The sequence below is a fragment of the Solea solea genome, chromosome 3 (assembly GCF_958295425.1).
Source record: "Solea solea chromosome 3, fSolSol10.1, whole genome shotgun sequence".
Taxonomy (NCBI): domain Eukaryota; kingdom Metazoa; phylum Chordata; class Actinopteri; order Pleuronectiformes; family Soleidae; genus Solea; species Solea solea.
In genome coordinates, this window is record NC_081136.1 from 18,262,945 (window position 1) to 18,372,138 (window position 109,194).

Below are 109,194 nucleotides of genomic sequence, written 5' to 3' on the forward strand. Positions count from 1 at the left end.
CACCATGTGGTAATAGATGCACCATAAATGAGCTCATCATTGGAGTCATTATCCTTTTTTGGATGCAATCAATGACAAAACTGTTGTTTTGTATCTTAATATATGACATATAGTGACAGTAACTGATAGATCTTTTATGATCAAGCAAATAATCAATAATAATACTCATACTCTTCCTACCCCCAACGTATTTCTATGGCAGTGCTAAAACTCAACAGCGATCATGACCATATGTGGTGCTGTTCTAATACTACTAATACTAGCAATACCAGTTGATAACAACACTCTATTTGGTATTTTGCGCAAACAAACATCTTAGCAACATGTCTACAGTTAAAAATTAAACAGTAATATGTGTGCCACTGATTTACTGTGAAACAAATACAAGAGGGGTGTTATTAAACACATGAACCTCAAAGAACCTCGAGTTCCGACTACAAATGGAGCGCACTGCCAGTGACCCAGGTTAGAGTAAATCACCACAGACAACAGAGCGACTGTGGCAGACACTTCCTACTTCATGTTGACAGACTGAAGGATACAGTACATTTGTGACAGACGTTACGATTCTTCTGCCTAGAAACGAGAACCTTCCATGTTAGCAGCAAAGTCCTCATAAAAGTCAAACTCTACAAAACGTTCACTTTCATCGTGTGTTTAAAACACACAAACATGCACATACTGTACATACACAAAATCAGACGTCTGTGTGATGTCCTGAGTTTGACTGTGCACACTGCACTGTAGACACCTGCTCTATGAAAGCAATAAAAGGACTGCAGCACGTGCTTTTTGAACAGAATGGTTGTCATGTAATTTCTACAGGAGCCAATAAAAGGGAGGGTAATTATCGACCAACGGTTAAAATAAATATACGCAGTAGAAAGAAAAAAAAAAGTAATGACTTGCAATACATTTTATAACCATTTCTATTTTTAATATTATTTATAATAATCTATGTATTATTTCTTTACTGAATGAAAATTAAATGTATTACAATCCACATAAAATCCAGGGTGAAACTCAGTTGTCTACAGCAAATAGCTTTTAGCTTTCCGCATGATTCATGTCAGTTACATCAACAGGTTCAATGTTGATGACTCAACAGTCAATTTTCTACACAAAGTGCAAACCTGGAGTTTCATACTTGTGGTAAACATGTCGACCTAATTATGTGATCCAACCAAACGTGGAGAATGGGAAAGTAAACTCACTTGATTTTCTGATGACAAGTGGGAAAAGAACCGACACCTGCTTCCCCCCCCCCCCGCGCACTGTTCCTAAAACATTTGCTCATAAAAACAAAACAAAAAAAACACCCTAGCATGGTTAGGATCCAATTTAGCTTCTCCATCCAGGGTCTGTGTTTAGTGGAGACTCAAAGTTCAGGTTATTTGAGGTGTGGTTATATGAGAACATGGCTGTCAATTGGGAAACACTGATAACAGAGTTTAGCTACTTAACAACACACCCACTTAGTGAAATCAAGAGCTGGTCAACAAAACCTTAAAAATACATTTGCAACTTTATCTTGCCATAAAATAGCCTTTTCTAGGTGGGAACACACGTTTGTATGGCGCTCACTCTCCCACACCAAAGTCCATAGAGAAAAATAGCTTTTTTTCAGAGACACAGGAGCTGCTGGTCTACGGCTGCCATGTTTGGTACGTATGTGTCACTGAGGTAAATCACAAGGATGGATTTCAAATGCAGAAATCAAAAAACAACAAACTGAATGAGGACTGATCACCCTATGTCAGCTGGGATTGGCACCAGCGCCCCCGGCGACCCTCATGTGGAGGATAGAGCAGTCGATGTTGGATGGATGGAAACTGAATCATGGAGGCAGACGTGGATCAACAACTCCTGTGCGTTGTGATGTAAAAACGCTGATTTTCTCTATGGACTTTGGTGTGGAGTGGTGTGAGTGGTTGTCAAAGTCAAACAAATGTGTGATAAAAATATTCTTAAGATATCATAGCCTTACAATGGTGTAGATTTCTTTTCATACCACTGCACTTCAAAAAAAAATCTAAACTATCCCTTTACATGTACATAAATAAATGCAGGATCAGAGGTCAACGCCACTTCATTTCCCTAATCTATCTTGAGAACCAGAACACATTTCTAACCTTTTCAAAAGACACAATCATAAAAGTAAACCATTGATTAATTCTAACTATTCTGACAAAGCTAGAATGGTATTTGCTCTCAGTCTTATAGCTTAAGAAGTTGTGGAAAACAGTGCTACGCTCATAGCAGAGTCCAAATCTGAAAAACATGATTTACAGACAGAGCTGGAGTCATGAGGTGACATCCAGCCTCACGCAGACAGGAAGAAGTGCGAAAAGTGAGAGTTGTACAAAATCACTATTAGCATTATATTGTGTTTACACGGGACACCAGTGGCTGTGTAGGTGGACAAAGGCGAGACATACAGAAGGTGGCCTGCTGGATAAGGGATCTTCTTTTGGGGTGACTTTTTTTTTTTTTTTCATTAAACAGAGCTGGTTCAGCACCTTCCTCTGCTAAAAGTCCTTGTGTAAGGCGAGCACAAGTTAAATTGCAACCCCAAAACTGTTATGTAATGGAGAGTATGTTTTACAAAACAGCCTTAAAGCTGGGGAGGCAATACATTTTTTGGCATTATGAGACAATAATTTTGTCATAGACTTTCAAAATAATGTAAATTAAGTGATGAGAGAGAGAACTAGGCTGTGTTTGCAGCCTTGTGGTAAACTTGACCTGTGATTACAGAGCAACTGAGTTAGAGCAGGCACTCCTATTAGCTGTTTAACCAAGATAATGTAGGCTGTGAAATGAAAGCTCTATTAACACTTTCAGTTTCATTAGAGAAATCCCTGTTCTGACATTATACCACTGTGGATTCTTGTTATTAGTCATTTCTGAAAGAGAGTATGCTTCCTGTTAACACTGGAATGCGCACACCCAGAGTTGTTTTCATAATGTGTTAGAATTAGGTCTGCAAAGATCATTTACTGAATGAACTGTCAACTATTTAGATATTCAAATTAAATAAGTCAAAGTTTGCAGATTTTTCAGCTTCTCAAATGTGACTTTTTCCTGCTTTCTTTGTTCCATTTATCAAAGAAATCATTAAAACTGAATGAAAGATTTGAGAATTTGACAAAACATTTTGGGGGAAACACTAATCAACATTTTCTGCCATTTTGTAGAACAAATTACTGCTAACACAGACCTTTAACACTGAAAAATGCATTTTTCAAAAGAAAAATGTAGTATAAATGCAGCCTGAGAGTGGTGTTTACCACCTGGAGGGGAGAGGAGGAATTTGGGGTTGATCTTGCCTAACCCAGCTTTACTTGACTACTTTTATTTAGAGCTAGTGGCAAGTAGTTGAGACTATTTGAATGTAATCTATGTTCCTCTAACATCAGTGCTGTCCACACACAGTGCGTCACAACAGTACAGGTGTGTTGTTTCGCATCAGTGTGTGGAGGGAAAAATGCGCCAATCTTGCCGTGCCGTGCTGCCTGTGTCTACACTGATACATAACCACCAACCACCGTGTGTCCTGTGTGTTCAAGCCCTTTTCACTAAAAAACCCCCAAAAAATACTGAATTATCTTTAAGGCTTCACTGTGTGATGAAGGTGTGTGTGTATAGAAGAGTGTTGTGACAAGGCTGTACTGTGAGGTTTTGCATAAATCACCATTATCACTACAATGGTGTTAAGAGTTAATCATCAAATCAAAATCGTATTAGCATCATGTGTTATAGCCACAGTTTGACTGCACAAGACTAATTTATTCCCTGCGTGTGTGTAAGACTGACAGAAATCTGAGTGAGAGAGACGTAAGTGCAAGTCAACAAGTATCAGAGAGAGACAGAGTGTGTGTGATTGTGTGTGAGAGCAGCCCTCAGAAGGGAGTTTGTAGGTGTGTGTATTGCTGTGATGGTGTGGACGAGGTGGAGGAGGATGTGTTGGGAGTGGAGCTGTTCCCCAAACGAGAGGAAGGGGAGGAGTCGGACAGCTGCAGCTCTTCCAGCTTCTTCAAGTACTCGTCTCTGAGGGCCAACAGCTCCTTGTAGCGCTGCTCCACTGGACTCTGCTGCTAAGACACACAACACACACACACCCTTTACACGTCAGCTAGCTGAACTCGCTAAATGCTCCTGGGCATTTATGTTGCTGGGCGGTATGACCAAAAATTTATATCACGGTATTATTCAAAATTTCTAGGGTATTTTTTTTTTCTTTATGAATGAGCATGAATGAGTGCTGCAGCGAGATAGACCCCAGTATTCCACTGCATGCGCCTCTGCAAAGCATCCTAAGTGATACACATCCACTTGAATCAATGTTTGCATTGCATACCGGCTCCATCAGTGTTCCTGCAGAAAATAAGCAAGTGTTCTATTTTTACAACACTTCAATTCAGCAGAATTCTACGGAGCCCTGGAGGTGACATAGATGGAATTAGTAAAGATAGTAAAGATAGTAGAGATAGTTAAGCGCGCGCTGTCCCACTGCTGCCTGACGGCTCAGTTGTGCCCGGTTTTTGCCCACAGAAAGTGCCTGTTTATTCTTTGGACAATACAATTGTTAAGGTCCTTAGGGTAACAGCTGTTGATGGTTAGTGTTGATTTTATTTATTGATATTGACAAATTTTAACAAATTAATTCACCACTTTTATTACTTACTATCATTACCTGCTGTCGTATACGTGGGTTCCAGCGGATGTAGTATGTAACCCACAGCTCTAGGTGGCGCATGCTGGCGACAGGGTAGAGCACCCGGCCTGACTCAGGTGTGTAGAAGGGATTTAAATAAATGTCCATCTTACTATTGACCAGAGACCAGAGGGACACTGTTTTTGACCTCAGCTCCTACACCACACAAATAGTGAGAGAGTCAGTGGTTTGCAGATGAAAAGTCAAAGTGTACTTGCATGTACTGTAATAATATCATATGGTGGCGTTTCATGTCAACGTGGTCTTACATGCTGGTCTCGTGCACTCTCACAGTTAAAGAGGAAAGTCCCGAACCGACAGCTGTAGAGATGATCCAGAATTGTCAGCAGGAGGCGCTCATTAAACTCAAAGGCTGTAGGAAACTGAGGGGAGAGTCAACCAGTAAAATATCAAAATCAGCTCAGATTAGAAAACACTCACCAATTATTAATCGTTTACTAAATTAACTATTTTTTTATAAACGATTAATTAGTTTGAGTTTTTGTTAATAATTAAAATAAGTTTCAGCTTCTTAAATGTGAATATTATATGGTTTCTTTGCTCCATTTAACAAAAGAAATCATTACAACTGAACCAGTTAGGTTTGTGGACAACATTTTCCTGACATTTTATGGACCAAACAACTAATCAATCCATTAATCTGTTCAATATTATCAATGATAAACAGCTAAATGGACTATGGAAATAATCATTAGTTTCAGCCCTACTACATTGGTCTTTATAATACACTCCCTGTTATAGTGCCAAATGAAGACCAATTTGTCAACATGAGTCTGCGTTCACAGTGAATGCAATACGAAAAAATGAAAACCATTATGCCATTACCAGAGACAGAGATATACTTGTATGCAATATCCCAACTCTTACATACCTGTTTAGTCATCTGCCATACACAGTCAATGAACTGAACAAAGATGGGTGATCTGTCCTGATCTGCATGGTTCTTGTCTCCGTGACCTATCCTCTACACACACACACACACACACACACACAAATAAAGCAACACAAGGGTAAACTATATTCTATTTCTTTTAAACTGGAAGGCTTTAAAATACAGAATAACAGTTATAATGGATTAAACTGATATGCACAAAGATGGACAAGATATAAAAGACAGCAGTGGTGAAAATGTGACTTACTGAGGCAAATTTGTGCCCAAAGCTGATCCATTCCTTTTCAATTAGCACCTAAAAAACAACAAAATCCTTTATTGTATCAGAAAAACTTTGTCATCTTTTCATTTCAAATAAAATGATTTTCATAACAATAAAACAACTTCATATGTGCATTGATGATTTGTTCATGGTTTGTTTGACTTATTATATCTACTGTATATCGTGACATGAGTCAAAATGTGGTATTAGATTTTGGATATCGTTATATAAAGATTCTCTGTTGTAATTTCCACATACAGCGTACATATTTATTACAATTAATAAAATTGTGAAATACACTTAATACTAAATATATATTGATTAAAAAAACATGGAATCCACAAAATTATATTCAGAAAAGTCACTTAATAGCACTTCTTTAATTTCAAGCTTAATTATTGTTTTCATTGCATTGTCCCTCTTTATTGAGAAGCACAGACATCTTAAAAGAATTATTATTCATGAGTCCAGGTGCAGCTTTATATCCCCATATATCAAGTATATATCAGGATTTATCCTAAAAATATCCAGAAATTATTTACAAGCCATAAAGCTCAATAATTGTGTGTGTGTGTGTGTTGGGCCACTGACCTGGAATCCTCTGAGTGTGCGGTAGTGACTGTCCAGCATCAGCATGGCCAGAGAGGTGAGCTGGGCAGTTCTGTCCCAGCCGTCGCTGCAGTGAACCACCACTGAGTTTCCACTGGAAACCTTGTCTGCTACTTGGATGGCTCCTGACAACACCAGCTACACAGGCGCACACACACAGAGGACTAAGTATGTGACGTCTATGAAAGGCAGCACAGTTTTCAAATGTGTTTACAAACTCTTTTTCTGACCTTAACATGTTCTAGCCAGTGTGTGGACTCCAAACTGGACAGCCAATGGGATTCCTCCACGTTTGGGTAGACAATGTCTTTGAGTTTCTTCAGGGATTCCCTCATCACGTGGATGTTCTGGATGTCCAAGAAGATGAGTTCCGCATTCTGGTACTCATCACCTTCGTAACCTCCTCCAGTGGCCTGGGAATGACAAAGATGTTAAAATACAAATGAATAAGGCAGTAAAATAACATTTCCTTCATGCTACATGTATTACAGGCCTTTTTAAATGTCATGATATCTGTGGGAAATAGCTGAGATGAAATGAAACTGTAATGCTGTGGTCACACTGGTTGTGCCGCAGGTTTTTTCTTTTCTAGTTTTGATGACTACTCAAAGCTGTTTACACTAGTTTTGCCATTGCGCTCGTTTTAGTATATAAATTATATTAAAACACATTTTCTTTTAGTCATCTCAATAATATTAAACCTGAGCCATCCCTCAAATATGTTAATTTCTAATCCTATCCATCCTGGTTACTCCCAACCAAACTCTCAGCATCTAATTTAATGGATGTTCATATTTATTATGTTTCTATTACTATAGTCTGACTCACTGGGTTTACACTTTAATATAGACCTGCCATTTTGGGATTTTATTTCAGGCCGCAGCTTCCTCCTCCTCCTCCTCCACATCTTCTGCAGCATGTTACTGTTTTCAAAATCTAGAGTTGAAACAATCCTAGAGATGATATAATCTATTGATGTAAAAGTCTGTGTCAATTCTTTAAAGGAATTAACAATTCTTTCAACAATTTACTTAAAACAAATTGTTATAGGGGATCAAATATTCATAAGTTCATGCTTTTGATAACATGCTTTTATGTAAAAAAAAACAACTAAAAAAAAAATACATACATACATACACACACACATATATATATATATATATATATATATATATATATATATATATATATATATATATATATATATATATATATATATATATATAGCCTAACTCTGATTAAATGAACATTTCCTCAACAACCTGACATCACAGTCTCCAATGACTGCTGACACCATGTGGTGGTTTCTATTTTCTTCCGTCATTAGGGACTATTTTAGACTGACTGTTGCTAACAAGTGCTGCATATGAGATGTGCCCTCTGGCCCTCTGACATCCCATCCTCTCCTTCCACACCTTGTTGGCCACTGCGTTGACACTGGGCCTGGCATCATATATGGTAAGCTTGGTGGTGTCGTTCGCCTCCCTGATCAGGTCCAAGTAGCGCTCATCATCCTTGTTCCTTTTACCAGACATGCCAACCAGAGGCTGACTGCAGCGGGTGATCACTGCCTGGTTTTCCCTGTGGATCCACGACAGAACCTGAAGCAAAAAAAGACACATCTGCTCAGTTCTGTGTGAAATGGGCTCAATGCCATTTCATCACTTGCCCCTAAATCACCCCTGTTTTGCGTGTTCACCTGTAGGCATAGAATGTCCTAGTTTTCCTACAGGTAAAAGTGTGGGATGAAGTGGAAAGGCTAAAGCGGTGCTTCTAGGGCTGTAACGTCCCAGTCGACTGGTCGATTAATCAGTCGACAGGTTCTGGTTTGACTCAAATTTTGATAAGTCGACTTTTTGCCGTGTTTATTTCATTCGGCCTGTGGTTAATTTGATTTCCTCTGGAGGAACGTACCAGGTGCTAATGGGGGTGTTTTCAGAGCACCCCTGTTCCTCAGATCACAGCGTCTCTGCAGAGAACACCTCCCTTGTTTTCAGTATTTTGGATTAGCCCAACCCACAGGAGACAGAAAGACTACAGAAAGTCCGGTGATTTTATTTACTGTTTAGCTACAGTCAGTCCTCCTCTAACATCCATGTCAGAGACATCGGCAGTGTGGCAGCATTTTACAAAAGTAGGTGGCGATAAAAATGTCAAATGCAAAGTTTGCATATCACAGCTCGACTACAAACATATCATATAAAAACGGTAAGATAACTTGTCCTCGTTATGTTGCTCGGTCCGTTTTGAGTAAATGAACATATCAGAATTGGCATATTTCATTGTTTTAGTCCATTAATCATTGATTAGTTTTATAACTGCAGGCGCACTCGGCGCACTGCCCCCCCCCCCCCCCACCCCCCACACACACCTCGACTATATATATACATATATATATATATATATATATATACATATATATATATATATATATACACATGTGTGTATATATATATGTGTGTGTATATATATATATATATATATAGATCTAGCAATGCACCAACACACACATGCACAACACACTTTTCCCACTCTTCCTCATTTACCGTGTCCATACAACAAGGCTAACACCCACCTGCGACAGTCAGATTATGCTTCAATGCATGAATGTGGGTTTTCCCTTCCACTTCGCCATCCACAAGGCTACCGTCTTTTAATGTTTCAACCATCATAAAACTAACATTGCTTAACATGTTGTGTAGTTACACTAACCACAACAAAACCTGTTTTTTCGCCTCTTTTACAAACCATAAACTGGTCCGCCAGTATTCCCAGGTGATGGACATGTTTTCTGACATGTCTCCACATGCCCCACACAAACATTCAATAACACCTACTGTTCACAAGAGATATATTTTTTCCACAGCATGAGTCTGTGGAAAAACATGTCCTGTCTGCATACGTGATGATGTGTCACTTTCTTAAAGGGGCGTTCCATTTTATAGGACTAGATTTGAACCATTTACCCATGTAACTCAGCCAAGGATTAGGGGAGGTAAAAAAAAAAAGACAAATAATAATAATAATAATAATAATAATTGACATCAAAAACCTCCCAACACTTTGAGTCAGTTCCTCCAACAACCACATTTCAAATACCTGAACTATCACTTTTAAACTCTCAAAATCTTCACTCATGTGCCATATGCTTCAGATAGCTATAGATTGGTGTCACTGGTGTCTCACCGGTATTCGTCCTCTTGACCTGAAGGCAGCGACTCTTCTGAGGTCCTCCTCTTTACTTTTAAAGGGGACGGCCAATACAGTGGGGTAGGTGTCGCACAGCTCATAGTTTCTATTGATGAATGTAATACGCCACTTGTTATTAGGTAATCCCTGTAAAAGACAATAATCATCATTAGAAACTGACTGAGACACTGTAATGCTCTTTTTTGGAAAGATTATTCAAATTTCAAATTGTGCTTTGAATTCAGCTTTACCCTTTAACTTGTTCACAAAACACTCCTGCATTACAGCAAGCGCTGGCGTCAATAAGCAACCACAGTAGTACAACTAGTTAAGTTCTAAGTTATTCTCAACTCTGTACTCGTCCTCCTTACCTGGCGTCTGAACTCCTCCATAGGTTTGTAGACATTCCAGCCATTTTCCTCATATTTCTCCTGAGTCACATATGCAAACAAAGCCTGGATACAGAGGAGATAAGATCACATTTAATTTACACACTATAGTCATGTTACTGCAGCAGCACAGTGACACACACACACACACCAGCAGAGAGTTATTCACACCCCTACTGCACATGTTTTATTTTATACAATGACAAACTAAACCCAGCCAAAATAAGTGGGATTCAATATTATTGAGATGACTGAAAGAAAATGTTTTAATATATTTTAGATACTAAAACAAGCGCAGCCCTGCACCTACAGTGGTCAGAAACATCACAGATAAAATACATATTTTTTTATTTAATAAAAATATGTCACTAGTTTCTTTATTTCCCCACAGTAAAAAAAAAATGTACCTGCACATTATCTCTTGGGTGAGTACTGACTTCAAGATCCAGAAATTGAACAACCACTGCGCTTATTTCTGTACCATCGTTACCCATACAGTTTTTTTCAAAATCAGATTTTGTGCCAGCGTCCATGTCTGAGTGCAGGTGGTAAACATAGCACAGACACCTATATGTCAGTATCTCATGCAAACATAGTACAAAAAACATGAATCTAAGGCTAGGAATGTAATGTCTTTTAATAATTATACAATGGATTTCATTTAAAAATTGCATTTTTGATAACAATATCTGACCAGCCAAGCATTTAAGCCTTTTACTAATTTACTAATTGCTACTTTACTAATAGGTCTTATATTACATGACCATTCAGGTACACAGGGCATGCATGTGCTGGTGTAACCAGGAACATGAACTCTACTCTGTAGCTGTTTGCTTGGTTTCAAAAAGTGTCACTAATAGTGAAAGGTAAGAACTGTTTTGAGACTGACATCATGGTGAAACTGACACCGACAGGAAGTGTAAACTGAGCTGAGGAATGACTGCCTCATAGTTTCCAAACAGTATAGAGTTTTGCCTAGTTCGGACTAAAAAGCAGCCGGTAAGTTTTCAAACAAAATGAGAGTCAGCTGTGTTATTACACGGCTCTAAAACACCAGAGCTGTGTGGATGGCAGGTGAATATAGAGCAGAATTAACAGTTTTTAAACAAAAAATTAGTAGCCTGAATTAGGCTACATAAGGGCTGGGTATAACTGCTGATTTTAGTGTCATGATTTCTTTGTTATATGGAACAAAGAAACCAGAAAATATTCACATTTAGGCATCTGAAACCTCGGATTAATTATTTAAAACTCAACCCGATGAATCAATTATCTAAATAGTTGATGATCCATTGAGTAATTGATTCATCAAATAATTGTTGCAGCCCTAATGTTTATGTTTTACATAAAAATGTACCCTAAACTATTTACATTCATACATGTTTATTTAAAATGACCACACAGTACAACTTCACATTACAGTCGTAGGTGATAATTCAAACTTTAACATAAAAAACATGATGAAGTTCTAAATATTAAAGTCCACAAACAGTGTTTGTCTAGCAGAGGGTGCTGGCCTGCATTCATGCCGTTTTTGCTCATCAGAAGACAGAGATGTTTTGTTGTTTTAAGGTGACCATCCACAAAATTAGGACAACAACACATCTGAAAAGTGGCGTGTAGAAGTTTTTCTGGTTCTACACCGTTGATGGCAAAGCAATGGACACATTTGCAGAATCATTTAGCTACACAGGAGTCAACAGCTTGCAGTGATGGGAGACTATCACAGTCAAGTCTTGTGTGATTAGTGCAGAGGATACAGGAATTGGCATTTAATGAATTGATATGAATCTGATTTTTTTTTTATTCATAATTGAAAAAAAACAACTAGATGTTTTCAATACACTATTGTTCATCTTTTTTTTTTTTTTACTAAAAACTCAAACAGGAATGTTTCATTTCCATCCTGTCCCTGTTCACTAAAGCGGAACTTTAACTCTATGGAGCTCCCCCCTGAAGTTTAGAGTAAATATTTTACGGTTTTCTCTACTTCTTTTTTGCCGGCTCTGCCATTATGAACGTCTAACATAACGCTATCACTGCCTTGATCTTATAGCAGTACCTGGCTAGAGGGTGTGTGTGTAGTGCTGTGAAGCAACTCATATTTCTTACGAGACCCGAGACTTCGCGACATCACTAACAGTAGGGGGAGTGGAGACAGCTCACCATCTCTCAGCAACAAGAAATTTAACCATCACAATGCAAAATCCTGCATAGTTCCACTTTAAAAAAAGGAAAATAGGACTTCAACAACAGTGGATGCCTGAAATAACTGCTTCTTGATAAACTCACACTGAGCATTAAACATAATTAAAAGAGTCTCTTTTGGCCTTAACCAGAGACATACATGCAGGTTGCTCTGACAATCTGAATTTCAGCATGTACAAATATGGTGGAGGCAGATGTGGCTGTGGTGTGGGCAGGTAGCTGCCTGTCGTGTCATACGAGTGGGGTAGAATCTCTGCATTTCAGCATTTATGAGAAAACTGGTCTTTGAAACAAGTGTGTTTGGATTCAATCAATGTGGATATAATGAGGATTATTATCCGACTTACCAGACTATGTGAGAGGGGGAAAGCATGTCTGAAGAGGAGCTCAAAGATATCTCGTCTGCTGTGGCCCTCCTGCTTCAACGCAAACCTCAGGTTCCTCATGTCCTGTGGACGGATAAGATCCACATTTATGTAAAAAAGACATAATTCAGACACAATCACAGAAATGTTCCACAATAAAAACACATTTCTTGAAGAAAACACATAAGTGTGGAGTACAAAGCATTTGTACAGCATATATAATGTCAGATACAATGTAAATACACTGAAACTGATCACACCTGCATAGACTTACATAAATTATTAGGGGTGTCATGATTCTCCAAATCCTTCATTCGATTTGATTTTCCATTTCAAGGTCGCAATTCGATTCTCAATATTTTTTTCTCTCTTTTAGTGCAGATGGGTCTGCCATTGTTAGACTTGTCTAGATTAGTCCAGGATCATTGGTTTTATGTCATTGATGACTCATTTATTTTTTGAAATTCCCATTTCGATTGTCTACACATGGTGTCATGAGTGACATAATGTCTGTTTGTTTGCAATGTACCACACTAAGGCCTTATTATCAAATTTAAATAATTGATTAACAATATGAATGTTACAATGACCAGTAAATGCTTGAATCCAGGGTTTTCCACCACTCAATAAAGTTGGTGGAGTTGTTTTCATAGTTATGTCTGTGTCCTTATGATGCATGCGGAGATGTCCTGTGCTATGGGCATACATGGGCATAACATGCTGTAGCTCACACACCGTAGTTGTCTTGTCAGCAACGCAAACGTATTTCTACACTGGTGATTTTAGAGAAGTGGGAGGGGATTGGGTTTGGTCAAAGTGTCGCCCAAATCAGCAGTTGCCCTGGTTACTATTACTTGGAAGCAGGTTTGGGTTAGAGGAAGGAGGTAATGTGCAGTCTTGCCACAATGGATACAGACCCTCTGATCTGCAGGATGTCACACTGGGGGCGGAGTTAAATGATTGCACCTTTGCTCACGAAGGTCGAGATTGTGACATTCTTTCCGTCAATATTTGACTTGCAAATATTGTACCACCTCTAAACATATACTTAAAGGGAGGACCAGTGCGCGCAGCCGAGGTGGGATCCCGGACCCCTTCTCACTGTATATGTCCATCATATATTCATAAAATATATATATTCATAAAATATAAAAGTTTTAGCATTAAAGCTGGAGAAGTCATTAGGAGGTAAATGATTACACATACCCCATTTTTAATAATCAGCATTGGTTGACACCAAAGTCTAGCACAACCAAAAAATGCCGAAATTCTGTCATAGTCTAATTTTATCCCTCATTTTATTTTTATGATTAGGACACGTAATGGAGTTTAAATTATTTGTGGCCACAAGATAATGTGAGGCTATAATAATCAAAACATTGCTGTGTTTAATAAAGGCAGTAATAATTGGGTGTGAAGGGAGTATTTTTGTGAAATAAACCTTTAAAACTTTAAGCACTTAAGACACAGTAATATTTGGGTGGAATGAAACTTTCAAACTTCCTTTTTCGACAAATTCATAGCGAACCAATGTTGTTGGTGCTGTTGATGACATACAGTCCAAAAATTTAACTCGGCAGCAGATTGTAAAACGATTATAAGACGTGTGGAGGGTAGGTTGCAATAGAGCTCCAGTGGGATGGTGTGTGTAAATCAAACGAATTATGTGAAGTTACGGTATCTCGCCCTCAGTTATCAATTTTTCAAAAATGACTGACAACCTTCAGATTGTTCCGTCATGGTACAAAAACATCTGTCAATGACGGAAAACTCTCAGTTAACGCAACTCCAGGATTGGAGAGACAGTCACTTTTGTTCAATACTTGATGACTAAAAGTTGAGTAATAGTTTTGTATTATTTGTGATCAGCTGCCCTCATTTTTAAAAATCATCATTAGCATATAGAAAAACCCATATCGGTTAACTTCATTGTATTTTTAAAAAATTCTTCTCTCCATGTAGAATTTGAAATCAAGCTCAAAGACTCAATCTTACAGAGAAAAGACTAACAAGCATGCGCACACGTACAAAAAAAAACACATACACTCACCTTGCAGGTGATATCCAGGCCATAAGAATTTTCACCTCGGCTTGATGCCCCACCCATTTTCTCCACACGGCCGATTGCACCCAAAGGAACGTCCAGCGTCACCACCACATCCTACAACATACAATCAGCTCATTATGCTCAAATAAAAAATACGAAAAATGCGAAAAAAAACATTTGCTCCAGTCAACCAATCAAAGCACAGAATACAGAAGCAGTGTCTTTCTCACATTTAATTTATTCACTACTTTGCTGGTTCTGTTTGTCGTTTAATCAATGAATGTGTACATAACTATGAAACATAAGGCCTCTATTAGATTTCTTGTAGGACTGCAACAACTAATGGATGTATCAATTATTAATCGATAACTTAATTAATCACCAACTATTTTGATAATGGGTTAGGGTTTTGTGTGTTTTTTTTAAATAACAAATATGAATCTTTCTGATTTCTCAGATTCTGAAATATTTTCATTCTGAGCTTTCTGATCAACATATTTCAATATTTTACTGACCAAAAAAGTAATCGATTACTCCAGCAGCCCTAATTTTTTGTTTTATAAATGCTATAATGACCATACCTATATTGGGCATGTAATAGAATTGTATTATTGCAAGAACAAAAGTGTTTGTACGAGTAATACGAGAGGTTTCTTGTTTTTTTGTCACCCCAGAAAGACTTGAGAGGATCTGAGGATAAACATCCAGCCAGGCCACGAGACACTAAAAGCAGTGTTTCCCAAACTTTCTATATGGGGCCCCACTTTTTTAAAGATGGCAAATCATTGTGACCCAAATCAAAATATCAATGGTAAGAGAGCAAATTTGCAAAAGTGCATAATGTATAATTTACAGCCAGGTGTTTGGTAAATTAATATACCTTAATTTTATGCATATTATTTAATATATACACATAAATCTTAACTAACAGTTTCTCAGACATACACACACAAAGGGACTTACTCCATCAGAGCTCTTGAAGTAGAGTCTGTAGTTGGTGATTAACACTTTGCCTTTCACTGCTCCACTGAATGGACAGATGTAGATGATGTCTTTATCTGAAAACAGTTTTTAAGAAAAAACGTTAAACTTCTTATCCACTTCACATTTGATCTGACTCAAGCAGTATTGACAGATTTCTCTTTTTTCCCCACAGTGGTGCTCTGCTTTAGGCATCAATGTTAATGTTGATATGCCAATGTGGTTTTTTTACCCGTATTTTTCTAGTGGGTAAATAAAGAGTCAGACTACTTAAACAGCTTTAAAATTCAACCATCCTGGTTTTGTTAATCTGTCTAGTCTTTTGGTTATTGTAAAAATATTGCGCAATTTATATTCTCACAATATTTCATATCCTTATATACAGGATCATGTGACTAAGAACGAGACTCACACGGCCCGTGACCTTTCACCACTAGAGACTCTGCTCTTGAATGGCCAAAAAATGCATTGTAAAGCTGCTTTGAATGGTCCTCAAGACTAGAAAATCAATATATAAATACAGACCATTTACATTACTGTAATGCAAAAATCTATAGAGAAAATGAAGCAGAAAAAGAAAATATATAGACATTTAAGGTGGGCTACCATCTACTTTGAATGTCAAACACTAATAAATAAACTATATAAAGACAGAAAATCTAAGTGTTAATAATAAATCAATAATTAATCCTCTTTGTTATTTCCAAGTACTTAGTTCATAGACTTACCAGTTGTCTTTTATTCTGCTTAAATCAATCATCTAACTATTCATTATTGTTATGACCACTACAGTACTTTTTTTATTTTAATGAGGATATACACATACAATATGTCCCTCTAATAGTGCATGACAGCATTAACAGATATTGATGAGTAGAGTAATCATGTGTAAAACTAACTGTTGACAAAGGAAAAGCCACAGATGTTTACATTGTTCAATGGACACTTGCTCATAGTATCAACACTCACCTATAATTCTGTCCTCTCCTGGCAGAAGACACACGTCTGCTAACAACTCCATTTTTAGAGACTCTCTGGAGGTCTACAAACACACACAAAAACAAACAAAGTGGTATTACTAAAAAATAAAAATGCAAACTGTAAAATGAAATGAAGGTGCAAAAGTTAAGATGGTAAAATGTGATTTTAATCAGATTATATTGAGACCCACCATTTAAATATCAAACATCTCGAAACAAATTAAACATTTAATTTTGCACGGATCTAAAACAAGAATAAACATAAGAAATATAGATATAATGGAAAATGTATTTGGCAAACTTGCATCCATTTGTATGTTATGTAAATGTTTGTATTTATATAGCTTTACTAGTCTTGATGACCACACAAAGCTGCTTTACACTACACTTTTGCCATTCACACCCCTTCACTCATACTTTCATACAGCACATATATGTGTTGTATTTTCTATCACTCATCTTTCATACCCATTCATGCCAGCACAGCTGTCAGGAGTGCCTTGCCCAAGGACACAACGGCATGTAGACTAGCGGAGCTGGGAATTGAACCCACAACCTTCGAATTGAAAGACAACTCGCTCTACCACTGATCTACCATCGCCATGTACTTTCTATGTATGTTTTCTACTGGTACTCCACTTTCCTCCCACAGTCCAAAACCATGCAGAGGCTAAGTGGACACACTAAATTGACCGTAGGTGTGAAAGTGAGAGTGAACGGTTGTTCATCTCTGTGTTTTTGCCATGTAACGGTTTTGTTCTGTGATGAACTGGCTTCCAGTCCAGGATGTGACTGCCCTATGTCAGCTCGATTTGGCTCCAGCTACCCTCACAAACAAATGTAGAGGATAAAGCGGTAGATAGACAGAGGGAAACCCCTGCATGTCCACTTACACTGGAGATGTGCGTGTCCAAGGCGTTGGAGTTGTAGACAGAGACCGGTGAGGCCATTGCTCAGGGAGGGGGCTTCCACAGGCTGAAAAAGACACATACACACTGTTAGCTGTAAAATCCAAACCCATCGAACAGGACAGTCTGATTCTAATGCTGGAAAAAAGCACAAATTAAAGCTTCTAATTGTCTTTTCAAGACAGCATCTTAAATTATTATTTTCTGGTTTCTCTGTTCTATAACAAAGAAAACATTAAAACTTAATCATTTTGGTTTATGGACAAAACAAGACATTTTCTGTCAATATCACTTTTGTGATCTACCAATACTGATATCAGTCCTAATTTTACACCATTTAAACTATGATGCTGTCAACAACACATTGTGCTGGTACATTTGCCACCTCCAGCCATTTCAAAGACATAATTCTCCAATTGTGAAACAAATATTTATTTACATTTTTATTTACATTTTTACAGTCTGTTAATAGTGAAGCATGCAATGAATAGGATGCTTAGATTGTTAGATTCCAGCATCATTATTTGGGAGCTTAAAACCTCAGCAATATATACAATAATTAGTTTTGCAACACTGTCATCATACATATTATATATTATAAATACTACGTTATTATACTAGTATACATATTTGGTCTGGTCTTGTCCCATCTTCCCTCGAAACTGTTGCAATAAAAGTATTGCAGAAACCTGGTTCAGACCCCACCAACCTGAACAACTTCTGCCCCACCTCCAACCTACCCCATCTCTAAAATCCTAGAAAAAACCTGTTACAGGCCAGGTCCATCTCCATCGCACAACAATAATCTCTACGAACAGTTCTAATCTGTTTTCAGACCCTGCCACAGCACAGAAACAGCCCTCGTCAAAATCACCAACAAGCTCCTGCTGGCAGCTGACTCTGGACTACTCACCATCCTCATCCTCCTAGATCTCACCATCTCCGACCCCATTCTCCTGGACAGACTCACCTTACTCAGTTTCTCTGGTACCTGTCTCACCTGGTTCAATTCCTATCTTTCCAACCGCTTCCACTTTGTTCATATCAAGTACTACAGATCCCAATCCTCCCCGGTCACACGTGGTGTTTCACAGGGCTCTGTCCTGGGGCCTCTCCTATTCATAACCTATCTTCTTCCCCTCTGCCATATTTTCAGAAATTTAACATCTCCTTCCACTGAGTGTCATCCTCGATGGTACACTTTCCTTCACTGCCCACATCAATAACATCAGTCTGCATACTACCACCTCCATAACATCAATCGCCTTCGTCCCTCGCACCGCCATCCACACTCAGTTCCCTCAGATCATCAGCTGCCCTCCAACTCACTACACCCTCAGCCCGTCTCGTTACCATGGGGTCCAGGGCTTTCAGCCTATTCAGAATTGCCTTCTCCCTCTGACCCAGTTTACTCTAGGATCATTGGTCTTATATCATAACTCATTTAATTTTTTAATTCCGATTTCGATTGTCTACATGGTGTCATGAGCGATTTGTGCGCAATGTATCACCTATGTCACGTGTCACCTGTGTTAACCGAGTTGTTTTCGTAGTTACGTCTACGTCCTCAGCTATGCTACAAGCAATAAACATAGCTTACACACTGTGGTTTTCTTGTCGACAATGCAACTGATGTTGACAAAACTCAAAAGGAATGCAAAGTATTTCCACACTAGTGATTTCAGAGAAGCTGGAGGGAGTTTGGTCAATGTGTCTCCCAAATCAGAAGTTGGCATGGTTACTATTAGTTGGCAGCAGGTTCGGCTTAATGGGAGGAGGTACAGGTTGTGTATAGTTAAGCACGCAATATATCAGATTGTACCAAATTTTGCATTTTTGTCTTTCCTATTGGGATTTTGACCAGTATGGAACCGATACATGATACATATCATACTGGCTCATGCCTAGAAATAACAATGTTATAAATGTAGACCAATTAATTTCACAATTTTTAAGATAGTCATCAATCTAAATAGAAAATCTACAAGCATTAATTATTCATAACACATGAAAACTTAATGCAATGTGATCCACAATAGATTTTTGTTGGTACTGAAGACAAGACTGTTGGGTTTACAGTGGAGATTCCTCCCTCACAAACTGCCTTTGACAAGTACTGACAACAGCCTGGCATGCAGTCAACAGCAAGTGTAATTGAGGCCTGTGGCCATCATAACCATCATTACTATGACGTACCAATGCTTGTTATTTTAACCACTGAGAGTGACAAATAGAAGCATGGGCTTCTATTTGTCACTCCCCTTTAAACATGGCATTACAATGGATATGATCGGATAGCAATCGGATAGCGCTTCACCACATGTATTTACACCTGGTATAACACACGTCTCTGGTGTCCACATCTGGATCCGACTGCTTTCTGATCACAGTCATCTCACCCATACGTCAACTCACACTCTTCTTCTGCAAAGATTTCCAGCAGCAGATAACAGCATTACATCCTGTGTGTCACCATATCATCAACAACATCAACCCAATTAAAGTCGCACTATTGTATGGACTCCTCTTGGCTTTTCAAAACATGGGAAGAAGTAGCCTTCAACAAGCGGAAAATCAAAGTACTTTGGCAGATTGGTTCTCAATGCATCTTAGTTGTATTTCCACCTGTAAATCGGCACCGTCTGATTGTAATCCGATCACAGAAAACACATTTTAATGCCAGATTTAAAGGGGGCCAGTGTGGAGAATAAGCATGTCATGTTGTTAACTACATGTAACTCTGTTGTGACTCGTGACGAAGGGGTTAAAAATGCCACAGAGGTCGAAAGTGTAGCTCTATTTCAACAAAATTAATACTAATATAGTGCACAATGCAATATTTATAAAAAAAAGATATCGCCACAAAGCCCGGGAACACGACAAATTTAATGACGCACCTGAACGTGCAGGGCATCAACCTCAGAGCAGAAAGTTGCTCAGTATTAGAATGTAAGAAGCGCAGAGAGCAGCCATCCACCTCCTCTCAACATCACAGCCCTACAGTAGATGTTATAGAGCCAGAGCAGCCTGACCATCACCATCACCAGACTCCACTTCATCCATGAAGAGTACAAAGAGTACTGCGGCGTAATATGTGCTTAAATTGGGATCCCTGTAACGCTGACTTTTACATGTCATTTAGCAGACTCTTTTATCTAAAGCGACTAACAATGGAATTGAGTACAATCAGCCAGGGGTGGAGTTGAACTTGCGACCATGATGTCTTGCACACACAGGGTACCAGTCTTAACCACTGAGTCACTCCACCCCCTGACTTCAGATGTATTAGTGCGTATCTTTATTTTATGGCTATATAGCTAACTAATTCAAAAGCTAACTAAAGATAGGCAGTAACTAATAAAGCTTAGCTTGTTAAACTCTATTGCATCGGCTGGTTAAACAGCTCACTGTTATGTTTAGCTTGTCCTCACAGGAGCTTTTGACCCTGATGTGAGAAGGAGGACTAGGCCAGTCAGGGTTAAATTCGTTCACACTGGCAGAAAAAGAAAAACAAGACGAGTGCCACAGTCACAATTTTATTGTTAAAGGTTTGCTAATTATTGCTTACTGGTGCGGAGCTTTTGAAAATTTAAGGGGAAAATTGGGCATTTTGAGGCTTCTTGAAGGACCATTATGGTGACCCATGTTGTTCCAACCGGGGCTCAAACCCGGGTCTTCTCGCTGCAAGGCGAGAGTGCTAACCACTACACACCCGTGTGGCCTTGCAATTATAGTATATTATATTATATTATATTATAGAGTGTGCCCCTCATCTGGAAGAGACTTTCCAGCAATAGGTGCTGTTCCGGCTGCAGAATTTTCCGTGCATCACTAAATATAACATCTTTATTGGCAAGAACATTATAACCAAGATAATGATGTATTAAATAGTGTGACTTGGGGTTCAATCAGCACGTGATGGGGGGCACTCGCTGCACCTAGCTGCAGACCTGAACTGAACAAATCTGATGAATTCACATTTATGTCTTGCATTGGAATAGACTGTCCTCTCAAATGACAAGCATATACAGTATGCATCATCAAAAACAGAAAATGTCATATCTTGGAGACCACCCCGTATTAAAGTCTGCAAGAAAAGATGAGATGCACCTTTACTGGCCCTGTGTATGGGGAATTCAAAAACAGCTGTCGCAATAACCGCAAAAAATTCATTTCCACGATATGAACGTCTCAACATGTCACGACAATGTGTTGCATCACTTCATCTTAGATTGGTGTTGCACTGTCTACCACTGCTCTCTACCCCGTCTCGACTGACTTTTCTGTGACTAGGTGCAACATTTCTTAAAGCCAAAGTGTGTTAAAAAAAAAAAAAAACAGCCCTATACACATCATATTCTACAGACTGAAGGAAGCAGCTTTGTTTCTCATAGATTTGCACAAATATCACACAATTATCATTTTAAATGTGTAATTTAAATGAAAATTTTAATAATTATGTAAAAAATAGCATTAGCTCTCATGTGGCAAATCATATCACAATCGCAATTTCAGTCAAAATAATCCCAATTAGATATTTATCCAAAATCGTTCAGCCTATCAATCCACTGGATATACACTTTTGTTTAATTCTCACCGTCTTTTAGTGACACACCCTAACTCACTGTGTTACATGTATATATAGTGGTTAGCTACTTGCTCTACCTTGCTTGGGGTGCTTGCGATAATATTGGGGCGACTGCAGCTCATCTTTCAAATTGAAGGTTGTGAGTTCAATTCCCAGCTCCGCTAGTCTAAATACTGGTGTGTCCTTGGTCCTTGGGCAAGACATTTTACCCTATGTTGCTCCTTAAATATCCAATTGTGTCTGATTTGATTTGGGATATGACTTTTTAAGTCAAGTTTTAGTGAATAGTTGTTCTAGATTTATAACAAGAAGCACTGCTGCATGAAATACCATCAAAAATATAGACAGATATAGAAGGATGAGAACTCTTCTTAACAATCATGACATGTACTGCAATTTTAACTGACATTGAACAGAACAAACGAAAGAAGAAAAATGTTAGCAGCTTTTGTGACTTTTTAAATTTATATTTGAAAATAATTAATTCTCCCTACTTGGCTCTTATACATAACTTGGCTTTAAGTTGAGAAAATGTGAGGGGTTGGATATACTGTCACCCTGAACCACTGATCAAAAATCATCGCACCACCACCAAGTTTACCACCAAAATGTTTACCACTACGTCATAAAGGAAGCTCCTGCTAGCTTGTGATGCTGCAGCAAAACCTGCAGGTATCCTAAGTTAGAGGAAGTGAATGAGCTACAGTGATCATGAAAGCTCAAAAACATATGCTCCAATAACCGAATTAAAGATGTGAAACTACCAACCGAGCAGGCTTCCTCATTCTGCAAAAGACAAGTGAAGATCTCAAAACCTGTGTCAACTATATCTAGTCTTGCTTTCACAGGGGGAAAATACTCACTAAATTACATATATTACTTTTTTGTTTGTTTATATATTTTTGTTTAGTTTCCTGTATACATCGTATACTTCATATATACAAGTGTCAACATCAATATTATTGGTTGTGTAACCAGACATATACTTGTAATGTGCGATATTTAAAAATGATAATAAAATGTTAATCATAAAACATTTGCACTGGAGACAGGCAAACTAAAATGACAACTAGATCTACTAGATTAGTTACCTTGCAAAAAAACAAATTTATGATATTTCAAGGTAACAGGGTCGATCGTGCGCCCTCTTACCAAAAATGTAGCACTGGATGCTTGTTTGCCAAGTTGTAATAACTTTAAGCCTTAGATGGATAAAAAACTTGAACAATCATTTTCTCTGCCGTTTTGAAAAAGGGAACAGGAAATGTGTGCACAAACACCCCCACCCCTGTTGAGCATAGGCCATGTGCGCTGTGCATAAACGTTTGTGGTTTTTTATACATAAAGCTATATATTAAATCAGTATACATTACAATGTATACAATGACAGAAACAGAGGCAGATATATATTATCATCATGCAAAATAACATACAATAACTCCAAACACAAGCAGAAGAAGATGCCAACGACAAAGACAAGCTCAAGCAAGGATTATGACATCATCATTTTCCAAGGTAGTATATTGGTCCAAAGGTAGAGTTTTGAGATTTCCCCACGCTGGGAACTGTTTTCAAAAAACAGCATTTCAATGCCCCCAAAATGCTGTTTCCATGTGGATAAAATGGCAGTACAATAAAAAAAACCTGAGCAGATTGCCTCCTTTTTACCTCAAATTTTCCAAGCACTGTGAAACCACTGCCTCAGCATTAGTGTTGCCCCTCATACCCTAATTAACCTCAAAAGAAAAACCTGCTATGAACTACACATATTAAAGGTGTATATATAACCTCAGACAAAAATAAGCAAAAAGGTTTATAGTCAAAACTCAACTTAATGTATCCAACTGTTAGAATATCAATGTTAATAATACTAATAATAATAATACTAATAATACTACTACTACTACTACTACTACTAATAATAATAATAATAATAATGATAATAATAATGTTAGAATATCAATGTTAATAATACTAATAACAATAATAATAAAAGTTTAAAGGCATATAAAATTATATTTGGTTTATTCAGATAGCTACAGCGGACTTAACATGTATTAAAATCAGTTGCTCTTTACTGCTATTTCTATTCCAGACAGCATGATCAGACATGGAGCATATATAGATGTAACAGAGTACATCAGTCAATAAAACAGTGTGGTTATGCTGGTGTATTGATCTAGCTCCAGTAAACGGATGGTTGTCACAGCAGCCAAACCGGTTGCAGAGTTTGCACAGAGTCACAGTGTGATGTGTTAATTTCTGTGTGTGTACAGTCATTTTCAAGTGTCCAGTTTCTAAGGATAATCGTGATCTGCAGTGACTGAGTGAGTATCTTATATATTTTTGTCTACAAGCATTATTCTGTCAGGGTTACTTCTTTCATATTTCAATCCATGGGCATATTTATATCTATAGCCATATTTCAATCCAAAGCATATTTCTAGATTATTAAGAGATATTACTATTTGGTAACATACATCTATCTTCAGGCATATTTCCATCTACAGGTATATTTAAATATTAGGGGTCAACCAATATTGGTTTTTCAGTGCCAAAGTCAACACTGATTATTAAGAGTTAATGAGGCCAGTAACTGATATTTGGAACTGGCATGAATTTATTTATTTCTGAAATTAAGTTTTTAATTTTAATGAATTATTTTAAATGTAAAAGAATAGATAGAATGAGTTCCCTAAGATGAAAGTAATAACAAATAACTAAAACTGGGGGAACTTCCACCTATACTAAAAGCTGAATGGCAGAATGCCTAATGCGGCGGTCACGCTGGGCCCTGTGTGAATATTTTGAGCGGAAAGTTTACATACAAAGTCAATGCACAGAAGTGAGTAGACACATATTTTGCATTGCTAGCTCCGTGCGATGGCGTGCATTTCTCTTTTAGCCATTTCTGATGTCAGTCTGATTGACATCAATCAGTCTGATCAGAGTGATGTCATGTGACATGCCAGCCAGATTCAGTTCGTTCACAATGGAGGAAAAACCCAGAGCTCTACCACACTAAAAGTTTTATCTACAGACTGTTTAAAAAAAGAAAAGCCTTGGAATAAAGTCAGCGAGGAAGACACTCTACTTGGTAGATGCGAGTACACATATGAATAACACAAAAATGATGTTTTTATGTTAATATTATTGCTGAGTTGTTGAGATGATTAGAAACAGCTGTAAAACAGCAGTAATATAAAATACTCATTCATGTCATCTGTGTTTCTGTCACAATGGTGTTTTAGATGATGAAGCTCTGTTACTTAGACAGGTTTTCTGATGGGACACAGTGTTTCAGGACAAGCACCTGCAAGAGATGTACTGATTAATTATCTAGTAATAGTATCCAAAATTCAGCATCACACAGCAGAGAGCAATGAACTCACCACAGATGATCAGGCAGGCACTACTTTTTTTACTATTATTATTGTTATATTATAAGTAGCATTTTTTATATTCAAATTACCACGTGAATAATATAAATAAAGGCACGATTTAACAAACCGTATGTGATAAAGTCAAGGGCTCATGAATTTGCGATATCTCTGGATAACAAAGCAGGGCACAGAAACGCAGGTAAAGTCTCTTTAATATCTATATGCAGAACCCCCCCCCCCCCCAGAGCCCCTTCTACTGGCCATAAACTGCTATAGCACACAAATCTCACTCTATAGCAAGAGGTAACTTTTTAAATTGCAAATGTGATGATTTCAGTAGAGCAGCAAAGTTTTAATTTAGGATACCTCTGCTTTTTTACATGAAATTCTGATGAAGTCAATGAACCCAACCTCAGTTTACAGCAGAGAACAGTACAGAACTGTATAAAAACAATTATTTTGCTCAAATAAGCTCTGTAAATATTGGGGCTATTTATGCATTCAGTCGTTCGCACTTCGGCAAGACTGATCTTATTCAAAGCGACTTTTTAATTAAGTGTTTCACCTCTTCATAAGTTTCCATCAGTCCTGTTTTTTGCTTGGTGACACACCGAGAGACATGAATGCACACATACCAGGATAAGTTAAACCAGGCTTGACCAAGCCATGCCTTCTCATTCTGGTTTAAATGGGCAACCAACTAAGCCAGGATGAACTTAGTAGCATAAGTTACAGCCCGCTTTCTCAGATATCCTGGTTATCTTAATTGTACTTTTGTGCAATAGGCCCCTCGTGTAACAGACCTTATTCAAAGCAGATATTTGTCAACATGTAACTGTAGGACAAACCAGTAACAGGTTTTTAAGGTAATTAAGGTTCAACTTGAAGTTTAAGAGAGTCAGGGTTGTGCTATTGTTCAAGTAAAAGGGAAGGTCACACTAAATACTTTAGACTTAAACCTGTAGAAACTGTTAGGTTTTTGGATATTTTCTGTAAACATACAGGTTTACTGAATGTTCTTGATGTGTTAAAAAAAATGTGAGAAATAATGATACTGTATGGTCGTTGCTGTTTGTGCAAGACTTTTGCACAGTACTGTATGTATAAAGACAGGCATCTATCACTGCACATGTTTCAATCAACAGGCACATTTCTATTGGAATTTGTCCAATATATATATATATATATATATATATATATATATATATACACAGTATATATATATATATATATACTGTATATATATAAATATACCAGTAAATGAAAACATGCCTGTAGATAGTATCCAGACATCCAGTTCATATCGACAGGTGTATTTCTATCTACAGGTGTATTTCTATCTGGTACTGTATATTTCTATTTACAGATACATATGTCTTTGAACAGTATATTTCATTTGTATATTTCTTCCTACAAATATCTATCAGCAAGTACTGTATATTTATAGCTTCAGGTGTATTTTATGTAAAGGTAAATTGTTATCTGCAGGAACTGTGTTTCTATTTAGAGATATATTTCAATGGTATATTTCTATCAGCAAGAACTGTACATTTCTATATTTAGGTATATTGTTTATCTACAGCTATATTAACATTTGCATGTATAGTGCAATGGTATACTTCGATCTTGTGACGGCCCCTGCCTAGCCAAGCCTCAAGTGTTTTATTGCTGGTATGAGTCGTGTGTATTTTCCCCGCAGATCTATGGGTACCTGGGAGAGTGTGGGTGTGGCAGCCAGCCGAATTTGGAGCACCTGTGCCTTGCTGCCACAGAGGATAAAAGGCCCTCCCCTCAGTGCCGTTCAGGCTCTCTGGTTTTGACGCTTCCACCAGCCAGCAGCTGCAGGCCTTTTTGTTTGTTTGATTCTGGTTCTGTTTTCACTCCGCAACACCCTACACTTCTTTATTCACACACCCACACTTAAATGGCTGATATCACTGATTGACACACTCCATATTTGCAAATTATTGTTTAGTTGTCTCTTTTGTTTTAAGAAATATTTTTACTTTCCTGCCATCCATTGCGTCCCTTCCCATATATGCCATGGCCTAGGAGCCGGGTTATGACAATGTACATATCTATTTATATCTACAGATACTGTATACTTCTAACTACAGGTGTATTTCTCTGTGCCAGGTTTATTTCTAATGGTTTTACTTCAACAAGAGCACAGAGCACTATAGACACCTCAGTAGTTTGTCCACCTTCAGCAGTGGAGCTGCCCCTGACCACCTCACCTGTATCAATACCAGTGTATAGCTGAGACACAGACAATAAACCTATTTAATCAATAAACATGATTCTACCTGAGCACAAAACAAAGTGACATTAAAACATGAGGTGGTGAAATCTAAATCTAACCTACTTGTCGTGAGCAGAGAAAGCAGAAAGAGGGGCGATCCAGTGAAATCCAGACTGGTGCGAGCCTTTTCCAAAGAGAAAAACAAACCCTGCACCTAGAGAGGACTTTTCCCTGTGAACATATCTTATTATGAGTATCCAGTCAAACTGTAGCTTTGAGTTTCCTTCTCGACTTCACTGTCAACACAGCTGTGGTCAGAAGCGGCTACAGAACACTTACAAGCAGGCAGAGAATAGCAGTGGTTCCACAAAAAACCCGTCCACTGAACTTTTCCAACTTGCTCATTCCAATAGGTACAGCTGTGGAGTTGCACCAGGAAATAGCGGAGGCCTAGACGGTACGGCAGCTAGTTCCACCCGAAATTCCGGCAATTTCTTAGCCACAGTACACAGAAACCTCCGGTGACTACCACCGAAGGACACTTCATAAAGCCTTAAATGGCCTCGTTGTGGCAAAGTGCCTTTACTTACCCGCAAAGTGCGATTCTCCCGTGGCTAGATGTCGATCTGTTTCCCTCAAGCCACAGCAGGAACTTACTCTACGTCACGTGTCGAGCTGTCATGGCGCGGATTGGCTGATTGTCAAACTAGAGCTTAATGGGAGATGTAGTTCTTTATCAGGCTGCCATGTTCCACATTAGACACAAGAAGCAGCTTTTGTTTACGGAAGCATGTAGCTGCCACGCCAGAACAAAATAAATGGTTTGCGTTGACATGACAATCTTGTTAAGTTTGAACATTAGCTTTATAATTATTACTATTGTTATTATAAAATTATTATCATTATTATTATTAGTATTATTATTATTTGAAAGTCTTTTAAATGTCTATTTGATAGCTTAACTATAGTAATTAAACAGGACAATATTTGAATGTCTTGCTTGGGTGCAAAGATGGAGGAAATTTCCCACCACAGTTGCCATAGGAACAGCAGCATATGTCTCCATTATTAGTGAATGGGGTAAAATTTGAAGAAAACATTTAAAAAAAATGTGAGGAATTTAAAAAAGCTGTTTACATGCATATGTCACTAAAAAGCCCGATATTTTGATACCTGAATGAGCGAAATCAGTCGCTAACGGTGGAAGTAGTTAGCAGGGCCAGCATTCACTGGAGCCTTCACACCAACTAGCATTCACACTAACTATAAATTGAAAAATAAATAAATAAATAAACAAGGAGTGCTGTTTTGGGTCACAAAGGTGGAAAATAATAAGCTATGAATTAAAGGTAAGAACAAAAGTGAAAATACAAAAAAAGCAGCATTGTATGGGCCCTTGCAGCCGTCACTCTACCAGCAGGTAATGCTTTGCCCTTGACTCAGTTTTCATGTGCTGATGTTTTCTGGCTGGGTCCCTCATCTCACATGATAAGTTTTATGCAGATCTGTGAAAGTCACAGGCCACTTCCTGTTTAGTGGCAAAACGGCGGCTAAATTCAAAATGTCCTTTTTTATTTATTTCCTGACTGTGTAATGTGGGGTAACCAGACTAGACGGCAGATGGGGATAGAAGATAGAGCAAGGGGAGACAGACCAATGGAGTGAGGGCAGATTAAATGGGAGAATAAAAGAATAATAATAATTAAAGGGCGAGTATCACAGATTCTTTCTGTGCACAGCAAATCTGTTCGACACCACAAGGCACGCAGTCAACTACACTGCATAGTTACTGGACAGGTTTATAAAAAAGTTATTGCTAGTGTTCAGGGTCGGTCTCTTGTGTCACGTATGAAGTTTCAAGGTGTGACATGTTTGTTTATGTTGGTACGATTAACGTGCTCAGACAAGTTTGTTCATTTACAAAACATGCAAAGATGGGAGCGCCAAATTCAAAATGTTGGCTTCCTGTTTTGTTGAGGCCATGGTCCCAGTAGAATTTCTGATAGTCTTGAGCTGTGACATGTTTCCACCAATTTTTGTGGAATTTGGTGCAACATGGTTTTGGCTTTGTCCCAATGGGTTTCACCTTTGGGGGCGCTACTGAGTCATCTTTGCACCACTTTTACGTCCTCTGTGTGAGTGCTCGGCCCGAACAATACAAAATAAAATAATTACTGTCCTGTTGAAAAGTTGATTTTTGATAAGATAAGAATAGAATATACAGCATAAACATTAACTAACCAAAATATTCACTATTATTTGGTTGTATGTTCAACCATGTGACCTCATCATTTAATGTCATTTGTTTGTTACCTGCCATTTCTTCAATCATAATTATGTGCACCGATAAATACTGCAGTGGATTTGAACAATTAAGAAGTCAATTAATTAATAGTTTTTAAATTTAATTTTTTTGATTGATTTTGAAGAAAATAAAATATATAATGAGTTGCATGACATTTAGGATAGCTACTCACAGTCTGTTGCTGAAGATACATTATTCATGGACATATAAGCTTACAGTACAGCAGCAGAAATGTGACACCTTCACCCTCACAGCTGCACTTCTCATCTGTAACAGTAGATGGCAATAAAGCTCAGCGGCTCGAGTGCCAAGTAGGTCTTCACATCCACTGACTTTGCTTTGGTGGAAGTGTTTTCAGGGAGATCAATAAAAATCAACCATCCTCCATCTATCCATTATCTCCCACTTTATCATCCACACGAGGGTCGCGGGGGGAGCTGTGCCAATCTCAGCCGACATTGGGCGATAGGCGGGGTCACCCTGGACATGAAAATCAAAGCAGTATAAATGCTTTAATTATGATTTGAGATCACAACTTCTGGTCTGATCAGGTGAAGGATATTCAGCTGTGACATGAACTTCGCCAATCAATGTAACTCAATTTTACACATTAAAGCAATTTACTGTGTAAAATTGATCAAACAGAGACAACAATTTAAATATGTGAAATATATACATATGAACATTTGTGCATTTGTGTGTGAGCAGTTGGAGATGATGATGTGTAGATGTGCAAAGGGGTTCGCAAAGGTAAAATTCAGATGTTAGAGGGATAGTTTTGTTGTTGTGTGTGGTTGTGCGCTGTGCATACCCAAAACCAACATTAGGCTGGCAGACATGCTCTCAATGAAAACTCTTCACAAAAATACTTTGCTATTGTTATTATTATTGTTATTATTATTATTATGATTATTATTATTATTATTATTATGAATAACAAGAAAAAAACTAAATGATTGAAAATCTCTTTTGAAGCATAGGACCGTTTTTGTTTTTTTATCCATATACACCATGAGAATAGGAACAAAACAACAAAACCCTACAACTGCTGTTTATATAAATGTTTGTAACCATTTACTATATTTTGCCTAAATGCACTTTATTGTTTTTACAAAAGGATGTTTGCTTTGATGGATGTTTTTCACTAATAATAATCAAAGGGATAAAGCACAGATCAGCCTGCTTGTGAGTTGGCACAGATAAATGGCAGTGCAGTCAGTGAGGGTATATCAGTAGACATTTCACATGATAAAATGAGTTCATTTTGACTCTCAGCGCCGATTAAAAAGAAAAGTATGGCCTTGGGTCACATACTTTACTTATCTAGAGGGCAAGATTATATTCAGTTTTAAATATAATCATTCACATTTAAAACAGGTTGAACTCGTTGATTTGGCCCCATTCTCTCATGCATTATCATTTAAGAATGCAAACACTTCAACAAAACAAAAACATTTCAATTTATTTCATTTAATTAAAGGCCTCTTAAAAATTGAATATTTTTATTGTAAATGTTTAGCAAGATCCACTGTTTTGCCTTCTCATAGTTTTCTTTTTTGGATATATTAAGTGGTGCTTTGTGGGCTAACATACATTCTAAAGCTTTTTTAAATAGTATGAGGGAGTAAAAAAGTAAGCTTTAGAGAACTAAGTTGTAATGTTATTTTCGAGCAAAAAATTATCAGCTCGATTAATAATAGTATGACTTTTTCTTGTAATATTACAACTTTGTTCTAGAGAAAAATATTTAAGTCATAATAGCACAAGAAGAAAATTGTAATATTATTATTTTCAAGCAAAATCTCAGATGATCAGCTGGTATAATTTAATTACAAGAAAAAACTCTCTTAATATTACAAATATTATGACTTAAACGTGAAAAATATAGTCACAATATTATGAGAAGAAAGCCCTAATATTAAGTCATATAATTACAAGAAAAAAAGTTTTTATACTTTTCTCATAATTATATGGCTCTATTCCTGTAAATACAACTTCTTTCGTAATTATACGACTTTATTCTCACAGTGTTATGACTCTTTTCACATAATATGACACTTTTAATATTTTTATGGCTCTAATACTAAAATAGTGTTTTCAAAAAAATAATAATTCTTGCGTTGTAATAATCTTACGTTTTAATAATGTTTTTTAAAAACATGTTCACACATGTTGGAAAGGAAATGTTCTGCTGGTAAAACACAAAGAAAATGTAACTGTTTATACTTTTAATTAAGTATGAAAATTATAAATAATGTACAGAAATGCACACAAGAAAGGATCAGCCTAAAACACGTGATATCAATAAAGTGGGTACAGTCTGATCCATATTACCAGGAGGCACAGTCTGGGAATTGAGAGCACACCAATGACTTTTTTAATCAATTGTTCCCAATCAGTGTGAACATGTACATGAACACTGATGAGGACTGACAGTATGTTTGTAAAAACATTATCATCATGTTTTCCTTTTATGGTCCGCATCATGTCTTTATCATGTTTTTTTTATAATATAAATCTACTCACCTTATCAAAATCAATGAGGACTTGTGTGAATTCCAAACAAATATGATATTTGATTATATTCTACTGCATGAAAAGAAGTGCACGGCCAACAAGCCTGCAGGCAACAACCATGTTAAACAAGGGATGAATGAATTAATACACAGGTGGCAGTCTAAAAAAAGAAAAAAACTATTTACTTTAAGTACTGATAATCTTGTACACACGTGGCCTTCATCATCTTATTCCCACCCATTACTGTCATTATGAGATGGTCTTTAGTTTTAAATAATGCAGGGGTCTACAAAATTTATATGGATGAATGGATTGATGACAGGGTGTCAAACGTACGGCCCGCGGGCCAGATTCGGCCTATCCCAGAAGGTCCAGTCCGGCCTGCAAGATGAATTTGCGTAATATAAGTTACTATGAAGGGGCGTAAATATGTGTTAAGTTTCAAACGCTCAGACTCTTCCAGATCACCTGAGTGTCCGCCTGTTCATCTCCTATCTGTAGAAGTAAGGTATAGTCACCTGTGAAGTGTGTGAGTGTGACAGGCAGCAAGGACTCAAATGTGCAAATGCAGTGTTTCCCCATTAAAACAGCAAGTGTTTCTGAGAGACCAGGCTGCAGTAGTTCATCGCTCTCTCTTGCCCTTTCCCTAAAACTTGAAATGACAAATGGTCAACTGTCGTGTCCTGCTGTAGCAGTGTCAGGTGGCTTTGAGGATTCACAGGGGTCAGTGGCTACGCAGCAGCTGGGCAGTTTTAAATTTCACTCCATTATAAATAGATTGAGATGGACCAAATGATGTCTGTATTATTATTGGCATACTATTAAAATGTTGTCATTTGAAAACTTCATTTAAACTACGACTTTTGACATGGATGCTATAGAAATCCCACTATTTCTGGTAGGACATACAGGCGACTCAAAAATATAGCATAATAGTGGGATGATAATGGTCTAATGGTCCATTATGTCCTAGATTTACAGCATAATAACACCTGTGTGCTTGAAGAATCACTGTTGGATATGTTAAGAATAATCTAAGTTGGCAAAAGTGAAACACAAGTCCTGTTTTTAGTTATTTTAATATGGACTAAAAAAATAAATATCACTATATCACATATGGATGAGGAGTGTACTGGCACTTTACTCACTGGCTATTTCTGTTTATTTTTTATATTATAGATTCATTTTGCATCATTTTTTTTTATTGTGAACTCTATATCATTCCATATCAAAACAAACATTTTTTGTTGGAATTCTGAGAAATATCATCACAATTGTCATTATTTTATTGTAAGCTCAAAGTGCACACCCCACTCCTCCTGACCAGACTGGACACTCACTGGCCCCCAGGTCATTTGAGCTTAACCCTTATGTAATGTTCACATTTTTATTACTCAGCCAGTGTATTTTTGGGTTTTTAATTCAACACGATCAAACAATTTTGTTAAAATGTTAAAAATACCAAACAGAGGTTTAATTCATCCCAAATACAAGCAAAATAAACAGAATACATGCTTAATATTGGCCCTTTACCTTTGTTAGATCACATTTATGATTTCTTTTTTTAGTAAAATGTAATAAAAATCAAGAAAATCAATTATAATCAAGATATGAGTGGGGGGATCAACACATTTACAAGTTAATCAAGGTTTTTCCACAACTATTGATTTTTAATTTGTACTAATGTATACATGCCCATTCAGATCAGTTTACACAGCATAAGCTGACACAGTGAGACCAGGACACAGAGTTGCAGTCTTTCATGCTTCTCTGTGCTTCTTTACGAGCAGTCACCAATTAAAAACCCTATAGAGACTGTGTCTGCCCCTCGACCTACTAAAGTAAAAACTAAAGTAAATAAAGTAAATAAATCAATAACAAACAGAAGAGGAGTTAGACATTCTAACTTAATAAAGATTAATACTAACAATAAAATAGAGTCAAATAATACCACTTTTAAATGTGGACTATTAAATATTAGGTCTCTCTCCTCAAAATCTGTTTTAATAAATGATCTCATTTCTGACAATTGTATTGATTTATTCTGTGTAACTGAAACTTGGTTACATGAAGAAGATTACGTTAGTCTAAATGAGTCAACTCCACCCACTCATGCTAATACCCATATTCCTAGAAGCTCAGGCCGAGGAGGAGGTGTAGCAGCCATTTTTAATACTAGATTATTAATCAATCCCAAACCCAAACTAGGATATTCATCGTTTGAAAGCCTTATTCTTAACCTAGCTCATCCTAGTTGGAAATCACAGAAACCAGTTATGATAGTCACAGTTTATCGTCCACCTGCACCTTATTCAGAGTTCCTATCAGAGTTCTCTGAGTTCTTATCTGAGTTGGTGCTTAAGACAGATACAATCATAATTGTAGGGGATTTCAACATCCATGTAGATGTTGACCGTGATAGTCTTAGCTGCGCATTTAACTCGCTGTTGGAATCAATAGGTTTTATTCAACACGTTAATAAACCAACTCATTGCCTTAATCACACCCTCGACCTTGTTTTAACTTATGGTATTGATATTGATAACTTAAACATAGTTCCTCAAAACCCTCTCCTTACTGATCATTATTTACTCACATTTAATTGTACAATAATGAACTACAATAACATAAATAAGAAATACAGCTACAGCCGGTGCCTGTCTGATAATAATATTAATACATTCAAAGAGACAGTGCAACCTTTATTTAACTCGGTGCCATATGTCAGTACATCTGAAGGTACCTTTTGTGATTTTACCCCCGCCCTCATAGATAACCTTGTTGATAGTACAGCGGCCTCACTGTGTACTACATTAGATTGTGTTGCCCCTCTGAAAAAGAAGGTGGTGAATCAGATGAGACGAGCACCATGGTTTAACTCCAATACTCGTGCTCTTAAACAGGCGTTATGTAGATTAGAAAGAAAATGGCGTTCCAATAACCTAGAGGAATTTTATATAGCCTGGAAAGATGGTTTTGTAGCTTACAAAAAAGCCCTACACAAAGCTAGAGCTGCCTATTATTCTTCTCTAATTGAAGAAAATAAGAATAATCATAGATATCTTTTCAGCACTGTAGCCAGGCTGACACAGAGCCACAGCTCCACTGAACCATCTATTCCTTTAACACTGAGCAGTGATGACTTTATGAACTTTTTTGTGAATAAAATAACATCAATTAGAATCAATATTGATCATCTCCTCCCTCATATTGGGACTGACTCATCTTTTAGCACAAGAGCTGTAGAAGCACCAGGTGCACAGTTAGACAGTTTCTCCCCTATAGATCTCCCTGAATTAACATCATTAGTTTCATCATCTAAGCCATCAACCTGTCAGTTAGATCCTATCCCCACCAAACTGTTTAAAGATGTCTTTCCTTTAATTAACAGCTCTATATTAACTCAAATTAATCTATCCTTATTAACTGGATATGTGCCCCAAACGTTTAAAATAGCAGTTATTAAACCCCTTCTCAAAAAAGCGACCCTTGACCCAGACATTTTAGCTAACTACCGACCTATATCTAATCTTCCCTTTGTTTCTAAAATCTTAGAAAAAGTAGTTGCTAATCAACTATGTGAATATTTGCGCATTAATGGCCTGTTTGAAGATTTTCAGTCAGGTTTTAGATTAAACCATAGCACAGAAACAGCACTAGTTAAAGTTAGTAATGATCTTCTCTTGGCTTCAGATAATGGTCTAGTCTCTTTACTTGTCCTGTTGGATCTTAGTGCTGCATTTGACACCATAGATCATAATATTCTACTGCAGAGATTGGAGCAGACTCTTATGATCACAGGTGCTGCCCTCTGCTGGTTTAAATCATACTTATCTGATAGATTCCAGTTTGTTCATGTTAATGATAAAGCCTCACTACAAACTAAAGTTAATTGTGGAGTTCCACAAGGCTCAGTGCTTGGGCCTATACTTTTTACCTTATATATGCTTCCTCTAGGGAACATTATTATTGTTATATTACATTGTTATGCAGATGACACACAGCTTTATTTATCAATGAGGCCGGATGAAATAAATCAGGTTGTTCAACTCCAGGAATGTCTCAGAGACATTAAGTCCTGGATGACCTGTAACTTTCTACTTTTAAACTCAGAAAAAACTGAGGTCATTAAACTCGGCCCTAAACACCTCAGAGAAAAACTTTCCGATCACATTGTCACTTTAGATGACATCACCCTGGCTTCCAGTTCCACTGTGAGGAACCTTGGAGTTACTTTTGACCAGGAAATGTCATTTGACTCACACATTAAACTAATTTCCAGAACATCCTTCTTCCACCTGCGGAACATTAAGAAAATTAGAAACATTCTGTCTTTACGGGATGCTGAAAAACTAGTTCATGCTTTTGTTACATCTAGATTAGATTACTGTAACTCCTTATTATCAGGATGTTCCAACAAGTCTGTTAGAACCCTTCAGTTAATTCAAAATGCTGCAGCACGAGTTCTGACAGGAACTAGAAAGAGAGACCATATAACTCCAGTGTTAGCTTCTCTACACTGGCTCCCTGTACAGTTTAGAATTAAATTTAAAATCCTCCTCCTCACGTACAAAGCACTTAATGGTCAGGCCCCTTCATACCTGAAAAACTTAGTCTTACCTTATCGCCCTAATAGACCACTTAGGTCACAAAATACAGGCTTACTTGTGGTTCCTAGAGTCTGCAAGAGCAGAATGGGAGGCAGAGCCTTTAGTTACCAGGCTCCTCTCCTGTGGAACCAGCTCCCAATGATAGTTCGGGAGGCGGACACTCTCTCTGTATTTAAAGTTAAACTTAAAACTTTCCTTTTTGATAAAGCTTATAGTTAGAGCTGGTTCAGGGAAACCTGGACCAGCTCTTAGTTATGCTGCTATAGAACTAGACTGCTGGGGGATTTTTTATCTGTGGTGCACGCACATTCACTCTCTCACACTCAGGATATGATTTTGACTTTTTATATGTCATTAACCTTGTCTCTTTCTCTCCCTAGTTTGTGTATTTCCTTCCTTCCCTCTCTCTCTCTCTCTCTGTATTCTCATCATGCAGGTTGCGGGACCAAGATCCAGTTTTCGAGGCTACCCACATCATCACCATTATTATTGTGCTATAATTAAAAAGTCGATATCATTAACTGTATTAACTTGTAACTTGATACAGTTGTTGTGTATCTGCTCCTGGTCTCTCTCTCTCTTCTGTCTCTACCTCATCTCCCTCTTGTCCTTTCTCTCCCCCCTCCCCTTTCTGTCCCCTACCATCCTCTGTCCCCGATTTTCCTTTCACCCCAACCGGTCGAGGCAGATGACTGCACATTTCTGAGCCTGGTTCTGCCAGAGATTTCTTCCTGTTAAGAGGGAGTTTTTTCTCTCCACTGATGCCTAGTGCTTGCTCATTGTGTGAACTGTTGGGGTTCTCTGCTCTCTTTGATGTTGTCTTTGTACAGTGCCCTGAGATAATGTATGTTATGATTTGGCGCTATACAAATAAAATTGAATTGACAGTCCAGACAACATGAGGGGCAGAGATATGTGTTGCTTCTTGTATATTGTTTTTCTGTCCATCTTGGGTCCACACTTGCTTCTTTTGCTGCTGCTTGGGTGGATAGAGCACTAGCATTCTCCACCTGAATTCTCCTCATAACGGATGCAGAGGTCTTTGGAACATGTCTTCTCTGGATTTGAGGTCGGTCCAGTGCCTCTCCCACTTCCTTGAGAAAGAGACATCTCATCTGGAGCTTCCCTCTATTCCACTCTGGGTTCAGTTCCCTCCAGATGTCCAATATGTCATAGAAAGAGGACAGTGGCTCCTCCGTCAGGCTGGGGCTGGCTGCTGATCAGCTGGTCCTGTTGCTCTTCATTTTGGAGCTGATGCTCAATCCCATCCTCTTCTTCAAAGTCACCATCAGACTCTGAATATTCTTCCTCTTGATCATCATCAAAAGCTTACCTCTCTTCCACGATCAAGTGCAAGGACCTCTGACCGTAGAATCTTGTGGCCATCTTGATCAGTTGTGATAAATGTGTAGGGGGTCGTGCAGTGTGTGGTCGATAAATATGTTCAGATATATGTTCTTCACAGAAAATGAGGATAATCAAACACAGGTGGATCACATTGGGGCGGGGCATACAATCAAGAGTGAAGACAAAAGGAAGTAAAAATGAACAAGGTACAAACAAGACAAAAAAACTACACAAACAGGAAACAAGGAACATAAAACCTGACACACAACTACAAACCCAAAGTTAAAGAAAACAGAAATAAAAACTGAATATTGTCCAATGAAAACCACAAAATCACTCCCAATAAAGACAAATGGGAAATTTCAACTTTTACTCAAGTGAGAGAACAGAAATTTGGATTTCTTCTTCTCCTGTGGGGTTTAACCAGCTTCCATCCATGATGTAGCATCACTGCCATCTACTGGAGTTAGAAGACTCAACCCATTCCATCATAACTCTAGAGCAGTGTTTCCCTGACTTTTTAAAAATGGCAAACAATCATGAATCACAACACAAATTGGGACAAACTGAATTTGGGACAAGAGCAAATCAGTGCATAATTTAGTGACACATATAGCAAACACCTGATATCATTTTGAATTTTGAACAAATAATTTCCAAAAAACGTTTGGTAGATTCATTGAAACTTAATTAATGTTTGGGAATCACTTTTCAGGAGTGACATTTATAGAGGCACTTTTCACATACAATAGTGAGGTCCTTTGATGACTTTTTAAAGTTATTAAAGGTATCAATCATGCCATTATCAGCAAAAGTAAAATCAATAATACTTGAACTACAAATGAAATAATAGGTAAATAACACCTCAAACAACATTGCAGTTACTACTAAAAAAATGACCTAACTGCTCTGACCCAATGAAAAGTCCTCACCACAGTCTTCAAATACTATAATGTCAGTGTGGTTTCCAAACACTGGGTTGGGACCCACAGACATTATGATTTGTACAACTCTCCCAATCTTTTTGATAAGATTTACTGTATGTGAATGTGTTTTAAGAAATTAAGTTTCGATTAATAAAAATGTATTGAATTAAATGAAATAATTTGCTTACCAATTCAAGCCGATATTTGATGTTACAGATAGGGCAGTAAATTACTCACTGCATTATCATTCCAGTGTCACCCTCCCAGTTTCTTCTGATTATAGGGTGCATTCACACCAACCCAACCAGAAAGTCCGGTTCATTTGGGTAGGTGTGAGTGCGCAACCAAACTCTGATCTGCACCAAAGAAGGGAACTCTGGTCCGCCTTAAAAAGTAGGTCTCGGTTCGCTTCAAGTGAACTAAATGCAGGAAGCGGACTACAACGCAGGGTAAATAAAACCAAATGATACGCGTGTGTAGAACAATAGCCGGTAGAAAATTGTGTGAGCCCATTGTTGCAGCGTATCTGTGTCGTATGTTCACATAAAACCATATGATATGATGCAGCACCAAGTTTTACTCTTATGTGGCGGAAACACATACAGTAAGCCAATTGGCATTAACCAACAGATGAGTGAGTTTTCTTGTTCATTGTTGTCTTGTCTTCTCCTTCAGTACTTCTTCTTGATGCAGTGCCGCCTCAGGCTAGGAGGGGAGTATGTCATTCAAAAGTTGGCAATGTGAACGCAAACTCCCACTGGCTGGATGTTGCAACCCATAATTGAAGTCATACCGAGTCTAGTGGACAGGTGTGAAAACGAAGGAAAACACCATCTTTTTTCCAGGCCAGGTTGTGGGGAAGAACTGGGAGATCGTTACGCCATCTACCCACAGCTAAGCTTCACTTTTGTTCCAGTTCACCCAAGCTGCAGATAGAATGTTAAAAGATTTTGTTCAACCTTTGGTTTTTAATTAAAACATGACATAATCTGCATAACCAGATAAAACAATGTTTTCATTAAAACCAGGTAAAATCAGGCCATCAATGATTGTGTGAATTTGACATTGAGTGCATCTATGCTCCCTGAAAGGAGCACACAGACTACCATTGGACTTCAGCATACTCTCAATGTCACTGTATAACACCTGGACCTTGTCAATCAAACTAGTGCTGAACCCAAACTTCTCCATTGTTTTCCAGAGGAACACGGTCAAATGCCTTTTCCTGATCTAGCAAAATGTGACCAGTATCTACACCTAATGACCTGCTCCATAGCTTCCCTCAGCCTGGTAGCCAAAGCCTTGGACAGAATCTTGTAATCAGTACACAGCAAAGACACAGGGTGCCAATTTTTAATATCCTGCAGGTTACCTTTTTTGGGGAGAAGGGCAACAACAGCCCTGTGGCAGGACAGTGGCAGAGATCCTGAGGCCAAACTTTCATTAAAAACATCTAAAAGGTCAGGTGCTAAAATATTCCAGAATGCTTTAACAAACTCAACACTTAGGCCATCAATGCCAGGAGACCTCCGGACTGATTCATTCAGCTACTTGATGTTTATATTGTGGTCATTAGGTTGCCCTAGATAGAGCTACGTACGTCATATTTCACAATAACACCACATTGAGTTAATTTACTCTGTGCGACCACGGCAGCCTTGATAGAGGCGTCTAAACGTGAGCTAGCTAAGTGAAGTTAACTTAGCTGACATTACTTTTTCACCAGCTAGGTAGCCACATGCTATTCATTGTGAGATTGACGATTGTTAACCAAAAGTTATCGTGCTGTTGCTGTTGGAAACGAAGTCCCCTCTGTTAATATTTTTGATCCACGTCGTGGCGAACATTGTGCACACCCAGGGAATCACTTTAGAGCGTACGGCCGCAGACAGGGGCACTCTTCATGAGGTAAAGGTTTGTGTTGTTTTCAGTCCAGTTCATTCAGTTTGGAGCAGCCAAGAATTGCACAGGTTCTTCCTGACTTCTTAGACATCGTTGTCAAAATTAATGCTGCATAAAAATTACAGGTAAAAGTAGAAATGCACATTTCTTATGACAGCTCCCATTCAATTGCGCATAGACTGGAGAGAGACACCACCGCAGCTATGGCGGCTTATTTACTTCCGTTTTTTTTGCCGGATTCATCTATAATTAAACTCTTATGTCTTGTTGTTGAGAATCATAAAGAGCAGTGGGGACTTACAGCCTGACAGTATTTTTTTTAATCGGCAACACCACCTTTCTGTGTCTTTACAAATCTTTGATCAGAAAATCCTCACTGGTGAACTAAGGCACATTTGAGAGAGTCAGCGGCAGCAACTGCTCAAACAGCCCAGTCACGCTGATGCCTGTCTCTACCATGTTCACCTGTTCTATTTTCTCCACAAACAGCAGACTTCACAGAGCTGTGGCCAATGATCTCCCCCACATCAAACGCCACCTCCTCCACATTGCACGCAGTGAACAGTCTTCAATCTCCGATCTTAAAGCCGTGCTTCCATGACAGCTTGGAGAAGCCACTGGAAGCCATGACGGCGACCGAGTGGGTGACCAACCGGTTAAACACACAAAAGGCAAACCTACAAACCCAAACAACTAACACAACTATACAATCAGTTTGACAAAGAATAAGGGGCAGAAAAATTAAAGAAAATGCAGTGAAAACTCTCACTCCGGCCAGAAGAAGAAGGGGGCTGTCTAAGGCCAAGAGAAAGCAGCACAAATATTCTGCAGACATCAAAGACAAAGAAGATGAGCCCTTTGTTATGTGGCTTATATCTGTTGTTCTTGTGTCCCTGGCGGCAGCCATGTTTTCTCTAAGACTAAACATCTGTGTGTATCAAGCTAGTTCTCATAACCCTGGCCCTCTTGCAAACCATTCAGACATAATGCATTCCCTAGTCACTTACCCTAAATTTATCACATCTGAAGGCCTAACCCTTAACTTTTAACCTTTAACCTAACACTGACCCAAAACCAAGTTTTAACTCTAACCCTAATATCAAGACGTAACCCTCAAATAGCACTTTTACATTGTAAGGACCAGACAAAATGTACTCAACCAAAAATGTGTCCTTACAGCCTACTAAACTTAACTCAGCCTTACTCTCAAACTTAACCACAGCCAATTAATGCCTTCATTCACAATCTTACCTCAACCAGAGCCTCAGTAATGAGGTTCTGCCTACACTGCATATACTGATTTTGAAGAAAGTAAAATGAGTTTTAGGGAACATTTCCCAAAACATTTTGCGATGCTAGCTCAGTGGTAGAGCAAGTCATCTTTCAACTCAAAGGTTGTGGGTTCGATTCCCGGCTTCACTACAGTAGTCTATATGCTGTTGTGTCCTTGGGCAAGATACTACCCCACGTTGCTCCTATGTAAATGGGTATGAAAGATTAGTGATAGAAAATGTGCTGCACATACTGTAGATGCGCTGTGTGAAAGTGTGAGTGAATGGCAAAACTGTAGTGTACAGCAGCGTTGAGTGGTCATCAACACTAGAGAAGCACTATATAAATAACAGTGGGGAACCTTCAGGGCCTTCTACGCCTTCAGAGAAGGGCCAACATTAATTCTGGACCAAAAAATATGAGTAATAAATAATATACTATATATATATATATATATATATATATATACGTATACATGTATATATGTAATTTAAAAAATCTATGTCATTTAAATTAATACAATACATTTAATAAATTTTCTCTCATCTATGTTCTAAAGTTAAGTTTACTGTCAAGTTCCCATCAGCGATGAAAGGGTTACTGTCCTGAAACATGTTATCCAATCAGAATGGTCTGTCTCTATTAGGCCCGGTTAGCTGGCTCATTCATTGGATAGGACTTCTCGATTCCCGGAGAAGGCCCTTTCTGACACTTAAAGAGCTGACTGAGAGCATGCCACAGCTGTATCCCCTCACCTGCCTGGTGCTGACCATCCCCGTGTCCACCTCCCCCCATTGAGCGGTCTGAAGTTAATCAAGACGCACGGCAGAAACAGTGCTGGACAGGATCGCCTGGGATCTTTGTACTGATGTCTATATAGAAAGGACTTCTTTTGGAGCTCAAGTCAAAGGACAAACTTTACTACGCATCGCCCACTTCATAAGGAAAGACCGACGAATGGATTTCATTTTCATGTAAGGTAGGCCTTGTTAGTATGTTGTAAGTCACTTCAGTGGCGTTACTTTGTTTATAAAAGTGCCAGGGACAATAACCATAGCTTAAGTGTGGTTTGAAAAGTGCTGGGTACTTCATTCTTTTGACATTTCATTACAATATGCACTGCATTACAGTATATTGAGTGGCTCTGACACTCCTATTAGAGAAAAGGAAAAATAACACATACACATACAAAAATCTGAGAATGTGCGGAAGGATCCCGTCGCGGGTCCTCTCCCCGGCCGCCGGTGGGAATGTATCTCGTTGCGGGGAATGTTATTGATGTTATGGTCTATTTGTTTACATCCTTGTCATTGTTAAGTAAAGAATTGCAGTTGTTTAACGCTTTCAATTCATCCTACTGTTGCTTTTTTTCTGCGATTATTTATTTTCTCGGCAATGATGCCTGAGGTGAAGGCCCAGCTGTGCTCACTGTTCGCCACTGATAAATACAGACCATTTGCCATTTAAAAAGAAAAAAATCTTTGTTAAGTCTTTTTAACTGATCTACATTTTGGCATTGTTCAGTTTGATTTTTCCCTTTAGGAGTAGAATTACTGGTGCGAAATTATGATTTTATGTATGTCACTAATATGTAATTGTAAAGGTCTGTGGATTCATGTGGACAGCCTAAACCATGAAATGTTGCAAATGACTCACAGAGTGTAGCTCACAGCAATGAGAGTGAAGGCTGTGTGTCTGGGGTGAGGTCCTGTCTCATTAGGACCAAGATTTTGGTCTCCATGAGCTACTGGTCCTCAGTGTTCATGTCAGAAAATGGTGGTGACAAAGCGAGCTGTAGTGAGCTGAGCCTATACTAACTGTGACGTTGACAGACTGCCGACCACTGATTTCTAGTGCTGACACCGAACAATAGATCTTTTAAAAAAGCATTGACATACGTTAATCTCCAACATTTAGCAAGGAAGTCTCTAAAATGTCAACGTTTAACAGAGGAGTATGGTGTATTTAGTGAAACCACTGCCGAAAGCTGGCGATCCTGAGTGGCAACGCGTATTACAACCCATTCTACCATATTTCATTTCAGGGACTGTGTCAGACAGAGTCTGTGCTGCGGTCATGCAGGAAGCCTGAACTAATCTACTTAATTAACTGAGTCATTAACAATACTGTATCCCTAATCTTGACCAGTTCCTCAAAAATACAGTTCTGTTTCATGAGGACCAGATTTTGGTCTCCTTGAGGAAAACTGGTCCTGACAAGGTCAGTGTTTATGCCAGAAAAGGTCACAAAGGGGTAACACACACACACTTTGCAGTTGTTCATTACAAGTGAACAGTAAATCTGCTCAGAGACACATTAGTCACATTAGACACATCACCTCCACACCATCCCCTTGACCACCTCTTCTTAGCCTCCTTCTATTTTAATCCTAGTCCTTCTTCTTAACTTCCTTGTTCACCCTCATTCAACTCCCACAACCATCCTCTTCCCAGCATCTACCATCCCCCTCCCTCCTGCTCTTCTCCTCCGCTCCTAAATCTGTCCCTCCCTCCCTCCCTCCTCTCTCCCTTTTGTCCTCCTCTCCTAGCCTCCGCTCTGCAATGCAGCACCTATACAGTCATTAATCTCCAAGGTCCATTTACTGCTACACACACTGTGTATGTGTGTGTGTGTGTGTAGGTGTATCACAATGTCACACTGAATGCAACCCTCAAAAGTCACATGTCCTACTAAAGGTGGATTTATGCTTCACAGGTCATGTGTCTGCAGGATGTAAATGTTTGGTTCATGCAGTTAAAAAGTCTCCAATCCAACAAATATGTAACATGCTTCCCAGTGTAGGGCTGCAACAATGAATGTATTATTAATCATATATTTAGGGGTCGGTCAAAAAATCCATTTGGTGATAATGTTGATACTTGATATGCCAAATATTATTATATTTTAATGACTAAATGAAGGCTATTCATTCATACAGTCCAGTTTCACTCACTGGGCGATCATCAGGTCATTCTGGAACTTACCACTTTGAAAGATGAGTCCATCATGTCTTTCCAAACTAATGATATCATGAAATGCTCAAGACTGCTTTCAACTCTACACTAACATCTGAGATCTGATCAGTGTTCAGCTCTAAATATGACTCTTCAAACCTGGCATATCAAATGTATCCTGCATGGGCCCCACGTCTGCCTGACCATATGTGTCAGTATGTTGGTGCAAGTGACAGAGAGAAAAGTGTTGGGAGGACTGGAACCTGCTAAACCAAAGCAATATTCCAGTTTAGAGTGCATATCGGGCAACATTTGAATGAACAGATGTCCTGGATTGTTTTCTCCGAGCCTGACCCGCACCCTCTTTATGTATTCTTTGTCAGAGCCAGAGAGATGGTGTTATACTAAAGCCCTAATCGGACAGGATTAGTTTCACATGGAGAGGTGGGGTAAAGTAGATATTATCAGAGCTGCTCAGGGATTTTAGTTCCGTCTGAATGTGTCATGTTGGTGATCATTACCGGACGATGTCAGGAAAGATTACAACGACTTTTACCTTGGGTAAAAAGGACCGGAAAAATTACCCCAGGTAATAATAATCCTGTGCAAATCGACCAGCAGTAGATATGTGTGTAAATGTTCCATTATATCTTATTTAAAAGTAGTTTTTCTGCAGATTTTCAAGCATGAAGGCACTTGAAAAAAGCATTCTGCTTTGCACAGAAAAGAGAAGAGAACAGAAACCAAAATTAACACAACATTTCTTCCCTGGTCCAATTTTGTGTGTTTTAGCTTTTGTCACTTTTTGTCGATGCTATGTTGATGTATGCCAACTATTGTGATCTCAGGAAGCAGTGTAGTACACACAGGACGCAACGTCATAGGCACATGATGTCAGGAGGGGACAGCAGTGCTTGAAACGATTTCTTATCCTGAGTGAATTGACCATTAATATTATAGATGTCCTATGGTAAAATGACATTGACCCTACTCATGTAAAAATAATCCCGTCCCAACAGTGCTTAAGTTGAAGTCTACTCTGACTGTCACACATAGAGTAGTGACGTTCACGAAAGAACTGAGTCTATTGACCGGCTCTTTAACAAGTATGGTGGGAACCGAGTGGCAGTTGCGAGCTGTTCTTTTGTTTTTTTGCCATGTTTCACACAGATGCACACACAAGCTCCTCCTTTGCTACTGAGTGTGACAGAGAACAGGGGAGGAGTGCAGCAGAGTACATGTGCACGGCTACTTTTATATGCAAACATCACATGACATCATCTGAGTCAAGGTAGCTTTATTTACACACACATTTTATACAAAGGGTAAAATAGTGATCTCACTGTCAGTGCTGAAACTTTCAGTATTCAAGGGGGATCACCAACACACAAACCAGGAACAGTTGGGATTTCAAGCAGAACGTTGTTTAAGCTTGTTACTAAGTAAAGCTTAAAGTAAGCTGTAGAATGTCAGTTAAGTTAAATGTGTTCCTGAAATAAGATTATTTTTCTTTTTAGGCAAAAAGTGAGAAACAAGTTCTCAGATTTTTTGGATGGCATATGTAGGTGACAAAATGATTCAGGCCATTGAGATTCAAACTCAAATGTCCTGGGAGCGATATTCCATCATGATTTAAAAATGATGACGTTTGTGATGATATTGTACATAAATTCAAAATAAATGTGTTTGTTTTAATACATAACAATATGCTAAATGGTCTGTACTTATATATACTCTTGATGACCATTCAAAGCGGCTTTACACTAAAGCTTTTCTATTCACCCATTCATACGGCGATCTATGTGCAGCCTGTTTTCCAATCCATTCACACACGGTCCTGACACTGACGTGAACTGTACTGAAGGGCTGCAGGTTTCAGACCCATTTTCCTTCAATACACACATTCTGGTTTCCATCACTTCAGAGGACATTACACTGACTTACATTCATTTCCTGAAGACTTACTATATCCTTTACCATACATGTCTTCACCTTAAAACAGAGGTGTCAAACTCATGGCCCTTGGGCCACATGTGGCCCCCCCGTTTAATATTTTATTATAATGAAAACATGACCTCCTCTTCCTTTAAACACAGTGAGGTGATAGAATACAGACAGAATATAATACTAAATCACTTTCTTATTGTCTAACCAATACTGAACAGCATCTGGTCTGGCCCCATCTTGCCCAGACCGGACGCTCATTGGCCCCCGGCTTGACACCTCTGCCTTAAAATGGAATCATTTACGTTATGGGGACATGATATTTGTCCCCAATAAGAAAGACAAGTCCTTATGTGTGACTGTGTAGACAGGTTTAGGTCCCACACACACACACACACACACAGAGAGAGAGAGAGAGAGCGAGAGAGGGAGGGGGGGGAGGGGGAGGGCTGCAGTGATGCTGAGCCGCTCCAGTGAGTCCAGCACGACAGGCTTGACGTTGAACTGGGAGAGGCGGGGCTTGTGGCTCGCCTTAAGTCTGCCGTGCATCACACAGAGAGCCTGTCCGTCTTTCTTCCATTCATCACCGGAACCGTGGAGCTCGTGCACCAGCACCATCCTGTTCTCCTCTCCTCCTCCGATCACCGGCACCGACCCCAAGGACACAACAGCCGAGCCGCCGGCCATCACCCGCGGTAAGAACCGCAGCCTCAGTCCTGCGTACATAACGGCTCCCGGGAAGGAAAATCACCAGCAGCCCGCTGTGACATATAGCGAAGGAGAGAGAGAGAGAGAGAGAGAGAGAGAGAGAGTGTGTGTCTGTGTGTGTCTGTGTGTGTGCGTGATAGAGAGAGAGAGAGGCTGTGAGGGCCCGCTCTCTTTATTACCGTCTCCATCAGACTGTGTGATTCATTTCTTTTTCGGGCTGGATGTTGTGTTATGCAACGTGATGTGAAGTGTGTTGGAGGCTCGGATGCTGACCTTCTTAGATTCTTCCATATCATCCTGTGTGCTCCGCTATCACGGCGATGACGTCACACACATCATCAGGCCTCCGTCCAGCGCGATAACTGTCTGAACACATTGATATAAATATACACAACATCAGGACACTGCAAGGTCATTATGCTCATCTTCACGTTACACACACACACACACACACACACACTACAACAGGATGAGGTGTAAAGTGTGACCACAGCCGTGTGACCATCTGAGACATTTCAATCCGGGCTCATCGTGACCTAAAGATCGAATATTATTTATGAAAATATGTTTTAAAAATGGGTTTAATGGGTCTCTGTCTGTAAATATACATAAGCTTAGAGAAGATGTTCCTATACACTGGTCAATCTCTGTATTAAACTATGTTGCCATTTTTAATATATATATTGTCTGCAAAAACGTTCCAATACACAGGAAACAGACACACTACTAATGTCACTAATCTTTCTTGGCCAGGACACACCTGAAACAGATATTTAATCTCAGTGTGTTTTGTCCTGGTTGAATAAAGGTTAATTTCTTTTTACTTTTGAACATGCAGGACCAAGGTGAATTAATGTCACTAAAAAAAAAATATATCACATGCGTTACAAATTGTGGTAATGTTGCAAACAAATGGTCATAATGTTACATACACATTGTGATTGTGAACATCCTCTCGTCACTGGCAGTCCGCTCAGTGGCGAGAGCACTGCACCTGAGTGTGGTCGACGAGGGTTTGACTCCCTAACTATACCACCTTTTTATTTTATTTTTTTATTTTTTCTGCCTAACCCTGTCTTTTTTGCCCTAACCCTAACCTCAGTAACACCTGTGCGTATTCATGTTGAAAAATACTGCACCAGTGTAGTAAAAACATACCTTTAGGTCGTATTCAGGGGTTGGATAAAACGACACAATGGAAACAGATGAACTCATGTAACTAACATTACAAAAAAGATAGCTGAACTTATGCAATATTAAAACAAACATGTCTGTATTCGTGAACATTTTCTAAAAGCGTGTACTAATCTTAGCAGGATACATTATTGGTACAATAGCATGCTTTTACTTGGACTGGTAGAAGAATCTCTCTCTATTTTGCTGCACTGAAAAAAAAGATTGACAAACTGAAAAATATTACTTAAGTTGGTACCACATAAATTGATTAAGTGAATTTAAACTAAAGTTATCTTTATATAATTTGTTAAATTTAGTTTGGATTAACTTAATATATTTAGGCATTAATAGTGAAGTAATATTTTTGAAGTCTAAAACATTAGAGCTCTATTCCCAACAAGAGCTCACTTGTGATACACAACTCTAATCTGACGACATGTGTGTCTACATTTTGCAGTAAAAAAACAAGAAATTATAAATCATGAGATGTTGGAATGAGTGGACAGATGTAGGCTCCCCTTTGTGGCACAAAACAAATCAATAGGACTGTGAGCTCAACAGCAGTGACATTTGAATGATTTTCCTCCTTCATGATTATTCCAATTATAGAAATTCACATTCAGATTGTCCCGTCCCTTGGAGTGACTGAGCTGGAAATGCATTATAATTGTGAATACAGAAATGCATTATATTATTAACATTCAAAATACTACTATCAAGAGGAATTCATTCATAATAATGCTGATTGTGTCAAAGAAGTGTCTTCTATTTTGTGCTTGTAAGTTTTGACAACAGGGAAGAATTAATACCGATTGGATACATCTACTGATTAGGAATGAAAATGAATCATCAACTATTTAAAAATAATTTTTAAGCGAAAATGACGACCGATAGAACCAGATTGTGACATATAATTTCTGTTTTATGTTTAATATAGAGCCACACGGTTGGTGTAGTGGTTAGCACTCTTGCCTTTGCAGCAACAAGACCCAGGTTTGAAACCCAGTTGGAACAAGGGCCTAGAGTGAATGGTTGTTTGTCTCTATATGTGTCCCTGTGATGGACTGGTGATCTGTCCAGAGTGTGACCCCGCCTTTCGCCCTATGTCAGCTGAGATTGGCACAGCACAGCGCGACCTTCATGTAGGGGATAAAGCAGTAGAAGGTGGATGGATGGATGTTTGATAGAATAAGAAAATATCTATTTGGGGTTTCGGACTGTTGATAGGACTGAGAGGCTGATCCAGACTGTGGACTGCAAACTTGTGATTTCTCTAATTTCTTTACTTGGCTGAAGTCTAGTCAGCATTGTGTGTGTGCACTGCACCAAGAACCAGCCTGACTCATGGATACTTGCTCTTAGGGCACTTTCACACAAGAGCTGTTTGATCCACTTTAAACGGACCAGAGTTTGTTTCCTTGTATAGTCCTCTTTGTTTGGGCAGGTGTAAAAGCTTATACTGAACTCTGGTGCGGACCAAACAAGGGAACAAGGGTCTGCCTGAGAACGTGAGTCTTGGTTCCCTTACAAGTGAACCCTGGGCAGCTTATTGTAACTGCATGACGTTGTCTAGGTGGTTTTGGTCCACTTACAAAGTGTACCATGAAAGTGAACCAAATTAAATGAAGGTGTGAAACATTTCATAATTCCCGTTCAATCAAACCAAGTCCCCAGTTTTCAGGTGGCCTCGTGTTTCCCTAACAGCACCACCTAAGGACTTGGATGACCATTTCGTATGTAAAATACAGTGTGTGAGTTTATCTACAGTTATATACAGTTAGATACGAATCTAAATACAGTTAAATCAACTAAAACATTGAAAAAAAGACAAAGAAAGCAAAAAAAACATATACAAAAATAACCCAAATTATAAAAAGGAAACAATAATTTTTTATAAAATGATGGGCTATGAAATTTGCGATTACGAGATCTGACCTAGAATATATATATATATATATATAATATAATATATTATAATGACTTAAGCAATCCAAATGATTTTGGCAATTTTTTTTTCACAGTCACACACCAAAACAAACATGTAATAGACCATGTAATATAGGTGAAACAAACATGTAATAGACCATGTAATATAAGTGAAACAAACATGTAATAGACCATGTAATAGAAGTGAAACGAACATGTAATAGCAGTGAAACAAGCATTTAATAGAAGTGAAACAAACATGTAACAGAACATGTAATTGAAGTGAAACAAAGATGTAATACACCATGTAATAGAAGTGAAACACATATGTAATAGACCATGTAATAGAAGTGAAACAAAGATGTAATAGCAGTGAAACAAACATATAATACGCCATGTAATAGAAGTGAAACAAATATGTAATAGACCATGTAATAGAAGTGAAACACATATGTAATATACTATGTAATAGAAGTGAAATAAACATATAATAGCCCATGTAATAGAAGTGAAACAAGCACGTAATAGAAGTGAAACAAACATGTAAATAGACCATGTAATAGAAGTGAAACAAACATGTAACCAACCATGAAAAAGAACTGAAACAAACATGTAATAGACCATGTAATAGAAGTGAAACAAACATGTAATAGCCCATGTAATAGAAGTGAAACAAACATATAATACACCATGTAATAGAAGTGAAACAAACATGTAATAGCAGTGAAACAAGCATTTAATAGAAGTGAAACAAACATGTAACAGAACATGTAATTGAAGTGAAACAAACATGTAATACACCATGTAATATAAGTGAAACAAACATGTAATAGACCATGCAAAAGAACTGAAACAAAGATGTAATAGCAGTGAAACAAACATATAATACGCCATGTAATAGAAGTGAAACAAATATGTAAAATACCATGTAATAGAAGTGAAACAAACATATAATACACCATGTAATAGAAGTGAAACAAACATGTAATAGCAGTGAAACAAACATGTAATAGCCCATGTAATAGAAGTGAAACAAACATATAATACACCATGTAATAGAAGTGAAACAACGATGTAATAGCAGTGAAACAAACATATAATACGCCATGTAATAGAAGTGAAACAAATATGTAATAGACCATGTAATAGAAGTGAAACACATATGTAATAGACCATGTAATAGAAGTGAAACAAACAAGTAATAGACTATGTAGTAGAAGTGAAACACATATGTAATAGACCATGTAATAGAAGTGAAACACATATGTAATAGACCATGTAATAGAAGTGAAACAAACAAGTAATAGACCATGTAATAGAAGTGAAACAAACATGTAATACACCATGTAATATAAGTAAAACACATATGTAATAGACCATGTAATAGAAGTGAAACACATATGTAATAGACCATGTAATAGAAGTGAAACAAATATGTAATAGACCATGTAATAGAAGTGAAACACATATTTAATAGACCATGTTATAGAAGTGAAATAAACAAGTAATAGACCATGTAATAGCAGTGAAACAAACATGTAATACACCATATAATAGAAGTGAAACAAACATGTAATAGCCCATGTAATAGAAGTGAAACACATATGTAATAGACCATGTAATAGAAGTGAAACAAACAGGTAATAGACTATGTAATAGAAGTGAAACACATATGTAATAGACCATGTAATAGAAGTGAAACAAATATGTAATAAACCATGTAATAGAAGTGAAACGCATATGTAATAGACCATGTAATAGAAGTGAAACAAACAAGTAATAGACCATGTAATAGAAGTGAAACAAACATGTAATAGACCATGTAATAGAAGTGAAACAAACATGTAATACGCCATGTAATAGAAGTGAAACACATATGTAATAGACCATGTAATAGAAATGAAACAAATAGACCATGTAATAGAAGTGAAACACATATGTAATAGACCATGTAATAGAAATGAAACAAACAAACATGTAATAGAAGTGAAACAAACATATAATACACCATTTAATAGAAGTGAAACAAGCACGTAATAGAAGTGAAACAAACATGTAATAGACCATGTAATAGAAGTGAAACAAAAATGTAATACACCATGAAAAAGAACTGAAACAAACATGTAATAGAAGTGAAACAAACAAGTAATAGACCATGTAATAGAAATAAAACAAACAAGTAATAGACCATTTAACACAAGCAAAACAAACATGTAATAGACCATGAAAAAGAACTGAAACCAATATGTAGTAGAAGTGAAACAATAATAGACTATGTAATAGAAGTGAAACAAACAGGTAATAGAAGTTAAACAAACATGTAATAGACCATGTAATAGAAGTGAAACAAACAAGTAATAGACCATGTAATAGAAGTGAAACAAATATGTAATAGACCATATAATAGAAGTGAAACAAACATGTAATAGACCAAGTAATAGAAGTGAAACAAACATGTATTACACCATGTAATAGAAGTGAAACAAACATTTAATAGACTATGAAAAAGAACAGAAACAAACATGTAATAGAACTGAAACGAACATGTAATAGACCATGTAATAGAACTGAGACAGACATGTAATAGACCATGTAATAGAAGTGAAACAAACATGTAATAGACTATGAAAAAGAACAGAAACAAAGATGTAATAGACTATGAAAAAGAACAGAAACAAACATGTAATAGACCATGTAATAGAACTGAGACAAACATGTAAAATAACTGAAACAAACATGTAATACACCATGTAATAGAACTGAAACAAACATGTAATAGACATTGTAATAGAACTGAGACAAACATGTAAAATAACTGAAACAAACATGTAATAGACCATGTAATAGAATTGAAACTAACATGTAAAAAACTGAAACTAACATGTTATAGATCGTGGGTCTGGCAATACAACTGAAAATAACAAACACTGATGATTTACTTCCCACAACAGCTGTAGAATTTACAAGGTGAGGTTTCTGTTCATTGGTTAAATTCTGTCAGTATCACTTCAGAAATGCTTCTTCCCCATCTTGAACAGCCCCTCTTCAGTTGAAGGTTTGCACCACTGTTGTCAAATCTACTGTTGAAATGTAAGTAATGCTCATCTTACAATGTTAGGAGAAAGGGTTAAGGTCTGCTCTCACACTTGTAGTTTTGTGAAATGAAGTAAATTTATTGCTCTACTATTTTATTTCTATGGTAATCACAAAGTAATAGCTTGGTCATAACATCAGAAAAAGTGTGTGGGACATAAGGGAGGATGAATTTTAACATTATAATATGATAATTACCAATTCTGATTCCCAAACATTGTATTGTGAGGGTATTTCTCTTATAGTAGTCTATATTTATTCTCATTCCCAAGCTATTACCTGGATCTTACTTTGGAAATGATGGTTTTATTTTAATATTATCTCGTTGTTACCGTTGTCATCACCAAACTGGAAGTTTCATTATATTATCATAATCCTACCACCATATTAAAACATTGTTACCATAATATGACCGTGTTGTTACATTACTGTATATTCACCGTCAACTACTAAAAAAATCAACTACTTTAATTGATAACAGATACATTCCTGTTGTAAAGTGCCTCTTGTTTTTGGTGGCATGATGAAGAGATGAACGAGTAGGCATGGACAAAATGACGTGTGTGTTAAAGGCGACATAGACCGGAAGCTGCAATTAACGCTGCGTTTGTGTGTGTGTATCTGCGTCATTACCTCGTTTATAAAACCCTAACGTTTCAGAACAAACAGTTCAGCCAGTGCTGAGAAAATAGTGTTGTATTGTTTTCCTGGGCTCTGCGAAGCGGATCGGCACTTCCCTATGCTGATGATGTCATCAGAAATCCTCACCACCGTAGCGCCTCCTGGTGCGGGCACTAGTCCGGGCACATCCGGTTGCGTACATTAAACCGCAGAAGAAGAAGAACTACTCTCGTTGTAGCTGCTGAGATGCAGAGCATCCACCGTGCCAGAGGGGGAGCTGTGTATCTGAGAGCTGGCCTACCAATTATGTCACTTGCAGGTACCTGGCCAATCACAGGACAGTGGGAAAGCTCTCGTTGGCTGGCCAACGAGTCCACGTTCGTTGGACAACACAGTCCACGTTCTGGGGGTGTGGTTTTGGTCTGAAACAGCGCGGCTGACAAGAGCGTCAGTGAGGAGATATTTTGATCGGCTCGTTTGCAGCGATTAGGAGGTTTTTAACCGTGTTAAACTAGTTAATATATGTAAGTAGACCTCCATAACTAACATATATGTGTGATACTAGCATTGGATGTCACCTTTAAGAAGTGCAGGTCAGAGAGAAAGGGGAAGTCCATTGCTCCCTGGGCGCTGCTCAGTGGCTGCCTGCTGTGACAAATTCTAGGAAGGTTTCTAGTAGAGGATGGGTTAAATGCAAAGAAGGGGATTAATAAAAAAGTACAGAAAAAGTGTGCTTTAGGTATGACCCGAAACACTCGCTGACGCTGTTGTCAGAACAGCACATCACCTGCGTCGTCTCTCTCTCTCGTCTCTGTGACGATATTTCTGCTCAGCTGTGATGCGTTCACTGATGCTTGTAAAATCCGCTCACTCTTGCTCTCTTTTCACAGCATTCGCCCTATATGTCAAAAACAATTCCCCCGCAGAATTAATGTTGTCGTAAAGTAGTAAAGTATTTCTGATTCTGAAAAAATGTAAATGAAATGGACAAGCATAAATGTATCTCTCACTGATTATAGTGTGACATCAGTGAATCTATAGAAAGTAAAATATGATCTGCTGAAGTGTGGCCAATGCTAGCACCTGCATCGACTCTCAGTGATGATGTTGATGATCATACCTGCCATTGTATTGGTTAAGGACGTTGATGCAAAGATCCAAAAGGGAGAGCAGAAATGTGAGAGCAGAGGATTGACGTGTCCACAGATGCAGCCTGTGCACAAGCAGAAGCCGTCGCACTGAGGCAGAGAGAGACGTGCAGCTGAGTCAAGTCGCTTGTGAGCAGCTGCACAGAAAACCTGCATGTGAGCCAGACGACAGGGATTAGTTGGAGAAAGCTGCATAAATGTGAACATGAAATGTGTTCAAAAATGAAAGATCTAGCTCGTGTAAAGATATTAAATATGTAGAAATATAGAAGAGAAAAAATGCACTCAACAAATATGGTCAATTGTATTTCTATTGTTTTCTAGAGCAATCAAAGCTGCTATACACTACAGGTTTTGCCATTCACACCCATTTACAGCACATCTTCTCACAGTTAAGTGTCTTGCTAATGACATATCACCATGTGTCATTGGGGTTACAGTCCTGGAGCCGAGAGTCAAACCCACAACCTTTTATTTAAAAGACAACTCGCTCTTCCACTGAGCAGACCCGTCGCCAGACCTCAGTCTTAAGGGGGGCATATGAAATGCATGGGAGGGCACAATTATTACCCTACAGTACGTATATTTTTTATTATCCTATTCTCTATTTGCGCAGCATGTAGTCATCACAATAAACATAACCAACAGCCTACAACCAGTGCATCATTTGTAAATTACATTACATTATATGTCATTTAGCAGACACTTTTTTCCAAAGCGACTTCCAAGGGAATTGAGCACAACCTGCCAGGGGTGGCGTTGAACTTGCGACCATGGAAGTGTTTGGCACACAGTGTACCGGTCTTAACCACTGAGCCACTCCACCCTCGTAAGGTGCCGGAACGCAAAGTACACATATGACAGCGCAGGGATGAGGAGACAGGCACAGGTCCCGGAGCGCATACAGAAAACGGTGCTGAACAACAACACGCACATGCCCACTTACAATGCTGTGGGACTTATAAACCTCAATTTAAAATAATATCCATGGTATGAATGTTATGACAATAATTTACAATTATTAAATGCCCACATCACCACAGGTGGGACCATAGGTGTCCCAACCACTTTAAAATCTTTTATCAATTTATCATTAACACTCAAACTAGCGGAAATAATGTACCTACTAGAAATACCATAATTTTGACCGTTCATAATTCATTTGCATATAATTTCAATAATCAAAGTACAAAGTGAAAATAAATAGATGTCTAATGTGAATACAGGTGACATTGAATCCCCTCTTGAAATCACAGATAAAAGCCCCTTTTATTTTTTTTCATTCATAACTCAATAGAAATGAATTATTTCTTAAAACTTAAAACTGTTTAATTCATTAATGCATTAACATATGTCTATCAAATGATTTCACTTCTCTGTCGTGCACCACGACGTGTCGGGCTTTTGCGCTCATGTGGACAGAGCGCAATTCAGTTGCGAGGCGCGCGAAGAAGTTTCTTTGTGTCATCAACACATTTTTTTCATAAAGAACTGAGCATTATTTACAGCAGGTCGAGGATATTACAGAACACACTGGTCATCTGCATGTGTTTTGTCCCCGTAGACAGTGAGTCATGCCTTTTCAGCACCTGTGTGGTGAACAGCTGCATTTGCGTCTTTATGCACTCCTCTGATTTTATTGACTATGCCAACCAGGCACATATTTTTAATGTTTTAATGACAAAGAATGCAACATTAGTATTTATCAAGTAATTTATTTAATATGTATATAATACCGATATGATAATATACAATAAAAATAAAAGTAATTAGATCTGTAAAGAAAAGTAAAGAGATCCGTGCCATCTTCGGGGGCGGGCCTGGTCCCCTATGGCCGGCCCATAGTGACGGGTGTGCCACTGAGCACTGTCCGTTAATGACTAACATGCTCATCAGTTTTCCTGTCTGCAGTCCAAAGTAAATCTATAGATATTCAGATTACAGTGATGTCAACAACAACAACAAATCATCACTTTACTCTAGTGGTAGGGTAATATCGATTTGGTGATATATCTACTTCCTTCCTCATGCAATATGATAATCGATATGCCAGGGAAATATGGGTATTTTAATGAATAAATGAAGGCACTCAATAGTCCCTGCCAGTTGCACCCACAGGGCATTGTTACCTGAAATCTTTTTGGAAAATTGCACTTTGTTCTCACTCATTCATCTAATATTTGTCCTGTAATTTGTCCTCCACATGAGGGTGGTGGGGGGGGGGGGGGGGGTGCTGGTGCCAATCTCAGCTGACATAGGGTGAAAGGTTGGGTACACCCTGGACAGGTTACCAGTTCATCACAGGGACCACAACAACCATCCACTCTCAGCCCTACTGTATATAGCAGTATCTCTACAGTTTCCCCCTTTAAAACTAGTTTGAGACAACAAAGCTAAAACTTCCAGATTGGGACTGTTGCTTACTAAGCTGGATTTGACACTTACTCATATGAAAAGGTAGTTTTACATGCAAAATGATAAAACTGCAAAAAGAGACCAGTTTCAATTGGCCCGTAGCTCATATTTAGAAATGTATTGCAATGGATTGTAGTCATAATTTGAAAAAAAAGATATATATATTCTGTAGAATATAGCAAGCTATATTTTTTAGGTACTTCTCTTTGCTGACATGACCATTAAGCTCTTCATCTGCCCATAGGTATAAAAAAGGATGAAAGCCAAATTTGCTGTATGGATTAAAAATAGAAGGACGGAGTTTCTATTCTCAGACTGATGCCATTAGTGGAGCCAGTAATCAGAATCATTATATGCCCTCAGATCACTGTGGAAACATTAGCAGGAGAGGGACCTCATTAGGATATCTACTATATGTAGCTGTCACTTTGAATAAATTGGGTTACATTAGAATGACATAAAACATGTTTTAATGCAATGTATATATCGTTGTGCAGTCTTGTGTTTTACTAAGAATGTAAATAGATACATGTGACACTCGTGCGGAATGACGAACATGAGTCCAATCCTATTACGGCTCCTGCCACTCTGTCAGCTGTCTCAAAGTTCCCTTCGCTGGAAGAGCTGCCAGGTCCACTGAGGTCAATCCACAACTATGAATGGGATGCCAGTTGCTGTAGTGGAAACTTTTGAGAGGCTGTTGTCACATCTTCAGTGGCAGACTGTTATCCAGTGCAAGTGTAATTTATTCATTTTGAATAATGAAGAGCTTTGGGCTACGTTTCAAACGCAAACCCAGTGATTATGCATTATGCAGACTCTTCTTGGGTGGTGGCTGTGGTAGGACGTCCAGACCTTGGGTCATTTTCAAGGCTGTCCCTCCCCCTCTGACATTCAGCTGCACACTATTGATCACAAAGTCCTTAATTAGCTATTAAATGTGTTTATGTGCTCTGGCGTCATTCCTTCTTATTGCCTCGGGGTTAGGGTTAGAGTTGCTCAACTCGACTACAGTTGCTATGGTGTCGGACACGTCATTTTCCATTCCATTTTTACCTAATGAAAAAGCAAAAACACAGGGTAGAGTCGAGTTGAGTTGAGCCGAGTCGTGCTAGAACTGTAGAATGGAAAAGCCCCCTTAGTTAGCCTGTGAACCTTTCAGTCCACCCTCATAAGATGAGCACTTCTGTCCAGATGAATGGGAGTTCATCCTGAATGGGAATGAGACACATTCTACTACATAAGAGTGAAGGAAATTAATAATTACATCCATGGACTGTCCTCCATCTGTTTTTCCAAGTGTCAATAATACATAATCACAAGCGTGGCTAATGAATTACATATTGATTAACAGCAGCAGTAGCCGGCTGGGGTGGATGATGGACGACCACAACTTTTCTGTGGTTTAATGCTGCTTTCCATTTATATTGGAACTGGGAGTTACGTCACCGTGTTCCAGGGAGAAGTTGGGGAAAAAACATGGATGCAAATGTATCATGGGCTAGCAAACTAACAAAGAGTGTAACAACATGTCCATGGATAAAAGTCCAATAGTACCATTTGTGTGACTGATTTACTGTGGAACAAATATGACAAGTGTGCTAATAACTGTAAAATAATTAGTTTATGTATTGTGGCAGCCATCTTGGGTTCCTAACTCATGGTATGCAAGGTTGCGCTGATTTGTATGCAGCGTCCTTCATCTGAAAACAGGCGATGTCAAGCAAAACTATCAGACTTCATTGAAGGAGCATTTGTGTGTATGCAGCGGCAGAGCAAGAGTGGGCGGGGATAAGTGTTTATTGAGTGGGTTTTTTTGAGCAGTAGAATTCACTTCTCCAACCTTTTGTTGGTGCTTCTTTGTGTTTTCAATCATATTCCAACGATCGAAACACTGCTATACTGAGAAACACAGTCGTGTTGAGCTGATAGACGGCTGGAACTCATTTGATAATGGTTACACATTGCAATTTGAAGCTATTCTTTTTGTGAATCAAGTGGCATCACTTCTGCCTAAACTAAAGAACTACACCAAACACAGCAAGTTAACACTTTTGAGTTATCATTTGTGTTAATGTTAATTACATGTTAATTGTGTGAGAACTGTGAGAAAAATTTACTCTAACTAATTTTCAGTAACCAGCTTTTAAGTTACCAGGTAGTACAACCTCCTTAGATACATTCTGTCCTCTCACCCGCTTGACTTGCAAACCAACTATCTTCCATTTCTGCTTCAACATTGGTAAATTGAAGAGTCTCAATGCTGATGGCTTTCATGATGTTTGAATTTTGTATGGCAATACGACAGCGGTGACATTTGTGCTGCGTCTTTACATTGACTCTGTATGCAATGTGATCACTGGAAATGTCGTGTTGCATTCGGTGGGAACCCATCATATGAAGTAAATAATAACCTAGTCAGAGACATTAGTGATATTCAATATCTACGTAAACTCTCATGATTGACTGGTGGTACACAGTTATATATGTAGTCTCATAACAAAGTACTATACCATCAGATCGCCTGTGCTTGATAAGTTCAATTAATCTTGCTATTAGTTCATGCAGAGTCTTTTCCAACTGACAACTGCTATGTGACCTGCTCACGCTCCCGTGCCAAAGTCCATGGTTGGAGTTGTTGATCCACTGCATGTATGTGATCCATTCCATGCTTGATCTAATTAGTATCACGATTTTTATTATTATTATTATTATTATTTTATTTTTACTGCCAACCCTGTCTTTTTTGCCCTAACCCTAACCTCAGTAACACCTGTGCGTATTCGAGTTGAAAAATACTAGTAAAAACATACCTTTACGTCGTATTCAGGGGTTGGAAAAAAAAACGACCCATAGTTACGTTTCAGGGGTTGGAGGACAGGTTGATAAATCCCATTTGACAAACAACCCTCTGTCTAACAATGTCTAACCCCTCAAACCATTCTAATCTAATCTAAACTGACTATGGTCAAGTATGGGTGTTACCTGGAGCCCGCAAAAGCTGTGCCACATCATCTTGATTTTGAGTGTTTCATTTGTTCCCATGATCAGGGCCCATTCCTGTCTAAGGACCCTCTATTTCCCTTACATGGGATTCAAAAATAGCTGCCACCATACAAAGACTGCTACCTTTACCATTAATAGCACTTCTGTTGTATTAGTTTTACAGTAGCATAGTACTGTTACATTTTTAACTCAAGGCATACTCTGCTGTTTGTGTATGTATACACATAAATACCATGTAGAGGTCATGGTTAATGGTTAATGTTAGTCTCCAGGAAATGAATGGAAGTCAACGTAATGTCTTCTGAAGTCATGGAAACCAGACTGTGTGTGTGATCTTGTATTTGTTCCCTCTGTATGACCTTTTCTGGCACAGCCATTGACCTTGTCAAGACCAGTGGTTAGGTTAGATTTAGGAATATAAGATTTGAATTGTGGTTAAGGTTAACGCTTTGTTTAGGCTGTCCAAATGAAAGTCCATGCAGAGTCATGAGAAGAATATCACACACACAAACACACACACACATACACACACATGTTGGACATTCATGACTTGAGGGGACATTGCATTGACTTACATTCATTTCCTGGACACTTACTCTAACATTAACCACAATTACTACTGGCCTAATCCTAACCCTAACCTCAACCTAACCTTAAAACATATCTTCACCTTAAAATGTAGTCATTTACGTTGTGGGGACTTGATTTTTGTCCCTACAAGGAAGACAAGTCCCCATAATGTGACTGTGTAAACAGTTTTAGGTCCCCACAACATTAGTAATACAAACACACACACACACACACACTTGCTCAGCCTCCATCTGGAAACTGCACAAAGGGAGACACAGATACAAAGCTCTCATTTCTGCTGTCTACTTATCTCTCGTTCTGACTGTTTCATCATACATTTCCCACCTACAGATGTCTGTGCACGTCATACGCATTATCCTGACCCATCCCCCAACTACTGTGACTACTTCCTGTCCAAGCAATGGCTGGTGCACGTTATTTTGCCTTTTTAGGAGTTGTTCTTACAAAATAAAATACACATTTTACATTACGTTTTTGTACTATATTTCAATTTAGTAGTGCAGCCCGTGGCCAAGTGGAAAGGGAACTTGACTTGTAACCGGAAGGTTGCTGGTTCAAATCCCCACCCGGCCAAAAAAAAAAAAAAGGGCTGGGGTACCCCTGAGCAAGGTACCCTGCTCCCCGGGCGCTACTCAGTGTGGCAGCCCACTGCTCTGAATTCTAGGATGGGTCAAATGCAGAGAATAATCAGTCGCTCTGAGACTGAGAATAATTTCCTTAAGGGCATTAATAAAGTATCAACAAAAAAAAAAAAAGTAGTGGTTACTAGCACCTACACTTTGCAGCTAAATACAAAAGTGATGCAGAGGCTCCTTTCATGAACCAGCTGGGCACTACTTCCTTTTGGTGTTTTTTTTCCAATGTCTTTCATTCTGTTAGTTAATAAACAAAGTTTTTATTGTTATGTATAGCTGTAGTAGTCATTCCACACCTGTTGTAATACATTAGATAACAGATAACAGGAAGTAGTCACACTTTAAGAATAAACAATTTTTTTAACCTAAATACGGAAAGAGTCCAAAAGAGAGTCAGACCAAAAAAAGAAAAGAAAGAAAACACAAAGTCAATATACAGTATGTGTTACACTGGCAGAGAGTGTGTGTGTGTTTGAAAACAAAAATACATTTTCACAATTTTTTAAATTTCTTTTGAAAGTTCTGATTTCAGCTTCGTAAAGCTGTAGTACGGAACTTTTACATTTTAAAAAATGACGATTGAGTTCATGCAATGCTGATTTAGACTGTCAGCGCCACATGACTCCCTCTGTGTTTCTCAGTATAGCGGCATTTAGATCTCAGGTCACCCAGGGATATTCCCACTCTGCACACAGGAAGTGACTTTTATTATGTTATGCAACATTGTGCTAGTAAAGTGAGACAATTGTAAACAATTTGTAGTATCAGAAGTTAATTCTACTGCTCAAAAAACCCAGTCGTTGAGTTTGACATGATCTTTTCCCTGCTCTGCTACTCTGCTATAGACACGGATGCTCCCTCAAGTCAGGTCTGTTCAGATGAAGGACGCAGCAAATAAAATAACAATTAATTGTAATTTCTGTTCACAGAGACCAAACAGAGGCAGAAAAACAACAATAACAAAAGCTCACTGGAAGTTACACACTGTAGCTTTAAATGGGAAGATGTTCTGCTTTCTTTGCTCCATCACAGTGAACTGAATAACTTCGTCTTGTGGACAAAACAAAACAGAATATTTGAGGACATTTTAGTTTTTAGTTTGGGAAACACCATTTCTACCATTTGTTGCATTATATGAATCAAATGACTTAACTATTATTAAAGAAAATATACAAGAGACTAGTCACTTCTGAAAATAATCATTAGTTGCAGCCCTGGTTCAGACTTATTAATTATACACATAGATGAAAGTATGAAAGTGTGAGTGAATGGGTGTGAATGGCAAAACTGTAGTGTCAGGCAGCTTTGAGAGGTCATCAAAAATAGAAAAGTGCTGTATAAATACAGACCATTTAACATTTACATGGTCATACACTGTTTAGCTGATGACCTCTGACCTGCCACACTTACAAAAAAAGTTAATCGTTTGGGAACACTTCACAATAAGGTTACATTAATATAATAAGTACTTGTATAAGCATTTACAAACAGTCAATTAATGTTTTAACTAAACATGTATGAATGTTATTGAGGATAATTAGGTTGTTAATGTATATATTATTATTCAAATGTCTAAAGCTACTATTATTGTCAGTAATTTAAAAATGACATTAAAAACGGTGACTTCATAAATGTATGGGAGTAAAAGAATAAGCATTATTAAAGGGATGGGCATTTCTAGCAAAAATGATATTTAAATATTTAGTGGTATTATTTATAGAATATTCTAAACAGCATGTTAATCTAACAGGAGCAGCCTTTAAAGACTCTGGTAAATAAAAACACAGTTGCACCACAAATGAGGTAGTCACTGGAGTAAAAAGATGTTGGTTTTATAAATCATTGAGAAAATATTTGTATCTTTTTAATATTTTACGAATAATCACTGATTGACTTTTTACGATCAAGCAAATAATCAAATACTCATAATTTAGCATTAATTAACAACTATTACCCTTTATTAATGTTTCTTGCTACTCTTATTGTAAAGTGGGAAACATGTTCCACAAATGTTTAGGATCTACTGTATGTGGTAGTTTCAGGCTCACATTATTAATGTTATTGTGTTAACCGACGTTACCAGTGGCTTTATAAACCCTTAGATAATTAACCTGAACAACATTATTAAATGTTTAGACATTATAATCATTTACAGTTAATAAACATTTATAACATTATTATTATTTCCCATACATTGATGAATTTGTGTCCATAAATCGCCATTGACATCCTCCTGTTGATTTACAGTTTCTGTGGTTTACCTTTTTTTTTACCAAACTCTTACTCTTAGAAACATGTAGATCGTCGTGGGGGAAAGTGAGATCTCATGTGTCTCTAATGGCAGGTGTGACGTGCCACATTCGGAGCAGCCCTCTTGTGATCAGATCATGCAGGATGCATGCTAATGCTACCATGAACAGCACCACTGTTGCATTGGCTGACATCTTCCCTCAGCACCATGAACACACTGTAGTTTACTGAGTCTCAATCAAACACACACGCACACACACGCACACACACGCACACACACCATCCTGATGCCCCAAATACAAATGGGAGCACCAAATGTGGATTAATATGCCACTGAAACTAATTCATACAAACTTCATTTGTGACTGTCATCTAATCTGATAGATTTCAATAATGCTGATGTTTGAAAGTTTAAATGTCTGATGTTGCCTTTCATTAATATATATATACATATGTACATATGTATAAAGTCTTTATCTGAAATTGCTCTGTCAAGTGAGCAGTGGGTCTCCATGACCAGGACTGAGAAACCCTGATCGTGCATTGTGTTGAAGAACACCATAATATGCTTAAAAGCACTTAATGTTGCTGACAAACTCTGAACTAAAGTATTTGTTCATTTCAGACTCATAGCAGATTTGATTATGCTCTAAATTTAACTAAATAAAGCAACTTTACATTATTAAACTAAACAACTAAACAAAAAAAAAAGAAGCTCATTAGGGGAATTAGCCTTATGAGAAAACAGAAAACAGTTGGTAACCCTACACCTGGCCGATCTTATTGTCTGAATTAAACATACTGCCTCAGTTAATGCGTTATTCATGACCAAAGAGCTGCATTGTACAGGTGGTGTTCGGAAACCTGTAAGAACTCTTGCTGAAGCGGTTCAGTTAGTACAAGAAAAATAATGCTTCTCTGGAGGGAGTGACTGCTTCATGTGATGACAGGTGATTGACCTTGGAGTTCTTTCAAAGGTAAGGGCCACTTGAGTAGGGATGCACCGAAATGAAAATTGTTGTCGGAAAACTGAAAATCAGAAACTCCGAAAGAAATTATTATGCCAATTCTGTACAATTTTTTTTTAATGGATTAATACTCATGCTTCAAAGAATAAATCAATTAAGAATCTATGAAAATATTTATTTATAGTATCCAACGCAGCCTGGGTCATTTCTCTACGTGCAGCTTTATCCCCACATCCAAATGATGATCTTTATGATGAGGCTCGAGTACAGTCACGATGAAGTGCAGGGGATTCGAGTAGATCTTAGTAAAACGTGTTGACAGACTCTTAAGAGAACACTTCATTGTTTTCACTCCGTGGTCCGTCTCAACCTCTTTGTGTAGAAGACACTTTAGTGCTGCAATTAAGGGAATAACAGATGCATCAGATGAGCTGATCTCTTTAGTTAACTGCTCAAAGGGGGCGTACTGAATTACATATTCTCACAAGATTTCATATCCTTAGGAACCTAGAATGCCGCCTTTTCACCTCGCTTCCATGCCATCAGTGTTGTCCTCATACTCTTTTTTCTTTTCTGGAAAAACCCCTGAAAAAGGCTGTGAGCCAACTAAGACAGGAGACTGGACAACTTGCCGAGTCCAAGTACAGTATGCATGCGGAGGAGAAAAATGACTTATTGGCCTTCTTTGTAGGTGGCGCTGAAGTTCTCTAAGCTAGTGCATATTGAATCAGTTTCCTATTGACATTTACGTCGCAAAAATACAAACAATGAAAGGCGAGATGGATCGTGAGATGGATGGTACCGTGGTTCTGTATGTTCGTATCTGCTGTACTGTACATGTTACTGGTGAAAAGTCCAAATGTAGGTCTTCTCCATAACTTTCACTCTTTATATGTTGTCTCCGTCTTCGTGCGGGTCAAAGACTGGGGAGGAAATTTTGTTTCATGCGCAGAAGTCCGACTACAGTCCGACTAAGTGTAACAAGCAGAGCGTGCTTGTACAATATGTGAAAACAACTTCTATCTAAAGTCTAGACGACACGGCACAATTCAATCTTCTCCTATTCTGCGTGACATGAATTAAAGGGGCCACATAGTTGGTATAGTGGTTATCACTCTTGCCTTTGCAGCAAGAAGACCATGGTTCGAGGCCAGGTCGAAACAAGGGCCTTTCTGCATGGAGTTTGCATGTTCTCTCCGTGTGTGCGTGGGTTTTCTCAGGATCTCCAGCTTCCTCCCACAGTCCAAGAACATGAAATACGGGGATTAGGTAAACTGGACACTCTAAATTGACCGTAGGTGTGAGAGCGAGAGTGAATGGTTGATGATGGTCCAGGGTGTAACCCACCTGTCACCCTATGGCAGCTCCCCCTGCAACCCTCCTGTGGAGGATGAAACGGTAGAAAATGGATTGATGAATTAAAGGGGCCCTCCAATGTCACAGATCACATAAAGAAGGGGGTGTAGTCTGGGGTGTAGCATGCTTGAACTAAATGCAACGACACCTCACTGTTCCCTTATCCCTCCCCAGCACCTATAGGATGAGACGGCCCCTATTATGGGGAAAACTGGCCTAAATACAGCGACAGCTCTTAACAAACAACAACATATGTATTACAGTGAAATATTAAACAAAATAATTGAAATAAAATACAATTAAAAAAAGTATTGAAACTGTAGTGTCACAGCATTTATTTAACATTCAAGAAAGAAACTAAACGTCACAAAGACCTTAGAGTAAACAAAATATTAAACAGTGTAATGTTACTCTCTTGTCCGTAATAAAAGTCCCTTTGTGTGGCCACAGTCCATTATTCACGCCTGACATTACTACAGTTCAATGTCGGTTCACAGTGTAGTTTTTTGTGTGGTCACAGCATCAGCAACATTACTTACTCAGGACCTCCTGTGGAGGGATGGAGCTGCATATAGTGACGAGTGAGATAAAATAGGATTCAGAGATTTTATTCATAAGAAAACAATCTATATTGTATCTTAAATTCAAGCCCCAAATGTGTGTCTTAGCAGTTTCACAAACAGTGACTGCTCCTGAGTCTCCATAACAAACATCATTCTTTATTGATACTTTTTTGGAAAATGACTTAAAATTCAATACCAAAGCTTGGTGAATAATGAACGAGGTGCAGCAGTATTACATGCTACACGGATTTATTTTGTTTAAACATTTCTGTGGCTTTTCATTGACATTTGTCAATTAGATTAAGGGATATATTTTTTTTTGTGACTTCATTGCAGCAGCAAGGACTCATCACACTTTGACCTATAAAAGTGCTGCAGAATCAGAGCAAGTATTGGCTGGCCTGCTTCTTTCAACATCATAGACATTGATTTTTAGATGCTGCATGAAGGTCATTTTTATTAAGATTTAAATATAATTTACAGCATGTTGTTAAATCTAAACCTTGGTAAGAAAATAAAATATTACGTTATTGTATGGCCAGGTTTACTGGAATCTATTTGGGAAGTTTTGGCAGCCATTTTGTGCTACTAACAACACAGACATTTGTTAGGATTTTAAGTGAACACCTTAACTCTTATTTTTTTTTCTCAAAAAAGACGCGTCAATTTTGTTCTATTTTAGACTAAAAAACAAAATCAAAAACTTTTACGGAAATATCATGTGGTAGATTACTCAGAGGAGAGAGAGAGTCTTTTTTAATTGCAGTAAATCCAGTAAATTTCAGTAATAATTCCAGTAAATCCACTTAATAATAATAATACTAATAATAATAATACTAATAATAATAATCCAAAAGCTGCTGTTAACTAATTTGTTTTTGGATTTGTTCCAATTTTAAAATAATCATATTATAAATTCTCATCCTTGCATTAGAATGTCATACACAGTCTGTGTGCTGTCACAGAATGACAGTACAGAGTCTGTTTTGTGTGCGAAAGGTCATTGCATAAATCAACTAATACTGTGAATATTGATTTTAAAACAAATCAAATTACAATATTTGTCACAAAAATTGCAATTGGACATTTTTTCTGAAATTGTTGAGACCTAAAATCATCAAAGAGTTGGTGCTAATCTTTGAAGTTAAGCAGTTATGCATACCAACATATTTTATGTCAGCTTTGTACAGCTTAGAGTCCAGTGTTCGTTAATTAAATAAAAGTTTGACTTATATTAAGTTTGACACTATATTTTGGCTTATGCCCCGTCCATTAACATGGAGGCTGTCATGTCATCTGTGACCAGTATTAAACCAGTAATGCATTCAATAGCATGACATATCAAGACATTGGTAATCTTCTTAACAGAATAACCCTCCAGTTATTCACAACAGTGCAGAGTAGTTTTGCATATTCAAAACCAAACAGTGTTGGTCACAATGTTGTACAACCCTATTTACACGACAACAAGCACAGAGTGATGATTAACATATTTACCAACTAATCATTTTCTGGTGCCTGTGTGTCACTGGTTTGTTTCATGTATAGGCCGGGCTGCGTTGGATAAATGACATGGAGCCTGCTATCGCACAACAGGGTGATATGCTTATGTGTTTGCGTCAGCATGGAGTCCACTGGCATGAAGCACTGGAGCCAAGGATCTTCCCTGGAGACATGAATGATTTTGATGTCCATGTTCTCATCACTTGACCAACAGGAAAATCTTCCCGAAGACATGGTGTGTTCCTTTGAGTTTTGTATTATTCTGGTGCTCAAGAGACCTCTTATTGTCATGATGATGGTCTTATTTATTTGTGCTGTGTGGAGATTAGTGGTGGCAGTATACTCCAAATCAATCAGAGTTGGCATGTTCTTCTTCTTCTTCTTCTGACAGGCTGTACACTGAGAGGTGTAATGCTGCCCTCCACAGTTAATTGAGGCTTAACATGTGAGGCATGGATGTCACATTTGGCTTTGATTTTGATAATTTTGAATGGGTTAAACAGTCTTTAAAAGTGTTTAATTCCTTAAATGCTTCCCTTGCCATTGAAGATTTTCTCACAATTTGTAGCGCAGTTTTAATATTACTAAAAATCAACTGTAGACCTTCAGGCCTTTGCACAATAACGGTGACGCAAATAAAAAGCACACAATTGTGAAAATTGCAAATAATTCCTTTGTGAATTTCACCATGGCCCCCTATACACAATAAGTGCAAGTTAACAACAGCTTTTAGTCAAAAGCAAAGCATTAATTCTTTGCTTGGAGGAGGAAAAAGTTATAACGCTTCAAAAAAGTTTGCGGGCAATTACGAAAACATTAGCATTCCATTAAAGTCTCTGCTTAAACCAAACATGGTACGTATATGTTTGGTTTCCATTAGGAATAGTACAAACATAACCAGTCCCAACTGTTCCATTCTATGGAACCCTTCCATTGGGGTACCAGAGTAAGCTCCACCCATGACAGTCATCTGATTGGGCTGCCAAAAAACATCACTCTCTTGTAATCAAATATCTCATGGAAGTCGAGGCAAACTCCCACAGTCTCTTACAAAGCGTGACTTTTTGACACAAACAGCCACAAAAGGTAGGGAAAAAAGAGCTGCTGGATGTCCTCCATTGTTGTCTGTTGTGTTGTGTTTCAGTCATCAGGCCCTGCCCACACCCCGCCTACCAACGTAATTTAAGGTCCTTGCAGCATTTCTGAACCATTGACGAAGAATGAAAAAGTGGGGGTTTATTCATATTTGCTAATGTGTCAAGTGCAGTGAATTGTAGGATTAGATGTCGTCCCAACATTTTTAATGTTTATTCTGAATAAACAGAAATAACCATGACTAATTATCTAATTGAAAAAAAGAATCCACTACCAATCGTCAGCTGGACAACATAAACAACTTCCATTTCAACATAGCAAAGATTATTTATTTATTATGATAGCACACAAACAAAGAAGGAGTTTGACATCTGTACTCTGCTATAGAGGTTTACATAGTATTATTTGTCACAGGTTTTCATCTAAAGCTGAATTAGGTATGTCACATTCTTTTGTATATATATATATGGACAGTTATTAAACTAACTAAATTGTTCGTCATCCGAAACTTAATAAATGCTCCCATCACTAAAACTGTAATTTCTGCATCTAAAGGTTAATTTGACAAAGTAACATTATATTTATTTTATATATTATATTTTATTAATATATAAAATAAATTAATATTTATTTTATATATTAAAATAAATATTAGATTATAAAACTGTTACATTTGATCAGCTAGAGGAAGAAAAAGTATATGCACGGCACTGATTTATATTAGTTGGTATCAGCAAAAACTCTTATTTGAAATATGAATTAATATTTATTCATTTACTAATATGATACTTTAATATTTGGCACTTAATCACGTTAGTAGACAGGCAGGAAAATGAAGTTTGTGTTGTTTTGTAAAGCAATCACTTCCCCATGCCAGTGTCCATTGTCAGAAAGAAGAATTATGTTATTGTGTGAAATCAGTGATTAAAATGTCCTGTTTGGATCTGCCCACTTGACAAAAACAGCTACTGTGTCCCAGGAGCATTATCACTTCATTACATCAGTGCATCAACACACCACCAGCTACAGTATATAGTTTATATTGTAATAAGGCACCTTTATTACGTAAACATTTGTACCGTATTGTTGTATATGATCAAATATGGCCCTACCAGATATAGGTTAGAAAAAAAGTGTCTCACTAAAAGGCCTTTAGTGATCTGGTATCATTCTTGCCTCAGTCGAAACCCCTTCACTCCAAAGCTCCTCCATGTGGCCAGACCCCAACACAGAGAGAGTGCTGGCATGTGCTCACAGTAGCGTATTTAAAGGCTCCTCAACAGTCTATACAACCATGCCAAATTCCACTTTGTTTGGAGTTTACTGCCAGATAAAGAGAGGGAGAGAATTTGAGTGTGTTGGGTAAGAATGAATCAATGTGTGTGTGTGTGCGTGTGTGTGTGTGTGTGTGTGTGTGTGTGAGTGAGAGCGAGAGAGACGGTCACACAAATACAAAACACAGGGCTGGACTGTCCAGCCAAGCCTGACAGCTCATCTAAGCATGATGGAAAAATACCAGTGTCCACAAAGTGCACGTGTGTGTGTCTGCTGTGCCCAGACAGTGTTTTCATTACAAATACCCTTACAGCTCACATGGCTGATTGATAGATCATTGGAACATGTCTAGCATTTCTGTGTTAGCTTCTAAAAACCCTGTACACTCACTCACTCCCTCATGAGAGATAGCTTAGACAAACGTATCTTTTTAAATTCAGGTTTTCAAGAAGAAGCACTGATTTGTATTATTATCATTATTTTGCTTCCCTGTGAGCAGTGCAGCTAGAGAGAGTGCATCAGACAAGATTCAGCCATCACTTTGAGATGCTTTTCTCAGGCAAGACTGATACAGTAGATGTGCTTCTGTTTGATTCTACACCCTAAACATATATTTGTGGCTCGGAGAAGATGTTGGAATAGAATGTTGGGTCAGGTATGGCAAACCAAACCAAAGTGGACCCTTATTTTAGTAGGAATGGATGCATGGGTGGAAGCTGTGCAAAACTCCCTTAAGACATGGAATGGAGAGGCTTTCAAACTGTACTTTCTCCTGTGTATTTACGGTCTGCCTATGAAAAGACCGCCACAACATGATCACATTCATGCTGCGTTCTGTTTACATTGGAACTCGGAAGTTGGAGATGCTCTGAGTGTCCCGAGTTTATGGGGAGAAATTACGACTAGAAATTAAACGCAGCATCATTACATCATTCATGTTGATTACGACATCCACAATCTCAATAAGTAATGTGATTTTATCTGCAGTCTGCAACAGTGTACAATTGTAACGTGTTATACTAGAGACACATAATAATAATCGCCAAAAGACAAGGTCAGTCTGTTGGCTGTAAAATGCTTTGCAGCAGCACTCTAATGCCTGGATAATAGTTTCTGCATTCCATGTCCACAGAGATCCACAACAAATGACTGTGGTTCCAGTCACACAAAAATGAGGGTCTGAGTTAGTCTAGCGTTTCCGACATGTGTACTCAAACTCACATTCCATTCCATTAGCAGTGATTTCTCACGAGGAGTTTACCTTCGGATTGTATATCCTTGTATTCTTTGAGCCCTGAGTTGTATGTGTGTTGTATTTGTGGATTTTCCTCAAACAAATGTCCATTTCTCTCTTCTTTATTGTGTAAATTTGACTTTAACAAGAGTCCCGCCAAGTGGACTGGAAACTGTGCTACAGGAAGCATTCACAGTCAGTGCATAATGGTCTGCACGTTCAGAAAATGTGGAGGTGCTCGTGTTGGTCCGAAAAGGGATCTCTGCAGACGTGGTTGCGCTTACGGCCTGTACATGTGTTTGATGTGTTTGCAAATCACAGGTGAAAGGTGTGCGTTGATTTGTACAGGATATTAGATCTACCAGTGTATGCCATCTTCAAACCCGTCCATTATTTTGTCACTTGTTATTATATAATTCCAATTTCCTCTGTGGCTTCTGAGCGTCTGTCTCTCTGTGATGTTTATGGCTTGAGGAGAAACAGGAGTCCCACTTCTATAAATGTTGTTTTGGTAGGTTTTTATTGATTGGGTTTTTGGTTTTGGGTGAGAGTTTAGAGAACTTTCAAGACCCATATCCACTTTTTGTTTGAAAAAATTAAATCAGCAAAAATGCAATATTAAACATCTGATTAAATTCAAATAACAAACGTATTTGGAGGTTCTCAGTCATCCAGGTCATAGTCATTTTCAGGAGTTAGCTGTAGGCAACTGGACTTAAGACATTTCACCTCTCATCCAAAAACTGGTAGAAAATAGAGGTATTTGGGAGCCGTACACACAAACAAATTTAAGGGAATCTGCAAAAATGTTGCATAGTTTTGGCTTTATATCCACACAGAACAGGCATTTTAGGTGCCCAAATCTTTTTTTGGGAAAATGGGTCCCACAGTCGGAAAATGTCATAACACCATCGTTGTGTTTTTGTATAGAGAGTCAATAGCCCCACCCCTCTGTTGCTCTTGCATTTGCTGTTGCTATCTTTGTCATCATTGTATTCTTTTTGTGTTTGAAGATTGTTTGGTTTTTAAACTGTATGCTAACTTTCATTTTCTTTCCTGAGTTGCCCTGACTTGGTTCATTCCATCTCCGTTTCTGTTATTGTACACAATGTAATACTTTGTAATACTCAAATAAAGCTTTATTGAAAAATCCCTCTTTTTTTGGCGTTTTTCTGTGGCAGCGTTACAGCGCCACGTACAGCCCTGGAATATGTACTACAGCAGAAATCCTTTCTAGAGCAAAGAAGAAAAATATTGAGTTTCTGAGTGTTCTTTGTCCTTTTTATGTTGGTGGACCACTAACTCATGTCTACATGTCCTGTCCATTTACATTATTACATTTTCTTTTTGTTTGTCTTTTCTTGGATGGCGACATAAAGAAAGGTGTCTTGGTTCAGATTACTGACATTTAATGTCACTTAATCCTGACTGGGCTCCTTCTGGGATTGCACTGACTTTACCTTGCATTGCGTTACATGAGAGATTACAGGTCACAGAATTTCCATTTGCTGTTTCCCCGTATAAACAGCTCTATGTTTATTTTTAGTCTATATTTTGATGATATTATGATAATTATTTACTGTATATTAAAGTACAGTTGAAATTTCCCTCTGCCTTTCAAGCTTAACTGCCCCCACTTGATTGTGAAGCCTTTCAAAATAACGCCTCCTCCTGAGTCTTTGTGACCATCTGTTATTTTAACCCCTTCCGTTTCATGAATCCTCTTTGTACAAAACCATTATTGATCCCCAACAGTGCATATGTGGGCCACATAGAGCAGGGTCAATAATAAAGGTCAAAGGTCTTTTTGTCGAGGGACCAACTGATGGTGTCCAGAGAGAGACAGGCATCACACAAAAGCTGAGTGCAGAACAGGGACACTTGTTTGAAGACGCACATTGTACACATTTTGGACAGAGACGACAGATGGATTGAAAGAGGAGTGAAGGAAAGCATCTAAGTCAAAATGTATCTTTTATATCTTTGTCGTCTTCTTCTTCTTGTATTTAGAGATAGTTTGGTCTATTCACTTTATGATAACTTCTATTTTCTTTCCTTATGCTGCAAATATCAGGCCAGTTTTCAAGTAACTGAGTCATGACCAACACATTTCCAGTGTCACACGTCATTATGAACGTTGGGAATGCTGAACAATAATTGCATAAGAACTTAACCACCTCACATTCACAGAACCATATTTTATTCATGATAATACACTGTGTAATTATACAAGGCCCCTTTCAGACTTTGGTTAAATGTCTTTGTAAAGTGCTTTTAATACTGGCACATAAATATTTATGTTTTGGTTATTTTTGCACACACACAAATGAGCGATAGTGCATTTGACCTGGTCTGAACCTGTGCTCTTCGTGGGGAGCAATAGTGGATTGGGTGCCTTGCTCACCCCAGTCCTTGACCGGTCCTGGGATTAAAACTGGTGACCTTCCTTATATTGCTTTCCTCTTGGCCATGAGCTGCCCATGACACATGTGGCAATGACCGTAATGCTAATGGACTTTTAACAGGAATGGTGCAGCAGCGGCATATTTTGGGGGGCTGACTTTTGAGCTGGTTTTGTAACGCAGACCTGGAGAACCTGGTGAATGTGGAAGCCTGTGCGACTCACAATTGCAGTGCCCATGTTTATTGGAAATAAAATATGATGCTAAAGATGATGAAGATATATTCACTAAAAGGTCCAGTGTGTAAAAATAAGTGCCATCTAATGGTGTGACTGCCACACATGTCAGGGAACTATGGTGGCCTTCATTTACCAAAAAGGATGTCTGCTTCTTTGCTTGCATACATTGTATTGCAACATAATTCAAACTAAACTCTTCACAGCAAGTGTATTTAAGAACCCTCAGCCCATCTCATCTGGCAAGTACGTCACGTATGTTTATCCGAATGAACATGGTGGGCTTCAGGATCTTTCTGCATCACATCTTGTGTGTTTAATTTGATGACTTCTTCAGCTGAATGCCCAAGCTTGTAGTGTGGATTGGGTATGACAGAGTATTAGTGTACAGATTACCGGGGTTAAAGGTTGTGGATTTACAGGATTTATGGGAAAAGACGGGGATCAAAATATGAGCCAGTCTTCCACTTCCTGTGTCTGTTGTCATTTATCTGTGTTGTCATTTCTCTCTCGCTCTCTCTGTCTCTCTCTCTGTCTGTCTCTCTCTCTGTCTCTCTCTCTCTGTCTGTCTCTCTCTGTCTCTCTCTCTGTGCCTCTCATGTGTGATTGGTTCTTCTGTGGTCGCAGCTTTGAGACCTTGATTGTGTTTCCGTTGACTCACAGAGAGGGTGATGATGTATTGTCCCCGTGTGGCACACATCACATGGCACAGACTTTATTTCTGGTCACATGGCAGCAGCAGCAGCAGCAGCAGCAGCAGCAGCAGCAGCAGCATTAATCTCATCACCCTTTGTCCTGCCTCTTTTTCATCCCTTTGCTAATCCCATATCTTGTGTTTTGTGTTTTTCTTTTTCACTACCAAATACATGCTGGCATTTATTTCTGAAGTCAACAGATACTTAATGCTAAGGGACTGTTATTTGGACACTCTAAATTGACACCAGTCCCAAGCCTGGATAAATGGGAGGGTTGCATCAGGAAGGACAAAAAGACATAAAAGAAATCTCTGCCAAATCAAATATGGAGGTCATCTGCTGTGGCGACCCATAGAGAGAGGGAGCGGCTGAAAAAAAAAATCTTATTATATATCTCTATATCTACATTACACATTCATTCGGTCCTCCTTTTTAACACAGTGGTCATGTTTCCTTTTTTCCATATTAAAAGTCATTCATTAGTTGCTGTTGTCCTCTCTGTATAAAAGATGCAGCAGATTCGCTTCCATTTCAGATGTATCTGAATTATTTAAACCTGACTTAACCCAGCTGCACCTCCTAATTCTGACTTGGCCTACATGAGGTGCTACGATGGACTGATGTGACAAAAAGAACCCTAGATTTCTCTGTAATCCTGGATTTCTTAATTTTGCTGTGAACAATACTCAAATATTTCAATACTATCATCTGTCGTCCACAATTCCCCAGCACTTTAGAGCTGTTATATGAATAGTTTGTAAAGTGATGTCTATCAACTTACAAATATACATTAGTGGTTTTACAATAGCATTAATAACAGTCTTCACTGTGACCATGTCAATATCGTTCCAGTCTGTACTGGTTAGGGTTAGGGTTATTCTTCCACTGCTCTTAAAAACATTGTTTCTCTCAGCATGATCTGCAGCATCTCTTTCTGTCCCTTATGTTCCTTATTTATTGCCTTTGCCAGTTTTGGTCCAACATTTACAAAAAATACATTGAATCCATTGGGTATTTCATTCGTGTTTTTAATTCAATTTGTATTATCTATAAAATACTGAGGATAGTTATTGTTTCACATTCCATTTTGAATTATACTATTTAAAACATTGCATATACCTTTTGTGTTATTTCTATTGTAGTCTAATGTATTATTAAAATATTCTTTCTTACAAGTTTTCATTGTATTAGTAAGCTTATTTTTATATTTTTTACATTTGTGTTCCGCTTCAATTGTTCTTTTCTTAATGACTTCTCTACATTGGGTATTCTTTGTTTACAGGTTTTTAATATCTTTACAGATGTTTCATTTTCTTCGTATATGGTATTCCAATTTTGCTTGAATTGTTCATTTTTGAAAATATTCTGCATCTTCTCTGTCATCCAGCTCTGAGACCAAATAATCCACATTAACCTCTCCTCCTTTGTATCTCATCAGTTGATTCAAAATGAAGATTGATGCCAGCCTGACTATGCCCCAGCTCCCCGAGACCCTGTCCCAGGCTGGCCTACAGTTCACTGTGGCCACTGAGGAGGACTTTGATGACATCATGGCTATGAGTCAGGACATCTACGGAGGCCTTGACTACTTGCCCACCAGATACACCAGCTGGCTGCAGGAGACTAACCGTATAGTCATACTGGCTCGCAAACATGGGAAAGTGGTAAGTATGAAAAATATTCCTATGTTTTTAGGAAAAGTCAGAACTCTAAGATTCTGGAAGCAAAGTCAGAACTCAGTTTAATAAACTGAGAATTGTTATGTACTTGGATAAAAGGTAAATGGTTTGTATTTATACAGAGCTTCTCTAGTCTTCATGACCTGCTTTACACTACTGTTTTGCCATTCACCCGTTCACTCACACATTCATACAGTGCATCTATGTGACAGAAAAAAACAAAATGAGTTCAGTCAAAATGTTGTTGCTGCTTTTTGTTTTTGATAACATTTTGTCTGTGCTTAGTTACACGTTATGTAATGTTTAAGGTTTATGGATTGCATTGGATTTGAAGTTTGAAGCCATGATCACTTGCATTTATTTATTTCAGTATTAGACCGAGAGTTTACTTGGTCTTTCAGCAGTAGTAGTGTCGTAGAAACAGCTTAAATATAAGCCATTATAAATACAGCCATTTAAAGTTAAGTTAAGTTAAACAGAGCTCTGAAAATCACATGAGTCAGTTTGCCCACAGTGCCATTTGTAAGCTTAAAGAGTTCAATGCACACTTTAAATCCACAGAGATCAAGCAATACATTGCACAACTTGACAGACTGTATATAACTGATTGCTCGGTGCTGTGGCTCCTTTTGGCACCGAGGGCAGTGGTTCAATTCCAAACTCTTTCAGATGTCTGAGCTTTTCACTCTGGCTCACAGCATTAGCTGAGCCGTTATTCTGGCTGCTTACTTCAGTCATCACACATCTCCTGTCCGTCTCTCTCTCTGTCTCTGTCTCTGTCTCTAGCTCTCTGATAAGATAAGATAAATTAAGATGATCCTTTATTTGTTTCACTCGAAGAAAAAGTGCAGTGTTACAGCAGCAGGGTAAAATAGTAGGCCTGTAGTATTACCATGAAATAGAAACATACAGAATGTTAAACATCAAAAAACTGTAAAATCAAAAATTATAAAACATACAATGATATATACCTTACTATATAAACAGTAGAACGTTACTTTAAAACTAAAACATAAAATACATTATAAATTACTGCATTTAAAAAGTAACTCAATCCGACAAACATTGTTTTTGTAGCAACTTTCATCCAATGTGTAAACTTCTAAAAGTTCTAGAAAGGTCCGTCATTTGTGTCTCGTGGCTTCCTCTCAATCCTCGACAGATTGCCCTGGAGTCGGTGTGTGTGATCGACGATGGGGACACCATGTTGGTGGAGGGTCTGCGTGTTGCCCCTCAGGAAAGAGGCAAAGGCGTGGCCGGGGTTCTGCTGCGTTTCTGCAACGAGCTGGTCAAGTTCAAGTACCCAGAGGTCAAAGTGTGTCGCCTGACCCGTGATGATCAGCTCGGGCCAAAGGACTTCCAGAAGTATCGCCTCATAACCAAGCAGGTGGGAAACACCACATCATAATAAGACACAGATCTTTGTTGTGATCTTTTTCCTTGTTTTCAGTCACTGTTGTAGTTCTTCATCAGCCTGACTTTCTCCAACAGGGTATTCTGCTCGTGCGCTTCAGAGCTGAAGACCTGAAACTCCGTCTGTCTGAGCTTGGTGTGGTTGGCGATATCCAGTCCTCTTTGCCCACCTCCTCCCCTAAATGTCCCCCGGTGCGTCTGGACCACACAGCTATCCACCGGCTGTATCTGACCACTGACCTGATGCAGGGTGTGCTTCCTAATTCTACCATTATTCAAGACTGGCAGCCATTCAAACCCTTGCCCAGTAACATGGCCATTCTACTGAAGAAGGACATCGACTGGATGGTGGATGATGTGTCCAACCCTGCTGTGGCCAGTCTCTGCACCTTCCCTTTCAGGGTGCCCATCGGTGATGACTGGTAATTGTCCTTTCTTTAATTGACTTTTAAAGGGTTAGTGTGGTTGCATGAGGTATAGAGACATTCACTTATACTGCGCTGTGTGTGTTCCACCAGCACGCTACCTGCACTGAGAACCAGCTTGAGACACAGATGCTAATAATTCAACCATAGGTTCACCTAGACATGCTTTAATCTTATCTAATCTCACCTTTAAACAGCCTTTACTAACACAAAACTGAAGTTTGTGCTGCTTTTTAAACTGCTCACTCCCCACATCTCAGTCCACAGAGAAAATCTGAGTTTAAATCCCTGGAAAAGTAGACAGAGGGTTAGGGTTAGGGTAACGTAAAAGAGGATAATCATAGATAATAGAGATGCAATCGTCACGATCAGACGATGCGTGAGATTTTTATTGCTTTACCTCAATAGGCTGTGTTCCTTGGCACGGCATGCAAACCCACATCTGCTGCATATATTATCAGACCCGCTGCCAGAGTCAAACTCGTGGATGGGTGACATGTAAACAAAGTAATGAAACACATGTACTCCCACAATTAAAAGTTGAGTAAAGCTGATTCTTTGATTGCAATAAGCACAGTGTGCGCTGCTGAATGCATCAACATGTTGTGCAATGTCCATTTTTGCTATCACCGGGAGGAAGGTCACTTTCTCTGAGCTTGTTGACATGGAACTATCAGCCCAAGGTTCTCAGATTTATCAGTTAAGCTCCAGTAGAGACTTAACTGTTTCCAGCTTCCAGGTCTGATGCTCTCACTGAAACACACACACACACTCACACACACACACACAGTTCTCTATGAACAATTCCAACAACAATCTATCTTTATTTTCTTTACCGACGGCAGCTAAACAAACACTTTTTCAGTCCATAAACGTTCATAAATCTTCCAATCTTCCTTTAATTGCCTATTACTGTCAGGAAACACACAGGAGTACCCTCTTCATTTCCTGCCAATCACAAGGCCCTCAGATTGACAGGCTTCTAGCATCACTGACTGTCAAGACACATTCAATGACCTCCAGGAAATCTCATTGACAATGCAAACTTCATTCTTTATTCACTTAATATGATACAGATATTAAAATATATATTTACCATTTACCGTCATTAAATATCCATGGAAATAGTCCTGGAATTCCCAGGAATCCTGCTTCCCATGAATAAACCCTAGTGAGGACACAAGAGCTGCTGGTCTACTGCTGCTTTGTTTGTGAAGTTTGTGTCACTGAGGTTAATCTGAACAAAGAACTTCAAACACCAAGGTCACAAAACACCACATTTGAACTTACAGATGTGGGCAGCAGTGGATCCACAACTCCTGTGTGCCGTTATGTAAAATCATTGATTTTCTCTATGGACCTTAATGCAGGAAAGTGAGTGATTTACAAACTTCAGTTTCCATCTGGAAAAGGCTGTCTAATATTGAGATAAAGAGACATATGCATTTTAAAGACATTATCGACGTAAGAAGGTCTACATTAAGTGGCTAAAATCTTTCCCTCTGTCCCTGCCAACAGTCATAATGTGCCAATACTTCATACAACCACACTTAAAAAAAACTGAAATGTGTTCATTTCAACTCACACATCTTTCTGAACCAGGTATTACCTGAATATTGACATGTTCGGTAAAAACCTGGACCTGGTCCAGCAGCAGTTCCTATGCCACCTGCAGCGCCACACTACTTCCCTGAAGGGTCACGTGATGTGCCAGATGTTCCTGGACCCACTGCTGTGGAAGCCCATGGCCGAGTTCTGCCAAAAGATCCTGAGCGTGGAGCTGGTGAAGGAGTACACCGAGCAGTGTGTGGTGGAGTCAGATGTCATCTAGTTACTGAAGGTGGATGGAGAGGAGAGGAAGATGAGAAAGAAACCAGAAAGGAATTAAGACAAGGGTCTACACAACAAGGAATGGACACAACTCAATTACACTTAACAGAAAAAACACAACCCTCTTTACTGAGGAGACAGATACCAAGCAAACAAAGCGTAGTCTCTAACATCTATAACAATGCAGAGTTCACCTTAATAGTACACAACAAATACGCAGTGTGGACATAAAATCACAAACAGGTCATGTAATCAGCAATCTATTTTTTTAATTAATACAACTTCTAATTTATTTTTAATTACCATTTTTAAGGCTGTATTTTTGACTGATCTGTCCACTCAGTAAACAAGAGGGGGTATTCACTACAGGTAATTATCTGAAATACTTTCATTAGTCTTTATGGGTGAGAATTTGGACCTAATAGAATTTGAATAGACCATATGGTCATGTGGTTGACCCATAGTGTTGGGGTGAACCAAAGAAGTGTGAAAGTTCATTTGTTTGTTTGACTAAGGCGTATGCGTTTTGGTCCGAAACATCATGGACCTTAATCAGAGTCTAAATTCCATTTGTTGAATTTATACACTTTTCATTTATTTGAAGTATCATTTTTAAGGCTTTAGTTTTGAATTGAGCCCAGTGAAAAAAGGAGGGGATATTGAGTACAAATAAGTAGCAGAAACACTTTAGGAAAGGGTTTTAGGTTGAACATTTGGGAAAGTGTTGGGATCAAACAAAGCAGCGTGAAAGTAAATTTACTCCTGAATTCAAAACATCATCGTCCTTCGCCAAAAATATAATTTGTTGATTTGATATAACTTTTCATTGATTTAAAGTATATGCAGGTGTATTTGATATCTGTGCACCCAGTATAAAGACAGCTGGCTATTGTCTGTCTTTATACTGTCGTCTTTATGGGTGAAAACCAGAGTGTTGTGGTCAACCAGCTTGAAAGTCATTTTACTGAAGGGGATACATTTAGGTCCAAAACATCATGCACTGCAAACTGTAGCCTTAAAAATGGTCATACATTTGGATCATCATCCACACGACTTTACTTGAATTGAAGTTTAGAATGAACTGATTGCATGTGTTTTTGATTTTTTGTTCACCTCTGTACATGAATGGAATGGTATTGAGGGTGGTGAGCCTCGGGAAGCGTTCTCACACTAATGCAGAGATGAAACCTCAAAAAGAGGGAGAAGAAAAAAAAAATCGAAATCTTTGAGGAAACAAACGTAGTTCTCTTACATCACCTCAACTCTTCCATCTCTGTTCTTTCTGTAAATATATAATGAAAAAAAATATGTACACAAGCTGAGTTAGCGGGTTACTAAATCTGCACACCTCTGGGGGCACTTTATTAAAACTATACACACAGGTTGTGTCAGAGTTCGAATGAGAACGAATAGTTCAGGATCAAATAGGGATCACTGACAGATCCCGTCACTCAGTTACCCAACATCAACAATAATTAAAGCTTATTAGTAAAAATGAACATGCTCATTCACAAAATGGCTTATAAATAATCCTTCCTCATGTCTTAGAGTTAGTCTTTTTTATTATCATTTTATTATTATTATTATTATTGTTGTTAAGTAACTAATTCAATCTTTTTACATGAATGCTGCAAAACATAATTAACAGAAGTCATCAACTCAACACACTGTTTTACGTATAATCTAGGCTTAAGTTTGTAAACGGCTGAAGCCAAACAAAATGCTAGAGCTTGGAATTGTTTAACAGACGACTGTGAGCTCTGATGACTTCAGTGAACACGAGGCTCTGTATTTAGTTACGTGTCACTACACAAGACCTGTGTTCATATTAGAAAGATATTCGTCAAGGATGATATTCTGCACAACTGGCATCACAGTACAAAACACTGTAGTTAATGATCTAATTAACTTAATTACTAACATTATCTATTATATGTCAAAAAATGTCTAAATGGCTAACTTATAACACTTTATTGTAAAATTGATGCAGCTGCAAATTTTTATTTTCTACCTATATAAACATCTCAAAACATTTTCAATGCATTTTGTATTTTCAGCATTTGTATGATTGGTAACGAATGGAGCCTACTTTAAAATAAATCTGAATTTGTTTTCTGCAGCATTCCACTAGCCGGGAATATGACATTTACATTCATAGTTGACTGTTTGAATGATTTATAAGCATAAGTGCTTTTATGGCATGTCCTAATCCACTATTGTCTGTTGAGTTTATAGTCGTTTTTTAACAAATTTAACCTGATATTTATTTGCCCCGATAACCATCAATAAATACATTTGTCTGGAAAGAAAAGAAGAATATCTTGTCTGTAGTTCTAGCAATATTTTAAGAAACACTAACTATAATTAAGTTCTGACTTAATGGATGGTTTCTCTGTCGTACCTGCGGTTCATTATGGTCACGTTCCCTGTTTTCTTACAGGTAATTCAGACATGTGTTTGAGAGCAGAGCTATGATGAAAGAGAGCAGACATGGTATTGCAACCTTTTCCAGACTCCTACTGCACCACATTGTTTTCTTTGTTTCCCAAACAACTTTATTTATTGATGGCTATCTGTGTATGAGAAGGTTCAGAAACAAATGACTGACTTTACATTGAAATTTGAGGGGCTCTGTTTGAATGATCTGAGCATAAGTGCGTTTAGAACGTGTCCAAATCCACTTTTGTCAGTCGAACCAGTTGTGTGTAGTTTGGGTGTGACATGCTATAAACCAATCAGACTGCCATCACCAGTTCCCTTTAAAAGCCAGGTGAGCTTGCGCTTTGGTGGATTGGAATTACAGTTGGATAACCAGGTAGTAAGAGAGAGAGAACACTGAAGAAAAATGAATGATAAGTTTTTATGCAAAATGAGAACAAGTGAGACGATCATCTGCACGCTGTGCTCTGATGTATGTACAGAAGGTGTATGTTACCATCGTGATCGTGTGGTTTAGAAAGGTGCAATTGCTTCCTGCTGCTTCAGGAGAGCAACACTTCACCTGACCAAAATGTGACAATGGGCACTCTGATGAGTGCATATTTATTTTCTTAGGGTGTAGGATGGTGGAATTACAACTGCTGTAGTCTGGAACTAGCAGAGACAGTTGCATCGAGCTTTGTTTTGGCTGGAAGATAAAGTCTGATCTGTATGTGCAGGATAGTAACTTTGTTATTAGCTGCATAGATGATAAGACAAGACAGATGCTGGTGTGTTGCACATTTTTGGAAAATGAAGTGACTGAGGCCATGCTGCTTATGTAGGTGCCTGTTTTGGAGGGACAGCCATCTTGACTAATCACCATTCTTTTTTCCTGTCACTATGTGGCGCTATTGTTGAATAAAACTCAGACACACTTTGTTACTAAAATAGCTAACGTATAAGAATCAAGCCCCTTTTCCACCCAGTGGTCCAGTTTTGCTTCATTATTATACGCAATTATTTGCAATTCCATTGCCAAAAGCTAGAACGGGTACCAAGTTAACCTGCCTGGCTAACACCAGACTGCGTCTCAGTATGAGTCTGGAAAGCCTCAAACTTCTAAGAGGCATGGCCAAACAGACGTAGATCAAAATGCCTCTGTATGTAATTGGATAGACCTACAAACAATGAGACAAGTCGTCCGGAGGACAGTAAATGTATTTTTTGTAGTTTTCTAGAAATAGCGTCCAACGTCTTTTGCTTGCTCCGTGGACCAAATCGCTTGGGGGCAACAACCATATAGAAAGACATCTTCAGTGGCTACCATGATGTTAAGCCCACTTGGAAGTGGGCTTAACATGATGACACCAGGGGAAAAAATATGTTTGTGATTGGTTACCTTTTTCAGGAGATTCTGAAGTTGGCCAAAATAGCATCCTTGTCAGACTCAGCTGGATTCACCCAGACAAACAAATTAACAGTTGTCTAGCTCCAGTCTGTTGATTTGTCAACAGTGAATCATCACTTGTGCCAGCGCGGCAGCCTTTCTCTCAAATAAAGCTCAGCGTACGATGCAGTATGTCCTCCATCGTTGTTCTTCGTTTACTTTGTCGCCTTTGTCTTGTGACATAGCTAACACTTATTACATAAATAACTACATAATTGGACTATCCTGTGGTGGAAAGTGGGGGTGTAACGTTCCAAACTATCCTGTGGTGATCTGAGCTTGTACCGCTTTGTGGAAATGAGGCATTAGTGACATCTAATGGTGAAACTGCAGATTCTGATATTAAGCATATTGATGATAATGAGACTAAGTGACCCTGACATAATTTGAATACGAAACCTGAAGTGATAAGCAAAATGTAGCAAAACATGTTCTCCCATTTGCTATTTTGCCTCCTACACTGCTCCAGTGTCTCTCCTTTCAGTTGAGTTGATGTGATGACTGTAAAGGCTATCACATGTGAGTCAAATTACTTCCCATCAAACCATTCAGTGAGGCCTTTGTGACGCCCATGTGTCCACTTATGTGTTCTCAAGTTTCCTTAGGTTTGTCATCTGTCAGTATGTGATGCATAGATGCATCCATTATGCAAAATGATAACTCATCCGTTTATGTATCTTACAGCTGAGGACGTTTGAAACTTTGGCTGTTTTTTTTAGCCACACTAAGTGCATGGCTTTAAGAATGGTGATGTGAATTGGTATTTTGCTCCTCCAATTTTGCCCGGACTGAAATATCTTGAAAAGATTGGATAGATAGTTCAAGTGGTCCTCAGAGGGGAAATCCCCTCATACTTTTCATAGTGCCCCCCCAAAAAATGTGTCACACACCATTGGATATTGGAAAAAGAGAAAATAAAAGTATGACGTGTAAACCTTAAATATCATGTACATTTTTCACTATGCAACGTGCTGTAAAGAGAGACATTCGCCACCACGTCATGTGACTAGAATGTCAGCATGTCTGTCACACAGGTGGTGACTGAATCAGCACAAATGAAACACAGCTTTCATAGTGAATAAAAAGAAGACTGTATTGACTGTATGCACAGAGCGTCACTTACAATAAGCTTACAGTACATACACTGAAATATAAGCTGGCTTGGACTTTGTAAGAAAACGTTAACATTGTCTTTCAGTAGTTGTTCAGTAGTTAGCCCTGAGGGATTCAACATGGCCTAAAATAAAAAAGGCCCTTTAATGTAAGTGTCGTGTGGGGACAGATCATTTGTGATTTAATTATCTTCACTGTTGAACATCTCTGCATCTACGGCTGACAGCTTATTGGAAGTAGTCGGGCTGGCTTAATTGGAAGTAACTGCGCTTATAGTCAAGTGATATCTGGAGATACTAGTGGTTGTTATATTGTACTGGACATGAAATAATTGTCACGCCATCCCTAGCTGTAATAACATACACCGTACGTCGTTTTAGCAAATGTTAGCATGCTACCATGGTAAAGCCCAATGATAACCCTGCTAAACACTGACATTTTTAACAGTCGTGTGCTTGTTAGCACACTAGCATTAGTATCTAGCTCAAAGCATAGTGCCTAAGTGCAGCCTCGCAAAGTGGCTATAGCTTTGCTGTGGACCATAGAAGAAGAAATACACTGAACATGTGTCATTTACACTTGACTTTCTTTGGCCTCCACCTTCCTGTGGTCCATTATTTTCCTATACTAGGATATACGTACCTACATATACAGCCTCTGTTAGAGGCACTTACACAATATTCACAGTTCCATTGTAGTGGTTCACACACACACACCAATGCTCCTGTTAAAGGTACAGTGTATAGAATTTTAAGGGCAACTATCTTCAGAAATTGAAAACTATATTTGTATCAACTCTTTCTTTTCAGGTATTATCAAGTGAAGTGTAAGAATTGTTGCATTTCTGTTGCCTTATGGTCAGTTCACACCAGACCAGTTGGTTGCAATATGCAGCTTTATCCCTAGAGGCCACTTAATCCTACACACTGGTCCTTTAAATTTGTATGAGGAGCATTAGTCTGAGCCAAACATAAATACACTTCATGAAAACCTCAGCTTGTAAAGACGTACTTAATCTTTCCATTGTTGTGGCCACGTTTCCCTAGTGGTAAGCAAAGTGAAATCATTAGGCCTCATTCTGAAGAACTACAGTATATCCGTTTTTTAAAAGGTTTAACAAAGAATTTCAGAAATGAATGTCCATTTGTTAATATAAAAACCTTAAACATATTCTGAGGAGACCATTTGACCCTATTGGTTGTAACCAAAGAAAGTCACCACTCTTCAAAAGTGATGTCCTATTATTTGCTGCCTGAGTGACCATACGTGATGATATGCAAGTTTGGAGAGGCCATGGATGTAATTATTCATACAATGTGATCATTTTCTTTTGATTATGTATTTATTAATCAGCAACCTTTGAGTAACATGATCCAAACTGTGCCGCCATGATCCTGCCTGAATATTCCAGACTGTAAATTTGTCTAATGTGAACGGTGTATGTTAACACACAAAAAAAACATATAAATCACCACCACATTTTGTTTATACATTTTAAAACTAAAAAACAATGTTGTGGTTATTGGTTAACGTGTAACTGGGGACACAAAGCTAAAGAAAGAGACAGGTTCATCATCAGCACCTATTTATGCATTTCAATTACAGCAGAACTAAGAAGTCAGAACTGGGAGTGACCTGTGAGTACACTGTGTTCTAGTTAAGAAGTCTGAAACACAAATGTACCATTGGCTAGCCATTATTAGCTATTGTTAGCAATACTGCTCGATAACAACGCATAGCAACTTAGACAGTGCTATTTGTTGTTTGTATAGTGCCAGCCATCTTGGAATCCTATCTTGGGGTACGTGAGGTTGCTCCTAGTTCTTGAGTTCATGGAGTTCTGACCACAGATGCAACCAATGTACCAAATCCTTTGGCGGTCATTTTTGACGAACACCAAAAGTGTGACTAAGGGCACTTTCACACCAAAGCTGTTTGGTCCACTTCAAACAGACCTGAGCTTGTTTGCCCGGATAGTCCACTTAGTTAGGGCAGGAGTGAAAGCTTATATGAATGCCGACCAGACAAGTGAACTCTGATCCGCCTGAAAATGTGGGTGTCGGGTGACTGCAAGTGATCCCTGGTGCTGTTCGCTTACAGAGGCAGAGCAAAGCAAAGAGAGGGAGGGATTGAGATGATCTCCATAATATATGATCTGAAAACTGAAATCCTTGCAATTCTTTGCTTGGCATAACCACAGCAGCACGTCGTAGTCTCTCACACGCCGCCGTCTTTTTTGATACTGCTTTATTCGTTGCACGTACCGAGCAACATGCTGAATAGCTTGCTGCCTCACGTGCTGCTCATACCGGGCAGCTTCTCTTACCCGTTGACATTGTGTGACATTGTCCAGGCAGTTTTGGTCCACTTACAAAAGTGCAGTGTGAAAGCAAACCAAACTAAATAAAGGTGTTGACATTTCTAGCTTTCCACACCCAATAAACTGAGTCCCCCAGACTATCCTGGTGTGAAAGTGCCCTAAGTTGAATAAACCTATCAAAATTCACTTGATAGTAGGGATCAGATATTTTATTTGTTCGGGTGCTTGGTGTGGATGATATGATGAGGTCATGAGATACCGAGATGTAAAACACGATATTCATGCTTTAGAAAAGTTGTAAATATCAGTCACATTAAACAAAACACGATAAATGCGGTTGGTCTTAAACCCCATTGTTGATTATTGAAAGTAAATTGAATTGAAGAGGTCACATGACTTCAGGTGGAGGCTGGACCACATCAGCTAGATTCTGCTGACTGCGGAATCCATTGTTCCATGATATACCAAGATAATTAAGTCACTTATTTCTCACTAGAGTTCTGACTGCTGATGTGCTGATACGAATATAGTGATGGTTCCTAACTGGGCCAAGAACTGTCTCTACTCAGAGGACCATTTTTGACTCAAGACTCAAAACACAAAGTATGTTAAAGTGTACAAATTTTAGTTCAGTATCTAAAGTAGTAGACCTATTATAGCTATAGATGTTCAACCACAAGGCACTAATAATAAGCCCATGTTAAATCCCCCATAGATCCACCCTTGTATATTTTCTATCAGGATCATGAGAGGTCAGTTTGGTTTGAATTCTATTTGTTTTCATAAGAAAACAAAGCTTGTTCATTTCAATACTAATATACATTTTGGTTTTTAAAACAACACAGTAACCCATGTGTAGCCTCTGTATGATGATAATATCAATGCATGAAGATTGGGATTTTAAAAAGGCCTTTGTTCAGCAATGAAAAAGTACATATGCAGCCCACTCAACACACACATACTTGTACAGCATCCTTAGTGAGGATAGCCCCTTACCCTAATCTTAACCTTAACCTTTAAACCAAGTTTTAACTGATAAGCAGCCCATTTAAGATGTGACAGAACATGAGGACCAATTATATTGTCTTCAATTTCACAAAATGTCCTCATTTCCTGTGGTTTTGTACATATTTTGGTCCTCACAAAGGTGTATGTACAAGTACACACAAACTCAGGTGGGAACATAAGAACAGTGAATTGACTTATATTCATTTGGACAGACTAAACAAAGTGTTATCCCTAACCTTAACCATAACCATAACACCGAACGCTAACCTAACCATGATTCAAATCTTAGTCAGTTCCTCAGAAATTAGGTTCTGCCTCATTAGGACCAGTTTTGGTCTCAAAGAGGACTACTGGTCCTGAGAAGGTCACACATACACACACACACACACATGCACACACTCATTCACTATAGTAAAGTGTATCCTGCTCTTTAATCGTTTTAAATTTAGCTTCTTCTTTTTTTAATAGAATTTCACATAACCCTGTAACACTGGAAGCAGGTGTGACCCTTGAGAGGTTATTTCACATTTTCTTACACAGCCTATTCTTTGTTGTCTTGTCATGCTAATTTGTAATCCATGTAAATACTGTACATTGTGCTGAAAAGGCCCTGGAGCATGTGTGTGATACCAGAATGAAGGCTTTGTTTTCATTAATGTCAACACTAACACCATGTGATAAATATTGGCCAGTTGTGATTATAACTTTCACTCATCACTTTACCTTTTTTTAAGAGAAAAAAAAAATTAATTAAACTTTCTGTTTTTCAATGTTCACATATTGTGTTCTAGTGCAGTGTTTCCAAAACGTTTTTTATAAAGGGAACTACATTTTAAAGATGGCAAACACATTTCACAACTTGACAAGAGCAAATTTGTACAAACTAGAACATTTCTAACGTTCTCTGTAACAGCTAATGTTATTTTAAATAGGTCAAATAGTTTGGCTAATGAATCGAAACTTCATTTTATGCATGTGTGATTGAAAACATGTACATATAATTATTAGAAGAAAAAATATGCCAATTGATTTTTTCTACCCCTCCAAAAAAATCTATCACAACCCATTTGTGGGTCCTGTTTCTGAGAATGACTATGGTGCAGGTGCATTGTCAGCATCATTTCAGCATGAAAGAAGCCTGATATTAGAATTGCAGGAAGATGTGTGTTGTTAGTCCATTAGTCTTGTAAATTGTGTAATTTGTCAACAGGAAAATCGCCTTTTCTTATTCTCTGATTAAATATCCCTTCTAAATCCACAGCTATAGAGGTCTCAGTGTGCTTGAAACAAAGGTACATATAAAACATTGGATTTAACAACAATCCTCATGTCCTCATGTGCAGTGTGGAGGTGGAAAACTCACAGACACTTTGTTTAAGCATGCTGAGATCTTTAAAGGATAGTGAAGATAGTGTGATGTGTGAGGGAGTGACACATAGTCAGCACTGACTGTGCTGTTTACCGTCCCTGCGCTCAAACACAGGCCTGAAACCGCAGTTTACAACAGGAAAGTGACGTTTAGAAATTGAACAGTTGCAGTGGGTGCTCACTTACATTGGAAGTCAGAAGTCAGACCTGGGAGTAACATCATCCCAGAGTTCACCATGTTTCACTTGAGAAATCCAAAAACAAAAAACATATCTCTGACTGGCCATTGTTGGCCAATATTAGCAATACCATTCAGTAACACTCTCCATGGTATTTTGCACACACAAACAGTGTAGCCACAGTTATTAAATTAAACAGTACTATGTGTACAACTGATTTACTGTGAAACAAGTACAACAGAAGTGACATTAATGGTAAATGTAGCAGTGGAACGCACCATTAGTGCTAATTATGTGTTATTACCTCATACAACCACACTCAAAAAACCCTTAACTACCAGTTTAAGGTTAAAGTGTTTGTGTAGTGTGCATCTACAAACTCTCTCATACCCTTTGACCTGCTGGGTTCATGACATTGCTCTGGTCAGTTCCAGTCATGTTAGCGCTGCCCTTCAGGTCTATTCATTTAAACTGTGTGTGCAGATTAACAGTAATCCAATCCAATGCTGTTATTAAGCTTTATTGAGTGATAAAGACAACAAGGTTTTTCATTGAATTACTTAGTTTTATGAAATAAAATGTCAAGACTAATGGTCTTCTTTTGTAGCACTACTGCAAAGTTGACCCAGTCCTTATCACATCTGTCATCTTTAATCCTTAAAGTGAGTCAATTATTAAACATAATGTGAATTCTGCTGAGTCAGATAAAGAGCCAAGAACATCAGTTCTATATTTATTTTTGATCAGACATGTATATTCAACTCAAGGCTTATATACCTGACTTTTTCTGTATATTAAGTAAAATGGCTGTGTGTTCTTCCCACATCTCAGAAACTAGGGTTGTCACTTTAAATGCTTTCTTTTTAAATGGTCATAAATGATAACTAATGGCTTTATTAATATTGTATAAGTCATAAACACTGGTGTTTTTTTAATGGGTTGAGGTGAATGGGATAATAGGTTAATCTTTAATACACAGACTCGATGGCCAATTAGAAATGTGTGGAATCAACGCAGTTTCTCAGTATGTAAACAACCACTACCAACCTGGACGTCTCCTAAACTCTCATCAACTCTAGTGTACAGCACTTTAGAAGTACTGAATGCACAAATATAACATTTTTATGGATTGTAGAAAAGTAAAATGGGAACACGATTTAAGTCAGAATCTTCTCTAAATCAAACAGCAAATGATGTCAATTTTCATTGCCTTAAAGCTGGAATAGCCACGTTTTGGTACTAAAGTACAACTAAAGTACTAAAAATTGAAAAGTGGGGATCACTTTATCTTGATAGTCTTTTTTGACTCTCTTTTTTAGTATCATGTCGATATTAATCAAATAATAATCAAAATAAAATGTTAGCAGAAAGTGAAATGGTGACAGAAAAAAAGAAAAAAGATTGATTTACAGCACAAAGTAAATGTGTTATCGATTTGTGTATCTTTCATTAATTTGCCGTATAATCTCTTTTCATTTTGTGCCAAAAGGTCGATGTAGATATTTAATTTCTAGCGTGAATTGGAAGTCATCCACTAGCTCAATTTAGATTTGTATGGAAGTGTAGAACTGCCTCGTTATAACAAGAAAATCTCCCCAGTGGCAGTTGTTAATTTCCTCAAGTCTTTCCTTCAGTCTCACAGTCAACACTTGTGCTCATCATTGGAGAGTTTCATCTTATTCAGGAGGAATAAGCGCATAACTCTGAAGGAAGACGACAACTGATAAAAAGCAGTGAGATCTGCTGTAGCATGGCTGAAATTGTTGAACATGTCACTCCATTTTCAAAATAACTCCGTAACTAAATTGGCATATTATGAAACAAACAAACAATGAACAAACAGTTTTTAATGTTTCAAATGTAGATTCTTACTGGACTATGGAAAGAACGAATGATAACCAGATTGTTATTCCATATTCACAAAATCTGATATCAACAACTCAACACCAGCTGTGTCTTTTCACTGAGTTTGATTAGATTTTTCCTGCTCTGTGGTTCATGTTTGTTCAGTTTTAGGCACTAAATGTTGACAGTTGTGTCACTGATGGAAAACTTTCTGGAAGAGAATTTGCCTTTGACCTCTAAGTTTTAAAACTTACACCATTATTACAGCTACTACATTAGTGCAGAGGCCCACTGCAGTTTCATTAGATGTTGCAACAATCACCTTGTGTCACTGATTTAAATGGGAGACAGTGAAATATGAAACAAGCAACTTACACCAGCTTTTCAATCCAAAGAGCCCTGGTTTATCCACCGTTAACAAAGCCATTAATTATAACTAATGACACTTTGCATGATTGTCATTTAACATTAATAGAAAGGGTTTATATACACTGCTGATGTAGAAGAGGAAGTATCTCTAGTTGATGAGTCTCAGGTGTGTTTCAGGTTTTCAGGAAGTTTCATGCCTGTGTTTATGTCAGAGTTGTGGGCTCAAATACACTGTAAAATATTTTCAGAAGAAAATACTACTTTTATGATGGACATGATTTCTTTCTTTACTGGATGTGGATGCACTGTGTGCTCAAAAGGGAACCTCAAAGAAGTGCCAAACGTCATGACTCTGTTTTACTTCTCTACTCTGCACTCAATTAGTTCATGAAAAATTTGGTCTTTAAACCTAGAAGAGAAGCCCCTGTAGCACACAAACAAAAGTCAAAGGTGATTTCATCAGTGTTTGAATGTGAAACCGAACTGAATTATTCACTTTTGTTTTTCATTTGGTTAATTGAAGCACTTGGTTTGAAAGATGTAATGATTATTTCTTTGTACGGACATTAATCAAATGCTAACACTTTGTGCTGCAGACCCTGTAAGTATTATAGGGTAAAGTGTTGTATTGTTGTATGTTTTACGAGTTACTGTACAAGCCACTGAGTTAGTGGGTACAGCAGCATGCACTTTAGTTGTCTTTGGCAATAACTGATGCGCTCCTATCTCCTGTAAAGTATTATCAATTTCAGCGAGCGACAAATGTCCTTGTCGCACATCCTGATGTCCAGAAACAATCACACAGTTTCATGTGTCTCCGTCAGTTTGAGAGTAGCTATATTTACATGGATATTTCTTCCGGCTTCAGCGGCACCACAGCAGATGATCCACACACATGATTTGGCAGAGATTCTTATGCTCTTCCTGACATAACCCACCCATTTATACATGGCTTAGCACCAGCGCTAGAAGTACACTAAATGTAACTGGGGTCAGTTTAGAGTCTCCAATTAACAATGAGCAATGGGGATTGGGTACCGGGCAGAGACTCGAACCGCAACCTTCTGGTCACATGCCAAGACCCCTTTCCACTGAGCCATGGGCTGCCCAGTATGGACACAAGTAATCAGAATAAAAGCAAAAATATGTCATGTAAACATGCCAATCCAAAGACTCTGATCCAATACAGCTCATTTTCAAACAAATTTCAACAAGAGGACTGTGATATGTCGATCGTCATTTCAGATGAGATGGTTTTGCGCCATCACGTGTCTGATCCATGTAAACATGGCGTATTTTCGTTTTGTTACTTCTGGAAAAGAATTCAAATTATATTCCAAAAAAGAATAATGAACAAACACGCGGAAGAGATCAGATCATTTCATTTTTGTCCATGTACACGATGGAATTGTAAATTCCAATTGGAACAATTTTTTTTTAGAGTGAAGAAATTTTGCACATGTAAACATAGCTAGTGTTTTGTTGAAGCTGAGACATTTCACACACACACACACACAAAACCTTTGTACATCAGTATAAAGTGAAACAGCTCTAACATAGGGGGAAGTTGAAAAGAGTGTTCTGAAAGAGATGCTGGATGGGCTAGTTAAGTGATAACAAAAGTAACTAAGAACATTTAGTGTACAAGTTTAAAGTAGTTGTTTTTTCTTTAAGTGAGTAATTCCATTTTGTGAGACCTCATACTTTCACATTTCAGAGGGAAATATTGTCCTCTTTTTCATGAACCTCACAGCTGTAGTCATTTTTGATGATTAACATTGTTACGTGCAAAATAAGATGCACTGCTAGAAAATAAAACTAACAAGTGTGATGATAGATATGTGTAGGCTTCAAAGATAAAATTTTATTTTGATATGCACTAAGTGATGCAAACCTTTATCTCTGTACATTAAACCTTTCTCTGTGCTTGATTTGTAGTGACTGCTTTATCATGGCTTGATAGATTTTGCTTGACAGATTTGCCTCGAACCTCCACAAGGAGGAACATGGAAAAAACTCTCATTTGTTGTATTTTAAGTAAAGACAAGCAACAAGTCTCTGTTTTTTTCTTTCATGCTATTTTCCTCCCTTTAGAGGAGGCGTGTCAAACTCAAATGACCTAGGGGCCAATCAGCCCCTAGTCTGGTCAAAAGGGAGCCGGTCTCAAGAAAAAAAACCCAGAAAAAAACGTTTAAGAACACAATTACTTATAATCTTCTACTTCTAACAATTGCACTAAATCCACCATATCCAAACTCCACAGTCTCTCCATATCCATTGATAACTCTTCCATATGCCCCTCCTCTCAGGTAAAGAGAATCCTCTTGGATTACTGTTACTCACTTCTGTCTGTTCTCCCTCAAAAAAACCTCCAACCACTCTTATCATTTCGTATCAACGCCCTCCAGCCGTCACATCACACCCATCCTACAGCAGCTCCACTGCCTCCCCATCACACAAAATACTGCTCCTCACTTTCAAAGCCATCCACAACCTTGCACCTCCACACCCTCAGATTCTCCTCCTCCCTCCTGCTCATCTTGTCACCATGGGCCTCCACAACACTGACTATCTCATTTAAATGTTCATTTAAACATAATACTGTTTCATTTTGAATTGTGGACATGTTGCTACACACACATTTGTGTGCGCAATATTCCATGTAGAGCGTTGTTATCGACTGGTATTGCTAACAGTGGTTAACAATGGCTAGCTCAAGATACGGGGTGAGTTCTGATGTAAATAGAGCGCAACATTACACCATGAAACTAAATGGAACAATGGCTGCTATTCAAAGAGCCTATTAGGTGAGAAGATTCATTTCACTTTTTCTATCATGTATAAACAGAAAATATTGGGAATTGTGAAAAGGTTGCTAAAGTCAGCTATCTTAGCTTAACGTAAAGACTTGGGAAAATGGGATAAAGGCTCGCCTGCTTGTGTGTTCATAAAACATAGACCATGTATACAAATGGACAAGGTCATACTATTTGAAAAGTAGTGCGAAGGACTTATAGGACAGATGTAGCAGTTAACCAAGGGGGTGACTCCACCGGTTACAAAAAGAACTCAGCTTGAATGGAAGTAGATTCAACAAATTCATTCGACTTATTCTAAATTTACTGACTGTGTCTTAATGAGATAGTACAGCTTCCCAGTAGAAAGCGAAATCAATAATTTGCATAAAATAATAATAAAATAATGCATCACAATGCATTATTTTATTATTGTTTTATTATAATATATTATTATCGTTATTATTATTATTATAATAACAATACTATTACAAAAAAGATACAAATAGGACACATGACAACAGAAAAGAAAGATAAAAAGAAAATTCCCCCCAAAAAATCTATTTACATACACATGCACACATACATGCAAACATTTACATTAACACAGATTTTCATAAAAGAAAAATAATCTATTATATTACAGAAATAAAGACAGATTAGGAATTCCAGTGCAATATGTTTGTGTGTGAGTGTAAGCAAACTTCAGCATTGTTTACATTTTATTCAAGGCTATAAGAGAGGTCGTTCAGTCAGTAAAGTAAATCAATTTAATAATATTTAGCTCATTCCTAGTGGGGCTGTTGATTGACAGCTGTAATCATCCAGGAGAAGCCTTGTTGCAGGTGACGTCTGTGAATTAACAGTTTCAAAAACTAACATGCAACCAGTCATATCGCAAAACATGAGGCTTCAATACAGGGGTTCATTTTGGAGGGAAGATTACAGCCACTTTATGAACAGTCAATGGTTAAAAACAATTTACAGCAGTGGTTCCCAAAGTCTGGGATGGGACCCACAGATGGGTCAAGATGGGTCTAATAATTAGTAGAATTTGTGCAACCTTTTAATGAAGATTTATATGTTTTAAATAACATGCAAATTACATTTAAATCAATTTACCAAACAGCTCATGTAAATGATTTGTAAAATTATATAAGGCATTACAAATATGGCTGTAAATGAGTCGCTACATGATGCAGATGTGCTCAGATAGGCTCACTAAAGTTTGTACACATTGTATGAGGAAGTCATGCAATGTGTACATTGTCCATTTGAACTGTAACTACAAGAAAGACTGAACGAACAAACGAACGAACGAACAAATGAACGAATGAATGAACAAACAAACGAACGAGAGAGAGATAAAGAAAGAAAGGTATTTTGCTGGAGATGTTGAGATGATGCGGTAGTCTATATGCTGTATGTAGGTGTCTTTCAATTCTGTTGAATAGGAAAATAACCCCTTATATCGTATGATTTAAACATATGATATAGGAGGTTGGTTAAATATTGGTCCTATGTTTAAGAAAAAAAAGAAAAGTTTGTGAGATAGGATAGGATGTTTTTTTCCCCAAAAGGAAAACAAAAAAAAGCATCGTAATCCTATTTTTTTCATAACCAGACTCAAAAATGTGCGGCCTCGACCAGTTGGGTTGAGAGGAAAAATGGGGGACAGAGGAGAGGTGGGGGATAAAGGGAAAGAGGGAGGCAAGATAGAGACAGAAGAAAGGGACCAGGAGCAGATATATAACAGTTACAGTAGGTTTAGAGAGACAGTTCTAAATCAGTGATGGCATGTTTATACAATGACATTTATACAAGCAGCAGCAGATTGTTGTTTTATTGTTGATAGAAAATTATACCGATATCAACTTTTGTTATAGCATAATAATAATGACAATAATACCACTGCTAGTGATAATAATAAGAAGAGCCTTGAAACTGGATCTGGATCCTGCAGCCTGCAACATGAGGACAAAGAGGAAGGAAAGGCACAAACTAGCGAGAGAAAGAACAAGGTTAATGACATGAAAAAAAAGTCATATGTTCACAGTGTGAGAGAGAGCGTGTGAGTGCACCACAGAATTTCCTCCAGCAGACTAGGTCTACATTAGCATAACTAAGTGATGGTCCAGGTTTCCCTGAGCCAGCTCTAACAATAGCTTTTTTAAAAAGGTTTTAAGTCTAACTTTGATTACAGAGAGGGTGTCTACCTCACCACCCAACAGCCTAACTGAAGGCTCTGCCTCCATTTTTCCACTCTTACAGACTCTGGGAAGTAAGCCTGGATTTTGGGACCAAAGTGATCTGTTAGGCAGCAGTTTCAGATAAGACTCTTTGTTGCCTGCTCTTGACCCAATGAAAACACTTAACTGTGGTCTCTGGAACCGCTTTTTTCACATTTCTTAACCTTCGTGCCTACCTTGGGCATTTTTGTAAATATTTCTCAAAAACATTTTTTTGATTTGTTTCATAATTTTGGCTGTGTTACAGCTTATGGTATGACTTTTTGCAAGAACTATTCTTTTTAGTAACATTTTTTGAAACCCAATGTATTTTACAGTGTCTTTAAGCAGAAAGAAATATTGAGGATTCAATTTGATTTTTCTTGTACATTTTTGCCAGTAAGGTGTCCAGAGGGTATACTGTAAAGGAGGCAGAGGAGAAGCTCCTGGTGTTGCAAAGATCATTCCTCTACAAACAAAGAAAAACACCAAGCACAAGAGAGAGCAGGAGAGAGAGAAGCCATCGCTGCTAAGCTAACTGTAAAGCTAGGAAAACCACAATGTGTGAATCTACGTGAAAGAGTGTTTAGCGAAAGTGTCATCAACAAAAAGGGAAAGCAATAATTGATTTCCAAAATGAGTGCTTGTTCAGTCAATTCATTGTAACAATAGATAAATATTAGCAGGGATTGTCTGACAGTAGAGAGTACCCATACTTAAAATGATGCTTTGGTCATCACATTGTATGAAATTAGACAGATTTGTCTAATTTTTGTCTAAAAATCATGTACATGTATGAAGAGTGAAATTTATGAACTGGAATGCAACTTGAAGAGAATGTTGAACAACTATGTTATTCACTCTCGATCTGAACCTACACACCAATGTTACATTATGAGTGGCCATGAAGTCACTTGTTTTGGGCTTTGTTTTCATCAGCTCGGTTGCTTGTTTCTCTTGCAAGATCTGGCAACACTGGTGAGCACTTCCATCCCACCTCACAGTTGTGGCATATCAAGATGCTGATTAGACAGCATGAATATTGCACAGGAGTGCCTTAGGCTGGCCACAATAAAAGGCCACTGAAATGTACAGTTTTATCACACAGCCACAGATGTTGCAAGTTTTGAGAGAGCGTGCAATTGGCATGCTGACTGCAAGAATGTCCACCAGAGCTGTTGCCCGTGAATTGAATGTTTTCAACCAAGAAGCCGTCTCCAAAGGCGTTTCAGACAATTTGGCAGTACATGCAACCGGCCGGTGGTTAAACTGCAGACCACATTTAACCACACCAGCCCAGGACCTCCACATCCAGCATGTTCACCTTCAAGATCGTCTGACACCAGCCACCCAGACAGCTGCTGCAACAATCGCTTTACAGAACCAAAGAATTTCTGCACAAACCGTCTCAGGGAAGCTCATCTGCATGCTCGTCGTCCTCATCCGGGTCTCGACCTGACTGCAGTTCGTCGTCGCAACCGACTTGAGTGTGCAAATGTGCACATTTGATGGCGTCTGGCACGTTGGAGAGGTGTTCTCTTCACGGATGAATCCCGATTTTCACTGTTCAGGGCAGATGGCAGATAGCGTGGTGTCGTGTGGGTGAGTGGTTTGCTGATGGCAACATTGTGGATCAAGTGGCCCATGGTGGCAGTGGGGTTATGGTATGGGCAGGCGTATGTTATGGACAACGAACACAGGTGCATTTTATTGATGGCATTTTGAATGCACAGAGATACCGTGACAAGATCCTGAGGCTCATTGTTGTGCCATTCATCCACGACCATCACCTCATGTTGGAGCATGATAATGCACGGCCCCATGTTGCAAGGATCTGTACCCGTGTCCTGGAAGCTGAAAACATCCGTTCTTGCATGGCCAGCATACTCACCGGACATGTCACCCATTGAGCATGTTTGGGAGGTTCTGGATCGGCGTCTTGATATGCCACACCTGTGAGGTGGGATGGATTATCTTGGCAAAGGAAGTAGTGCTCACTAACACAGATTTAGACAGATTTGGGAACAATATTTGAGAGAAATGGTGATTTTGTGTATATAGAAAAGGTTTTAGATCTTTGAGTTCAGCTCATGAAAAATGGGAGCAAAAACAAAAGTGTTGCATTTATATTTTTGTTCAGTGTACTTACAATGTTTATCATCAATTGTCTTTATTATTTTTTAGAAGGTGTAGGGAACTTTGGTTTGCCCTTATGGGCCAGATGTGATCATAGTATGGTGAGCCTGATCATGGTATCTGAGAATTTGGGTCAAAGGATACCCTCTGGAAGCCCTGCATATATCTGTTATAATATCTGTTGAGCCGGGACATTTTCTTCACTGCAAAGAAAAAATCCAAATGACTGGTCAGAAACATATTGATAAATTTGTGACAACTCAGATTTTGTGCAAAGTACAGTCTGTGGGAGTAGGGGCAGCAAGGCTATGGGGGCTACAGAGAGTTCAGGAGTCTGCCAGCTCCAGGATAGAAGCTGTCTCGTTGTTTTGCTCTTGATGCTCCGTAGCCTCCTGCCTGAGGGGAGGGGATGTGTGTGCTGGGTGGGTGGGATCTCTCATGATGCAGGTGGCCCTTTTCCTGCATCTGGAGGTGAATATGTCTGTTGGTGGTGGGAAGGCTGCTGCCCACAGTTCTCTGTGCAGCTTTCACCACTCTCTGCCGAGCCTTCTTCTCTGCTGCAGAGCAGCTGCCGTGCCACACAGTGATGCAGGAACACAGGACGCTCTCCACCACACATCTGTAGAAGGTGATAAGGACTGACATCCCAAGTCCAGCGCGTCTCAGCCTCCTAAGAAAGCACAGGTGCTGGTGTGCCTTCCGGACCAGGCTGGAAGTGTTGCTGCGCCAGGTGAGGTCGTCCTTGAGGTGCACGCCCAGACCACTTCCACCGCTGTTCCTCCAATGTGCAGGGGAGAATGAGGGGGATATCTGCCCCTCCTGAAATCCATGATCATCTCCTTTGTTTTCTTTGTGTTGATGCAGGGGTTGTTTTCCCTCTTCCACTTCCTGCCTGTAGCCGGACTCATCGTTGTTGCTGATGCATCCAACCACTGCTGTGTCATCAGCAAACTTCACAATATGACAGCTCGGATGTTTAGGTGAGCAAGGTGAACAGAAGAGGGCTCAGCATGCAGCCCTGGGGGAAGCCAATGCTGAGGGTGATGGAGGTGGAGGAGATGTCGTGGATCCTCACTGACTGTTGCCTGTCTGTCAGGAAGTCCAGGGCCCAGTTGCAGGGGGGGGGGCTCAGTCCGAGTGAAAAGAGTTTGTGGATCAGGGTCTGTGGTATGATAGTGTTGAAGGCTGATGTGAAGTCGAGGAAGAGTAGACGGACATAGGAGTCTTTGCTCTCCAGGAGAGTGAAGGCTGTGTGGACCACAGAAGAGATGGCGTCCTCTGTGGATCTGTTTTCCCTGTATGCATTATGATGGGGGTCCACAGGGACGTCGATAATGTCCTTGATGTGAGTCCTGACCAGGAGCACATCAGGGTAAGCGCTACTGGCCAATCACTGTGGAGCCTTTGGGGATGGGGATGATGGTGGCAGTCTTCAGACAGGTTGGGACAACTGACTGCCACCTGAGGGAGGTGTTGAAGATGTCTGTGAACACATCTAACAGTTGGTCAGCACAGCCTTTCAGCGCCCGCCCAGGGATGTTATCGGGATCGGCATCTTTGACCATACTGACTATACCTCGTCTGGAGTTGCAGCTCTATCTGGAGCCCAGGTAATTAAACTCATCAAGACTGAACTTACAGTCCCAACTGACCATTCTGTGATACTAACATGGCTTTACTCTGAGTCTTGCAGGTATAAAGCTTTTGTTGCCAACAGAATTGTGAGCTACTCGAACTAACCTCAAGGTAAGCTTCTCAAGGACCTGACTAACACACACAGATGGCCTACTGGTCCTGTATTTCTTCACCTGCCACTTGAGCCATGTTTCCACTACATGGTCCTAGCTCGCCTCCACAAGGTTTGATTGTGTTTCCATTATGATAAAGTACCTCCTCAACATGGGCTGAGTCATCACTGCATGGCTCCATTAAACTGTCGTGACTTTGTTTTACACATGACACACACAAACTAGTGTTGTACAAGCAGTTGTTTTGGTGTACTAAATACATCCATCAATCCATTTTCTACCACTTTATCCTCCAGGGAATAAAGGAGGGTAGGGGGGGATGCTGTGCCAATCCCAGCTGACATAGGGGTTCACCCTGGACAGTTCGCCAGTCCATCGCAGGGCCACAGAGAAACAAACAACCATTCAAACCTTCACTCTCACTCTCACACCTACCGTCAATTTAGAGTGACCAATTTACCTAATACCCATATTGCATGTTTTTGGACTGTGGACTCCATGCAGAACCAACCGGGGCTCGAACCCAGGTCTTCTTGCTACAAAGGCAAGAGTGCTAACCGCTACACCAACTGTGTGGCCCATGTACTGAATCATTAGAATCAATTGTCAAATCTATTACTGTTAATTTGATTTCATCTGGAGGAATGTACCAAGTGCTAATGGGGGTGTTTTCAGAGCACCCCTGTTCCACAGATCACAGCGTGGTTTCAGAGAACACCTCCCTTGTTTTCAGTATTTTGATTAGCCCAACCCACAGGAGACAGAAAGACTACAGAACGTCCGGTGGTTTTATTTAATGTTGAGTTACAGTCAGTCCTCTGACATCCATGTCAAAGACATCGGCAGTGTGGCAGCATGTGCATTCATCATTCTATGGTGCGGGTTAGGGTTAGGCAGTGGGACATTTCTAAAACACGCAATAAAAACTTCAAACACACTGGTGAATAAAACCATGCAAAAACTCTTAAAATATACAATAAGAATCAATAAAACGAGTCCCAACTGCCATGAGACATAAGACAAAGCAAAGACCTTGAAATTGGTACCATCTACCCCATAGTTACACAGCTGCTGAAGATTACGACGAGCGACTTCTTCATCCAGGAACTGAGAGTGTTTGCAGAGATAGCCGTAACTGTACCTACTGGATACTCAGGGGCAGACAAGCAGTGAAAAAAATATGAGTAGTTCTGTATAAAGTGCAGAAAATGGCAGGCAAAACCAGTCAATCCGAAAATGGCAGACCTTCCTGCATCCAGAATGGGATTATGTAAACCCTCCCTTCTGGTGTACAGGGGTAGACTGATTTGGTCCATTCAACATTAAAGGGGGATGCAGAGTAGAATACTAAGTTTATGACCACCAGACGCACTCCTATCGAACACAGCCTGGATTCTGACAGTTTCCTTGTGTTCCTCAGGTGTTTGTTTCATGGTCGTAGAGGACGTCCCTATGAGCTACTCTTGGACTGTGGCACCAACTTCAAAGGAGGAAACAGAGAGCTAAAGGATGACTTTGAAGCCATCAATCTCCGCCTGAGAGAACAGCTAAGTAAACACCAAATACAGCTTGACTTTAATCATCCAAATGCCCCTCACTTTGGCCAAATGTGGGAAAGAGAAATAAGGTCCATTAAATCTGCTATCAGGGTGGTGGTGGGCTGCTGCTGAGGAAGTGCTAAACACGGTCCTTGTTGTAATAGAAGGGATTTTAAATTCCAAACAAATTGGCTACGCATCCTCTGCTATAGCAGATGGTTATCCTATTACACCAAATGTCCTCCTCATTGCTGGCTGATCAATTTTGGTTAATAAATATCTAAACCAACGTAGAGGTGAATACCTCCACGCAGTGTGTAGGAATGTGTTAACTAGCTCTGCATCAATCCGTTACGTGGAATCGATTTGCCTTGACTTGATGTGCAGGGTAACCAATCAGGTGTTGACTTGACTTGACTTTGATGGCCGAGTTTGACAGATAAAATAAATTCATGATGCACTGCAACGGACCATGAAATAATTAATTAAATTGTGAAATAATGATATGTTTTTTACATAAAATGTATTGGTATTTTAATTAAATTAAATTAAAGGTATTTAATTCCAATTTTAATTATTTAATGACACATTTAAGTAATTATTTAATGGTGCATTTATTTATTTAATTTTGGCACTTTCCGTCCTCCACAGTTTACATTGGCTCTGTATCCATAAATATGATGAGCTACCACCAAAGAACTTCAATGACATCTGCTCTTACTTTTGATAAAGGTGATGGTCTTGGGTCTTGTGGTATAAAACGTGCAAGCAGAACCATCAGCATGTGATTTTAATTTTCTTATTCACATTCATTATATTACAGTCAGTTACCAGATAGTTTTATCCAAAGATTACAATAAGTAATCAGTAGTGTAACGACACCCCCTTTGCACCTGTGTGCGTGTGTGTGTGTGTGCGTGTGCGTGCGTGTGTGTGTGTGCGTGCGTGTGTGTGTGTGTGTGTGTGTTTGTGTTTGTCATAAATATTAAATGATGGTATATTCTTTTTTCCAGAATGCATAGACAATATGCAGTTTGGGGACCCTTCACATATCTCAGTAACCGTGGTTGGTTTTCCTATACCCTGTACAGTATCCTGTATCCTGTATTATTATATTGTATTTTATTTTATTTTATTTTTATGTTTGCATTTGTATGTATTTGTAGTATTATTATTATTGTTGTTACTGTTGTTGTTGTTATTCTTATTCTTATTATACTGTATATTACCCTTTTATTTTGAATAGCATGCTCCTCCCTTAGTTCATCGTGTTCTTTGGTGTTGTGGAAAATTTAGATTTACCTCCTCATTAAGATAATGTTGAATTTTTGAACTCCCTTTCTACATTTGGTTATTTATGTTGCTTCCCCCTCCCTAACAAGCCGGGGTCGTAAGATAAGTGGGTGCTGATATCTCCACCTTCCTCACCTGGACCATCTCTGCTGATTAGGTCACCTTCTACATCACCTCAAGATGCCAAAGCTTAAACATGCTTGACGAAGCTCATCAAGAAGCCTGGAAGGAAGATTGTTATGGATGTGCAATCAGACACCCCAGTAAGGAACAAGACTGTCTGTGGCTATATTCGGATGACTACTTTCCACGTACATTTGATCGAATCATAGGAAAATTGTGGACGGTACGGTTCATTCCGTCTATCCAGGTTTTCTTAAGATCAATCGATGTTCACGTATGTGATGACATCACAACCCGAGATCATAGAAAAAATGTACGAAATGTACATGATCAGCGGCAACTCTACAAAAATGGCATGGTCAACCAATACTGGAAAGAGGTAGATCAGTACAGTGTGTATAAAAATATCATCGTATTTCCCTTAAAAATGTGTGCGTGAATTTGTTTTGAATGTTTGTTTATTTTCTATGTTCAAATAAAAGTGGTTGTATTGTATATATAACGTGTTCATTTCTTGTAAAAGCTCATCATGGATAACACATTGCAAAAGATATGACCCCACTCATCCAAGCGTCGCAATGCGGTACTGGACAGGTGTGATGCCATCTTTGCCTGAAGTTCAACGTTTATTGTTTAAGCAAGATGTGTATGTATATGTATTTAGGCTCCATGACAGTGCAGCTTTGCGTTTCCACAGGAACAGGGTTTGGGTCAGTGGTATTGACCTTGTTTATATGAGTGGATATTCTGCAGAAAACAACGCCATGCGTTACATGTTGACGTATGTTGATGATGATTGAAGTCTTATCTGTTACAAAGGCATTCAAGGAGCTTACTGACTGCACTGGTGAGGAGCTAAAGGGTACATTTTATGAGCCATAGTAATAATTGACAAAAACTTTAAAATAGAAAAATAGAAAATAGAAAAGATCCGGGGGAAAAAATTTACAAGATATGGAACTATAGGAAAAAGCTGTCAAAACCACTTGTTTTTAACGAGCCATAGGAGTTTGGAATTATCGAGTTTCAATACCCAAGGGCTAATTTTACTGAAGATGATGCAAAGGTGGTTATATATGACTCTAAAACAATACTACAACTATAATGCTATCTGTTAGTTTTTACAGTTCTTTATCAAGAATTGTAAAGGAGATTAATGCAAAATGCATTATTAACCAGTTTATCACTCGCATAACCATGCATTACATTAACAGTGTTACGAATCTTATATATTTTTCTGGTGCAGAGGGAACACCTATAACCTTGAAAGAAAAATGAGCAGAAATACTGGGGAAGTACCCCATTTCAGAAGACATTATTCACCTTACCCTGCCGACATTCAGGGGGGAAGTTATAAGATATTTCTTTACAGCGACATACACTGTAAATAACTGGCAGCTGTGGTTGCCAGAATTCTACTGTAATGAAAAAGGTAAAAGGATATGAGTACTGCTGATTTTACGGTATAAAGGTTGGAGGTTTTTCCATATTCTACCATATAAATAACATTGTTTTTAATTGAAAGTAACAATGTTTTGCCATATATTTAACGTGAAATATATGACACTGGCAACAGAAAGAGTGACAAATTCTCTCTCTATTCTACACCTTTAAATCTTTAATGTAGAGGGATTCTGTGCACACACTTGAACAAGCTGCTTATATCCACAACACATGTGAAAAAACACACCCCTTGAGAAGTTTGTATATTTATTGTTTTTATCCCCGCCTCCCCCCACTGTTAGAGTGTAACCAATTATATATGAGATTCCACTTGCTGTGTATTGGAAATGTATTTTTGGGAGTTTAGTGGCTCAACAGCGCCCTCCTTCAGTGGCAGTTGAAGAATGCTCAGTGCACGTTAGAAACGCTGCCAGTTAACGAGAGGTGCGTTCAAGGTGAGTTGCAAAGTGCAGCAGTGCGTACAATTATTATTGTGTACGTATGTCAATATTCCCTCTTGTATGATTATAAAACATATTGTGGTTATTGAAGATGTAAATGTGCAAGCTATAAGTGAGTCGTGGCATTTGTAGGTGTTGGAATGTTAATTTAATGGTGTAAACACAGTTTCTCAGTTAACTAGTTAGCCTCTGTGCTAACGTTACCTTGCTGTGCTGTTGCGGTGTGCTGCACGGGAGCCGCCTATCGAGCCTGTATGTGAGCAGTACATATTCTGTTCCTGTCCAGGTACATTAATCATATTCTGTTATTTTATTGTCTATTATATTGTATTAAGAAACGCTGCCAGTTAATGAGAGGTGCGTTCAAGTGTGCTGCACGGGAGCCGCCTATCGAGCCTGTATGTGAGCAGTACATATTCTGTTCCTGTCCAGAATAAACAGTGTTATGAACTGCAACGCAAGCCTCCTGGCCATCATTGAACACAACGCAGAGTCGAGCGGTTGAACCAGACAGCTACAACAAAGTGTAGTTGAGTTCGGTTACAAGAGCAAGGTCTTCTTTTAAAAATAATTCAAACTGATATTAATTATTTAAAAAAAAGAAGACCTTGCTCTATAAAAGAAACACATACTAAAACGCCATTGTTTTATTTCATTTTGTTGTAAAGGTGCTATATATATATGTAAACTTAATTAATAATTAAATCAATTCCCAGCCATCTGTGAAAACAGCCTACGTCTGAAAGTGTTTTGATCAATGTTCTTTTTCAAATATCTGTGCTTCAGTAACTAATTTACATATTTAATAGTTAATTAAATGCTTAAAATAATGACGGACAGAATTAGTTCAGTGGGGTTGCTGTAAGTGCCCTCCTATAGTATTGGAACAGTGAGGACAATTCCTTTATTTTTGCCATAGACTGAAAACATTTGGGTTTGACATCAAAAGATGAACATTTCAGCTTTTACTTCCAGGTATTTACATCTAGATCTGATACACAACTTAGAAGAGAGCATTATTTGTTTTTCATGTAAGCAAAAGTATTGGCACAGCTAGACTTAAAAAGGATTAAAGTGAATAAAACTCAATATTTAGTTGCAAATGCTTTGCTTTCAATAACTGCATCAAGCCTGTGACCCACTGACATCAGCAAACGTCTGCATTCTTCTGCTGTGATGCTCTTCCAGACTTTCACCGCAGCCTTTCAGTTGTTTTTTTTGTTTTGGGGGTTTACCTTCAGTCTCCTCTTTAGCAGGTCAAATGCAGCTCTATAGGGTTTAAGTGTGAAGATTGACTTGGCCAGTCTACAACCTTCCACTTCTTACCCCTGATGAACTCCTTTGTGTGTCTGGGCTCATTATCTTGCTGCATGACGAAGGATCTCCCAATCATCTTTAAATTGGCAGACAAAATGTTTCTGTAGACGTTGACTTGAGTTCATTTTGCTGCTGCCATCATGTGTTACATCATCATTGAAGATTAATGAGCCCATCCCAGGAGAAGCCATGCAAGCCCAAGCCATGACATTACCTCCATCATGTTTCACAGATGAGCTTG

General features: G+C 38.5%; 2 protein-coding genes and 1 long non-coding RNA gene across 7 annotated transcripts; 2 read left to right on the forward strand and 1 right to left on the reverse strand.

Moving 5' to 3' along the window:
- Nucleotides 1-1,267: 1,267 nt before the first annotated feature.
- mtm1 (myotubularin 1) lies at nucleotides 1,268-28,473 on the reverse strand. 4 transcript variants are annotated; one of them, XM_058624454.1, is made up of 16 exons: nucleotides 28,372-28,473; nucleotides 17,554-17,635; nucleotides 16,650-16,722; nucleotides 15,663-15,757; nucleotides 14,703-14,813; nucleotides 12,635-12,736; nucleotides 10,062-10,145; nucleotides 9,688-9,837; nucleotides 7,917-8,102; nucleotides 6,732-6,914; nucleotides 6,484-6,639; nucleotides 5,878-5,925; nucleotides 5,610-5,702; nucleotides 4,987-5,100; nucleotides 4,697-4,873; nucleotides 1,268-4,094 (listed from the first exon to the last, which is right to left on the reverse strand). In XM_058624454.1, exons 2-16 carry the CDS (start codon nucleotides 17,608-17,610, stop codon nucleotides 3,903-3,905), a joined length of 1,821 nt encoding a protein of 606 aa, XP_058480437.1. In that variant the 5' UTR covers nucleotides 17,611-17,635; nucleotides 28,372-28,473; the 3' UTR covers nucleotides 1,268-3,902. The 4 variants fall into 4 exon arrangements, with proteins under 4 accessions (XP_058480437.1, XP_058480436.1, XP_058480435.1 ...); XM_058624453.1 differs by having other exon boundaries at nucleotides 1,268-4,097; XM_058624452.1 differs by having other exon boundaries at nucleotides 4,688-4,873.
- Nucleotides 28,474-48,108: 19,635 nt separating this feature from the next.
- On the forward strand, nucleotides 48,109-95,926 carry nat16 (N-acetyltransferase 16). Of its 2 annotated transcripts, XM_058625998.1 has the most exons (6): nucleotides 48,109-48,253; nucleotides 69,563-69,752; nucleotides 77,893-78,118; nucleotides 79,296-79,520; nucleotides 79,625-79,968; nucleotides 81,574-95,926. In XM_058625998.1, exons 3-6 carry the CDS (start codon nucleotides 77,903-77,905, stop codon nucleotides 81,800-81,802), a joined length of 1,014 nt encoding a protein of 337 aa, XP_058481981.1. In that variant the 5' UTR covers nucleotides 48,109-48,253; nucleotides 69,563-69,752; nucleotides 77,893-77,902; the 3' UTR covers nucleotides 81,803-95,926. The 2 variants fall into 2 exon arrangements, with proteins under 2 accessions (XP_058481981.1, XP_058481980.1); XM_058625997.1 differs by lacking the exon at nucleotides 69,563-69,752 and having other exon boundaries at nucleotides 48,110-48,253.
- Nucleotides 95,927-100,617: 4,691 nt separating this feature from the next.
- On the forward strand, nucleotides 100,618-106,227 carry LOC131457164 (uncharacterized). The gene is made up of 2 exons (XR_009239988.1): nucleotides 100,618-102,776; nucleotides 104,199-106,227. It is a non-coding gene; the product is annotated as an uncharacterized LOC131457164 (long non-coding RNA).
- The last annotated feature ends 2,967 nt before the right edge of the window (nucleotides 106,228-109,194 follow it).

Coding starts and splice junctions, on each gene's coding strand:
- nat16 (XM_058625998.1), top strand. CDS start 77,903: ATGAAGATTGATGCCAGCCTGACTATGCCCCAGCTCCCCGAGACCCTG. Junction 79,521..79,624: donor ATCGCCTCATAACCAAGCAG/GTGGGAAACACC, acceptor TTTCTCCAACAG/GGTATTCTGCTCGTGCGCTT. Junction 79,969..81,573: donor GTGCCCATCGGTGATGACTG/GTAATTGTCCTT, acceptor TTTCTGAACCAG/GTATTACCTGAATATTGACA.
- mtm1 (XM_058624451.1), bottom strand. CDS start 17,610: ATGGCCTCACCGGTCTCTGTCTACAACTCCAACGCCTTGGACACGCAC. Junction 5,101..5,609: donor TATGGCAGATGACTAAACAG/GTATGTAAGAGT, acceptor CTCTCCCCTCAG/TTTCCTACAGCCTTTGAGTT. Junction 4,098..4,687: donor TACGACAGCAGGTAATGATA/GTAAGTAATAAA, acceptor TGTGTGTCTTAG/CAGCAGAGTCCAGTGGAGCA.